Source organism: Mytilus trossulus, chromosome 10, assembly GCF_036588685.1.
Source record: "Mytilus trossulus isolate FHL-02 chromosome 10, PNRI_Mtr1.1.1.hap1, whole genome shotgun sequence".
Taxonomy (NCBI): Eukaryota; Metazoa; Mollusca; class Bivalvia; order Mytilida; family Mytilidae; genus Mytilus; species Mytilus trossulus.
Window position 1 is genome coordinate 27,682,023 of NC_086382.1, and position 144,179 is coordinate 27,826,201.

Below are 144,179 nucleotides of genomic sequence, written 5' to 3' on the forward strand. Positions count from 1 at the left end.
TTATGACAATTTGAAAAAGAGGTACGAAAGATACCAGAGGGACAGTCAAACTCATTGATTGAAAATAAACTGTCAACGTCATGGCTAAAATGTTTTTTAAAAACCGGACATATAATAGTACAGAAGACACAACATAGAAACTAAAGACTAAGCAACACGAACCCCACCAAAAACCCGGGTGATCTCATGATCTCCGGAAGGGTAAGCAGAGCCTGATCCATATGTGGCACCCGTCGTGCTGCTTATGTTATTACAAATCCGGTACATAGTCTTATTCGGTAAGTCACATTCGTGAAAAGGGAATGGCATTGTAGCTACGATATAAGGAACGTGTCCAATATAATCTGTGAAACGGTTATTTCATAACAGTCAACCAACTTTTGATGGCGTCCGAAAAAAATACGAAGGAATGATTGCAAATTCACCATTTGGAACTCTTGTTTGAAACACAAATTCATACTGGGCAACACAAATCGCTCACTTACAACTGAGAAAATCATGTGAAGAATGCAATTGCCTCGGAACGGTAAGCAAATCTTGCTCCACAGGAAAAGCTAACATACATCAACGAAGCAAATTTGTGTAAAAATTAAATCATTTAAAACAATTTTGAAAACAAAGATTCTGTTGATTCAATATTGTGAATAACATTTTAGACAGTTTAAGGTTAAAACAAGATAAATATGTTTTATCTAATAAAAAAAAGTATATTATTGTCTGTTTGATAATGTTTGGAAGAAAGGCCTTTTTTTAAAACGACCTCATTTTAATTACCCAATTTATCACAGAGGTTTTGAAACAGATTCGTCATTGTTATTCATTCTTATGCCTTTGCTACTGCATTAAAGTATTAGATTAACCCTCAAACTGTTGTTTTGGGTAAATGATGGGTAAAAATAAAATAACAAAAATTCCAAACTCCAAAGATAATTTAAACAAAAAATTCCCTATTCAAATGACAAAATAAAAAGCTATAACACATCAAACGAATTGGACGCAGTTGTCATATTCCTGGCTTGGTACGGGCATTTCCTTGTTTATAAAATGGTGGATTAAACCTAATGTTATAGCTAGCTTAGCTTCTCACTCATGACAATCGCATGAAATTCAATTATATTGACAACAATGTGTGAACAAAATAAACATACATAGTTTTTTTCTCGTTTTAATTGTTCTACATTTTGCATATCGGGAACTTTTATAGCTTACTAGACGGTATGGACTTTGCTCATTGTTGAAGTATGTGCCATGAGATATAGTTAATTTATGTGTCATTGTTTTGTCTCTTGTGAAGAGTTGTCTAATTGACATTCATACCACATCTCCTTTTTTTACAGGTACAGCAGTCAAAATTGTGTTATATTCTAATCGATTTAGAAACAAACCAATATGTCACCAAAGAAAAACAAAATGGCATATAGAAAAAAACATGTAAAAATGAAAGACAAAGCAATCAGTTACATAGGAAAAGATCTCGTAAAAACTAATAAATGTCAAAGTCTTTCTTACAACCACTGGGTCGATGCCACTGCTGGTGGATATTTATTTCCCCGATGGTAGCACCAGCCCAGTAGTGCTGACATGAATTATCATTGGTATGGTTATATATATAAATTACCTGAATTTGAAATTTTTGAAATACTAAGGCTTTTCTGCCTCAGGGATAGATTACCTTAGCTGTATTTGGCAAAACTTTTAGGAATTTCGGTCCTCAATGCTCTTCAACTTCATACTTTATTTGATCCTGGTATCTATGATGAGTTTATTTATCTACAAGTTACAGATCATTGTTGAAAACATTTGGTTTGTTGGACATAGTTTTTTCTTCAATATATACTCTGACATGTTTGTGAATTCAAATAAAACCTGTACCCATCACTTAACCAATGTGCGTGTGTTTGGTTTAAATTTTGAGAGTTATCCTGATCAAGTCGCAAACACGTGCACTTTTAAGGATAAATATATATTCTATCACTCTTATATGTTAAATAAATATATGTTGAGGCGATGAAAATCGTTCATAGTGATATTCGTCGGACAAAGTTGCATAACTCAGATCTAAAATGGTACAATCAATTTTGGTTGTGTTTAACAAATTTTACACGATAAACTGAAAATCTTTAGAAGGAGTAGACATGCTTTTTGACAGGCAGACGAATTACATTGAGATATTGAACCTTTTGGTGCAACTTCAGAGAGATCCATACACTTGCACACAAGTTATTGTCCAGAAACTAGAAAAACGCTTGTTTTAGCCCTTTGTGGCGCGTTATTCCAGAACATTTAGGGCAATACCCCCAAACTCATATTTAGTCTTCCTATTGTGATATGGACATTGTGGTACAATTGCAGAGAGATCCATACACGTACGCACAAGTTAATGTCCGGAAACTACAAAATTGCTTGTTTTACTCTTTTTGGGCCCCTAATTTCTAAACCGTTAGTTACATAACCCCTAAAATCAATCATAACCTTTCCTTCTATTGTGAACCTTAGGATAAAAATTTCGTAAAGATCAATTAACTTCAACTAAAGTTATCGTCCGGAAACCAAAGTGTTTTCGGACCGACGACGACAACGTCATATCAATACATGGCGCAAAATAAAATTTGCGGTCGTATAAAAACCTGCCTATTGTATATAATAAAAGAAAAGTTTGACATGCAAAGTTAATTTCTGAAAAGAATATATTATTTTTATTGTCAGCAGCCGCGTAATAACTATACTTTGGTATTATCTATTTGGCTTTCCTCTTTTTCTAACATTATTAATTACTTATCTAAAATCAGATAAGGCGAAACAACGAATGTCTTTTCCTCAGACATATATCAAAGAGAATCACTACTGTAGTAATTCTGAAGACTAAAGGATACAAGTTGAATTAAATAACTCTTTTTGTATCATAGTATTAATCATGATATGTCAAAGCTTCAATGAACATCTTAGACAGATGTTAACCGATAAGTCTTTGAAGAAACGAAAATCTATTCTAATGCTTCTTGAAATCCTTATTGAAACGTTAATTGTTAAAGATGACGCTATGTTATCCCCAAGCAAAATAAAAGGCAATAATAATAATATTATTACGTTTCTTATACTTTTTACCGTCATTAACGTGCCAGATTGTTACTTATATGTCGAGGGCTATAAAAAGGCTTGAGCACGTTTTTTTCCACAGTTAAGTTGCAAAACACATTAACTGACATGTTCTTATTGTGACAGATAAACAAACAGTCCCGTTTTAGGAAGCATTATTATGTAACAGAAGAAAAACCTTTAATCTATTTGGTTGAAACCGAACGACAGACTGGGATATAAAAATATTGCGAATTTTTCAAGAATTATTGTAATAACTCTTTCAGGGTCCATTAATATTGGAATGTCAATCTTTGAAACAATTATGTACTCGTATGCCAATTTTTGTTTGGATTTTTTTTCTGAGTTTTTTACTGGTTTGTTTGGGTTTTTTCGTGTATGTATCGTACTCAATTCAATAACTGGTTTTCTTGGTCAACAAAATTTATGTTGTCCTTATGAACAGTAATGAGTTTACTTGTATTCCTTGGAATGGTTGAGTGTTGGTATGCTTTCTTCTTATTCCATATAATAGAAGGGTTCCTTGAGTGAAACGTTCAAACTCTGCGCGACTACGTATGGTGACATTACATATCTAGTTCCTGAGGCTATATACAGTATTTATAATAAAATCAGGTTGTTACAATTTGAATTTGGTTCCATTTGAAAGGTATTTGGCTATGTAATCGATGGTGATGATAAGCCGACTTTCACATGATCTGCGTTTCCTGAAACCATGTTGTTTGTCACAGAGTATATTTTGTTGATCAAAATGTTTCATTATGCTACTTTGAGCCATATGTTCTAACAGTTTACAAGTGTTAGAGGTAAGGGAGACTGGACGATAATTGGCCGCTAGGTGAGTATCTCCTTTCTTGTATAGTGGCACGATGTTACTACAATCTTGAGGAACTTCTCCAGTCTCAAGTGAAAACTGAAAGATTCTTGTAAGAATTGGTGATAGTTCTGCAGCAGTTATTTGCAATATTTTGGTTGGTATTTCACCTGGTCCTGCTGCTTAAAGTCTTATTGGTGTTAAGGTTTTTCAGCAGTTCGAATACCCTTTTATCAGTTACTGTGATGTCATTCATTGTATTGATGTTACTATGACCTTTGCATATGTATTGATGTTTCTAAGACCTTTGCATATGTGATTTCTTTGTATCCGTGTATGCTTTATCTGGTACTGTCTGTACCCAAACTTGTGAGTGCTATTTTTTCTCCTTTTTCATTAGATGTCAAGTTGCTAGTTCCTAGCCAGATTTACCGTATAATGAGATGTTACAAAGAAAGTTTTCTTTTGTACTGATGTTTGACCTAATGTAGCAATATAATAAGGAAAATAATTAATACAATTTATGTATACTTTACCATCCCATGTTCCTTGCTGTCTTGCAAATTAATCTTACTGTTTGTGTCATATATGTGCGTATGTTTGTAATTAGTATCTTCCATGGATTTGATATCCAGTAGTTAAAATGATAAAATATGATTTCTTTTTATTTCCACAGCAACAAACTGTTAACTTTCTATAAAATATTAGAAACAGGGTTTGTTTATGTAATATATACGTGTTTCTCGTTTCTCGTTTTGTTTATATAGATTAGACCGTTGGTTTTCCCGTTTGAATGGTTTTACACTAGTAATTTTGGGGCCCTTTATAGCTTGTTGTTCGGTGTGAGCCAAGGCTCCGTGTTGAAGGCCGTACTTTAACCTATAATGGTTTACTTTTTAAATTGTTATTTGGATGGAGAGTTGTCTCATTGGCACTCACACCACATCTTCCTATATCTACTTGAAGATGTCACATATTTCCCCGAAAAATGGCCAGATATAAATTTCAATCCTTTTGAGAGATACCTTTTTTTAATATGTTGTCATATGTCTTTCGTCTCATTTTTTGGTAAGTTGTTTCAAAACATTTGTGTAGAAAGTGTTTGTAAACATTACATTAAAATCTGGACCTATGGCGGTTCAAGCTGTGAAAATGCACTGTCAAGCAGAAAAATGTCCCATAAAACATGTAAACATAATTTTGTTTTTCTTATAAACCAACTTAAAAGTCTAATTTCGTACTCAGCTGTCTAAAATCGCACAATAACTTTCATATTAGAAAAATCCACAGGGGCAAAAATGCGAAAAACCAGACACTAACTTCGCACTGCTACCTTAGCCATGAAATTATGTCATTTTAATTTGCCCAACTATTGCACCACAAATCAATCAGTCTTTCTATTGGGTAGGTTTATACCTGTTGTTTTTAATACAAGCCTTTGTCATGTGATAGATACCTAGTAGTGTCAACCATTGATATCAGGTTGGCTTGTTAAGGGATTTCTGTTCACAATTATTTGTGAAATGTGATGTTAATTTAACAAATTGGAATACAGGGATTGGTGATATCGAGGTTTTTTAGCACCCCTCTTGTGTATCTGATGAGACTTTGTAGATTAAAATTTGATTACTGTCTTATGCCATTTGGCACAGGCTATTTCTCATTCTAATACAACAACGTTTGTAACGTTCACTTTGATTGGATATGTCACTTTCTTACATGGCATCAATTGACAATTGATGCTATGGGACGTACGCGCCAGCGCAGATGGCATATGACAAATTTTAAATACATGTTTTAACGTTGTTTTCTGTCAGTTTCATTAGAATGGAGATAACAAAAATGTATTTTAAGCTCCGATGGCATCAATTTGGGATTTGATGGTCGCAAATACCCGTTTACTGTCTCAGCTAATGGGTCGCCAGTAAACTTAATTTGCGACCATCAAATCCCCAATTGATGACGTCGGAGCTTAAAATACAATACAGTTATCTCCTAAATATATAATGGAAAAAGTTTTGAGAAAAGGAAATGTCAATAATGTTTCAGGCCTAATTTCGCAGTATTAGGTAAAAATACAATACTAGTGTGGTAAATGATTGTTTGTTTTTGTTCTTCCTTTTTATCGAAATTGATATGATTTAAATTGATATAAAATAATGATTTTTCTCTCCTCACAGGTACCGTGAAGTTACTTCTTCTAGATCTACTTAGCACATTAGCTCTCACTCAAAAGAATGTTATTGTTACATATAGAATATAAGTTTCATACTTCCAGAAGCACAATTATATAACAATTTACAGGTGGGAATATACACAACTGATTTAAAGATAATATTAATTTAATCATTATTAAAACAACAACAATTTGCAAGATTTGGATAAAAAAAATTACAATAATTACTTTTTTTCAATTTCATCCATACAAAATATTCAGTAGATCACAACTTCTCCATGATGGAAATCAAATGTTAAGGATGTTTGCTCCTCCATTTTTTGATTTTTTTGCCCGATTTTCGTAATCCTCTGGTTTTATCCATGAATTGTCATTAAAAAAAAATTGCCCACAAACCCCTACTTTTCTTTTCATAATTTTATTCGTAAATTTTAAAAAGCCATATTTCAAAATTTTAAAAAATTCTTGTATTTTTTTTTATATTTTTTGAAAGAATAAGGTGCCAAATATTAGATATACAAAAAGTCTTGAGAGAATTATTTCCCGCCAAATTTTCAAGAGAACACGGACCCTTCATTTTTTTAAACTTTTTTAGTTACAGTATTTATATACTATCAATCTATAATAGTCTTTTAAAAAGCTTGTTATTTTTTAGCAGAGGAGCGAACATCCTTTTAAGTCAAAGTATCCAGCACATTTGTTTTGTAATGATGAAAATACATAAGTTTAAAATGAAGGTGTTTTGTACATGTGTATATCTATCCCTCAAACATGAACTAGTGGTTTTGTACTTATATAGAGTTACATGTATCATTTAGACCTAAGATACCTATATTTTAGGAATAAATTAGATTCATTGACATCATGTATATGCTAATTTTTACATGTTATTTTATAGGTTACTACATTCTTTTAATACAAATACTAATATAAAATGTGGCAAAAATGTCTAGCTGTTAGATGAATGAATTGTTTTATTTCAATATGAAATACAAATGTACCAGTTGCTGTTACTTCTATACTTGTCAATTAAAATGTATAATATATAAATCAATACATATTTGTGAATACATATATATACAATTAAAAGAAATAGCTAAAACTTTTTTTTTTTTATTTAACCAGTAACCCCAAAACAAATGCTATAGATAAAAAATATTTATTTAACCATATTTTACCCAACCAAGTCATTCATGCCTTGTGTCTAATGTTATATTCGTTTTACTCAATGAATGGTCAATTCACTCACTTCTGACAACAATATAAGTATTTAAATGTGTCAAATTTAGTAAAAATGATATGTCCATTAAGTGTCAAAAGCTATATATATGTATTAGATATAAGAAGATGTGGTATGAGTGCCAATGAGACAAATTTCCATCCAAGTCACAACTAATGAAATTAACCCATTATAGATGAAAATAGGTCTTTTATTAATATCATAAAAGTCTGTTTTACTTAAATATTATTTTTTTTTAATGTTTTACTCACTAATATTTCAGTTAAAGCAATGGTTTTGTTGTTGTTCTAATTCATTTTGAAATACAGTTGTTAATAAACAGTTTAAATGTGGAACAAAACTTACAGAATAATGAATCGTTAGTTTTTCAGTATTTTTATGAACAATGGGGTAAATACCAGAAACCGTTTTTTTTTTAAATTGAGTGTATGCATCATAACAGTTTCATATCAATTTTGTTCTACTTCATTGTCCAAGACAACGTTAGTTTTTGTATTTCCTCATTAAGAATGATATTGTTAAATCAAAAATTTAAAGCATCACATCTTTTCTAATTTTGATGTGTTACATAAAAGCAAATCACACTTAATAAAAAAAATGCATGAAACATTTTGCATGCAATAAACTAAATGGTACATAAATTGTAGAACTATTAGTTTGTCAGACAGATGATGTAAAACAGTATGGGAGACTTTACATAGTAAAAATAAACATCCCAGTAACAAGCAGTAGAGGATTTCATTATTAATCATATATAACAACTACATTATTGACTAGTATTTCACAGCATTTTACTGTCCTTCAAAATACTTGTAAATAATAGATTAAACAAAAACCTTACATTCATGCTACACAATGTGATTCATGTCATACAAATGTATTCAAATACAAATAAATCAAATGCCAAAGTTCTAAACTGAAGCACACTTGCATTGCATCATTTATTGTTTACTTTGCCCTCATTGGCCTTCTCAATTTACACCTTAAACTACATAATTCTAATTTTATAATAGTAAAATGTGATTTAAAGTCTATGCATAAGAATGTTCATGCGAAACAATGATTTTTTTCTCTTCTTTATAAACTGATTCATAATCCATAAAAACGTTGAAATTGCACTATGAAAATAGAGTAACAACACAGAAGCAATTTTTGACCTGTAAAACTTATTCTCTTAATTTTGTGGCCTGTTATCTATCTCTTGCATAAAGTCATATATAAACAAAAAGAATCTAAAATTATTTTTTTGTCAAATTTGATTTCATTCTGAAGTTACAAAATTTTGAATAATGTCTTAAATGTTGATTTCAGGACAGAACATATGATGTCATTATATTATGTGCAAAAGATTGTACCAATGGGTCACACACTTTTCTATTTAACCCAAAGAGAATATTTTTTCTAGAGAAGTAGGTTTAACAACTCATTAAAATTGGATATCGCTTGCAATCTACACTTGTTATGAAAGCTATAATTATTTCACACTAACTCATAGTCATGATAGTTGCAAATTCATGTTTCCTTCCCAGGGTCTCATGTATTTCACTATGGAACATCCCTTAGAAGAATTGGCCATTTTCATTGTATTAGATGCATGTTCATGATTTTTGAAAAGCCAGAAAAGATGTTAAAGTCTGTGAATATATTTTACAATGACCCAAAATATGTATCTCTCTGTACCACTCAAAAAGTTTTAACTATCAAAAACTTAATCCCACTGATGTTCTACTTAATCTTTAAAAGTATCACTTACACATTTATTAAAAAAAACTTCAGCAAGCAAAAACACAAATGCATAAGTTTGGTTCATGTTAAAGAGATATAAATAAATCATGATTCTCCTAAGTCTTCTAATTGTTTTTGAATATCTCTTTCTATGGCTTTGTTTCTGTCTACAAATCCTAATCTTCCCTTACCAAATGAATTTGGTCCAGCAGCTGTTGGTGTTTCTCTTGAAAACAAAACAAAACATTATAAATAAAATGAAACAAAGAAAAATGCATGATTTGTAAAATATACTACAAAATACTTAAATGAAGGTGTTTCTCAGGAAAACAAAACAAAAGATTATAAATAAAATGAAACAAAGAAAAATGCATGATTTGCATGATTTTTTCAAATGGTATAGAAAGTACCTGAATTATGATCTCCTCAAAAATCAAGTTGTTCTAAATCCATAGTGAAAATAGTAGTTGAGGCAATGGTGGAAATCTAACTTGATCTGTTTTTTATGTAAGGTAGAAATGTATGCATTTTATGGTAGAGCAATGCAAAACAAAACCATACTCTGATTCACTTGAAAAGGTTTTAGATGATTCAGGGGGATGATTATTATTATTTGATTATTTGTGTTTTCAAACCCCACTTTTAAGCACAGCTTTTTGGCTATTTCATGGCAACCAGTTTCTAATGGTGGAGGAAGCCTGAGAGCCCACAGAAAAACACTGACCTTCAATAGGAAAACTGATAATTTAAGATTGGAGTCTAGTGCACCCACACAAGGGGGTTAGAGTTCACAACCTCAGTGTTGACTGGCTAGTGATTACTGCAGTAACTACTTAGACAACCGAGGCCCCTTCGGAAGATGATACAGGATTTAATGTAAGAAGAGGCACATAACAAAGAATATGTATAAGCAGAGCAGGACAAAACTAAATTTAGTATGTAATGGAATGTTAACTTATGAGTATCTTTCCACTCTGTTAATTTTACAAAAAAGCAACAAACCTGCCAATATTTTTCATTCTCATTTTGGCTTCAAATGGCATTTCTTCTTCCTCATCACTCTACAAATAATAATTAAAGTATATCTTATGGTAAATCTACATCATCAACTCAACAATTGTAATGTCCCAATGTGGCCCTAATTATATTAACAACATTTAGCATAAGATACTTATTCAATGTGACTGGAACATCATTTTTATATTCAAACATAATAGTCTACCTCTATATATCTAAGTCAAATATTTTTAAAATGTTTTTTTTATTAATTAAATTCTTATGTTCTACCTTAATTGACAAACCACCAATATTTTTTTTAAGTTTTACTATCCATTCAAAACTTATTTCATTCATACTGTAAATATTTCCATTGCATGCTTTTATAGTATTTAAATATGTCCGTGCATAGTCTCAAACATTACATCATAACAGATCTCCTTGTTTTTTGTCACAGCTTGTTTAAGTTTGCCTTTGGCATTAATGCTTTTGTGTGAATGATGGTACAGTGTCTTTTTGTATTAAGTTTAAACATATTTATTTATAGTGGACTAGGAAATAAGTTATTACAACTTACATTAATCCTTTTCCACTATGTGTGTGTGACTGCTATCTGTAGTGGCATTAGGCAGTTTTTTTTCAAGGGTTTCCTTTATGTGCAAGAGATATTACTCTCTCTAAAGTTAAGTCTTAACAAGGGTTACCAGTCAGTCATTTATCGTCCCCTTCTGACAAACTATCATTGTTTCTTCAGACCATACTCGCAAATGGTGTCAAGGGAGAGTGGAAAACCTTTTTTTTGTATATTTTTTCTCGTCTTTTTTTTTAATGTTAACATTTCATATGTAAACAATCGTCTCTTTTGTGTTTTATTGTTATTTTGTCATTTTTCTGAAATTTATTATAATCATACCTCATCCTGATTAAAAGCTTTGGCAATAGCAGCTGTCTGTGGTTTAACTGGAATGGGCTCAGTCTTTTTCTGAAGAAAACATTGTTTTGTCCATTAAATATTATGAAAGCAGCAAAGTATCATCATAGTTAATGTGGTAAAATTTATTCATGAATAGTTAAAAAAAAAAGTATATTTTGGCAGACTTGACAGATCTGTTTAAAAGAAAAACAGTATATTTGTATGTAAACATATATATTTTTGATCAATGTCATTGTTGTTTTTATGAACTTGTTTAACATCTCACAGTGGTATACTACTGTTGCCTTTACTTATTCACCCCTTATTTCATTGATTTTGTATTTACATTGTATCATAGAGCATTCTGTATAAACCTGAAGTCATGTGCTCTTCTGATTTGAAGATAGTGTTTGTCATAAATATTTTTTGATTCCGGTAGATGGATCAAAACTAGAGTTGAAAAAAAAAAAAAAAAATCCTAAATGTACTTAAACTTTTAACTACAAGGTTGAAAAGTAATAGGGGTCAGTGATTTGAAAAACTTTTGTAAATGCGAAAAACCCTTTCGTAAATTACGAAAGTGACGAGCGCTAGCAAAATCACTGAGTGAAGGCATTAAGTGTGAATCTACAGTTTTGGAAACAAGGCCATGTGAATGCCCAAAAATGCTGCATGACCCTATGATTTTATTGTTGCAAAAGATAAGGCTAAATTTGTACTTTCCTGAATGATATATGAAATTTTCTACTTTCCAAAGGTAAATCAGGTACAGATTTAATTCAAGACATAGATTAGCATTCAAATCAATGGAAGATTTTTTACTGAATTTACCCCTATATCTATCTACTGTAAATTCAGAAATTATTGCAAGGTTTTTATTATTGGGGAAAATGCGACAGAGTTGTAAACGCAATAATTTAAACTTGCATTTTGAAATAGTTTGTATGAAATAAACAGGTCTTTTCTCAAAATCGTAATAATTAAAATTGCATAAATTTAAGTCTAAAATGACAAAATCGCAATAATAAATACACGCAATAATTTCTGAATTTACAGTATTGCATATTACATCTTTTAATTAATTAACTTCTTCACCCTACTATTTTCCTTTTTTTCTGTAAACAGAATTCAAACAGTGTTAAAGATGGTATCATTTATGTTTTTTGTGTTGCCTTGTAGCGGTCACATCAATGTTGACCCTTTTTTCTTTATACAAATATGTCAAATACCTGAGTTGAGAGTGATATTTTGACAGGTGCTGCCTTTATCAGTTGTGCTGTGTCTTTGCTGTTGGCTGACAAATCTGTCTTTTTCTTTAGGCCAAAACTCATGGTAATTTTCTTCTTTTCCACTGGTTCACCAAAACTCATGGTAATTTTCTTCTTTTCCACTGGTTCACCAAAACTCATGGTAATTTTCTTCTTTTCCACTGGCTCGCCATCACCTTTCTCTTCAAACTTCCTCTTCTCTGCACTCTGTGGAGAACTTTTGACATCGACAGCCCCTGATTAATGGTAAACTGGGAAATTTGAAACACTAGCTTTTTTTTTTAAAGATGAAGATTCTGTGAATGGGAGAAATATAAAACTATGTGAGCAGCTTATTGTTTTCAGAGGCTCTTTTAGTAGGCTTATTAAATGTACTTTTTGATGAAAAAAAAACATTTAATATTGCAACCTCATATTCTAATTTTTTCAATTTTCATCTGAATCAGATCAACACATATTACTAATAGTATTTTTTGGCATAGTTCATTATTTAATTACAATTACACTTGTTCTTGTATGTACTTGTTGTAAGTACTTATGCTGTACAGTAACAAGTACCTGCATATATATATATACCTCTGTAGAGTTTTCATATTTATAGATATTTTTTAAATCGAAACAAAGTATATGCATATTTTTCAGTCAACTTTATCTGATTTTATAGTTTCCAATACAGTCATAATATTATTCAAGTGCATGTCCCAAGTCAGGAGCCTGTAGTTCAGTGCTGGCATTTGGTTAAGGTCCGTCAGAATCCATGACAAGTCCCCCACTGGCAAGTCGCCCCACACCTAATCGCCCCACTTTTTCACCAACTCGACCCACTTTAAAAAAAAAAATCAAAGCGCTGTAAGCACTGTAGGCAGTTAACCAAAAACCAAGGCAAACATAATTATGAAAACTGTGGCAATGTTGCTTCAACTTTTTTTTTAAAGATTTAAAAGATTTAAAAGAACAAACATTAATCATTCATATATAATTGTACATTTATGTTCATTTAATGAATATATCATTAAGGCAAATAATTCATATTTTATCAAGGTTTTCAATAGCAAGGAGTCTTTCATGAGTCAGCAGTAGTACAAATTTGCAATGATTGCAGTTTTTCTAGTTGATCTTAATCTTTAGTACGAGCTTGTAAAAGTATGAATGGACTTGCTTCCCTGGATGAAAACTGAGTTTGTGTTGTACAGTACAAAAGTTATGAGACACAAATCAGACAAATGTTTACTACTACAGGGATTAATGGTGAGGTCTGACTGACCTGTCCATAGTAAATGTAAATGACTCCCACCTTCACCCCAAGTCCATGATGTCTAAGTTTAAAATAAAATGACAGGTGTTAGGGTCTAGCAAAGTGATATGCATATGTGTCGCCTATGAGATTGACCTTGTATGTCATTCAATCTTTTTTGGCATGACAAACAGGAATGAATATGGTTTAGGCGTTGGTATCTCAATCTTTTACAAGTTCTCAAAACACACACAAGAGGTGTGGGGTGATCCTAGGGACTACTCCTATTTTTCATTTGATTTTTTTATATTGTTCCATACATGAATATATATGGTTTATGGGTAGGGATCTCAACCGTTATCAAGTTTTCAAACAGGAGGGGGTGGGGGACCCCAAAACCCAGTGACTTCCTCTATATTCATTTGATTTGTTATATTGTCCAATACATGAATATATATGGTTGAGGGGTGGGGATCTCATCTGTTTCTAAGTTATCAAACAGGAGTGGGTATGATGACCCTAAGGACTCTCCCTATATTTCATTTGATTAGATCTCATACATGAATATATATGATTTAATTTAAAGGTGGGGATCTCGACTGTTTCCAATTTTCAAACAGGTGACTGCAGGGACTCCCCTTATATTTCATTTAATATAGAGTTGGGGATCCCAACTGTTTCAAAGTTCTTAAACATGAGGGGTAGGGTGATCACAGGGTCTTCCCCTATATTTCATTTGATTTGTTATATAGTCTTATACATGGTTAAGGGGTGATGATCTCGAATTTTTCCAAGTTCTCAAACAGGAGGGTGTACAGTAACCATTGAGACCCCTTATAATTCATTTGATTTGTAATATTGTCCCATACATAAATATTTATTGTTTAAGATTTTGGATCTCGACCGTTATACATTCTCAAACAGAAAGGGGTAGAGTGGCCCCACGAACTCAACCTATATTTCATATGATTTGTTATATTGTCCCATACATGAATATATATGGTTTAGGGGTGGGGATCTTGACCGTTACCAAGTTTTGGTCATTTTGGTCTCTTGTGGATAGTTGTCTCATTGGCAATCATACCACATCTTTTTTTTATATAAAAAACACTTCCAGCTATTTTAACTGACCTATCAAAATTGAGAAGAAAAAAATATCCCTTGAAATTGCAGTAATATGTTTATCTTGAAAAGCGTTTAACATGCATTACCAACATTAATCACTGATAAATAAAAATTAAAAAAAATTGTTACCAGGAATATAAATATTGTTAGATAAACTGTTCCCAGCTGTCACATTGTATTGGATTTTCACATTAAAATTGGTGTACAAAATATTTTCTGCTTTTTCTTTCTTTTACATATATCTTTTGGTTTTTAATTCTAGTGTTTATATTTATTTACCATCATGACCATGCATAGATGTATTTTGTCACCTGTAGCCAAAACCCGGGATTACCCCTTATCCGCTTCCGGAATCGGATCTGATATTGTAATCTCGCGGCAGCCATTTTATTTTCAATGTTGTTTTTGACAGATAGTGAGATACGATTTTACTCGGATTTACACATTATTTATCGGCGATTTTCAGTATAAAGCTAGCGGTTGAACAAATTGAACATCGCTGTCATGAATAGTTATGATGAAAATAAGTTTGAGATCGTTTATTAATAGGAAATTTTGGTAAAAATGTTTGCAAATTTTTTATTTTCCTTCAAGGTCCGTCGGGCGTAGCTAGTAACCAAGTAGAAAGTCCGACTGCAAAAGTGGAAGGTCGCAGACCTCGGACCACCGCTAATTTGAACTCCTGTGTCCAAATTAAAAAGATACAAAAATTTTGTCTTTTATTAAATTCAAAATTGCCGCCAACAGCGTGATCAGTTGAACTTATATTCAAACAAATGGAAGTTTTTAACTACCTTGACTGGCTATACAGCCCTTGCACGGTCGGAACTTATATTAATAGACTACTGACGTATACGTAGTTGACTACATATTGATGACAAGCAATATTCCTACGACTTTTGCAATTTGGAAAATCTACACTACTTGTCTTAAGAGATTTTCGGCGATTAAATATTTCATACATTTGTTCTTTGACATGATGGTCATCTTAGCCAAAAGCTCAGAGGATAATACACTACATAAGGATTCCTAATGTGCTCTACTTCCTATGTGCAACTTCAAAACTTTTGGGAAAATCGACGATCATTTAAGTTTTTTCTGCTCATAGTTTTTGTAATCCAGAATGAAAAGTATGAAAAAACTGTCCAATAAGTTATAAATAATATAGTAGCCAGCTAGATGATAACAATGGCACGTATTTCAGCATTTATTGGGTAGCACACAAATCTAGGGTGCTCGCATAAGGCAGCTTAACTGCCTAAACCAGATGCTCCGCAGGGCGTAGCTTTATACGACCGCAGAGGTTGAACCCTGAACGGTTGGGGCAAGTATGGACACAACATTCAAGCTGGATTCCGCTCTAAATTTGGATTGTGATTAAATAGTTGACACAGCATAAGTTTCTGACACAGAATGAATGTATTCAAATGAACTTAAAATTTTTGTTTTCTCTTAGAGCAATTCACTATGCTGTTGAATATTAATCCTCTCAAAAAAATGTTTGAAGAAATTTTCTTTTTATTTATGAAATTTCAAATGAGAAAAATTTAACCCAATTTTTTATTCACATCCCCCTTTCCCTTATTCCAAAACTAATTTCAATTAAAATATTCTAATGGAGTTTGCAACAATTACTACTCATTTAAATACATGATGTAAAAAAACTGCTTGTTATCACTGAATGGTAAAGATTATTTAAATTTATCAGTTGGTAGTAAAAAGTGAATATACATTGTATATTGTATATAACAAAGATTTAAGTTGATTCTGGACAAAGAAAGATAACTCCAATTAAAAAAAAATCTTGCAGATATTTCTTGCTTACTTTACTGGACAAAGAAAGATAACTCTTAATTAAAAAAAAAATTGCTATTTCACAATATTGTGAAATTAGATATTTCTTGCCATTGCACAATACTGTGCAATTGAAAAGACTTGCTATTGCACAATACTTAATATAATAATTTTAGATCCTGATTTGGACCAACTTGAAAACTGGGCCCATAATCAAAAATCTAAGTACATGTTTAGATTCAGCATATCAAAGAGGCCCAAGAATTTAATTTTTGTTAAAATCAAACTTAGTTTAATTTTGGACCCTTTGCACTTTAATTTAGACCAATTTTAAAACTGGACCAAAAATTAAGAATCTACATACACAGTTAGATTTGGCATATCAAAGAACCCCAATTATTCAATTTTTGATGAAATCAAACAATGTTTAATTTTGGACCCCGATTTGGGCCAACTTGAAAACTGGGCCAATAATCAAAAATCTAAGTACATTTTTAGATTCAGCATATCAAAGAACCCCAAGGTTTTAAATTTTTGTTAAAATCAAACTAAGTTTAATTTTGGACCCTTTGGACCTTAATGTAGACCAATTTGAAAACGGGACCAAAAATTAAGAATCTACATACACAGTTAGATTCGGCATATTAAAGAACCCCAATTATTCAATTTTGATGAAATCAAACAAAGTTTAATTTTGGACCCTTTGGGCCCCTTTTTCCTTAACTTAAACTTCCAAAATCAATACCAACCTTCCTTTTATAGTCATAAACCTTTTGTTTAAATTTCATAGATTTCTATTTACTTATACTAACGCTACGGTGCGAAAACCAAGAAAAATGCTTATTTGGGTCCCTTTTTGGCCCCTAATTCCTAAACTGTTGGGACCGAAACTCCCAAAATCAATACCAACCTTCCTTTTGTGGTCATAAACATTGTGTTTAAATTTCATTGATTTTTATTTACTTTAACTAAAGTTATTGTGCGAAAACCAAGAATAATGCTTATTTGGGCCCTTTTTTGGCCCCTAATTCCTAAACTGTTGAAAATAAAACTCCCAAAATCAATCCCAACCTTTATTTTGTGGTTATAAACCTTTTGTGAAAATTTCATAGATTTCTATTAACTTAAAACTAAAGTTATAGTGCGAAAACCAAGAAAATGCTTATTTGGGCCCTTTTTGGCCCCTAATTCCTAAAATGTTGGGACCAAAACTCCCAAAATCAATACCAGCCTTCCTTTTGTGGTCATAAACCTTGTGTTAAAATTTCATAGATTTCTATTTACTTTTACTAAAGTTAGAGTGCAAAAACTAAAAGTATTCGGACGACGACGACGACGACGACGACGCCAACGTGATAGCAATATACGACGAAAATTTTTTCAAAATTTGCGGTCGTATAAAAACTGGATCACCAACTCGCCCCACTTTTAAAAAAATCGCCCCACTTGTGAAATGTGTTAAATCCCGTTAATATTACTCCTGAAAACTCGCCCCACTGAATGGAAAACGATAAAATCTAGATTAACATATTATTAACCAGGATGAATTTAGTAAAGCAAACTCGCCCCACTCATGGAAAAAGATGTTATCCCGTTGTATATAACTTAAATTCCGTGAATATTACTTCTGCCAACTCGCCCCACTTATGGAAAAGGATAATATCTAGATTAATATTATTAGATTAGTAAATGCATGTCAAAGGTTACTTTGCTTTTTATCATTTTGATTCCAAGCCATAAATGTCTCATTTTTGTTCGATTTCAAACCATAGACAAAACTTACCAATCAATTTGTCAACAACAACAAAACCTATTTTGACTACTTTTACTAACAAAAACACGACACACGCTTATGGTAAATGAATGAATAGGCATTCTCTTTGATATTTACTTGAAAGAAACATTTGCCTTTCTCCGATTGCTCGTTAGTGTTGAATTATTCTTAATTCAGAGACAAAAGTAATCAACCTGGTAATTGCTATGATAACAAATTGCTGTTAATTGAAATCCGTTAATTATTATGATATATTGCATTATGATACAATTAAACAGGTTTCTTTTTAATTGTTATGCAAATAACTAATCTTTAAAATATACAGTTATTCTTCAACAATACGAAAATTATTTTTAGAATTATAATCTCAGTATATAAATAATACTAATTAAATAAATTTTCGGTTTGTTTGTATTCTGTGTAGATAAGTTTTCATTTAAGTGGGGCGAGTTTTTATTTTTAATTTTATATTAATCTAAATATTACCGTTTTCCATTAAGTGGGGCGAGTTGGCAGGAGTAATATTAAACATGATTTAACCAATTTCTCATGTTGGGCGATTTTTTAAAAAGTGGGGCGAGTTGGTGATCCAGGTTGGGTCGATTTTTTTTTAAGTGGGGCGAGCTGGTGAAAAAGTGGGCAATTAGGTGTGGGGCGACTTGCCAGTGGGGCGACTTGTCCTGCTTCTGTCCGTCATATTTGATTTTTGTCCTCTATCATGTTTATATTGTTATGAATTAATCCCTGAACTTTCTTGTTTAAAATAATTCTCAAAATATCCCTTTGTCTTCCTTTCTACATGTAGCTGTCAGACTACTCTAGACATTAAAGGTATTTTTGTGTTTGTACATGTATATCACCTTTGTTAGGCTAAATAAGATAGTATGTGTGGTTCCAGTTACATCTGAAAAAAAGTTAGGGTAGGTGGGTATGTTTTCTTTGATTTTTGATTTTTTTTTTGCATTGAGTCTGTAGAAGCAAAATTCTGACTTTAACACTGCTAAATGAAAAATGACAATAAAATCTTTAGGGTAGGCTATTTTTAAGACCAAAAAATATGGGAAGGTAGTGTTACTGGAAGCACACATATATTTTTGTTTCAGGGCCATAATAAATAATAGGTTTGTTTGCCCAAATGCTACCTACCCAGAAAAAAGCTGCCTTCTCAAATTCTTTTATTGTCCTGATTTGAAGAAGGTTTTTTTTAATCAAATAGGCATGAAGACTAAAAAACATCAGATACTTCAATTTCTTTTTTCAAAAAAAAAAAGAAAGAAAATGCCTTCCTACATGTACCTACCTACCCACTGTCTCAACCTTTGGGTAGGGTTTGGGCAAACCAAAATATTTTTAAGTGTGGCCTTCGCCTTAGTGTCCTCGTTTGAACATTTGGTTTCAAGACACTTGAAAAGCAATATATTAGTGTATGGAAATCAATGAAGTTGTATCACAAGTGAAAAGACTGTGGTGGCTTGTAATTTGTAAAATAACTTGCCTAAGGGAAGTAATTGGGGGGACCTCAATGACAAATTACAGTAAAATATCTACTTAAATGACCTGAACTGTAATATTTAGTGCATGCCAACAAATGTACACTTTCATTCATTTATGAACATAAAATAGTCAACTGATTTTGACAATCACATAAAATTCTTTAAAAAAACAGTCATTACAGTAATGATTAATTATTTGAAACCTCTGAAGAATAACAACAAGGATGATTTTGGCGTTAAGGTAGTCCAAAATAACTGTTTGGTGCCTATAGGGAAGGGTTCTGCTTCTTGTCATGCCTCGTGCTTAGCTGGGCAAACATACATTAGCTCAAAGAATAAAGGTCCTTTGTAAATATGAAATTGTCTATGCTTTTTAATAATATTTAAAATAGTAAAAAAAATCATAAGTTTATATGTGGTACGGTTCTGCAGAAAATATAACCTCATTCAATGACATGGCAAGCAAAGCTTAATTATTATTTGAACTGACGAACAGATAAAAAAAAAGTAGCATCAGTCATCATCATGATAATTTTTTTAGAAAAGTCTAGTCAGTGCAGCCAGTGTGGCTAATGAATGTTGATTCACTGTTTTCTCAAAGGGAAAATGCATAATTCAAAGTTAAATTTTAAGTCAGTTTGGAAATAAGTATGCAGTGTTTCTCATGATACACTAAATCTCCTAAATTATTTTCTACCTGACGCATTTTCGGCCATCACAAATAAAACAAGGGCGATAATCGTAAAGCTTTTGGACACATTTGCTTCAGACATTATCTGTGTCTGGTCGGAGGGGTTGCACCAAGGACCAAAATGCAGTCCTGAAAAGGCCCGAATATAACTGAAAATATAAGTCTTGATTTTTTTTAAGTGGATTTGACTAAAGTTAAAGTAAAATATCTAAGCAATTTTGCCTAAACGAAGAAATAAAAGAACATGCATGGACCTAATAATTCAAGGTCAGATTTATTCAGCTTAGATTGGCTTCATCATGTGATCTGAAGACTATACTAAGCCAGAGACATATATATATGTCTCTGACTAAGCTGAAGGACACCTCAGGGTGCAGGAATTTCTCGCTAAATTGAAGAGTTAGACTTGTTGGTGACCTTCTGCTGTTGTTTTTCTATGGTTGGGTTGTTGTCTCTTTGACACATTCCCCATTTCCATTCTCAATTTTATTGTTATGCGCAGCGTGGCCGGCTACATGACACTATGATGACTATTCACTGAGACTTATAATAGTCCGACTCAGATATTTACAAGAATACAAAAATAATTGAAAGCGAATTTGGAGTGCATAATTTTTATTTTTATTTTTATTTTAAAAATCTATGTACTAATTAATAGGCTAATGATCCCATGAATCCTGATCCTAAGGTCACTAAAATTTGGTTTGACTCAACTGGTCTCTATGTGTTTTCTTGTTTCTACTTGGTACTGTAGCTTCTCTTTGTAGTTTCACATTGTTTACTTAGGTTACATTGCTTAGGTTCAGGATCGGAATTCTTCCGGACAGTTAGTGTTTCTTGGAATTGCCCTGCATGAACTCTTTCAATATTCTCCTAAAGCCGTATATTTGCTGTTATCTGGTATATCTCTTTTTATAGTAGTGTCTGGAGATCTATTGTGATGTTATGTATCTCCAGCTGTCTTAATTTCTTCTCGTTCCTGGTGGTGTCTTGTACAGCTATATTAGCACGGCCTGGGATCCAATATAGGGTAGTTTGAGGTTGTATGCCGCCTCTCAGGAGGGTCTCAAAGCTTTTCTTGATGTCTGTGATGGTGTCATGTAGTAAGTTCACTTCTAGTTGAGAGTCAAATGCCAACAGCTGTCAGGCTGTCTGATAGTATCTTTACTTCAATGAACTGTTCTTTAAGTGTGTAAATGCAGTATTCCAAAACCATAAGGCTAGCTACTAGTTCTGCTAAAAGTATGGAGCCTATGCTAGCTACTGGTCTTTTTAGTTTGTTCCTTCGGGTGGTTCTCAGTATATATTACTGACCCTGCTCAACATGGTCCTGGGTTTCCCTGACAGGAGCAATCTATGAATGCAATGGCTGTTGAATCAAAGCTTTCTCCTATCAGTTCTTGTACAATTTCTTTGCTTTGAGCAGTTTATTCTGCGGTTCTAGATCTGTTATTTGAGCTTCCCAATCGGCTCCAGTAAATTGGTGCTCTCATTATCATAAAATCCACTCCTGCCTTGTAGGTGAACTCAGACTCTATCAGTTAAATGTCTACTTTTGTTGGGTTTTTTTTGCATTTCGATGGCTTGATTTATAGCCTAAATGGAGATTCTTGGCGTTCATATGTATCATTGTTGGTAAGATACTCCTCCATCTGTTTGTGCGGCTATGTTTCTGGATTATATTTTTGCTATTTCTCGGACGGAGATTTCTTCCATTCGGAGGTCGATTAGTTGCATATTGCCCTCTCCTTCCCGTGATAGCTTCTCTCCCTGTTGCTCCTGGTAATCCGAGACACACTGATAACCCTTGTTGCTTTGAATAGCTTTCAGGTTTTTTTCAAATTTTCCATTGATGTTATCTGCCAAACTGGGCACACATATTCAATAATGAATCTTACCATGCTGTTTCAGATTTGAAGCAATTTTGTTCTTGAGATTTTCCTTTGAGGCCCTTTATTTCTTGTACTATAGGGGTCAAACCAATACTGTTAATAAATTGCTTCGTCGATCGCAGCTGGATACGACTGTAGAGATCAACTCTGAACAGTTGAGGCGAATATGTACCGATTATCAGGTTGTCTGCATATTGATATCGTAAACTGATATCAGCTGCGAGACATAATATGAAGGTTTTTGTCGAGTGAGTGCAGCGAACGAGATCAAAAAGCCTTCATATTATGTCGAGCAACAAAATAACTTTACTAAATTCTTCCATAGATATAAAGATGGCACTGGCTACGGTTACATGGAAATGTAACAATAATAAAAATATTATTGTTACATTGGAGACTAATTGCCGGAATGCAAAGTTGGGTAAGGAACAGATTAATTACGAATGTAACAATAATTATCAGGCTACAGTTACATTGCGTTATTGTTACATGAAAAACAGCAACGTACGCTAGATTTATTAAACTTAAATCTTCTATAGTTTTGTTGCTTAATTCTTTCATATGTACTAAATAATACTTGTTATAATGATAAATAATAAATATCATTATTCAACAAATGGTGTTTAAATAGTTTTAAGCATTAATGGTTTTGATGTTCTTAAAGATATACTACTTCAGATAAGTAGTGCCAAAGGCGAAAAATATAGTTCATGATGGTTTGTTGTTGAGAACTCGGGCTGAAAAAAGTGTGCCCTTCTCAGTATTTAACTGCACAGCTACTTTTATAACTGCCATTATACTTTGAACAATAGAAGAAGAGATTCCTGTTACCAATTTTGCATAGGGTGAAAACATTAAAACTTGGGATGCGTTTGAAACGAAACCGAAACAATATCAAAACACAAACCTGCAACTTCATATATACATCAAAAGCAAAGTTTGCTAACTGTGAACTTAAATACTATGAACTTCTGTATACATGTTACGGTGATGTATCCATTTTCCTTCTCGTCCATGGAAGACGTAATTTCGTTTCAAAATCAGATGGAGTTCACCCAAACCAAAGGTATTTTCCCCTTTTTTAACCAATATACCTACATACGAATATTGCTTGGAGTTGTTTCATCAAAAATTTGTCGGACTTGAACATGCTCTAAAAACCATTTCAATGGCTGGATATGTAGAAATTGTCATTGTAAATAAAAAAAAATGCGAGTATGGTCTTGAGGAAACGATGATAGTCCGTCGGAAGGGACGATAAATGGCTGACCCGTGTTAAGAGAGAGCCATTTCTCTTGCACGTTAAAGACACCCTTGTAGATTTCGAAAAAGAGTAGGCTAATGCTGCTACAAGGCAGCACTCGCACCCGCAAAGTGGAAAGGGATTACTATCAGTTGCAAAACTTGTTTCCCAATCCACTATAAATAAATATGTTTAAACTAAACTAAATAAAAAAAATCAAGAAATTGTATGTTATTATTGTATATATTGTATATAAATTAGCAATTTTACCTGACCATATCGGTAAATAGGTATTTAGTCGGATCTTAACACGTACTTGTGATTTGGTTAAAACCGGTTTTGTAAAATATAAGAAAAAATGTCGAAATGTTCGAGGGCTGTATCCTAGGCTGTTGGGTGATACGACCTTCATTTCACTGCCTCACGGCTTTGGTCCTGATAACGCTTCCTGTCATCTTTAGAACTACGTCCGAGATCATCTACCAGTACTCAATCATCGAGGCTAGCGGGATGCCAAGCTGACCAAACTGGCCCTGAAAGCAGCCGTTGTGAAGAAGTAAAGTCCAAAATAGTCAACAAACCAAAAACAACTCACCAAAACCAAGATGGCGGCCTCCATATTGCGACCTCCACTACTTGTTCCTGACCCACGGCATCAAAATATGATAAAGCTCACCAAACGTCTTCGGGCACCGAGCCGACCGTGCGAGGGCTGAAAAGCCAGTCAAGGTCGTTAAACACTTCCATATATATCGGATTAATTAGCTTCTCTTGATGATAAATTAATTGCGACATGAACCAGCGTTATCTAAATGGTAATCACAGACAGGGACCGGCAGGCAATTTTTAATTGTAGCTGAATTGAACGTTAAAACTATTTTCCACTATAAACGAATGTTACTTTATACAAATATAAGGACTTAGTTAGCTAAATCTACAAATTTGTTTAGATATTATGATTTTTTATTGCAATAGATTAATATGGTATATAAATTGAATGTCTTTAACTTTTATTATTATTAGTACATATTTCTAGCCCCATCGTTCATTTCTGGTTTTTTTTTTCATGTAACAATTACGCCATGTAACCGTAGCCTCAATTATTATTGTTTCATTCGTAATTAATCGGTTCCTTACCCAACAATGCATTCCGACAATTAGTCTCCAATGTAACGATAATATTTTTATTATTGTTACATTTCCATGTAACCGTAGCCAGTGCCTATAAAGATTTGGTTTTATCACGGTAGAATACTTATTTCAAACGATATAGCACATCCTTATTTATAGAGATCCTGTCTCATCGATCACTTCAATAAACCTTATCTTAATGGTTACCAATTCAACACTATATAAATGGATCTTTGAATATTGTTTTAACTTTTTATTGTTATCAGAGACATATAATACAATATTGTATTATATGTCTCTGTTGTTATAAATATTGATTTTGTTATCAGTAAATCAAAAGCAAACTAAATATTATTGTTTTATACATATGCACTTTTGTAGATCTACGATCAGTCAATACCTGTCTTGGCATTGCAGTCATGTTTCTCTCCGACTGTTTATGGCATCTTTGCACTAAATCCATTGGATGTTTACTGATTGTTAATTTATTCTTAGCTGGATGATTTTTTTTTTCATTAGTTGATATTGGCTTTTAAAAGCTGTCAATGACTAGTCTCAGATCTGAACTTGAGTGTCTTTTTGTTGTTGGGATGTACAAGTACACTGTTTTTGTTATATGTAGGTAATTCAAATCTTAATTTTGTATATAAATATTGGCATACTAGTACCCTTTAAACTCAGTAATTTGGTTATCACACATATATATCTAGATTTCACACCTTTTCTCTTATCGGAAAAATTTACTGATCAGATTGAAATGTATATTTTGCATTCATATAACCAGTTATCTCTTTTTCTGATTTAAAAGATTTCCTACCATTTTTTGGAGATCCCGAGACTGGTCCTTTCAAGTTCTTTCTTATTCTTTTATTAATAAACCACTATCCTGCCATCATGTTGAATCCTGCAATATTCTGTTTGTATGTAATGTGCCTGTACCAAGTGAGGAGCCTGTAAAGCAGTGGTTGTCATTTGCTGCTGTTAGTTTTCTTGTTTTACATGTCATTTCTGGATGCTATTGACTGCTTATTGTTGAATGCTGTATGGTAACATTTGTTGCTGTGTTATGCACTTGCTTTTCATTAATTTTTTCGAACATTTGTTATAAGGCTGTTAGTTTTCTTGTTTTACATGTCAGTTCTGGACCTTGTGTAGCTGACAATGGGCTATTGACTTTGCTTATTGTTGAAGACTGTATGGTAACATAATTGTCTCTTTGGCAATGGTACCACATCTTCCTTTTATATTTTACATAAATTGACCTACACAGAGTTATTTAATTTCAACTTCTTTGTATCTAGATCAGTGCTGCTACATGATGTACAAGTCAGAGTTTTGTAGTTTGGTCAATAATATTACCATGAAAAGGAGGAGTTACTAATTACTCCTCTCACTTGACAAAAGTCAATGTCCATTGTACTTAAAATTTCTTTGTCAGTCCATTAACTTCATAACAGAAAGCAAACAACCAACTTGAAATAACATATGAACACCAGAATATAACAGTACTGAAAGATGCAACCAAAATTTCTCACAGTCAATGTGTGTATCAAATACATATACCAGGGGTGTATTGGGAACTTTATTTCAATGTACCAGTAAGTTAAACTAGTCGACATGGCCATATTAAAGTTTGTGTGAGATAATGCCCTAGGAAAGAATCAAAATTCCAACCTTTCCAAAAACATATTAACACATAAAACAAGACATCATAAAATTCTTATTTCAATTTTTATTTTTATTTTCTCATTTTTTTCGGTCCAATTGTGACAATCTAAAAACATTAACTCAAAAAAGTCTTTATACATTTCATAGTAGATTTAAACAAATATAGTGAAGAAATTTTAATATATTTGGACCATAATCTGGTGGTAATGTTTAAGAGTCTCCGTTGATGCTCTCTTTGTCATACATGTACTCCCCAAGACCACTTCCAACACGTTTGAGCTGGGTGATGTGATCTGAGATTTCCTTGATGGCAGTAACTTGTTCTTCCAAGTATTCAGACTCCAGAAAATCACACATCTGAAATAAGATTAAAATGTATTTAGTCTTCTAGCTCAAAAAGTTTGATCCTTCAACTTGTCATTAATGAATATCTTCTAAAATTTATAATGTTTGCCAACCCTTTTCAAATATCATCAATAAATAAATGTTTCTATTATTTCGATACATACAGTCAGAAGTACTACTTGTACAAGAAATCAATAATATACTTATAAATGTAAATTAGTATCTTTGGATAATCTCCCCTTAATTTTCTCAAATTTATTTGTATTAGTAATTTTTTTTTTACAATCCCACAAAAATTCTAAAACTTTTAAGATGTAAAAACATATTCATCTTATAATTCCCTAGCAAGTCTGTTACTCCACTTAATTTCATGTAGCTAAGCAACTCAGTTAATTGGAACTCCTAAAAGTTATTTTTTAGCATATATGAGGGGGGATAGGACCTTAATCGGAACTCCGGGGCCGGTTGTTTTTAAGCTCGAGATTTCGGGATCCGGGGATTCTTATTACGAATCTGGAGACCTCAGGATTTCGTGTTTTAAAGCCCGGGATTTCTGGATCAGGACCCCTCCTACCCTCCCTCATATATGTACATAAATTTTATGTTTGCTTTATGGCATGTATGGAAATATCATGAACTTGTTATGTTTGGATCATAATTATAAAAGTGCAATTCTTCACCGATGAATTTTATTCACTATTACTATTAATAAGATCCTTTAATAAATTGTTATAAGTATTTCGCACAAACATATATTATATTTGATTTTAAATTAGTTTTTAACAGAAACTCGCATGTTTAATAACTATTTCTAAAAGTGCCTATAATGTATTGATATTTAGTGTAAATCATGATAATCATACATAAATAAATGTTTACCTGAGCATCATTATGTGAATCAGCTGTTTTGTGTAGATCCAATAGAGATTGATTGACACTCTTCTCCAAGGACAAAGCAACCTGCATAGCATCAAGGGCTGTTCCCCATTCATCTCTATCAGGTTTCTGTAAAACAATATACAATTTACTTATAAAATTGAGAAAGGAAATGGGGAATGTGACAAAGCGACAACAACTCAACCATAGAGCAGACAACAGTCGAAGACCACTAATGGGTCTTCAATGTAGCCATCATTTGCATTTGTCATGTCTGTAGCAAAGGTAACACATATAAATATCACCATTTTTTTGTTGTTCAAGTGAAACATCAGGTGCTGATCTTCACTATATAAATGCTCAGTATGCTGTCATACACTGGATCTTGTATCTTGATATATGAAGATGTGGTGTGAGTGCCAATGAGACAACTCTCCATCCAAATAACAATTTAAAAATTAAACCATTATAGGTTAAAGTACGGCCTTCAACACGGAGCCTTGGCTCACACCGAACAACAAGCTATAAAGGGCCCCAAAATTACTAGTGTAAAACCATTCAAACGGGAAAACCAACGGTCTAATCTATATAAACAAAACGAGAAACGAGAAACACGTATATATTACATAAACAAACGACAACTACTGTACATCAGATTCCTGACTTAGGACAGGTGCAAACATTTGCAGCGGGATTAAACGTTTTAATGGGCTTTGTATGTATCTGTCAATCATGTTCAAAACTAACGACTCTTTTAAATAGAATAATCTTTTCAAACTACAGCAAATTTTATTAACCAAACTTTCCCTCTTGTTTCTCGTTTTAGCATAAATTCAAATGGTAGATCATGTGTTTTTTAGAAATGAGTATATAAACAGTGATATTTATAATTTTATACAACTAAATTACAGTAAAGATAGAGGGCTTATGATGCATAAAAAAAGATAAAGCTGAATTGTTCTTAAGAATGTTGCCTGTATTATATATTTATGTTGCTTTGTGAATTGGTAGAGATGTTTTAAAATATGTATATGAGATTTTTCAATGAAACCACCAGGAAAACATTTATACAAAATTTGGTCTGCCAATCTCTGGTATACATGTACATACAGTGTATGTCATTGATTACAGCTGAAGTGAAAATACCTTTGTGTCCTGGAGAACAATTCTACCACCTCTCTTGTTCTGATATTTCATGAACTTTTCTGCATGTTCACGTTCTTCATCAGAAGATTTCTTGAAAAACTTGCTGAATCCTGGCAATGCCACATCATCACGGTCAAAGTAATATGACTGAAATATATAATAATATAAAATCAGTTAGGAATATACATGTTTAAATGATGTATTATAAGATCTTCTGGGGCCCTATTAGTATTTGGATGAATACAAAAACTTTCTTTACCTCACCTGCCCCCGAATTCAATATAAATGTAAATATAAAGTAGTTAAATTTTGTACTGTAAAAGGTCTTGATATAATCCTTACTTATTAAAAAAAATTGTCTCCCCTTTTAACATTTTCTCCTGTACATGCTGAACATAGATTTCAATTATTTTTTTATTGTCACTTAATCATTGGCATTGTATGAAATTTCAAAGCTAGATGCGACTATAATTAGTGTATTAAAATTTCGCTTGCGTCAATACAGGGTTTACCCAACTGATCACTCAGAGATCACGAGTTGACAAACGTGTAGGTCAAAAAGTAGAACTTTCAATCTATTACGCAGGTAATCGATTATTGTGTAAACAAGTATTAGCGTCGCCATTCGATATGACAATGAATGTTTTATAATTACATTGATATCTTATGTGTGCACATTGTCATCATATGTGTACATGTGTTACAATTTGTAAATGACCTTTACTCACCATTGACTGATAACAGTAACTGGCATACAACTCCATGTTGATTTGGCGATTGATTCCTGCTTCGCTCTCGATGTGGAAGTTCTGTCGTGGTTGACTTTGTGCCATTTTGATGTTTCTTGATGTTTTCAAATAAAAATATTTAAATGATGGTAAAAGTATAGATTCGAGTTAGTTTGCCCGTACGTTCACTGACGCAGCAACACAAAATTTCTCGATATGCTTCTTCCGGCAGTAAGCTCGTCCCTATATACTAACTTGTGACGTAGTTTCCAACCAATGACTATTGAGATTTTCGTCTTATCATATTATCATGTGACGGCAGATTAACCAAGCTTTATACACGAAATAACTACAATCTGAAAAAGAAATTCCAAATATAAACATTTTATATAAAGTTAAACTATAGAACTATTTAAATAAATCTATAAACAAAAAAAAATCCAAAAAAAAATCTGTTGTTGCTATGCTTCTTATATCACTTTTCGCAGAGATATATATGTTAATTATGACCCACAATTTCTGCTTTTCGCCGTTTAGGCAGAATTTCTACTGTCCCTAAAATGCATATATTTCCATTAAAATTTCCATTTGCCATATATATATATAACATGACCGCCACTTGCCTTAGATGAGGACGTTTCAGTCGGTATCGATCATATCATGCAAATGTCAAACTGAGACTGAAGCTCTAAAATTGTTTTGAACCGAGGTCTTCAACCAAAATACTTTGTGGCGTATTAACTGAGTAAGTTACCCTCTAGGATCATGTCAATTTCAAATTCTACTTTTTCAGTATTTTTTTCTTCCAAAAATATATGAAATATGATGATTTCTTTTCTCAAAGTGCGATTTAACATCCTCCCGTTCATATGCAATTTGATTCGTTCCAATAAATTTATTTTAGTTTGACGATGGCCTGGGTTGTCACAAACTTGTACTTTGCATTTGCTTTTCAAGCAAGTTGTGCCAATACAGCTTTCATACCGAATACGCAAATTTTCCATTTGGTCTTTGATGGAGAATACAACACAACCTTCAATATTCTGGATTCGCATCTTACTTGTATGTTATCTTTACCGCCACATTGTCTGTAAAGCTAAGGTTTATATATTTTATTTCATGTTTTTTCCAAGCATCTGATAGTGATACCCATTCATTGTTTGTGGAAATCATAAATGACCCTGGTCGCCCATACATAACATGTTCAAATCTCTATATCTCATTACTGTGCGCCATTCGGTAGCTGCAGAATAGTAACCCTTATGGTCCTTACTGTGTTTCTGAATTTTGCTGCGACTATATGTACTACCGCCGATCATCAATAAAGGGCTGCGCTTTAACGCATGATACGCCCGTTGTTCTTTTAACTTGTCTTTTATGCTTTAAATGAATTTATATGATCAACTAGAAATAGTGTGAGCCTAGTTATTGTCCCAAAATTGGAAAATCCCCCCTTTTTTAAGCATAAAAATTCATAAAACGGAAATGTAAAATCTGAAATTTATAAAAAATTGAAAGGGAGCTTTCATCAATAGATATAAACAATTCACCAAAGTTTCATGGACATTGGTGAAAGCCTTTTTAAGTTATTGTCCGAAGTGTTAAAAATCCCCCTTTTTTATGAATAAAGCCCCATAAATCCAAAACTTAAAATCGGAAATTTATAAAATTTAAAAGGGAGCTTACATCAATATATATAAACAATTCACCAAAGTTTCATGGACATTGGTGAAAGCCTATTTGAGTTATTGTCCGAAGTGTTGAAAATCCCCCCTTTTTTATGAATAAAGCCCCATCAATCCAAAACTTAAAATCTGAAATTAAAAAAAAAACGAAAGGGAGCTTACGTCAATAGATATAAACAATTCACTGAAGTTTCATGAAAATTGGTGATAGTGTTTTTGAGTTATTGTCCGAAGTGTGGACGGACGGACGGACGGACAACGGTATACCATAATACGTCCCGTCTAAAAGACGGGCGTATAAAAACATATAATAAGTACCAAAGAACTACGGTTCCGCAGCTAGCCATAGGGCTATCCTACGCAAAGGACATTGCAAAGATACTAGTACTAGTTTATAAAAAAAATCAATCCTTCAATTGCATATGATTGCAGAAATCATTATGGCATATTTCATCTGTTGAAAAAAAGTACAAAAAAAACTCATATGAAATTTAGAATGAAAGATGTAAACATTGTACTGAAAGTGTAAAGGTCATTTTCTAGAATACCCGTTCCACCTAAACATGTGACACGGTTATATAATTCGTCCTGACGTACTAAGTCGAATTGTTACTTAATACATTTAAAATGAGAAAGCAAAATCTTTGTCGTATATATAAGTAGCTTAATTATTTTTAAACATCACTAACTCTATCACGAGACACTGTTATGTATATATATATATAGAGATACGTAAATAGATATTGTTCGATCCTATATAAGAATAAGAATAAGAATAAGAATATTTTATTTCCAATTAAAGGGCCCTATAAAGAGCTTTCATGCTTTACATACAAGCACATATGATTAGACATAAATTAGAGACATATAATATATGTGTATCACTATATGATCGTTGAATTCATATAATTATCAATCTTTAACTTTAAGATAATGTGATTCACAAATCAAATACCCACGTATACACATCTAATGACCACGTTAAAGGTCGAATACAATAAAAGGAAATGTATGCCCCCATGCAGTGGTAGATACTTTTTTTTTGTCTCGGAGCGCTTAGCAATATATTTACTGTTTCATGAGTCTCGGTCATGAGTAGATGTGGTATGGTTGCCAATAAGATTATTATCCAACACTTTCTAAATGACACGAATGGGATGTTCGCATATAGGTGAACGAATGTGGCCGTCAACAATGAGACAAATCCATACCGATAGACCGACATGACACTGTAAAACAATTCTAACGAAAAAACCGACAACCCCAGATTTATGACAAAACAATATAGTATAACAAATATAACCTAAATGCTAAATTATATGCTCCTGACTCGGGAAATTAACAAATTGAATGCGGCGGGGTTAAAAATATTTATGAGCCCTCCCCATGGCCACAACTTAAAGTAATTTTGATCGATATCAAATCGGTTGTCGTACTTTATTCAATGGAACACACGTTCTGTTGTAAATTGTTTGGTCCGTATTATTTAAAATCATCAACCGTGAATTAAGAAAGTAATTTAATAATTTATAAAATATATATATAGTATACACTATTTAAACAAACATATCCGGGTTTTTTTCTGACTAGGATGTAGAAAAGGTACACTACGTTATCCATGCATGTGACGTTATTCTTGATGTTTCGTCATTATTGGTCACACTCTCTGAGGTCACGTTCGTATGTAATCATTTCATATAAATAATTGATGTTGGTCATGGAGTCTAGCCACGTGCCAATGTGACTGTCTTGTGTCTTTAGTATAGCCATACTGTATAAGTTAAGGTTCAAGATATTGATAATGTTCAAGTATGTATTGCAACATATTGGGATTGTCTGATACTGTTCGATCCTATTTAGATAAAGGATCAACGTGCATGACAAGTAATGAAGTGTTGTGATAACAATACAATAGACATGAGAGAACGTAGGCAATTGCGAATTTTTTTTAAAGAGGGAGTTAAAAGTAAGCTTTTAGTTTTATGTAAGAGAATAACAAAAAAAAAGTATTTATAATAGCTCAACCCCTTCAGACTGAAACAAAATATCATGCCAAGAAATCCTAGCTAAAAATTCCGGTGGACCTCCTACGGCACCCATTTGTAGATACAGATTTAATTTCATTCAAGAAATTAATTTATGAACTTTATATACGTGTCGTTAAGAACACGACCATATACCAAATGGTCAATATTAATCATCCATGTAATTTGTTCTATGAGATATTTGCAGAATTTCAAAGGAGTCAATTTCTTGGCATGCCATGCAGCGATATTTTAAAAATAAAGGTTCATCAACAATAGTTTCATGGCTGAAAAAGATAAAGAAACGTCATGCTTTATCTTCTGTTGTAGAATTAGGTCTTCTGATAGTCTGTAACAAAACGAATTCACTGCTTATGCTCAGTGGACATCTTAATTGTAAGGGTAAAGTAAGAATATTAACAGTTTTGTAGATTTCAACCTTACCAAGTAGTTGTCATTGAAACGATCAGTTTTGGACCCAAGTCTGTTTTTATTTTACATTAACGACATACCAGTTGGGCTAAATTCCCCCATACGCCTTTTTGCAGATGACACCATTGCATATCTGGTAATAAAATCAAACAGTGATTGTGGAGCCATTCAAAAAGACCTCAACACACTAGGCATTTGGGAAAATACATGGAAAATGGCCTTCCATCCGTCATGTTCATCAGCCGAAATAAAAATCCGTTCGCATATAATTACACTTTACATGTCCACATTCTTGAACATGCTGATAAGGCAAAATACCTACATTTGTAGGTGTGACAATTCAATCAAACTTAAAATGGCATAGTAACATAAACAACATCTGTTATAAAGCCAACAGCACTCTAGGTTTTCTTCGAAGGAATCTTAACATCAGTTCAACCTCAGTAAAGGAACAGGCATATAAATCTTTAGTTAGACCGTCACTAGAATATGCCTGTTCAGTTTGGGACCCTTAATTTACTGAGGATATTTACAAAATAAAAAAAGTACGAAGAAGGGCTGCTAGATATGTCACTAACCGACACAGAAACACCTCAAGCGTTAGTGACATGATAGATTATTTAAAATGGAGCGACCTCGCACACAGAAAAAACAGATGCACGCCTGAAGAAGATGTGGTATGATTGCCAATGAGACAACTGTCCAAGAGAGACTAAAATGACACGGACATTCATAACTAAAGGTCATCGTACGGCCTTCAACAATGAGCAAAGCCCATACCGCATAGTTAGCTATAAAAGGCTCCGATAAGACAATGTAAAACAATTTAAACGAGAAAACAAACGGCCTTATTTATGTAAAAAAAAATGAACTAGTCTAAACAAGCCGGGAAAATGTTCAACAACACAGTAGATAACTATAGTAGATTTCGGTTTAACAAAAACAGACTTTTGTCACAGGTTGTTATTACAACATTATTTTTTATACTTAATGTTTAGATATGTTATGTTAAATAGTAATGATTTCCTGTCTATATAGATTAAGGGCATGTATTTTCGATGTATGAGTGGGATGATGCAGGTCCATTCTGACTACATACAATATATGCAATAGGAAAGAAATATCAGCATTTTAAAATAAACCCTTGATAAGAATAATACTATAATAATAATAATAAATAGAGACCTCATGCAAGAACTTCATCACTAAGAAGTTTTCGTCAAACTTTTCAAATGCTCCTATTTTTCGAGACATATTTTATTAGTTACACTATACTTTAATCAGATTTTTTCGCTAAATGTTTCAATGGAAGCAAACCGGCAGTTTCACTTTCATCCTTTCTCTTAAGATTCCCTATTCTAAAGATGAAGTGCTGCGGTGGTTTAATTTAGGACTTGTTACTGTTCTTTCTAAACAAAACAAAACTTGAGAAGGTTGTCAGATAGAAGTGAAATGTAAATTAAAAGACGGAAGTTAGAGAATGGCTTATGATAGAAAACAAGACAGAGGTAAGATGGGCTAAGGGGATCCGGAGTTCGATTATTTAGCTGACTTTTAAGTATTTTAATGATAAAATCTTGAAAATGGTTGAATCTGTAAATCATAGAAACTAGTGTCACTGAAGTTGAATTTGGATTTAAGATTAATTTAGATTAACGAATTCAGACTACAAATGTATATTGTTATGCATTAGTTTGTGTATACTTTCAATCGATTAATATGTAAAATAATTTTAATATTGTCAAATATTTGTATATAAATTAAATCAGGGCAGGTTTGTTTGTCTTATGAATTAGTTATATGGGTTGACCATGATTGTGACAAAAATTAAGCTTGATATGAGAAAGGTATTGAGAACTTTTATATTGTTTCGGTCGAATGATAGACTTAATTAAATTTTGGCATACAAACTGCTGCTTTGGCAACTTTTAGAAAAAAAAGTTGGAATTTGGATTCATTTTACACTGACCAAAGAGAAATGTTAAAAGCACAACAAGAACATGACAATGAATAGTACACGTATGCCCCATCCGCACACTCGTTTTCTTTGTTCAGTGGACCAAGAAAATGGAGTAAAATCTCTAATTTGGCATTAAAATTAGAAAGATCATATCATAGGGAACATCTGTACTAAGTTTCATGTTGATTGGACTTTAACTCTATCAAAAACTACCTAGACCAAAAACTTTAACCTGAAGCGGGACTAACGAACGAACGTACGGACGGACGCACAGACCAGACAACATAAAGTTCATAAAAGAGGGACGAAAGATTCTAAAGGGAGTCATAAATGAGCTATTAAAAACTGCTCAGCTGATAATTTTATAGCGGAGGACTGCTCTCAAAAATAGTATTATAAGGAATGTTAATAATCTTTTTTTTTTAATGCCGCATGTTTTTTTTATTGTTTAATGTCTGGTCGTTTTGTCATTAATATGCCTGGCTGGCTGTCTGTTTATTTGTTTAATTTTAGTGTTTGTATTGATTTGTTTATTTAGTAACTATATCCTTTTCTTTGGATTTTAGGCTAATAAAATTCTTATTCTTATTCTTAAAATTTTTATTCTTATTCCTAAAAGAGGGACGAAAGATACCAAAGGGACAGTCAAACTCATAAATCTAAAACAAACTGACAACGCCATTGCTTAAAATGAAAAAGACAGACAAACAATAGTACACATGACACAACATAGAAAACTTAAGAATAAACAACATGAACCCCACCAAAAACTAGGGGTGATCTCAGGTGTCTCGGAAGGGTTTACAGATCCTGCTCCACATGTTCTCAACAGTTCATAGAATAGAATAGAATAGAATATTTTTATTTCCCAAATTACAGGGCCCATAAAGGGCATAAAATCAGATACAATTGATTTACATATTAATTAGTAACAACAGCAATAATAGAGGCATATACATATATAATTGGATTATAAGCATTGGTCAGAATCAAGCTATAAAAAACCACATATATATTGTGAATAAAAGAATAATAAAATTACATTATACATGCATATGTATTTATTTTCGAATTATTTACTTGACTAAATGTCAGTGTTCATGCCTGATCTCCTTAATTCAAAACAGTCACAAATATAACAACCCAGTTTTTCCATAAGAGTAACATTTTCTTGGGTCAAGAGTCATAAAAATTTAGAAGATTTATTTAAGTTTATAAAATTATAACAATTGTTAGAAATGTCTTGAAAAAAATCGTCCCTTTGAATATCATAAAGAGGGCATTCTAATAAAAATGAAGCTCATCTTCAACTTTACCAAGTGAGCAATTAGTACAAAGACGCTCAGATCTTTCTATATGCTTTTTTAAATATCTGTCTGTCTCAATTTTTAAAGAGTGAGCACTTATTCTTAATTTACCAAACTGATTGCACAAAGATACAAATAGAGGTAGCGATGATGTGGTCAAATATATAGTAAGTCTGCACCTATACTGATAACTATTAAGATATTTTCATTGATTCGATCAGAATAAAAGCTTAAACGGTCTACTTACCGATCGACGAATTCCTGCAAGACAACGTGTATTGTTGTAACCGTGGTATTCTATTGAGTGTTTATGACGTTGCTGACACGGCGCTATTTCACCAATTTTACGTGGTCAATATGACGTTCATGACACAGCTCTGTATTGACATATTTGTTTTTAATCTCCCTTCATGCTTTTGTCTCTCTTTCAATACTTTGGTATTGATTTTACCAAATAATGACTAGATTTGGACCACAGGCTACGGTAGCGATGTCGTAATAACGACATGTTATGTCGAAATTACGACATGCTATGTCGTAATAACGACATAAAAAAAAAATTTTGAATGGCCCTTATCGGCTTCCGTATTTTTAAACATATATATAAATTTTTCTTCATCAGACAAGTTTAAAAACATATCATTATGACACAATATATCAATAAAAAGAGCATGTCTTAGATCTTCATACAAGGGACAATTTAAAAGTACATGTTTTTCATCCTCTAAAATATTGCAGTTAAAACAGACTCTTTCGTCTAGATTTTTTCTTTCATATCGACCAGTTTCAATTTTTAATGGTGCTACACCACATCTAAACTTTGAAAAAGCACTACGATGGCGCTGTGGCATTTTTTGTAGCAAATATTGCTCAGTGTTATAAGTATGTTTAAAAAGTTTATATGTTCTCAATTTACAACCGGTACTATATGAAAAAATTCTGGTACACCAGTCTTTTTTATATTTATCAAACATTTTCTCTTCTAACTGAGATATACTATAACTATCAAGAAAATTTTCATTTATTTTACAATATCTTTCAAAATCAAATGATTTCAACATCTCCATAACTTTGAGTAAGGGTGAAAACTAGTAGCTACTTAGTCGAAATATTTGTCTATTATAGGTTTGACATTGCCTGTTATTATATGAACTAGAATATTAAAAAATGTGACTCAGCAGCTTTTTCAATCTGGTTGCATACTTACATCAACTTATATATTCTATCGTTCAAACTATGCGGCATCTAATATTTGCCGCTGGACTGTGAATCAATCAATGACAAACATTGACACATTCTTATTGTATTTATTGGTTCAATTAAATGAAGATCGAATCAATTTTACTAAACAAATATTAAATAGATTTTACATGCTGTCCCGATTTTTGCCAAATTATATATTCTTTTTTGGGGTAACATTTTAAAAAAGTTGAAGAAAAGAACTACTTAACTTGACCATTTGGAGAGAGGAGAAACAGATAAAATATCAATCTAAGTCTTTTCAGACTGACAAAACATGCCTCGCGTTAAGCATCACTTAAGAAGAAGAAAAAAATCTGAACTGGTATCGTTAAAAAGAGGGACGAACGATACCAGAGGGACAGTCAAGCTCATAAATCGAAAATAAACTGACAACGCCATGGCTAAAAATGAAAAAAGACCAACAGACACACGATAGCACACATGACGCAACATAGAAAACTAAATAATAAGCAACACGTACGAATCCCACCAAAAAGTAGGGGTGATCTCATGTGCTCCGGAAGCCCGGGTAAGCAGATCCTACTCCAAGTGTGACCCCCGTCGTGTTGCTCATGTTATTAAGTACCATTCCACCTAAAATTCATGCAAAGGGTGATTCACTGATAGTTGCAAAATTAGATCTTATGGGGTTCTATTGTTTTCTTTCAGGGAATAAGTGAAAAAAATGAAAAAAATATCACTGTTTTGCTTTTTGGTTGCTATGGTAACCGTGCTGTCATAAAGTACCTAGTTATTTGGCCCTGAAAACCTGAAATTTGCCATATTTTCTTGATCTCTTTCACCCTTATTTCGAAGTAACTTGAAATATATAACAATATAATGTTGAAGTTGAAGACATGTTCTTAATATGTAAGTATATGAGGAGCGGGAAACAGTTCTTCAAATTATGTTTCCATGGCAACCAAATTACCAAATTTTGCATCCAGAAGAAAAATTGAAAATAATCAGTCGATTTTCAATATCAATTATCTCCCATGAACAGACTGATATTTAAAATCTGTTTTGAAGCAATTGTTCATTAGACCCTTGTCTATAAAACATATAAAAAATAAACATTTGTAGCCTCCTATAGATTTTTTCTTGAATTCTGTTTTAGACAGCCTTTTCCATTGTTCCTTTTACATATATTGATCTAGATTATTTTTTTAAGTATATTTAATTATAGTATGCTTGTCAAAGTGCTATATTGTTAGGTCCGATAAATAGTCTAATTTGGTAGGTCACAAAGGGAAGGGGATTGTAGTTAAATTATTATATTTTAGATCTAAACATAATTTTCCAAAGCATTTTCATTGTTAAAGAGAGACAACTACATTCTAGTTAGTCATTGTTCTAATGGCAGCATCGATTACTTCCCTTAGTTCATAAAATTCTTTTCAATGTGTTTACTCCTCCCTCGTTTCACTTTGTAATACGACATTAAAAAGAAAATAAGAAAAAGAAAGAAAGAAATAAGACAACTGATCGGTCAAAAGAAATATCAGCACACGAATTGTAATTGCTCACCGATATATCTAACATGCAATTGTTTAGGTAATCCATTTTTTGTGTTTAGATAATGGAGAATGATTCCGTTTATTGAAGGACATTGAACAAGATACGTTTTCGAAATATTTCATGGGATATATGATTTAAAATATTTGAACGGGAATTTTGTTATAACTGCATGCAGTTATATATGTGTCATTAAGTATCGCGGCAATTAAAAGTTGTAGTAGAGTTGTAGATTTTTAGCATACATGTAACTGAACATATGTAGTTTTAAGAATATAGAATAGAAAAAAAATTGTTTTTAATATTGACAATCCGAGCAAGTAAAACACGGATCTATCAGTAATTTCATACTAGCCTATGCCATATACTCCTGTCCAGAAACATAATTGCTTCGGTAAAGTTACATTTTTGTATCTGTGCTTTGCTAAAATATATAGGCCTTCCTACGCGAATTTCAAAGTTTAATACCTATGTTTAGTATATTTGTTACATTGCACATGTATGCAATAAAGACGTTACTGCTAACAAAGGAGCTTCTTTTAAATAAAAAGAATATTAGTCCTGTAAACTGCGGGAATAGTAGAAACAAATGAATGAACCAATCTTTGACTTTTCAATTCCCATATGAACTATCAACGGAAATCATTCGTCTCAACTCGGCCGATTCCGTACCCTCATCTGAGAGTAGCGGATTCTACCGAGGATTGCCGAATGCAACGGAAATATGTGTGTATTCATTTCAAATATGCATATAAAGGAAACCCGCTGTCTATCATCGAAAATTTAAAATGCACCTCTCATCGCGGACTACACTGTAGTTAATTGGCTGTTTCGCGAATTTGAAGAATATTTCGCATCTGCATGGTGCTTGAAAATTGGTACTGTTCATGTAATTAAAACAAAATCTTAAGTATGCTATTTGATTGCCAATGAGAGGTTTCTATTTCTGTCTTGATCCAGAAAATTATTAAATAAAAAACAAGCAGTGATTATATATATGAAACAAGCATAACATTATATGTATTTAAACGAAAAATGCTTTTGTGGTTCTAGAAAATACCAAACCTATAGTTTCCAGTAAATCACAAATTTAAAACCATGCGTTTTTAACATCAGATAACTATTACTTCCAAAGATTTTGATTTGTCAGGTTGATGCTCATTTATCAAAAAGAACAAAATTAGAGTATCTATAATACTAAAATTACGAAGTCCAATTTTTCAGCCGTCATCACGTATAATAAAAACGACGAATCAAAGAATTCAACTTTATATATCACTAATATAGTACAAAGGTGTAGATTGAAAATTACACCACTCCAGGCCCTTTTGTTTTCCACGTAATTAATATTGCCAATAATTAAGAAGTTCCGGGTCGAGTCCGATACCGATACCAATAGTATATTCACCTGTTACCTATTACCTAATCTGTACGTTCCGCATCTGACAGGCGCACCACCAAACGGTGTATTCAGGGTTAATATGCTATATACACGGGTCATAATCACAGGGTTGACACTACTAAATTGCCAAATAGCTACCTATTGTAGTATTTTAATCAGTAAGACTTTCTAAGATAACAAGACTAAAAATGAGGAACAGTTTTCTATTTGTTAGTGGGCATACATGACGTAAAACAGCGAATCAAAGAATTCATCTTTATTTATAACTAATATAGGACAATGTTGTTGATTAAAAAATACTCCATTCCAGGACCTTTTGTTTTCCAAATAATTAATATTACCAATAATTGATAAGTTCCAGTTCGACGGGTTCAAACAGAAAGATTTGAAAGCAGAGAAAAACTGTTTATCTTATAATCGGCATGACTTTATCAGATGACAATAGTACTAATAATAAAATAAGGCTTGCGCATAGTTATATACCTTAATTCAGTCACGGACCCGCGATATCACGGGTATATGGAACGCCATGACTGCCCTATGTTGATGATCATCATTATATGCAAGGGTCAAAGCATTAAATACATTTGTCGGAACATTATATGCAGTGGTTATATAACTTAAAACATCATATGCAGTCGTACCAACATGATATGCAGTTGTCAAAACATTTTATTATGTGGTCATAACATTATATGCAGTCGTGGTGGCATTATATGCAGTGGTCACAACATTACATACAGTGGTCACAACATTATGTATACAGTCGTGATAGCATTATATGCAGTGGTTACAACTGTTATACGTGTTTTGTTGATATAGGTAACAATCAGTGATGGTGATGATGACGATTGATGTGGTGGTTCAGATTCGGTAAATTTTGTAAATGTTTTCACGGCAATTTCCGAATCCAGTCATAATTGATAATACTCCGCATACAGAATGAAACAGTTATTGAATGCGTGTTAATTAGGCAATTCGATTGAAAACTTTATCATAAAACAATAACGCCTGCTATTTCTGCAAAATGGACAGACATTATTTAACCATTTAGGGGTAGTTTATTCGAGATAATGACGAAAGTCATCATGTGCGCTCGAATTAAAACAGTTCAATAAATACGAATATATGGAGATTTTAATGATTTTTTTTGTATTCAACAGTCTATGGAAGAAGCAAATCGATAAAAACGTTTCTTACTGGTATATGAAAAAGCGACATCGTCTAATATGAATTGTAAATATGCAGACATGCGGATAAAGTTTTTTTTTCGGCAACGAAAATTTAAGAAAATACATATGCTTAAACATATTATTCAAATACAAACAATATTTAAGTCTAAAAATAATTAAAAGGTAGCTAAAATAGTTTATGTCCGTGTAAAATTTGAAGTGCTGTGGTTTTTCTTATGTACATAAACACACAAATGCTATAAGTTATAATATGAATGCGATACTTTTAAAATATGATAGCAGTATTTTTTATATGTCATTACACGTGGTATTGTATGTTAATTAGCAGTTTTATGGGTTAGCTAAATGTAAAAAAAATATTTTGGTAGCATCTTTCCAATTTCTTTATTGGTTTTTGAAGAAATATTACATAAAAAAAAATGTCGAATCAACTCAATTGTCGAATACTGTACCATATTCAAATCAATCAAACAAAGGTTTCATAAACATAATATCTAATTAAATAGCCAAGTTTCATATGATGGAACATTAAACGAGTTATTCATTGAATTCAATGATATTCTGGTACCGTTCCTACAGGAAATATTCAATAGGATATTAGCGTCAGGACATTTACCGAAATCTTTGGCACTCGCAGTCTTAATTCCTGTTATTAAACAAGGTTACTCGTCCGATGCAGCAACTAACGTGGAATCAGTTGGTCAGTAATTTAGCCAAAGTGTTTACATCTATTATAAATTCAAAGCTTATGTAATAGTCTGAGATTAATAATATCATCACCGATGCACAAGTCAATCAGAACATGGTTCATGGATTCTAGCTCTCGATACTTTCGAATTTAAAATAGACTGAACACGGGTAAAGAACGATTACAAACGCTCACGCACGATAAATAACCCCAAAAAAATCAAATAAGTGGATTATTTTTGGTCAAAAATTTTAAATTATTACTTTTAAAATTTTGTAAAATTCTTCCCTCAAGTGCTTGTTTTGGCCAAAATTGATATTCTCAGCATGACCGTAAATTTATCATTTAAAGTTGTCAGAAACTAATTCTTGTTTGTCGATCAAGTGGACACCTATGTAGAAATATGTAGTTATCAAAAATAACCAGCTGGATAGAAATTTATTTTACTTGCCCTTTAACCCTACCCTTCAAAGGTTCGTGCTATGTTGAACATTAGTACTTTTAACCTGTACATTGTACCATACATTTCGTGTCACTGTTTGGAATGCGAGTGGTTAACTCATTGACAGATACTAATTGAATTCTTTTTACTAAATTATACTAAAGTTTTCTTTATAAAGGTGAGATTTTTAGATAAAATTCTCTTGCTTGTTTGAAATAAAATCAAAATGTAATTTAAGAATGCTATTGCATGCTAACACCCATTACAATGACGGTATGTTGGGAGCTGCATACGAAAGTGAAACAAGTGATTTGTACAACTCATCTCTAACAGCTAATATTTATATATTTTGTTGACAAATTATCTTCTGTGATCATTTTCATATACTGACAGATAATCTTGTTACAAGGATATAGATTACATACGTATCTTTTATCTATTTCGTTGTATTATTATTTTCACGGGCGTATGAAACACTTTCTTGAATAAATAAGCTTTGATCGTTGATTCGGATCACAAAATAACAAACTTAGCTCCCGTTAGTTTATTATGCATTTTGTAAGAATTTACCAAGTGTTATCTTTATAAACATCCTTGTGTAAACGAAAATAGAGAAATGCATGCATATAAAAATACTTTTATTAAAATGTTAGCACAATTATTTTTCCTTTGAATATATGTAGATTTTAAATCTAAATTTCCAATAACAACAATTACTATTTTAATCTAAAACTAGTTGAACAATAACAATCCCTTCAGTAAAAGTTTGATAATAGGACTGGCGTTGGTGCTAGAGGCGGATAAACATTCTTGTGTAAATGAATAAGAAATGCATACATTTATAAAATTGTTACATATAAAAATAACACCATCCGCCTCTTAGCACCAACTGCTATCAACGCCCTTTTTCTGCAGAGATTGCTTTTGTTTTAACTAGTTTTAGATCAAAATAGTTGTTATTGGACATTAAGAATTTCCAAAGACACAAAATTTAATTCATAAGAATTCGAAATTTGCACATATTCACAACAGTGTATATTGCAATTGTACATGTAAAGAAAACGTTTTCTTATAAATATATATATATATATAACTGCATCAGTACAAGTTTTTATTCGGGAAACAAAAAGCTGATTTTTTTAGGTTCTTCTTTTTGAAAACATCTCAAACAGCAGTCTAGAATTCATTTTACAGCAGATTTCATTGAGTGTAAAAAAAAACCACAATCGGTTTAAATCGTAATTTATTTTATTGAGGTTTCAAAATTATATTAGAAAGCTTAAATTAAGTGATAATATAAGGAAGTCGTCGTTTCATTGCAGAGAAATACACTTTCTTTTAAAGCGCTGTAAAATTTAAAAAAAAGGGGGGCTATTTCGTGAACGAAAAATATGATAATCAATATCAATTACCCGTATATTAGTTGCCTTTATAAAATGGCAACCCGAGCTATGAACTGTTTGAAATGGATTGAGAAAAAGAAACATATTTTAAGATCAGCTTTATTTTGCAAAACTGGTAGGAAAAATGAATATCAAGACAATGATATACTTTACCTATTTCTTTTGAATTAGATGTATAGGAAAAATCAAATTCAACACACATGCTTTCTTTATTGAGAATAAAGAACGAGATTTATAACAAATTTACTTAAATTATAGGTTCAGCGCTCATTACGCAAGAATCACAATTCTAGTTTTCTATATCATGTCTGTAATATTTTTCGTATTAATATGTTATTATGTACTATAATTGGCTGGTTAGGCCGTCTTTAAAATAATAAAGCGGAGAAACTAAAAAACAACAAAATTCGTGAGAACAAAAACGGTGCATTGTAAATATATAGTGGCCGTGGAAAAAAACCCGGTATGTTTAGGACTGAGAACAAACCCGGTATGTAGGGATCGTAAGAACAAAACACGAATGTATAGGACCGTAAGAACTAACCCGGTATGAAGTGGTTGTGAAAACAAACCCGGTATGAAGTGGTTGTGAAAACAAACCCGGTATGTAGGGGTTGTCAGAACAATACTGGTATGTGGGGTTTGAGAGAACAATATCATTATGTATGGGTCGTGAGAATAAAACCGGTATGTATAAGAGCATGAGAACAAATCCGATATGTAGGGGATCGTGAGAACAAAACCTGTATGTATATAGGACCGTGGGAACAAACCCGGTATGAAGTGGTTGTGAGACCAAAATCGGTATGTAGGGGTTATGAGAACAAAACCATGATATATGGATTGTGAGAACAAAATCGGTTTGTATAGGTGTTGAGAGAACAAAGCCAGTTAGAAAGGGTTGTGAGAACAAAACCGCTATATAAGGGGTTGTGAGTGAAAAGCTGGTGTTTAGAGGTTGTGAGAACAAAACCAGTGTTTAGCATTAAAGGGTTGTGAGAACAAAACTGGTGTGTAGAGGTTGTGAGAACAAAACCAGTATATAGCATTAAAGGGTTGTGAAAACAAAACTGGTGTGTAGAGGATGTGAGAACAAAACCAGTATATAGCATTAAAGGGTTGTGAGAGAAAAAAACTGTATATAGCATTAAAGGGTTTTGAGAACAAAACCTGTATATAGGGTTGGGCGCAAATACAGTATGTAGTGGTTCAGAGAACAAAACAGGTTTGGAGTGGTTCAGATAACAAAACAGGTTCGTAGTGGTTCAGAGAACAAAACAGGTTCGTAGTGGTTCAGAGAACAAACCAGGTTTGTAGTGGTTCAGAGAACAAAACCGGTTCGTAGTGGTTCAGAGAACAACACAGGTTTGTAGTGGTTCAGAGAACAAAACAGGATTGTAGTGGTTCAGAGAACAAAACAGGTTTGTAGTGGTTCAGAGAACAAAACAGGTTCGTAGTGGTTCAGAGAACAAAACAGGTTCGTAGTGGTTCAGAGAACAAACCATGTTAATTTGTAGTGGTTCAGAGAACAAAACAGGTATATGTAGGGGTTTTAATGACAAAACTGCATCTGACCAGAAACAAAATTGTGATGTTCTGGTTCTTTGACATTAACCTTATATTTTGCTTCCTCTGCATGTTTCGTATAGTGATACGCAATATTTAACGAGAAATGACATTACATTAAATAGACAGTTAATATAGATAAGCTGACATAAACAATATACTGTATGTACCTATATATGTTCGACTTGAAAGAGAACATGAGAATTGTTTGATGAAACGAGATATTACGGTCGTAGATAATTGTAATCAGATCAATTTAATACACAAAATACTCTTTTCTTCTACTGTATCAAAAAGCAGATATAAGTACCTTCTTTGATCACAGGTTCAAAGGCGCAGACAAATAAATTTAATATACAATCTGAATAAACTGTGTCAATTTCAAAGACATGGTCTTCAAAGTTAAATATTTATATACTAAGTATGTGTCTTTACTTATGTGACCGTTTGGAGAAAATGGCTATAAATTTCAACCGTCCACACTTGAGAAAGTAAATCAGTTTTCTTTATAAAGATAAATTAATTGTGATATTCAAGTGGCTGGTACATTGTGTGAAAGGAGCAGTTGAGATTTAACTAACATTTTTAAAAGGAATGTAATTTTTATTGAATAAACTAAGCTTGATGGATATGAATCTTAGCAATTCTTTCTTTATATCAAGCTTGACAAGTGTAAACAGAGGTCTTACACTACGAGTATTTGTATTGATTTGCTGTTTAAGAAGGCTTGTTGATCACCATCACACAAAACCACTCTCATTCAATCAGTAACGTTAAAGTTTACGGTGTTAAAATCATTATAGGAAACTGATTTGACGAGCAGGCTCATCTGAGGCTTCAGCTAGAACGCTCAGTCGACAATAACCTTAGTACACATTGATGGAATATTGGAGGTGACCAGATGCGAAAGGCAGAGTGTCAATTTCAGAAGAGTTGAGCCATGTAATTTTCACGTCACTGTAACATTACATTTTGGCAAATTTGACTTCCGCAGGAAGATTTAATTGAAGGCTAATCAAAGGACTTAACGATGGGTTAAGAGATCAAAAGATTTAAATATACTACATCTACTGAACATTTTTAAAATAACAATGTTGGATTTTGTTATGGTTTATCTGCTGGTATCTGCATCACATGCCGCGTATCAAGGTAAATATCTTTATTTATATATCTTTATTAAATTACGATGTATTAAATTAAGATCCAGTTGTCAGGTTTTTGTGAGGAAAAATAATAAAACTATGAAATCATACTGTGACAATCAACGTATGTTTCCTTTGGAAAACAAAGACCTGCGTACTAGTATTAAAAAGTACCAGCAGATTACTGGATTAGAACAGAGATATCCACCTACGACGGGGATGGCATTCTTTTGGGATGTGGGTTACTAGTATACGGGATAAAATGTGACGATCTGAGATATAGGGGTAAAAAATAGGATCCGGGAAAAAGAAGGAAACTAATAGAGCAGGATTAGGATCCGAGCACCTCCTTTCGAGTTTTTTAGTTGGCGCGTGAAGATGTAGAGGTGAATTATTTTCTTTAAGATTAGATACCCTGCACATTTCAGTAAAAATACAACAAGTTTTGAAATATCCTTGCTTATGAAATAAATGAAAGGAGGAAAACCACCTTACTTTACTTTACCCTACTTTGAAAATTCTTTCTCGTCTTACAAATCTTACAAAGCTTTTCTTTCGTGTACTTGTTTTATCTTTTGAAGATGGGAAGTACTTTAAGAAATATTTTATCAATAACTAAAGAAAACTTCATTTATGTTGACATTATTTTGTAATCATATTTAAATATACATTAAAAGTTTGACAGGATTCAAATCGGGTCATATTATCTTGCTCACTGACTTTTTTAAGGGCAACGCAAATCACTTTCAAGCCTCATTACGTGATTTTTATCGAAAGATTGTTTACTAAGCTAACCAATAATTTTGTTGTCACAAATGTACAATAACATGCCAAAAGGAAATTATGCATAACCTTATATTTAAAAAAAAATACCGTTATTGGAAGGCACATTTAATGATAATGTAAATATAGATTTGGGTGGTCACAATCCATTTTTGATATTACAAGTATATACTTTTGTTTACTTTATATAATGTAGACAATGGTGTGTGTTTAGCTTTACCATTTTAGTATTTAAGAGGTATTAAAGTGTTTAAATTTATTTAAATAAAAAATACAACTTATACCTGATATGTTCTAATCATGTCCGTAAATCCTATAGTATGTAAAGCATGTACAGTTATTAAAATTTCTTAAAATACTGTTACCAACTAAATTTTCGGATACTTTTTTGAGTTTTTGACCATTATCGCGACGATATTTTTTTGGACGATGTTTGTATTCCCTTTATGTATTTTACAAGGGAAGATTTGAGTTTTACATATTCTCGACGTTTATATGCTCGCATAATTTTTTCTTCTTGGAAAAGTTGAGAAAATAAATCGGTCGCGAAAATAAGTTGGTTAACAGTAATTATGTTTTACTTCCCAACGAAATCATGGTTGCGTGCATATGTAAATATGTCCACTGTTTACCAGGGAGAAAACAAAATCATCGACCTTCTTCAACTTTTAATTAAGTTGAATTATGCTTCCAAAGTCTTAGTATATGTTGCATGCTAACTGTCATCTCGTTTCAATAGAGGGTATTGATGAGAGCATGCGTCAAATTGATTCTTCATCTTGTGTCTTCCTGAAAGTGTCATCTCGTATCTTCCTAGGGTCTTAATGAGAGCATGCCTCAAATTAATTCTTCATCCTGTGTCTTCCTGTAAGTGTCATCTCGTATCTACAGAGGGTATTGATGAGAGCATGCGTAAAATTGATTCTTCATATTGTGTCTTCCTGTAAGTGTCATCTCGTTTCTAGAGGGTATTGATGATAGCATGCGTCAAATTGGTTCTTCGTCTTGTGTCTTTCTGTAAGTGTCATCTCGTATCTACAGAGGCTCTTGGTGAGAGCATGCGTCAAATTATTTTTCATCTTGTGTCTTCCTCCAAGTGGCACCTCATATCTACAGAGGGTCTTGATGAGAGCATGCTTCAAATTGATTGTCCATCTTGTGTCTTCCTGTAAGTGGCATCTCGTATCTACATAGGGTCTTGATGAGAGCATGTGTCAAATTGATTCTTCATCTTGTGTCTTCCTGTAAGTGTCATCTCGTTTCTAGAGGGTATTGATGAGAGCATGCGTCAAATTGGTTCTTCATCTTGTGTCTTTCTGTAAGTGTCATCTCGTATCTACAGAGGCTGTTGGTGAGAGCATGCGTCAAATTATTCTTCATCTTGTGTCTTCCTCCAAGTGGCATATCATATCTACAGAGGGTTTTGATGAGAGCATGCTTCAAATTGATTCTCCATCTTGTGTCTTCCTGTAAGTGTCATCTCGTATCTACAGAGGGTCTTGATGAGAGCATGCGTCAAATTGTTTTTCATCTTGTGTCTTCCTGTAAGTGTCATCCCGTATCTACAGAGGAACTTGATGAGAGCATGCGTCAAATTATTCTTCATCTTGTGTCTTCCTCCAAGTGGCATCTCATATCTACAGAGGGTATTGATGAGAACATGCGTCAAATTGATTCTCCATCTTGTGTCTTCCTGTAAGTGTCATCTCGTATCTACAGATGGTCTTGACGAGAGCATGCGTCAAATTGTTCTTCATCTTGTGTCTTCCTGTAAGTGGCATCTCGTATAAACATAGGGTCTTGATGAGAGCATGCGTCAAATTATTCTTCATCTTGTGTCTTCCTCCAAGTGGCATCTCATATCTACAGAGGGTCTTGATGAGAGCATGCTTCAAATTTATTCTCCATCTTGTGTCTTTCTGTAAGTGTCATCTCGTATCTACAGATGGTCTTGATGAGAGCATGCGTCAAATTGTTCTTCATCTTGTGTCTTCCTGTAAGTGGCATCTCGTATCTACATAGGGTCTTGATGAGAGCATGCGTCAAATTGTACTGAATATTGTGTCTTCCTGTAAGTGTCATCTCGTATCTACAGAGGGTATTGATGAGAACATGCGTCAAATTGATTCTTCATCTTGATGTCTTCCTGTAAGTGTCATCTCGTATCTACATAGGGTCTTGATGAGAGCATGCGTCAAATTGATTCTTCATCTTGTTTTCCTGTAAGTGTCATCTCGTATCTACAGAGGGTCTTGATGAGAGCATGTGTCAAATTGATTCTTCATCTTGATGTCTTCCTGTAAGTGTCATCTCGTATCTACAGAGGGTCTTGATGAGAGCATGCGTCAAATTTATTCTTCATCTTGTGTTCCTGTAAGTGTCATCTCGTATCTACATAGGGTCTTGATGAGAGCATGCGTCAAATTGATTCTCCATCTTGATGTCTTCCTGTAAGTGTCATCTCGTATCTACAGAGGGTCCTGATGAGAGCATGCGTCAAATTTATTCTTCATCTTGTTTTCCTGTAAGTGTCATCTCGTATCTACATAGGGTCTTGATGAGAGCATGCGTCAAATTGATTCTCCATCTTGATGTCTTCCTGTAAGTGTCATCTCGTATCTACAGAGGGTCCTGATGAGAGCATGCGTCAAATTTATTCTTCATCTTGTTTTCCTGTAAGTGTCATCTCGTATCTACATAGGGTCTTGATGAGAGCATGCGTCAAATTGATTCTCCATCTTGATGTCTTCCTGTAAGTGTCATCTCGTATCTACAGAGGGTCTTGATGAGAGCATGTGTCAAATTGATTCTTCAACTTGATGTCTTCCTGTAAGTGTCATCTCGTATCTACAGAGGGTCTTGATGAGAGCATGCGTCATTTATTCTTCATCTTGTTTTCCTGTAAGTGTCATCTCGTATCTACATAGGGTCTTGATGAGAGCATGCGTCAAATTGATTCTCCATCTTGTGTCTTCCTGTAAGTGGCATCTCGTATCTACAGAGGGTCATGATGAGAGCATGCGTCAAATTGATTCTTGAGTCTTCCTATTCTGAAAGAGGCAGATGAACTTCTGATGCATGTGTAGCTATTTTACTCCGATGGCTATTGTTTCTTCTTATTGGTTATATGTATGCCGATGCTGCTTCTTCTTAAAGGGTGGGACAGAACCTACTATCAAACTTTTCAAATTGAAAATATGCAAGTGGTCGATCAATGCATTAATGAGATGAGCATAACGCGGGTTTTTAAATAGTTCGTGTAATTTTGGCTTAAAATATTAAGTTAAGAATAGTTATAATGTTGAATTATTGCGTTAATTCTGGTATGGTAATAATTAAAATAAGTTCTATACCTGTCTTTTTTTGCAACTGCAATTGCAATTGCCTTACCGTGCCCTTACGTGTCTTACGTGCTGGTGATGTGCCGTTGACCGAGAATCATGGCGGGAAAAATTCAGTAATATCGTTTAGGGGATCGGGAGTGATTCCATCGAGTAATACACAATATACCTATATTAAAACATATGAATAATAGGTATTAAACATATGAATAATATATTATAGGTATTAAACATATGAATAATATATTATAGGTATTAAACATATGAATAATATATTATAGGTATTAAACATATGAATAATATATTATAGGTATTAAACATATGAATAATATATTATAGGTATTAAACATATGAATAATATATTATAGGTATTAAACATATGAATAATAGGTACATGTATAGAATTGTCTTCCCCACAACTGAGTTACAGTTGCAGTGAGTTTCATGCATATTTATCTTATGCCATTCAACATTTATAATTGTAGCCAAAACTTTTGATTTAGTAAGCCAATTGAATAGTAAGTTGTAACTAAAGATAACCTTATTTATATTAACCACCCATGTAGACATAAAACCTATACTTGTACCAAATATCCAAGTATAGTCAATATTTGTACCAAATATCCAAGTATATAAACACTCTGAGTATAAATAAACGCCATAAAAGGCTTTAATAAATACCAAAGACTTTGTAAAGTGGATAGTCGCACGACAACGCCGATGCTCTATATTTAATCAAAAATAAACATAATTCATACATATATCTTCCCACATAATATATAATTCATACATCAATATAAAACAAAAAACTCTTCAAATATACAGTTATGGGACAAAAGTGAGTTCTCACTCATAAATGTCCTATCATTTCAACCAAAATCGGTATTTTTCAAAAAAATATTACCAAGTAAATGTATGAGCGATTTTTATAAAATAGATACTAAAAGATGTAAAAATGTCTGAAGTTTTATTGTTTATTTAGTCATAATTTTTTTGAGTTTCGTTTTGATCATCTGATGAGTTAAACACAAATGCTAATTTTTGCGATTTTAATTTGGTTAGAATAATTGCAAACTTTTCAAGAAATATTTTTCTTTGTGTTCATCTCGTCAGAAAATTAAAATGAGCATGAATAATATCATAACCAAATAAACAATAAAACTTCAGATATTTCTAGATCTTTTGGTATCTATTCATAAAATCGCTCATACAGCTACTTCGTAATATTTTGTTGAAAAATATCGATTTTTGATGAAATGATAGGACTTTTTTTGACTGGGAACTCACTTTTGTCCAATGACTGTTGTGTAAAGCTGAATAAACTTTAACCAGAAATAAAATTTTCAAAGCAAATCCGACTGTTCAGATTCATTGACGGTTTCGTGCTGAATTATTACATAGGCAATAAAATCCCGCAAAAATAATTTTGAAGCGGGAAAACCTAACGCCCTTTATGCTACATATGAAGAAAACATCTAAGAGAAACGAATTGCATTTTAATGCACTGCCTGTTTATACGAATGAAATTACAATTATTATTTTTGTAACGAGATGACACTTGAAAAAACCTCTAAGAAAAACACTTTGTTCAGTTTGATTTTCTCTCTCGATTTTTTGGCTTGGATTATTTCCGGATTTCGTTTTAGGAGCATCATGTGATCACCCACGCATTGCTTACTCCGATGGTTACGCTTTGTGGTTCCCTTCAGTCTAATCGTCCGAGTTTAAATTTAGTCAAGAGTCCTGAGTCACGTGGCTGGTAACTGATAAAGCAAACCTACCATACCATACACAGCGGTTACGCTGGTGGGTTTACTAAGTAATTTACCTTATCTTGTTTACCATTGGTGCAATTTGGTTACGCTGGTTGCTTTAATTTACCTTATTTTGTTTACCATTGGTGCAATTTGGTTACGCTGGTTGCTTTAATGTACCTTATCTAGCTTGTTTATCATTGGTGCAATTTGCTTACGCTGGTTGCTTCAATTTACCTTATCTTGTTAAGCATTTGTGCAATTTGATAAAAACCTCACATCTCGATGTGGTCCCGTTTATCGAAATGTCTCATGATATTCGTAACCCCAAGAAAGTAACGCTGATTGTCAAAATAACGTGGTCCAGCATAATCAAATCAGCATATTTTTGTCAATTATATGCATAAATTCCGAAGGCAATTTCATACATACTTTAAAGATTAATTACTTTGTAAATAATATATCTTTGTTTCAATCAAGACTTTTTTTTTTTTTTATCGTAGAATCGATTGGTTAACACATTAATATGAATAACGAAAGAAGGAATTGACAAAGTGATATATTAGACAATTTTTCTCTTTGAAGGTCTCTGCAGTAACATATTTCGAATTTTTCATTGAATATATATGGTTCAAGAATGTTTTTGAGTTTGCATTGGTTCTGGAAGATTTGCCATTTCTTTTCACCATCTTAAAGCTTGTTTCATATATTTACATATGTAAAATGTATCGTTTACGAACCATAAAAGCTTGTTTCATATATTTACATATGTAAAATGTATCGTTTACGAACCATAAATTCTAAAGTACATGTAAAATTAAGCACAGCCCACCATTTCAAGTTCCAAGATGAACGTTTGTTGTTTATAATCCCCTCACAGCAAGATTATGTTGGGTTTTTTTTTTAATGAATATTACTCTTCTGAATAATATCAGTTAAGCTCAGCTGCTCAAGTACATTGTATTAGTTGAATAACAAAAGACTTTTTTTCGAAAAATTCCGCGGCTTAAATTGTTATTTGACAGTTACTCTTAATTCTAGCGAAGCTGCCATGTAAACAGTTAGAATATTACAGCCGACTGCATTGAGTTTGAAGTCAAAGGTAATACCTTTGGTTAGATCGCTTCATAGCTTAACCATGAATTCATTATTATGTTAGGCAAACTACCCTCCTTTAAGAGTAGAATAAACTGTCAGATAACAAATATATTATCTGTTTGTTGGACTAGGCTACTTCGAAAGGATGGTATTATACCTGAGCTGATAGTGATTTCATGTTTCAGCTAACAAGCAAGCTAACCAAAGATATAACCTTTGACTACACACTCAATGAAATCGGCTCTAAACGTTACACAATTTCTCATGAAGACATTATTTTCCAGAAAAAAAAATATGTTCATCAAACTTGAATACTGTAAATTCAGAAATAATTGCAAGGATTTTATTATTGCGAAACATGCGAAAGAGTTGTAAGCGCAATAATTTAAACTCGCATTTTAAAATATTTTATATTGAACAGGATTTTTCTCAAAATCGTCAAAATTATAATCGCATTTAAGTCTAAAAACGACAAAATCACAATAATAAATACACGCAATAGTTTCTGTTTGAATAAATAAATATCTCATGTGTTAATTTGTAAAGGTTTGCTCATAATTCTTCCGGCTTTCGACGAACCAAATTTATAAAGTGGTGTTTTGCGCATGAATGAATGAGTTCTTCTTTCGAATCCAAGGACAACAACTTTGTAGACAGATTTGATGAATTGTCCCCCCAAAGGATCAACTTTACTCAAGACAAATGAAATGTTAAAATCTCAAGATGTTATAAACAGTAGCACTTCAGTTATATGATTATTCAATAAGTGTCAACACATTGATTAATTCTTTTAATAAGAGCGTTCTTATTTATTAAGATAGATAAACGGGCATTTTATTTTTATTATTTTTTTTTCAACTTTACGATTTGATTAATATATAATGTGAGAAAGAGCTTTACAGCAGAATGCATCGAGTGTGTAGGTAAAGGTAGAATATTTAGTTAGCGTGCTTGTTAGCTGAACCTTTAAGTCATTACAAATGCATTAGGTCTCCTTTCGGAGTAGTCTAGTCCTACAGACAGACAGATTGGTTATCTGTCGGACTAGTCTTCTTTTTAAGGGGGAAAGTTTACCTAACCTAATAATGACTTCATTGTTTCAACCAGCAAGCAAGCCTTCAAATACAAAGGCAGTTAGATTACAAAATTGATCTTCAACAAAGACAGACACAGAAGCAAACAAAATTATAGTAATATTCAATACTACACTAATAATGCGAGGTTTTTTTTAAAGGACAAAGACACTTATATTTTGTTATTCTGTATTGGCTTTTAAGGAATTCGAAAGATTTTACACACGTGAATTTGCAAGCTTGAAGAACGACTGTATTCTTTTACATCTGTAAACATATCTCCGACATGTTGATCAGACGCATGATTAACAACATTGCATTGTTCTCTGCCGAGCCAATTAGACGACTTTTAAAATTTTCTTCTTACTATTTAAATTCATATTTCCAGTTAAAGCCACCAGAATTTACAATCAAATCAAATAAAATTGGACATTAAAACGAAAAATGAAATATTTAGATATAATCGCGAATATGGAAAATGTTTTTTGTTCCATCTGTTGATTGTTGTCTCAAAGACTAAAACTTCGTGTCAGTTTTAATCTCTCCTATATTTTTGTTAAATTAAAGTCGCATGCAAGTCTTCTTTCAGTATTTAATTATTCACAAAAAAGAAAAGATGATCATTATAAACTTGGGGGCTACTCTTGTTTTGATTGGTGAGCTCTTTTTTATAGCGGTTTTTTTTTAAAGTATTTTCTTATTTAAGGAAGATTTATAATTTTTTAGCACTTCTGAAATATCTAATTGATGAAGTTAAGTTATCTTAAACAATCTTTATGATTTAAAAAGTAAAATCACCAAAATATTGAACTGCGAGGAAAATTCAAAACAGAAAGTCTAATCAAATGGCAAAATCAAAAGCTCAAACACACCAGACGAATAGATAACAACTGTCATATTCCTGATTTGGTACAGGCATTATCTTATGTAGAAAATGGTGGATTAAACCTGGTTTTTATAGCTAGACAAACCTCCCACTTTTATGACAGTCGAATTAAATTCCAATATATTGACAACGATCTGTGAACAAAACAAACAAGCATAATAGGTAAAAATGTCAAAAATATGGGGACAACAGTCAACATTACATGTTAAAATCTTATTCACTATAAAAAAATGTAACATAGAATCACAAATAGGCATATAGACTAAGCACATTAGCAAAAACGAAAGACAATAATACAAAAAATTAAAATAGCAAAATAACATAATGACGGGATTTATAAGTACAGAGCCACGTCATATGTACCAAAGAAACACAAAAAGGCATATAGACAAAGCAGATTAGCAGACATGAAAGACATGAATTCAATGAGGGATTAATAAGTACCGAGTCACGTCAACTGTCTTTCAGTTGTTTTGTACTGTCTATGATACTTTCTGGGTTTTTTTTTGCTGCAACAAGATTATGGAATTTTTAGCCTCCGGAGATCTTATCAATTATGTATTTATCAGTATATTACTTGCCAGTGCATACAAACGTAAAATTTCCCTTTTAAATCAATAAATTTGATAAGAGGTTATAACTAAACAGTTATCCTCTGTTCATTGTATCTGTATAGTTTCATGCGACTTTTATGTTCTTAATTATCTTGTACGCACGTGTTATGTAATCTTTTAATGATGTCATGATATATCAAACATGCAATAAATAATAAGTATATAATAATAATAATAGGAGAAAAAAGTTATTTTAATTAGTACACGTGATTTAGATCTCGGCTGGTTTTCCACTTTCTAAATTATTTGCCACTCTTTATTTTTGAACGTAGTCGTTTTTTCTCTCGCCATAATTGATTCAACTTTTTATTCCGTTGCATTTTAATTGAGACAGTGCATGTCTTCAAGGTTTGTTGATTAGTTAGATCTTTCAAATATAAAACGCATTACCAAACATGCTTCCTTCGACATATGTAGTTTTTCCTCTTTATCTCGCAATTTAAAAAAATTGTATATAAAAAAATGTGAAAATAAGTAGCTTCAACATTGTAAATCGATAAATGTATGTGTGCATTGATCAATTAAATCTACTTTGATTTTGAATATCGCCTAGAGTATGCACATTAAAATGCATAAACAATATAAAGCAACATGATAGAGCAAGCTTATAAAACGTTCCAGTGAATTAAATTTCATCAACACTTTCCTATAGTACACTAGTAAAAAACTAATGATCTACAATCATTAGTTGTGCTAATATGCTGAAACACGCAATAAAATTAAAGAGTTTACACGGCCGACACTCGGCTAACCGAGAGATAGGTCGGTTAATCTATATAGAGTATGCGGCTATATCGGCAGTGGGTCTGTTAATCGGGTTGGCTAAAGTCTGTTAATCAGGTGTTATCGTGAAAATCAGTGCAAGGTCAGCATGTTTCATTGTATAACTTTTTAATTATATTTATATCATAAAAACTATTCATGTCTGACAAAATGATTTGGAGTACTGAATCCAGTGCAGTAACTATTTTTTTTCTAGCTTCAATAAACGATCTATAAAATGAAAAGGCGAGTTACTCATCAGTAAATTTATACACATTTTATACACACAAAATGTACACAAAAATGATAAGTTGGTTGAGTTTACTTGCATGCAATCTTTTGAACATCGAAAGAAGACTAGCATTATGTTTGTTTACCATATTAACATCAATATGTGAAAAATCTACACGAAAAACTGTATTTTGGTGACATTAATCAATTTTTAATAAAAATATGGTCTGTTAATGGGTCGGATGTATAAAACTCGGTCTGTTAATTGGTCTGTTAAGAGTTATGAATGGCATAACAAGACTAGTATAATTTAATTGTTATATGGAGTGTTATCTGAATAAAGAGATAGACCGCATATTAGTGGCTAGAATAAATGGAAACAACACATGAACAATGAAACATAAGTTTAGACAATGGAATCTGAAAATTGATAAAAAATATTTTAAAAAGTGTTAAATCAGAGTAATATTAATTTCATCAAAGAATGGTCGCATATATCATATGGATTCTGTTTCATTGAATGGCACCAATTTGTCATTTACATAGTTAACAAGTACATAAATCAGAGATAAACTTCGTAATGTTTTGATTTTTTTTTATCAAATGAACTGAAATATGTTTATAATGCAAACAAATATAGACAAACCTTTCAACATCAACCTTTCTCTACACCACCTTGAAGGTCACTTGATAGAAAAACAAGCACGTTTGCGGACTGCGAGTCGGCTAAATGACTTACAATATCATTGGAATACATCATTACTCGAAAAATAAAATTAATATTATGCATTTATTGTGATTTACAGGAATATAAAATTGTCTTGTTGTTACACATTAAATCAGCACCCAACACTTATATAAAAAAACTTACTAAAGTCTATTTCTTGTTTAGAAACACGGTTTAGAACTTGGAACAAACATTTCCTTAGGCGGCAGAACATGAGAATGATGACTCGGTACAAAGGAAAAAACATACCGGAAATAAACTCCTCATAGATAACAGGATTGAAATTTGATATTTGCGCCTTATATTTACGCCAGACACGCGTTTCGGCTACGAAAAACTCATCAGTGACGCTCAAAAACAATGTTTAAAAGGCCAAAAACAAAGTTGAAAAGCATTGAGGAAATACAACTAATACCAGGGTCACACATCAGCGTAAAGCTCCGGCGTGTTGAAAATCATTTACGCTGCCAATGTGCTTTAAGCGTGAATTGGGCGTACTAGAAGCGTACCTACGATTAATCGTTTATCCGGCGTTCAAGAAACGTATGTTGGCGTATGTTGTATGTTTTTTATGCTGCATAAACATTTCCTCGGGTTGTAGCGTTCATCATATTTACTTTCCTTCAGTGGCTAGAGGTATCGGGGGAGGGTTGATATCTCATAAACATGTTTATCCCCTCCGCAATTTTGCGCCTGTCCCAAGTCAGGAGCCTCTGGCCTGTGTTATATGATTTTTAATTTTAGTTTCTTGTGTATAATTCGGAGTTTATTATGACGTCCATTTTCACTGTACCAGTATGCATATTTTTAAGGGGTCAGCTGAAGGACGCCTTCGGGTGCGGGAGTTTCTCTCTACATTGAAGACCCATTTGTGGCCTTTGTCTGTTGCCTGTTCTTTGGTCGGGTTGTTGTCACTTTGACACATTCCCCATTTCCTTTCTCAATTTTACCTTTATATTTCGACGTACTTCAAACTTATGCAACGCGCTTTGAACGATTGCTAAGCGTTACTATGGCGTGCAACTAACGTATACCGACTTTGTCAGTTTTCTCTGTACGTTTGGTGCACGCTGGTCTATCCGCCAATGTGTGACGCCAAAGAAAACGCATGTAATTTAACCAGCTGAATTGCAACACATGACAGATTCATAGATGTTACAGACTTTGAACAGACAAAAAAATAAGGCTGATTGATAACTTGGCGTAAATAATTAATTCATGCAAATTCGAGCGGCCAATCAGTCCATATAACGCTAATTTGATGTGACACACCCTAAGGCCTTTTAATGAAATGCAGAGAAAAATTTTAAAAATAAAAGTGCTCTTTCTATGAGGATACTGTTGGACCGTATTGTATTTTTTTCGTCATAAGTACATCTCATTGTTTTCAATGTGAAAATATAAACTCAAGGTAGTAAGACTATTGTCGTGGCTAAATAACTCTTAACTGACACGATTTAAATTGTCCAACCCATTAACAGACTGTATTTCCCTAATATTCATTAAAATGTGGAATAACTCAACTTATATAACAATTATGAAATATTTATCAATGACAATTGATCTTTTAGAACCAAAGTACTACTTTGTGTCCTTTAAATCATATCTTAAAATGGTTTTTGGCCTTTTATCTAAAATATTGCTTTGCGTAGAAGCATACTTGCACGACGCCTTTTCGTTTTACTTAAAATTGCGCAGGCTATGCATTTTTTTTAATGGTGGAAAATGTTCTATGATATATATCATTTTGTCAGACACTTTTGTTTTTTTGATGTGATTCTCATAATGTGCCAAAAAATCTGTATATTTAACAGAGTTTAACATCAACTTGTGAGTTTTACTCTTAACAGACTTTAGCCAACCCGATTAACAGACCCACTGCCGATATAGCCGCATACTCAATATAGATTAACCGACCAATCTCTCGGTTAGCCGAGTGTCGGCCGTGGTTTAATGGTATACAGATGAATAAAATCGAATTATGCGTACACAAAATTGACTAAAGGGATGTTACTTGACACAACTACCGTTTTTTTATGAGACCCGTCTACACTGGTAAAAAGAAACAATCTTTAATTAAATTGATATTTCTTTGCTGAATAATTTGTGACGTGTGAACCAAAATGTATTTTTGACTGCATTAGAATTCCAATGATCCAACTATTTTCTCGGTGATTTTGCAGTATTTGATTGTCCGCTCGAGATGCATACGTTATGATACTTTTTATGATTAGGCAGCAACCATTTGATTCTTCTGGGGGGGGGGGGGGGTATTTTGGCGACAAGTCAAAAACAATTTTTTTCTTTAAATTTTAGCATTACATAAAGTGGCAGCAGAGGGTTAAACAAACATTTTTTTTTCTCAGGGTCAAATTATTTTTTTCTCCAAAGACTGGAAACAAACTTTTTTTTCCAAAAAATATCATAGCCAACCCCCACCCCCAGAAAATCAAATGGTTGCTGCCTTACCCATACACAGCAATATGCAATCGGAGCATGTATAACCCCTAGGTATACGACAGTCATTTTTTAAACTGAAACATATCTGTGCTGGTGAGAGAGTAACATAAACAATATCATTGAAAAAGACAATACAATATCATTCGTGTTTCCTTGAGATAATGATAGCTTTCTAATGATACCGTAGTTGTACGGATATCTAAGGCTTAAGTCTGATTGAAACTGAGAAGGTTGTGTCAAGGAAACACGTCTGTCTTTGTCTCTAAGGCTTCATTAAACAACAACATATTAATCTCAGTGGCAGACAAATTATAACGTTTGTCTGAGTAGAAATAATACTTCTTACTTAATGACAAATCTTAATATATTGTTGGCAAATGATTACAGGTCTTTTACACGGTAATGTGTCTTTAAAAGTCAATAGATTTTTTTTTTGTGCAAGACAACTTATAGAAGGTCGATTGTATTTTGTACATTCCTATATGAAGATCGTACAACCATATTGTAATTGATTAACACATCAAATAAGAATTTTAAAAAAGTGAGAAAAGTTCGACTTTTAATTTTTTGGAAGAAATTTTAATTGCACATACTTCCATGCTTCGAACAAAACGTCTTATTTGATTAAAAGACAAGAAGAAGACGAACTAACTAATTTCTGTAGCAATATGAACAATTTGAAAGAAATATATTCATATGACTAGCAGTTGATATTTTCTTAATTCAACATGGAGGGTCTGAGAGATTTAAAAGATGAAGTTTTTGATAGCTCATTAATCTTCTTTAGACAAACCTCTTATCTAATGATACACCTATGATGTTTAAACCACCAAACTAGAATCAAAAACATTATGCAACATGTGCAACACGTGCACGATAGATGAAAGGTTAACTGGATCATTACATACAAGTGTACTATTATTCCAATCTTTGGTCGTTTCTTAATGGGTAACGCATGTCATTTTTAAGATAGTTTCAGTTTGACGTGTTGATAGTTGTATATATGCATACAATATACATTGCAATCAGATATACATGCATTCAGAAATTTAATTCAATATGTCTTTTCTGTCTCCCTGATATTCCATAATTCTTGTAAAATTTCTTATCATATCGACCATACATAAGTTTACGAGGCATTAGGTACGAGATATAGAGTAAGACAAACTAAAGTATTAGTATTTTTAATTAATTATTAATGAAAGTGAAATAGTGAAATGATAATCCGTTTATTCCCAGAAATGGTTGGTACTTGTTAAAGGTGCAGAAACATTTAATACATAATTATGTTTTATAGTTAACGTCACTTTTAGCTACGAGATAAATAGTAAGTCAAACTAAAGTATTAATTTAGTATTTTTAATAAGTTATTAATGAAAGTGAAATAGTGAAATGATAATTCGTTTATTCTCAGAAATGGTTGGTACTTGTTAAAGTTGCAGAAACATTTAATACACATGTTTTTTAGTTAATGGCACTTTTTTAATATTGAAGAAAAAAATTGTGATTAGCACAAATAATAGCTCCCTGTTTGCAGTGATTGTCTAACTGTCAGTATATGAGAGAACCATGATTTCAAAATTTCTTTGGGTTTTTTTTTTTGGGGGGGGGTCGTTTAATGTGGCCTGTTGCACGTCAAATGTAAAGCCCTTTCCATTTCAAATATATCTTCTTTTGCATGAGGTATTTTCCGCTCTTCATCTAGCCGAATATGACCGCTACATTGTTGCAACAGATCACTCAGTCCTTTGCGCCAACAAAATTGCTCTGTCCTTTGCGCCAAACATCTTGCTTTGTCCTTTGCGCCAAACATCTAGTTGGAATAATCCATCTGAAAATAGACGATATTTGAAGAACGAGACAACTGCTTAGGAAACTCAAATAAATGAAAGGGTAGAACTTATTCTTTGGTTGATCTGCATAGTACGATTCAATTTTGCAACGATAGAAAGTTTAGATATTTGATTTAAAATGAACATGATGAAGCAAAGTTAATGTTTTTAACAAATGAGTAGAAACAACTTTAAAACATGCGGCATCGATTTAAACTTTCTTTAATTACTTTAAAAGTAAGTAAGACATGAAGATAATTAAATTGGTTCAAACTTTCTTGTAAAAAATCTTTTCTGTTTTTTATTACTTTGTGTTTATCTAGTAAAACATTTTAAGAAATGTTACATGAAAAAGGCAGTATTGTTACTACGTAAATTCCATGAGTCTGCAGTTCTATTTCTGTTTTCCTTCTTTTTTATCTTGTATACTACAAACTAAGTGTTGTCAAACCATACCCTGAGAGCCAGCACTTCGTCAAATGTTCAAATATTTATCTAACTCAAGGTTTTTGGTAACGGCTCATTTATCGCACTACACGTGTTACATAATTCTTCAAATATCTGTAATCATGAATGGTGGTATGAAAATAATTCATCATTTTGTATTACTTTTAAAGCAGGTTGATCCAATAAGATACAAATCAGATTTAAATAAGATAGCATTTCTAATCAATTTAAAACCTCTTTATGTCATAAAAATCTTAAATTATAGAGATTATCTTATGAATTGAATATAAAAGACTTTTTATGTGCCATGATGGTATCAACATCTTCTTTTATGCTTAATGCAATAAATATATATTTCAACTATATGAAATAAACTTACAGTGTTGATAACGAATAAATTGTTTAACACCTTGAGGTAGTGTGTGTATCTTTGAAATTACTATGCAATGTGTTTTCTGTAGATATTTATACCTTTATTGCCAAAAAAACTTGCAAAAACGATTTTCAAAAAAATCATATGCGATAAGAAAAGAAAAAATAAACAAAATGAATACAGTTTATTTACAATTAAGAAAAGGAAAACTAAGAATAAAAACGAGTTCAAAAGAAACACAGCTTTTTTTATAAAAAAAAAACTTTACCGCATCTCAAAGTAAAAACAAAAATTGAAGAAATTACAAATAGTGAAATGCTAGGATAAAAATGGAACAGAAATAAGAAAAAGAGAAAACGTTTACAGATGGAAAAGAAAATAAGGATGATACCAAATGCTCATAAAATCTTTGGATTGTCTTCTTTGTATTCGTTGCCATATGTTAAAAGATCTTAATGTCCTTAATGTGTCCAATTTAATAAAATATCTTAATTTGACGCGTCTTGTGATATCTAAACGAATTTAATGTTAACACCATACAAAGGCAATTAATCTATTTTACCATAAAAATATGGAAGCATTTTAATTCTCTACCAGGTAATTGACTCGCACCAGTATGCGGAGCTATCTGTTTCGTACAGTATGCACGAAATCTTAAAATCTTTACGCAACACAAGTTTAGATTGGTGATCTGATGATATTACTTATATGTATTGTATATAGATCATTGGTGAATTTACTTTTTCTTTTCTTTTACAGTCTATTAAAATGTATCACCGTTTAAACTGAAGACGCCAATTTTTGCTCAAAGAGTGTTCCATGTCAGATATCCTTGCGTACTATTAACTAATAAAAATATTACTGAAACTCAAATAATTGTATATAAAAATGAAAATGTTAAGAGCAAATGAACACGTATTCAATAGACAAATTAAAACTCCCTCTTCGAAAAACTTATATTACACAAATCAAAATAGAATATGACATAATTTATCATACTGCGAAGCTAATCCGAACCTTTTTAGAAAGGTTTAACTTTCTGTAATTTTGTACCTGCTGAAGGGTAATGGAAGAAAATTAAAGTTTTATCAATTAATTAATTTTTACTTTTTTCTTGCGTATACTTAATATATGTTTTTGATAAATAATGTTAGTTTTGTTCTGTGTTTGTTTAAATAACTTAACCATGAGAGTTGTATCATTGGCAATCATACCACATCTTCTTATTTTTATATCAACTAAAAACTTTGTCTTTTGCCATAAAGCGCGAGCTTTGGCTAGCCACAAATTCCGGTTTAACCCGCCATTTTTTCTTAAAATGTCATATACCATGTCAGGAATAAGACAGTTCTTATCTGAAGGTTCGCTTCTATGTATGTTGTATTGCCGTTTGTTTTTTGTTGCAGTGTTTCTGTTATTTCTTTGTTTTCCTCTTATAGTTGATGTGTCCATTTTATCCTGTCCTGTTTCCTTTATTAAGTACGACAAAACCTTATGAATCTGTGACATGACCTATTTACTGTTTCTTGAGCTATATGATTCAAGTAGCCTTATAACTAGATTCACGTCTATTTTTTCTATATTTCAGCCATTTGTACTTCTGTTATCATTTCCAACTTGTTCTCACTTTTGCTGTCATTGTTGGATTTTCTTCGGAAATAAAGTATCACTGTTACTGATTGATGTGTCCCAGTTTAATACATACTCGGTGAAAAAACGTTAGTCGGAGTGTGCTAACAATGTCAGAATGTATTTTTTTTTTATCCCTAAGACAAATAGAGTTCCGACCAGTATAGCTCTCAAACAACATTTTATTATCATTTGTATTTTATTCTCCCTTTTTTTTGTTTCTTTTTGTTAAAACAATTAGAAACAGTAATAGTGCAAGACATCTATTGAAAATGAACTCAACAAATAAAACCGTGTAATGTCAAATTGTAGAATAATATAAAAATATACTGTTCATGTCCTATCTGTGGAATTTAAAGATTTGAATTGTGACTTATATAATTATTTGAAGCTACAGATTGCTATCGAAGTATTTTATTCAGGCTTTTTTTTTTTTTTTTTTTTTATATATATAGCTATCTGACAATTAAGCGCAATTATTCTATTAGTTAATAAGACAAATATAAAACTGATTTGTGAAAATAATAAAATTTCATCTATGAAATGATGAAAGTAAAAAAATCAAAGTTTATTTTTAAAACAAATACGTTAAGTTTACAAAGCGTGTAGGTTAAAACTGCATATATAGTACTTCAAAATGTATAGCTGAATAACATTACTAGTTAATTTATGCAAAAGCAAAATTACACGTGTTAAATAAGATTACTAACATCAGCGATCATGTTTCTGATTTTTTTTTAATTTTTATTTTTAAATAAGGGAATAATAATATTCTTCTTTTATTTCTAGGCTTACCAAACACTTCAATTGTTAATGATGAAGAACGCCTTATTAAAACCTTGATGAAGGGGTACGATCCTAGAATTAGACCTGTGAACGCATCAAAGAGTCCAACAATAGTCGCTTTGGGGTTATCCATTACAGAGATAGTAGAACTAGTAAGTCGTAATAGGTTTCATTTGCTCTCTACGGTTATCTATTACAGAGATAGTAGAACTAGTAAGTCGTAATATGTTTCGTATGCTCTCTGCGGTTATCCATTACAGAGATATTATAACTGGTAAGTAATTATAGGTTTCGTGTGTTTTTATAATTATGTTTTCCTAAATCCGAGAGGATTCATTGTAGCAAGGTTACTCTATCCATGGCCTGACATTATTCTTGTTTTCCTACGATTTACTGTGAAATATGAAAGATTAGGAATTTTGACTAAAATCATTTTAAAACAAGACTAGAATGATAAATGTACATAAAAAAGCTAGCATTGACGAAACTATAATCAGCTGAAAAGACTGCCAAGATATATCAGCACTAAAACATCATAACAGGAGAAGAATTGAAAAGATAATTCTGTACTTTCCTGTGCAACATGTTGATGTGTATAGACAATACCGTTCAACTATAACAAGGGAATTATAAAATAAGATAAAATAAGTCGAAACACAAAATGCACACAAGTGACATCTAACAATAATATAATAAACATTACAAAAGCTAATATTGAATAACATAAAATATCGGGATTCAGTCTGGAGCTTAGGATTGGAAAGCAGACATCCATCACACCCATGATAGTTTGAAATTCGGTGTTGAACCATATTGATGATTATACGACTGATGAATTATCATGCAAATACCATCTACCAAAAAAATCTTTGTTCAGATGGATTTTGTCAGAATTCAACTTTTTTTCAAAACATATTATCCAAGAACACGTTGATTTTATTTTTTTTGAAGAGACAGGAGTCGTTTTATACACATACAACTTTAAGTGAAATATTTCTAAATTTCGTAATGTTTTCAGCAAAACACATTATTAGAGACATTTTAGAAATTGGGTTTGAGAAAATCAATACGTTTGAATTAGAAGGAGAATAATGGTAGCAATGTTTCAATTATCTATAATGAAATTACTCTAAATTATTACCACAGTATCAGGTTGAGAGACGGAACAAGTAAATTGAATTCCCACCATTGCTCTATGTATCGTCCTTTATCCTGTTTCTTCCTAATTGAATATTTTCTAAATGAAAGGAAACGGTAACAAAGAATCTAAAGTTTTAAACATAATTTAAAAGCAAAACAGATAAACATAAGTGAAGATAACACATTTACAACTGACTATATATAGATACCACTAAAATTGTAGAAAATAGTAATTGTATTAATATTAAAACAATGTATATTAAAAGGTTGATTGTAGTTTACGGATGTTTGCAAATCGTTAATTCGATTAGAACACACAAGTAAAAAAAAGCAAGAGCATACGGAATTCCATGATCGAGCTCTAAACAATAGGAGGCTAGAAGCGTTAACAGGATAAAAATCTCCTAGTACTGATGCTTTAACCGCGAAACTCAGTAAAAAATATCGGGACTGCAATAGACACAATGGTTAAAATAACACATAAGACAATAGGACAATGAGGTTGGTTTATAAAATCCTATGGGATAATGGTTAATCCCATAGGATTTTTTTCGCTCTCCCATGGAATATTGACAATCCCAGGTTTTTTTCTAAATCAAATTGAAAAATATATTTAGTACTAACAGCAGAAAAGCAATGAATTTATTGCATCCCATGTTATTTTGCACATTTTAGTTTTATATACATGACACTGTTGTCTTAAGGAGAGGCAGCGGCGGATTAGCAAATGAGTGTTTTGCAAATTAAAGTGTCCAGTGTTTAAAGATTAAATTTAAGGGCAACAGTTTTTATCGATGTTCAAATCTTTCAGACGTTCTGCCTCAGAACCTTACTGACGGCGTTTTTGCACACAAGAAACACATTCTTGATTTTGATTCCGTACAATAAAAACATGTGTTTGCGCACTGTATCATTTGGAAAATTATAAAGCATCGTAACCATGAACATTGTTTACAAGATATTAAGCAGTCTCCTCCGTCATTCAACTTAGCACATATTTGCAGATAGTGTATTAAAGAATCATTATATTTAATACTTCTGCATATACTATCAAACGAGTTTTATTTATTTAATGTTTTGACTGTCCCTCTGGTATTTTTCGTCCCTCTTTTACTATAAACCGTATCAGCTTCATCTCAAAACAGCTGACCAAATTTTACCGATGATCCATCAGAGTACTAAATGATAATCTTTATCTGTGTTAATGAAGAAAGTTTCATCCATTTTTATAGTATCCAGTATTCTTGTTTTGGTAGCATGAAAAAGGTGAAATACTCGAGACTACTGCCTATGTTCGTCAAATGTGGGAAGATTCACGCTTGAAATGGGATCCAAATCAATACTCAGGGACTATGGCTGTCCACTTACCAGCGTCATCAGTATGGAAACCAGATGTTGTCCTACTAAATAAGTAAGATTGTAGTTAAGTCACCTGAATAGTCTTAGTTTATCATTTTATTTCCCAATGGTCTTAGAACAAACATCAATAAACCAATCAATCATTCATCCATTTTATTTTGTATACGATTTTACAACACCATGTTGTTTTGCATCGCAGTGCCTGCATGACAAATTTATAGTTATTTTTATATACATGACAGTACAACGTTTCGGATCATTTGCATCGCAGCCATTTAGTCAAGGTGTGCTTGTCACGTGGGGAAAATGTAACTACGTAATGAAAGTTTGTTGACTTTATTGCTTGATGTTGTATCAAAGATGAAGCTTTGTTAACTTAAAGAAACAGAGTTGAAATGTCATGTGCATGGCTAGATATAATTTATATATTAAAAGAGAAAAACTTTAAAGCGTTTGATAACCGCATTTCGTACGAGTTTATTGCCGTTTGAACGCCTATGTCGATAATTTTTCATTATTTGTCAGATTTACGTAAGTTCAATCATCAATCTGGAAAGATAATAAACTTTTTAATGATGATCTGTGGAATTGTTATACAGATCTCTCAGCTTACTTCTGAAACTTATAGATTAAATCTTTGAATCCTTTTACCATGATATGATAAACGTTACTCAGGAGAAATTGTTTAAAGAAAATCTGATAAATGGATTTATGCTTAACCGAATCACTTAAAGGCATCATCAAAATATTTTTACAGAAAAAAGAATTATAAAGATTTTTTTTTAAAAAGAACGAAAAGAGTATATGTGTTAGGGTACAACGGTTTGTTTTGGTAACAGTTTGAAACGTGTAGAGTTTGAAGTATCTGAGTTCTATGCCCCTTCAATTAAATTTCTTAAATTTTATGCTTATGATTATTCTTGTATTTCCGATTTTATATGCTTTCTATACAAAAGAGTCAAAGCACAAAGATACTGAACTTCGAGGAAAATTTAAAACAGCATTTCCCTAATCAAAAGGCAAAATCATAAGCTCAAACACATCGAACGAATGGATAACAACTGTCATATTCCTGACTTGGTACAGGCAATTTATTTTTTTACTGATGCTTACTTTTTTTCAAAGTTTTTGTAAACAGAAGTTTGAATTCTGATGGTAAGTGCTACTCAACAAGTAGTATTTAAGGATGTATTCTTCTGACTTTTCAGTCTCGTTCAGTCTTGTTGAAATCTCGCTCTTGAATTATTTCCAAAACATGTGATACAAGTAAAAAAATGAGTATTTACAATGAATGGTTTTTGAGTAATCCAGTTTTTAAATTTTATGACCAATCAAGTCAGTATTTTTAGCCAAAATTTTGAGAAAATGGGTTAGGGATATCATTTTGGTCTTTGCAAATTTCTTAGATATGTATTTTTTCATTCATTTACAACAAAGCTGTTGAATTGATATGCATTTTGTTCTTTAAATTGAGAAAAAACCCCAAAAATACAAAATTGACATCATGGTAAATTTTACACAAAAAATCGTCAAAATATGATAAAACTTTCTCATATTAACACCTACCTATAGTTTTTTTTAAGTAAAATTTATTCAGATTGGTCCATTTCATCTTTATAGAAAGTATGAAAAAAGGTTTAATTGTGAAATATCGATGAAAAATGTGAAAATCATCAAAATTGGGCATTTTCAAAGGGCTGAAGCAAAAAAAGAAGTGCACCACCATATGATTTTTTCTTCACCAATTATTTTGTAAAAGTCTCATAACCCCCAAAATCAGGCTAAGAAAAAAAGTTTAATTCTAGAAATTTTTGGCTTCTCAGAGGTGTTCATCCTTAACTTGTTTATCTAAATTTTGTTCGATAATGTTTGATCTGTCCTTCTCCTTCTGTTACATCTGATTTTATATTTGTCGAAATAGAGCATGTTTTAAATAAAAAGAGTGATTATTTCAATATGCATTTTTTTCAAAATTCAATTTAAAACAGTTTACATTTACACTTTTTTTTCTTTTTCCTTCGACTACTGTTTCACATGCCGTTACTAAGAGCTTCGAATGAGATGCAATTTTAAAATTCTAACACTTATTTCAAAATTCTAACACTCATTTCAAAATCAAACATAATAAATCCAGATGTACCTAGGTTGTTCTATGTGATCGTATTTATTCTGTGTTGATATGTATATCAATTTTATATAATTTATAAATTTACTGTTTGCAAAAGTATGAAATATTCTAAATACTAAGGATTTCTTATTCCAGGCAGACAACCTTATCCTTATTTGCCACAACCTTTTGTTGAATTATGGGTCATCAATGCTCTTCATCTTCGTTTGGCTTTCTTTACCATTTTAACATGAGTGCACTGATTAGTCTTATGTAGACGAGAGATGCGTCTGGCGTATTAAATTATAAGCCTGGTGCCTGCCTTTAATAACTATTAGCATGTCGTATTGTTCTATTGTATTGTTAAATTGTGTATTTCTCTATCCTGAATGTTTATTTTATTCAGTTGTATTGTATTCTATTCTTGTGAATTGTTGTCATTTTAGTGTAATATTTAACATTGTCATGAAAGCGGAAGGTTTGGCTAGCCAAAAAACAAGGTTCAACCCACCATTTTTTTCTTACAATGTTCTGTACCAAGTTAGGAAAATGGCAGTTGTTATCTTATAGTTCGTTTCTGTGTGTGTTGTATTGACGTTTGTTTTTTTGTTACATTTTCTTTTTGCTGTTGTTTCGTTGTTTTCCATTTATATTTTATGTGTTTCCCTCAATTTTGAAGTTTGTAAACCGGATTTGTTTTCTCTCAATCGATTTAAGACTTAGAGCAGCAATATGCTACTCTTGCCTTTATTTACTTAACAATAAAGTCTACATGGCAGAATACGTTTAGCCTGTGGACGCACCGAGTCTTGCTACTTTTGGAGCTTTTTCAATTCATTCAGTGTTTGTTTGTTACACTACATTGATTCTTCTTAATCGATTAACTATATTTGAACATTGGTAAGCAATTGTAGTCTTAATATGATACGATAGAATTCAAATTTGAATAAGACAAGCAGTGATAAAATATTCAATCTGATATTTTTAATTCATATCGCAGCATGATTAGCATGGCGTTAAACGGTTTAACTTTAATTACAATATTTCGTCTCCGAGGGTATTAACAGCCTAGTAGTCAGCACTTCGGTGTTGACATGAATATCAATTATGTGGTCATTTTTATAAATTTCCTGATACAAAACTTTGATTATTTCGAAAAGCTAAGGATTTTTTTTGTCCCAGGAATAGATTACCTTAGCCGTATTTGGCACAACTTTTTGGAATTTTGGATCCTCAATGCTCTTCAACTTTGTACTTGTTTGGCTTTATAAATATTTTGATATGAGCGTCACTGACGAGTCTTATGTAGACGAAACGCGCGTCTGGCGTACTAAATTATAATCCTGGTACTTTTGATAACTATTTCGCCGTCATTTATTTTAGTTGTCTTTATTTGTTTCAAGTCGAAGTATTTATTTAAAGAAATATCTGTCTTTTTAAAGTTGAATAAATGTTGAAGACCACCCGACACATTAAAGTTTGCTATCCCAAAGATAAATTGCTTTTAAGTAATATTTGGTCCTTCTTAGTAGGGTTATTTTTGAATTTAATGCATTTAAACTTCCGAATAGAAATGACCTCCTAAATGTATTGTTTTGAGTGGCATTGAAGATGAAACTTGCGTCTGGCATTCTTATTAATAAGCCATGAATAATTGTTCTTATTGTAAGGCTTTGTTAAATGGTAAACAAGACTGACTGGAATAACACCTTACTAGCTTAAACATCATTTTCTAGACGGGAAGTAAGACTGCAATAAGTTAATTTAAAATTGAAAACGGTTGTTATACTTTGCTGAGATCCTCTTGTGTGAAAGAGGTTTAGAAGATAGAACCTAATTTATCTTAAAATCAATATACTCAGCAAAAACATTGATTGAAGTTACAGTAAAAAGCACTTTGTTTTCATCAGTGTCGTCCTTGTTATTTCAGAACGATCGTTTGAAAACAGGAATGCGGAAAAGTTGTCACAGCTTATTGATTGGAGGAAATGAAATGATCACATGTAAATTATTTTGTCTGACCGAAATTCTTATCATAATAAGTGTTTAAATAATCATAGTTAGGCAGAAAATGCGTATTAAAAGCCTATAGTAAATATTTGACTGAAAAGTAAACTTGGTTCCACTTTCAAAACATTGAAAACAGAGTGATAGATTCGAAATATAAGTTAAAGATCATCGTAATCATAAAAAAAATACAACTGCAATATTCCTTACATGGTACATGCATTTGTCATTACTATGCCAGTTGTATTAAATTCCATTGTTTCGACAATAATGTGTGAGTTAAACAATAATAGCCATCATAGGTAAAAATCTCAAAACTTCGGGTACAGGAAAAACAATGAGGACTTTGTATATTCCGATGAAGTGTTTTAGAAAAGGACGGTACCTTCCTTCGCATAACCATGGTTTGTCAACAATCTGCATTGACATTGGTAACGTTTTAAAAAGTCTGAATAACATCTGAAAGCTCTTGAATTCAATCACACTTTATTATGTTCAATCAGAAAATGGTAGATTATAATGTTTTCTTTTTCAGCGTTGATACAGAGATATCTATGAAGGAACCATTAATCATATTGCTTGCTCATGGGGCGGTATTTTACAGTCCTCAACATCGACTTCGAAGTCGGTGCGAATTAGATTTGGCTCGTTTCCCGTTTGATTCACAAACTTGTTTGATCCGATTCGGATCATGGACTTACGATACAACTCGTGTGAATTTTACTCATCTAGGATCTAAAGACAATAACATTGAGTATAGAGATTTTCGAGTAAACAAAGAATGGTCTATTCTAGAATCTTATGTCACAAAACTTGAAAAACAATACGATGGAGGAGGAGAGGATAAATACTCAATAATGGAATATAAATTTCATTTACAACGAAATCCTGTGTATTATACACATATGTTTATAATGCCTGCGGTATTGGTAGCAGCATTAGTTCCGTTTCAGTTTATGCTTCCGCCAGAGTCAAAAGACAGAATAACGCTAGGTAAATATATAATCATAACTCATGCTTTATGTCTTAAAAAGGAACAGATATTCTGAACATATTTGTCGAAAAGGAGACATTTTGAGTGGCATTCAAAAGACAGAAACTCAAATTCAAAAACCTTAAAAATTACTTATAGCTCACAGTGTTGAAAAGGTAACATTTGAGACTAAGTTTATATAGAGCATAGATATGTTTGTCAGGTCGTATCTAAATTTCCGGGCTCAGTTTACGACAACATTGTTAAGTTTAGCGGACACTTCAGGAGTTCAGGTGTTTGGATTAGTGACACTTAGGAGAAGGCTTGTAAATATAACATACCAAACAACATGAATTGAAGAGTACAAAATATGTGAAATATCTCTAACGTAGTATTAATAAAATATATCTGTTAAGTACTGTTTCGTAAGGTTGGTATCAGGTAAATTCATTTCTATTTGAATTATAGCAGTTTAGAAACAAATCAAACGATATAAGTGTTGCGATGCATTTCCCTCAACATCATATAAATATGATACTAAATGTTCTAGCTCAGAATAATAACACATTTCTTCCTTTTTTCATTGTAGGTTCTATTTTAATGTTAGGTCTGTTATTGTTGTTGACGATGCTACAAGACATGCTCCCAGAAACACATTCTACTGTGCCAACACTAGGTAAACAAATACATCTATGCAATTGCTTACCTATTCTATATTGTTATAATATCTATCCTGGTATTCAAAGTAAATGATAATTATGCATAAAACGTGCATAGAATATCTAACTGTTTATGTCATTTTTAAAAGTAAAATAACAAAATTACCGAACACATCAAACAAATGAATTACAACTGTCATATTCCTAACTCGGAATTGGAATTTCCTTCTGTAGAAAATGGTGCATTGAACCTGGTTTTCTAGCTTAATAAACCTCTCACTAGTATGAACTTTATATAAATATGAATATATATAGGCGACAGTATTTATCCGATGCTCAAATCTCGTTAATCGATTAAGAAGAGACAAATGAATAACAGAGCGAATATATAAAAAGATATATCTTAAGAAACTTTTGTATAGTAATATCAAAAGTTATTTAGAGCCAACGAGAACTGCAAAGGTAAATCATAGGAACCATTTTAAATGTACTGTAATCTGAGTTGTCATGCATCCTAATAGATAACTTCTAGTGACTACAAACAGTGATATTTTGTCCATTAATTTTGATTAATTTAAATATATTTTGAAATTTGGTTTTATAGATATAGGAAGATGTGGTATGAGTGCCAATGAGACAACTCTCCATCCAAATAACAATTTATAAAAGTAAACCATTATAGGTCAAGGTATGGTCTTCAAACCGGGGTCTTGGATCACACCGAACAACAATCTGTAAAGGACCCCAAAATTACAAGTGTAAAACCATTCAAACGGGAAAAGCAACGGTCTAATCCTGTTTTTTAAACGAGACACGAGAAACAAGTATGAATTACATAAACAAACAACAACTACTGTACATCAGATTCCTGACTTAGGACAGGTGTAAACATTTGCAGCGGGATTTAAGGGATTAAACGTTTTAATGTTACCAAACCTCCTCCCGATTTCTGAGACAATTGTATAATATCACGATAAATATCAATTGGAATACATTTTTACATACAAACTTTATATTTCTTGTAAATTCGCCGATATAAGGATTTCACAGTAAATTTTTGCGGGTTGTATTTTGGAGATTCAAACCAGATATGTTGACCACTTATGAAAAAGAAGTAATTGTTCCGTAATACTATCAACATTTTCTTAGTAGAGAACACGATCATGTGGTAAAAAATATAAACTCTTCTTCATTTTTTAGCAAGTTATTATACCATAACGGCGGTCTGGATTGCATTGTCAATTCTAACGTCTATTTGGACCATTAATATCCAGTCTCGAGGACCACGACGACAAAAGGTTCCAGTATTCATACGACATGTAAGTATGCTATATATACTGTGTGTAAGAAATTAGCGGTAAAATCAAAATTATAAACGGACAACGCCATGGCTAAAACAAAAAAGAAAGAAAAAACAGACACATGGTTTACTTTATTTTATAAATTGTGACGTGGATGGAGAGAAGTCTTATTGGCACTCATACCATATCTTCCTATATATATAATCAATATTACACTTAACAGAACATAGAAAACTAAAGACTTAGCAACGCGAACCCCAGCGACATCTGGGGGTGATCTCAGGTGCTCCAAAAGGGTAAGCAGACTCTGCTCCACATTTTGCACCCGTCGTGTTGCTCATGTTATTGCAAACCCGGTAACAAGTCTTATTCGGTGGGTCACATTTATGAAAAGGAGACCGGATTGCATTTAATAGATATGGAATATATCCGCGGACATCTTTGAAACAGATATTCAATGGCGGTTAACTTGGTGGTGTCCATAAATTTTACGAAGGGATTATTTCAAATTCACCATTTAGAAAATCTTGGTTTAATAGCTTCCTTGTGAGCAGCAACCCTCTATCAAGGAAATCATGATAGGAAATACAAGCACGTGAATATCATATCAATTGGGGAAACATATACTCCATTTGCAGGCACCGATGGAATGTTGCTACATAGAAATAGAAAGTTCACAATTTGAAATTGTATGACATTGGCATAAAATTCCATTATAATGATAACGATGTGTAAAACAAAAACCAGACGTAAAAGGTAAAAATCTCAAAATAAGGGTACAGCTGTCACATGATGATATGTTTCACGGAGAACAAAATACAAAGAAACAAGAACTATAACTCTACTATTGACGGGGTTATCTGCGGAAAGGTGACCATTTCATGCCCTAATAGCAACATCTGTACTGTTCATTAAAAACAAAAATATCTGGTTGTTTTGAAGTCACATAAAATGATAGCAAAAACGAGGAAAATTTATCATGATCGTGGCAGTGGTCATCTTTGACACAGATTTATTTAGTTACTGTTACATAAATCACTATTGCGCAGTAAATCTATCGAACTGCGGAAGATTTCATTTCAACTTAACATTACGAACTTTTCGTTTATCGGCTTCCTTGTTATCAGCAACTCTATATAAATTTTTAATACGACAGAAAATGGTATTCTAGTTATGCATATTAAGAGAGAGGAACATACTCCTTATACAAGTATTGCTTCGGTGTTTCTACGATCAATTACAATTTCACAGAGAGAAATTTAAATCATTGATTTGCCGTAAATTGTAGCTGTCTGCGAAACTTCACTATCAAGTGATATATGCATGCTTATTAGATATCATGTATCCGTTATATCAAATGCAATAAGATAGATGGTACTTCAATAGTAACCAAATTTAAATTTTCTGATAGACGAACATCATTTATATCGCAGAAGGGTCAATTAATATAAATGACAGCATATAAATTTGCTGCAGGCGATAATGAAAAATAAGGTCTTTTCGTTCTTCTCATAAAGACCTTGCTTAAAGTTTATCCCATATGAATAAAGAAAACAATTGGTTTTATTGGTTATTAACCATTCAGGGCAGAACCTTAATGCCATTGTTGTAACATTAAGGAGATTTGTTAACAACTATTATAGTAAAATAAAGTATCTGAAGTTGTAAAAAAAAAAAAAAAAAAAAAAAAAACAATTGCCGAGAGAGGAACAAAGTTTGTGCCAATATGAATGTTGTGGATGTATTGGGTTATTCATTTTACACTTATCTGAACTTTCGTATTTATTTATATGTTTTGTTTTTACAAATTTTCTGAATTATGTTATCTAAAGTATTCAAAATCAAATAAATAAAGGCAACAGTAGTATACCGCTGTTCAAAACTCATAAATCCATGGACAAAAACAAAATCGGGGTAACAAACTAAAACCGAGGGAAACGCATTAAATATAAGAGGAGAACAACGACATAACACTAAAATGTAACACACATAGACAAAATCCCACGAGAATAACAAATATATCATATATAAAACATCAAAACCAAATACATGAATTTCGGATAGACAAGTACCGTGACACGTCTTATCGCAATGTGACTTAACTAGGCTTTATTAAAAAGTCCCCTTTTTTTTTGGGCTTTTACCTTCAAATTAACCATGAAAATCGAATAATGATTCCCACGTCAGTAATTGGATCTCTATTATTATATTTACAAATGAGAATGATTTCAGTTTCGATTTCATTTTTAATAAAAAAAAAGAAAAATTAAAGAAAAAAACAACGCACCAATATAATCCAAGTGATGATCGTTCTATATACCTTAAATTTACATTAATTACAGGTATTTCAGGAATAATATTATAGTAACATTCAAAAGTATTATTTTGCAAATAATATTTAGTACATATGAATCAAAACAAATCTTTTATAATTAAAATTAATGTTAGAATTACGACAGAAAAGAAAACATGTTTTTCATCATTTGCAGATTATCACACTGGCATTCGGCTGTTTTTGATATATTGACTATTTTTTGATATTGTTGATATTAACATGTAAATAAAAAAATGTTGGCACTCTTGTAATTTACACAGTTACGTAAATATAATTAGTTGCAGTATTGCAGTTATAAATATTGATTTAGAGATTGTGCTTATTATTGAAATGGCAGACAAATTAAAGTTGTAAACTCCTCTGTTCGCAGAAGAAGCCTCGGATGTAACGTTTGCTGAAAGAAAGAAAAAAGCCAAAGTTATAATACATAAGTTATTCAGAGCGAAAGTAGTTAAATCTTATGTATATATTTCTAATCCCGGCGAGGGAAGAACCAAAAATTTGCGAAAGCAAATTTACAGATCTAACATTGTTGGGTTGATGTTTAGACGAGTTGTATATATATATAGATATATAGATAGATGGTTTGTAATTCCTTGTTTCATAAGTAATACGACTATGGGTATGTTTTTTTTGTTCGTATCCAAAATGAAAATTAAGTGACGTCATTTGTTTAAATCTCATTGTTTAACACGCTGTTAGCCAATCACAATATAACTCTTTTAATAAAAAAATTGGTGTAAGTTATATACAATAACATCAAATTCTACACGGCGAATTAGAATCAAGCTTTTTTTTTTATATATAAAACTTTTCTCTACTGAACATTTGAACTGGTTAAATTTAAAAGTAATTTTCAGTAAATTTTGTAGTAGAAAAATGTTACTTAGCTCTATGCACTGATTTTGAAGACAATTCTAGACAAGTTTGACCGTGTTCTATTTGTTTTAAAATGTTCAGTGGTTGTAATCCATCAGTTAAATGAATTATTTTGTATCTTTGAAATAACCGAGCAACCTCTTACACCAGATATAAATGTTGTCTTATATTGATAACGTGTACATCTTCTAGAAGTTTTGATGAGTACTGATTTTTTTTTTTTTTTGTATTACAAAATTCGACATCTTTTAAAACACTAAAACTTGGTGGGTTAAATGTTCCGGAAAATAAAATAAAGGAAGTTGTGCATGACTGGAGATCACCGCCAGTTTTTGTTGGGGTACTTGTTGCTCAGTATTAAGTTTTCTATATTGTGTTATGTACGTCTGTTGTTTGTGTGTTGGTCTTTTTCTCTTTAGACGTTGTCAGATTATTTTTGACCAATGAATTTGAATGTCTGTTTAGTATCTTTAGCCTTTATTAACAGATAAATATTGTATATTTCAGCAGAGATCAACATTAATTAAATGTAAAACAAATGTATAATACGATAAATATGGTGGGTTTTTTTTCAGAATGAAATGTTTAAATTTAACTGTATACTTTAAATGTTCTTAGAATCAATAGTTATGTTACATACCAATACGAATTGTATAAGTTGTCAAATTTGTATTTACTAGTATGCATCCCGTGTTTTTGTTCACTTTACATACGAAATGTACGCCATCTTCCGTAACTGTATAGTGTAGGGTTGACTTTCGAGAATATGTACAATTTGGTAACAAAGTTGTTTCTCCCTGACTAAGATCTTGAACTCTAGGATAATCAAGGAAGGAGTTATCTTCTCGTTTCTTAAAACACCATTGAAGATCATTTGGATGGTAACCGACATTACCTTGACATATCAGTTTTAACATGGTTCCATTTTTAAATCCATCCGGATATGGTTGTTTCGAACTTGTTATCGGGAAATAAGCTGCCTTTTTGTCTGTAATATACTATCGGTTTAATTGATTTATATTTACAAATGATTTTTTAACGATATTCTATCTTTTACACCGATTTACACGGATGTTCACGATACGCGTTCCTGGAATAATTTCAATCAAGTCAATATAGCCTCATTTACTTAAGGAATGACTGTAATATTTTTTTCTGTCTATGAAGAAATAACATAAAACATTTGGTGCACACTGAATAACGCGCGTAGCGGGTTATTTAACAGTATGCACCACATTTTTTATGTTATTTCGAATAGACAGCAATTTTATTACAGTCATTTCTTATAATTTAATTCTAAATTCCTTTAAAACAGTAGAAAACCATGAAAAAACGTTGATGACGTCACGGTTACATGACTAAATTATGTTTATGGGTTCATAACAAAATAATGTCAGCCAATCAGAAGACCCGTTACATCCAAAATTAAATTATTAGTATATATAAATCAAATTCGTCGAACGAAAGTGCACCTTTAGTTTTAGTACAATGACTTAAATATTGAACTTTGCTCGAGGGAGTTACCATCTTTGTTTTAACATACTTCACGAGCATGCAAAATTGTATCGTTCATATCATGCAAATAATGTTGACTGACTGTAAACTGTTGTGATTTTCAGTTTTAAAAAAAACGCGCGTTTTATCTACAAATATAAAAAAAAACATATTTGACGCTCGAAAAAAAAGGTTAAAGAGCATTGAGATTCCCAAATTCTTACAGATTTTGCGATAATAAGATAATCTCTTCCTTGGGTAAAAACCCTTAGTTATTCAGAAAATTCAAAGTTTTGCAGACATTTAATAATCAATTGGCGGTCAAAGAAATAGTGTGATACTGATTTTCGTCGGATACGAGTTTATGGAATTATCTTCATCAGGTAGAGAACACTCAAGTCTAAAATAATGATTTTATATACCTCCGATGAATATTTAAAACGGAACGTTCCTTATAATATGGCAAACCAAACGCTCAAACACGTCAAATAAGTAATAACTGTTATATTCCTGTCTTGTAACAAGCATTTTCAATAACAATTGTATTTCATATCAGAAATTGAAACCAAAGTTGAAGAACATAACAACAAAATATAAAACCACTCAATCATAAACTCTAGTAACTTAATAGATTTTTTCATACAAAAAGTTCCCAATCAATACTGGTAGTCTTAACCTTGGTCAACGAAATGAAAAAAACTGCATAATCTAAATTTGAAAAAAAAAATACTTGAAAATTTAAACGATATTTATACAAGTAAGTAAATTTACCTTTTATTTCATTTTCTATTTTACCTTTAAAATTTAAACATTGAAATAAAATGATTAGTATGTTTTGCTCAGTTCATTTTTTTACGACATACACACAAGGAAATTGGTTATTTACAATGTACATCTTCCTCATAGTCACTTTCCTGTTGTAATAAAACATATATTGTGTTAAATGTTATCTACAATTTTAATTAAAAACACTAAATTTAACTTGAAAACTCGTGTGATTATTTTTTTAAGATTTTCCTCATATTGTTTCGTGTGGATCATTTTATTTCATTGATTTGTTTAAATTTTTATCATATTATTTTTAGTGATCGTGTGTTGTAAGTGGTACATTTGGCTGATATTCGTCTACATACTTTGTTCTTTTTTTAAAGACTTATACTGAATGACAGAAGTATTCAATTGGTCTGTACAATGCGTTTTATGTTTTTTTAAATGATTTTTTATTGCAATTCTACAGCTTTTAACAGAACATTTTACCTGTCTTGGTTATATTTTGACAATCTTCTGCGTGTACTGAAATAAAAGGAATAAATCAGAATGCATTTTACATTTGAAAAGTAGTCTAATATTAAATTCAAAATATTATCAATCATTTTTTATCATTGTCAATGAAATAAAGAAAGGGAGAGAGATAGATTCATAACTAGGTTACTGTGAAAGTTTGAAAAATTTAAAATACTTTTGGCATGCCATAATGATGGTTTTCACTAAAATAAATGACTACATGCAAAAAAATATGATATTCGTCACCGTTTGAATTTAAAATGCTGAGGTGGAAAATGCAATATTTTTAAACCAATGATATTCGTGTCAATTCGGAATTGCTGACAATAGCCAAGTTATAAATTACTGATAAAAACAATAACGGATAATTTGCCAGAACGGTATGCACCAACATTGACCAAAAACACAGCACTATAGTTTTTATCCTGATCATTAGTAAAAACATTTCATTCTCCACATAAATCATATCATTTGATGTTGTTGAATCAACTCTGTAATATGCCTTGCGATAGGCCAGCAGTTTTTGTTTTAAAATAATCACTTTATGAGTGCACTTGAGGAACATTTCAGAACAAATAAGCACACAAGCTAAATGAGTTTGTTTGAATGAAATGCATTATATAAAGAAACTGGTTCTATTGACACATAGGCTTACGTCTGTTCACAAGTGTATGTCAGTAACATGTACTAACTAATAATTAACATTCATATAATTACATATGCTTACAAACGCGCTAAAAATGTATAGGAAGAACATCCCTAACTAATAGTTAACACACAAGCTTTATTAGTTTGGTTAACACTGTTAACTACCTTACCTTTTTGTAGAAACACTACTGTAAATAATTTTAAAAGTAGCATAACTTCTTCCTCAGTCGTAAATATTCATATTAATGTACGGATGTGAATTTAAAATAATGTTTCGTTTAAATAGGAAATGACAATTGTTTTAATTTTTTCTCTTCCCTATGTTCACGGGTTTATCTTTATATTCTATTTCCTCGAATGCTGACATTTTATTTTTTTTACTTTTAAACACTATCTAAAACTTTGATAATTTGATAACATAGTTAAAATCCAAAATTTTAATTATCAATGAAAAGAATGATAAAGACAATTATTTGTATGCCCCATTTATTGGCATTATGTTTTCTGGTCGGTTCGTCCGTTCTTTCGTCCGTTCGTTCGTCCGTTCGTGTGTTCGTCTGTTCGTCCGTTTGTCCCACTTCAGTTGTAAGTTTTTGGTCGAGGTAGTTTTTGATGAAGTTGAAGTCCAATCAACTTAAAACTTAGTATACATGTTATGTGATCTTTCTATTTCCAATGCCAAATTAGAGATTTTTCTCCATTTTCACGGTCCACTGAACATTGAAAACGAAAGTGTAGATGGGACATCCGTGTACAGGGGACACATTCTTGTTTCTTTCAAAGTGAATCGTGGTAAACGTTTATTATCATAATCGAAATGAAATTAGGAAGTTTAAGTGTAAATAGATCTAAACGACTGCAAATTGTCAGTCGTCACACATTCGTTTAAATTCCGATCTATTTGTAACGATTTTATTTTCTTTCAACTGTCAAATTATTTCCACCTCATTTGTAATAATTATTTATATACCTGTCATAATTTCCAACCTTGTTATAGGAGGTTGTCTCAGTTGAAACTTAATGTGTTACTCTCCTTTCGTTAGAAAAAAACAAATGTCACTGAAGATCATATTAATATACTATGATAATCTATTCACAACTTGTATAGATACTTCTTCATATGATATATTACTGTACTACGCATTCTGATCTAAAGTTATATTTTTTATTTTTTTATTTTATATAACTTTAAGCGATTCTGGCAAAAAAATGTTTCAATATTCTCGATGTAAAAAAAGCAGATTTTCGATTGATATCATAGCAAGTTGAGCTCATTTGGTTTTTAAGGGTCGAGAAATATAATTGTTTTTCGTGTTATTGAATTAAGAGATAACTGTATTGTATTTGAAGCTTTGAGGACATCCATCGGTAGTTTTACTGTCGCAAATTTAGTTTACCTGGCGACGCGTAACGGAGACAGGTAAACGGGTATTTGCGACAGTAAAACTTCCGATGGACGTCCGCATAGCTTCAAAAACAATACAGTTATCTCTATTCTAATGCAAAACAAGTTCATAATAAAATTTCAATCATATTTTCAGTGTTAAATCTTCATTAAAGAAAATTCTGCGAAAAGATGTTTTCTTCTTTGGTCCATACACTAGGTGCCGTCATAGGTATGCTTCCGGCGTCAAATATAAACACCGGGCGTTTTCTGGCTTCTGTGCCGCTTCAAAATGTAATAAAATTTGATAAAAGTAGATTTTTAGGTGCAACATTATTTATTGTAGACATTACATGTCAATACATTCAGCAATTCAAAATGTCGGCTTCCTTAGTTACAGACAAGGAGATAGAGAATTTTACGCTAACTGTCATCCAATCAGAACCATTAATACATAATCATTGCATTAGAATATCATCTATATGATCTGATTTTTTTTTTATTGCAGTTCTTCTTACGAGGCTTGAAAAGACTTGTTTGTCTTGGCGATGACACCTATTATCCTTTGGATGAATCTGAGACGGTTTCCATGCGAGGACTCGACCGACCTCTTGACAGCATGACAAAACCTGATACCACGACTACACAATCAAAGATGGAAAAAGACATCGAAGAAATTTTACGACACGTTCATACAATGGCTTTCAGGGCTACTGTTCTGGAAGCAAGACAGGATGTGAGAAATGAATGGCACCAGGTGGCGTTAGTCATCGATCGTCTGTTGTGTTTTCTTTTCTTTATAACATTCCTTTTGTATACATTTGTTCTTTTAGGGTAAACGGGCATATGTTGTTATGTGATGTCTCAGACTTGGTCAGGATAATCAATGTATGGTTAATTAATGAGCGAAGAATTATTTTCGATGGATCAAAGTAAGGATACCAGATTTGTTGTTTTTAAATGTATTTTTTTCACTCTTCGTAAAAAATAAATGTATTTATAGGAAAAATTGTGACAGTTTTTTGGTTTATAATAAGCTGCATTTTAAATCCTAATGAGGATTTAAGGAACTTTATTGTATCAATTAACTGATTCAGACCTACCATTGACATTTTATATGAATATGAGTAATGCAATAGTAGTATACACCTTTCCTAGCTTTATGCATGATAAGATGTTACACATGAATTTGACCTGAAGGTTTGTGTAAAAGAATCTGATTGAAAGTCAGAGCCCTGTGTACTACATTAGCTTGAGCATAGATGGTTTGAGGAATAGCATTATCAGTTTAATACGCCCGAGACAGAACGTGTAAAAGTCAAAACCATATTTCTTCTTGGAAACAGGTAAACAATCGCAACTGAATCGAATAGTCAGTGTCCTTTTAGACTGTCACAATCTATATTTTTGAATCCACACTCATTTCAATAGCTTTTAATTTATATCTATTTTTACAATATGCCAGTACCAGAAATATATCCACTTTTAAGACTCTTTTCGTTATGAACACAAAATGTATGGTATGTATTTGGTTTCTTCTTTTATCTTTAGTTTTCCTCAAAAATACTTTACATATACCATGCATATTTTATACGCCAGCCTCTGCACTCATAAGTAAAGCTCAAATCCAAACAATTGAAATTTATTTACCCATTTGCTGCTGATCCCTCCTTTACTCGTCATTTTAAAATCCGTTCATTTCATGCCATATAACTCTCTATGCACTTTTTTTTTATCTGTTTAAGCTGCATTTGGTTGATAGTTTGAACATTAATTTTACAACTCATGATCCATGTATTATTTCTAGAAGAGAAGCGAAAAACACAAAAAGGACATTCAATTTTTTTTAAAAGTAAAAAATAAACGACCATTGCATAATCCGTCGTGCTGCTCATGCTAGTAAAAACCCGGAGAATAGTCTAATTTGGTAGTTTGTTCACATGCTAGTTGTACTATAACGAAAGTATAGCGTTTTTCGAACAAATCAATACCACCAAATGATGAGGACACAAACCAAAAGGAAATAAATTGAAACAAAATTTAAGATTGAGCAATTTAAGAGGGGAAGTCCAAAAAATTGACAAAATTCAAAGTTATCAATCAATGGAACAGGTGAATAAAAGCTTTCAAATTGCTTATTTGATACAGGCATTTCCCGGCGAAAAAAAATTATGATTTTATTGCTAGCTTAACCTTCCGCTTAAATGACAGTTTCGTTAGTTCCGGTATGTTGATAGAATTGGTTGATCAACCATAACAGAAATGTAAGTGTCAGACAAGAAACAGGTTTACGGGAAACAAACAATAAGAATGTCGACAGTTACAAATACAATATAAAAGTTTTAAGAGGGCAAATACGAACATGCATTTACATTGAAACAAGTAAAATCGTAAAGTGCTGAACTCAGAGGAAAATTCGAAACGGAAAGCCTGTAATCAAATGGCAAAATCAAAAGCTCAAACACATCAAACGAATGGATAACAACTGTAATATTCCTGAGTAGTTACAGGTATTTGCTTATGTAGAAAACGGTGGATTAAACCGGGTTTTATAGCTAACTAAACCTCTCACTTAAATCGAAATTTTGTTACAGCACAAAGACGGTAATCATTAGAATAGCAGACAAATATTGTGGAACAATACCGTTTACAAGAGAGTAGCACAACCATAACAAGTTTTAGTCCGATGAAGATCATCTCAATTTAAATACTTCTTACAATAGCTATCAGGGTACCAGACTTATATTTGAGAAGGAAGATGCGCGTTTCGGGTTCATAAGACAAAACATATACCAAATGCAAAGAAAATATCATTACGGAATTTGTAAGAAGGACGAACATTAATAGTGTACATGTATAAACAGATAAGTGAATATAATGTTAGTTTTGTCCCATTCTTGCTGACAACGTCTTAAATACTGCAAATTCTTCTTTGATTTCCTTTAACAGATCTTTGTCTTGAAACAATTCCAAACAAGTTAACGCCATTGCCTTTCCTTGTGTAAGAGTTGGTAGTTGGGCTTTTGGATCACCTTTAATTAAAGTATAACAGTTTCATTGTACAAACAAGACTTAAAGGGTAACTGGCTGTCAAAATCATGCTCATATTTGATTTGTAACATGATAAAACACCTATCCAATATTACAATAATTCTGAAAAAAAAAAAAAATGCAATGCATAACTAGATAATATATCTTAATTATGTCCGTATTTTAGTCTCGTCGCCATCTTATTAACTATCGAGATGACCTCCAGAAACTGCCAAATATACATAAAAATATAGCGATTTCGTGCAATTGGATTTTTTCATTTCATGTTATAGGTTAAAAAATTAACTATCGTTTTTTGTGAATCGAATCAGTCTATCAAATGATTTACCTTTGAATCACTTTTAATGTTTAGATTCTTTTCCTTTTAATAAAATGGTATTGATGTAAAAAGGTAATTATTTTAGGAAGTCGTAAGAACACTTATTTAATTCCTGACATTTGTGACAATCATGATGAGAAATAAGATGACCGAAAAAGTACCACTGTGAATTTTCCGGAATAAGTTACAATAATAATAAAATGATAATTCGCATTTCACTATAAATAAAATTGAGAATGGAAATAGGGAATATGTCAAAGCGACAACAACCCAACCAATAAAAGACGAAGGTCACCAACGGGTCTGCAACGCAGCGAGAAAATCAAAAGCTTGATCATAAATAAGATACAGATAAACAGCTTTCGACGAGTGTACCTAATGGAGAAAGTGTCCAAGGTTCAATTTGCTGTCTGAAGGTGTTTTTTTGACATGTCAAACTAGCAGTTCATCAACAAATTGAATCATACACTGATAAAACATGATCTCGATTACATGACTGAATAATGATATAGTTGATTAAGCCCGTAAGACTTTTAGAATATACAACTTGTCTATTACAGAGTCAACTTCTCACGGTTATATAATGACTAAGTTTAAAGGTAATAAGTAGGGATGTCAACGGGTACTCGAATACTCGAGTATCGCTCGGTAGGACCGAGTATCGATTACCAAAATGATACTCGACTAATCGGTCTCCTGTTAGAAAGTTGTTGCTTACTTAAATTTAAACAAAAAATATTTTCATAGAGAACACCTCCCGGGACATTATATATTATTCATTGTTCAAATTTGTTAAAAAATTTGAATACGATTCGAATGTTTATGTTTAACTGTCATGTAGAATTCATCAAAACAAAACTAAGGTATACGTCGGATATATATGAACAAGAGCATTTTCCAAGGCTGACACTTTTAGCTAATCTTAGTCTCCACCTCTCTCAGACCATATATTTTCATCAGAAGAACCGTTAGTTACCTAAAAAACGTCTCAGAAAATATTGACAAGATACTTCTTGTAAATAAGAAGAAATTCGTTACACCCTGTATCGACCCTCATGAAATAATTAACGCGATAAGTAAGTTATAATTATCACCCCTTTTATTCTCATTGAATTTGTTTGATTTTTTTTACTATTTTCTGTTATTTGAGTAATATGTTTTCTATATCTATAACTAATTAAATACTTGATTAGATTACTACCAGTTTAAATAATTTGTACATGTAGTAAATGAGCTAAGTATTATAGTATAGAATTCCTTGGACTATAATCTAGTTCTATCCTGACCTAGGTAATAATCTTGAGGGTTTTTACGATCATAAGACAACGACTTACAATACATAAAATGGTATAATTTTGTGTTTTTATTTTGTGAATGTTTTACGGAGCGAGTACCCGAGTATCGCTCAGTTAATTCAACGAGTAGTCGATTAGTAAATTTTCACCGAGTTGACATCCCTAGTAATAAGACGAAACAGTGTATTCATTTAAACAGCTGTGAATGAAAAATGTATAGAAAAAAAAACTTTTTTAGAATCCAAATTGTTACAGTACTGGGATATTATCCTTGTACAAATTTCCCTCTTCTTACAGTATGAAATAATTCCTTTCGTCAAAATGATATTGAATGAATTACTTTGTCGGACTCCCTCATATTGGGAATAATCTTAAGTAGGAGATTTTTTCTGATTTGCAATAAAGCAACTCTCCATCGTAGACTTGAGGACGAGAATTTAAACCATGATAAGGAATGGAGAATAAGAATAAGAATTTTTTGTATGAAAATTTCTACAAGATTTCTTACTCCCATGTTTGATTTTACTTTATATTAAATGTACCTGATGCTAAAACAAATTCTTTTGAATGATTAACTGAAGATGTTCCAATTGCATAAAACGGGTGGATGCTTGGCACAATTTGGGATACGTTGCCCATATCAGTAGATCCTCCAATTTGACCTTCTGCTGAATCAAACTTTACCCCTAAAGACTCGGCATTTTTCCTAAAAGCGGCTTCTAATCGTTTGTTGGTTACAACATTCAGACAAGGTCTTCCTGTAAACTCATACTCAACCTGAAATTTGTTTTACAATGTGATAACATTACTAATTCTAACATTATTCTACAATGACACAAATTAAGTGTGTAGTAGTAATAATTAGCGTTCCTGAATCTATTTTATGAACCGCTTGGTTTTTATTGAAGTGTCGTATGTACTATTTTGTTTGTCTTTGTCTATTTTTGGCCATGGCGTTGTTGGTTTATGTTCGATTTATGAGTTTGAATGTCCCTCTAGTATATTTCGTCCTAGTTGGGTTTTTTTTACCTACCTGATCACTTTTTTGTTTGTTTAACGGGTGCAATTGGTAGGTCAATACCACCCATCTATGTTAGGAAAATTGTCAGAGATATTTTGATATCTTACTCTGGCTAATCGTTAGTTTCTTCGACTCCAAATTCAGATATTTATATTGTTTCTGAATTCTAATAACAATTTAAATCAAATATATGTTGATGGCAATTTATTTGCTTCACGTGAACCTAGCAATATACTAATTTATACTAGTTGTGTTTATTTCCTAAATATAGTAAGATAGCTATATTTTGTATAATGTCAATTTCATCATGGAACACTTTCTCCACAAAATTGGTTCATTAAGAGATGGAAATAAGTCTGACATTTGTGTTACTTTTTAAAAAGCTATCAATGTGTTTGTTTAAGTTGCAGTATAAAAACAATATATAAGGTCAATGTCATAAAAATATAAACTTTTTTGTACTCGGCGCAAAACTGTGAAAGGGCTCGATAGAACCTCGTCCTTCCCCAGTTTCTCAGCCTCATACAAAAAAGTTTGTAATTTTCTTTCATTGACCTAATATTGTATATGTATTTTACTTCCTACATGTATCCTACTGGAAATGGGAAGCAACAATATGCTTTTGTAGCTTTTTTTTAGCGAAAAGCTTTCAAATACAAATATAAAGCTATGTTGGTTTAGAATTAACGTGGTAAGTGTATGACTTTTTATTCAGGTAATAAAATGAAACATTCAATTCTTATAACAAAACTAAAATAAATATTCAGAACAACGATAATTTAAAATGAAATGTATCTACATGGTCATAATTTTGACAAAATTCACCAGAACTTTCTATTGCACAAATCTTATTGTTGTCTTGGAGACACGCGGTTATGAACATCAATGATGTTATTCTGGCTGATAAAAACCACTAGCAAACGTTGTATACAGATGTCGATTTCTTGGTTTATTATAATAAAAAAAATGGTTACTTCCTATACTATACAATACTTAAATTCGAATGCCTTCTATAAAATAAATCTGGTTATAAATGATACTATCCTGGTTTCGAATAATTTCTCCCAATTTGATCGGCTGATATTGTCCTAATAAATTTCAGTACATTTTTTTATTACGTCAATTGGAATTATATCCCGTATTTATTACGTCAATTGGAATTATCTCCCTTATTTCACAGATTTAGATTAAATATCTATAATATTTTGGTTAATATTGTTCTCGTATTGAATTTGAATATAATAATATGCAATATAACTAAATCAGGATAAATTCGTTACATAGCGTTCAATTGTCCTAATACGGAATTTATCGGATCAATAAAATTCTCGTATTAGGACAATTGCACACTGTATAACTAATACCATCAAAATAACAATTATTTAAATTAATGTGACGAAAAAATACATTAGTTTAGAACCACTTTTGATATTAAAATGTTGGCCTATTTAATCATATGTGTAAATGAATTTAGCCGAACCTGACAACATGTTGCCACAGCAGCTGCCTCAAAACATGCTTTCATTTTGTCCCTTAGTTCATCCAATTCCTTTCTGCTTGGTGTTCGGAAGTAGAACTCTAGCTCTGATAACTCTGGTATGATGTTTGGCTTGACTCCTCCATTCTTTATTACCCCTTATAATCAAAAGAAAAGGTATATACATTTGTGTACGGTTTTTGTTATCATAACATTGTATGTGATTCATAAATTGGTCGATGTTATACATTATAGAAAACGTAATCCTTTTATCTTTGAAAATTTACAATATTTCATTACACTTTCAAAAAACTTTAAATTGAGAATGGAAATGGGGAATGTGTCAAAGAGACAACAACCCGACTATAATAAAACAACAGCAAAAGGTCACCAACAGGTCTTCAATGTATTCATTTATTATATGATACAAGTATATAAATTTTTCAAAACAATTTCTTCTTTAAAGTTACAAATCAGGAATAAACAATGTCATTTAAAAAGTAATTGCGAGTACTCTCAAATCCTACTATCGTGTTAATTTGACCTGCTGATGCAATTTGTAATGCCTTATGTTTTTTACTGTTTACTAGTTTTCTGTTATATCTCGTCTCAATATTTTTACAACAAAATCGTTTTTATCCACATTTTTACGGGGTTTTTTTTGTGTGGCATTTTACCCAAGGTTGGGATTGTCTTTCTGTTTTACAGCTTAACCCCTTGTTATATTAATTTTGTATTTTAATTGAATCACAAAATCAAATGTTCTCGTTTAGTGTGTGTCACAAATTTTTTTCTATATTTAAGCCATTTTAATTGATATGTTATAGTATGTCATTCTTTGTTGTTATGCTACACTACTGTTTCAGGTTAAGGTAGAAGTTGATGCCTATTAAAACATTTACATCCTCTGCATTTGTTTACACCTGTCCCAAGTCAGGAACCTGATGTTCAGTGGTTGTTGTTTGTTTGTTGTGGTTCATTAGTGTATCTTGTTTCTCGTTTTTTATATAGATTATACCATTGTTTCCTCTGTATTTTAGGATTTTCAATAGTGATTATGGAGCCCTTTAAAGCTTTCTCAGTTTCTGTTCGGTGTGAGCCAATCTCCGTGTTAAAGACAGTATTTGACCTAAAATGATTAAGTTTTGAAAATTGTGGTTTGGGTGTTGATTTGTTTCATTGGCACTCATACCAGATCTTCTAAAATTAATATCCCTTGACTAAAAAAAAAAAATTCCTAAATTTAATTATTATTTACCGTGCACTCTCCATGTTGGTTTCAACTGTTGTCTCAAGCAGGAAACATTTTGGTAGCATAATACAGCAGCATCAAGTGCATTTACTCCTTCCCAGGGATAAGCCGCCGCGTGAGCTGCTTTTCCTATATATTTGATTGTGACTCTAAAGTAAACATGGCTTAATCATATGAATTTTCTACTCATAATTCAAACTATTCTAGGTATCATTTTGCAGTTGGTAATGGCTCCATGCGTCTAAAGTCACAATAGGTTGACTTCTGTTTTAAACAATGGACACTGTATGTGTATTTCATGATACTTTGCTAACTTTTGTATTGTACCAGTGTTTTCAGTTTTTATTAACAAAAGTTTGGTTTGCAGTATTGTTTTGGTTGCTTGTCAATATTTCTTATTCTGGTATTGAACAGCTATTTATGGCTATTTTTATCACTTCGATGTTTTTTTGGGTTTTTTTTTAACTATTAAGCTGAAACTTATATGAGATACTAGTAGAAATACATCCAATGTAGCATACGACTTACCCATCTACAGCCAGCATTTCAACATTTGAAATTGTCTTCGGGAACGGATGTACCATCATGGCTACATCTATCTCATTGAATGCACCAGCTTCAATCAAATCTATCTTACCACCATATCCTTCTTCATCTGGAGTTCCCAAGATAGTTATCTAAAATGCAAGGTTTTTTGGTGAGATGTCTGCTCATCCAGGTTCAACCCCCTCCCCCTCCCAATTTTTGTCTTTCCAGCTTTTCTGTATCAAGTCAGGAAAATGGCAGGTATTATCTTATAGTACGTTTCTGTATGTGTGTTGCATTTGTCGTGGTTTTTTGTTGTTGCAGTGTACCTGTTGTTTGGTTGTTTTCTTCTTATAGTTGATGTGTTTCCTCGATTTTAGTAACCCGGATTGTTTTTTTACTCAATCGATGTATTTATGACTTTTAAACAGTGGTATACTACTGTTGCCGTTTTTATGACCATGCACTTCGTTCAAACATTTACTTAAATGATTAAAAACAGACGACTGGGAGAAGATGATCATTTTAAACATACCAAAATGCATTTAAATAATACATACACCACTGACTGCCCGAATCGGAAACAAGTAATGTCTCGACACCATTACCGTCGACAAAAACGATGATCTTGGTATTTCTTGTGTTTATAAGCACACTAAATAATTCCTGCAGGCATGTGTCAGAATAAGATAAATGTGCTTATATTTATACATATATTATATAAATAACGTCAAAAGCTGTTATTTTTGTATTGTATAATAAACATACATACTTTTCCTATTGGAGTCCCGGAACGTGTGAATGCTGCTTGCACACCAATGGCTGCAGAAATTCCAGATTCTGCAATCAAATTATGACCACAAGCGTGACCAATCTCCGGAAGAGCATCGTATTCACAAATAACTGCAATGTTCGGTCCGTTATCTGTTGATCCTAGTTCAGCTTTGAAAGCCGTGTCTAGTATAAAGTTTCTGTGTACTGTAAATCCTTTCTGTTCTAGAAAATCCGTAAGGACAGTATGAGCATGAATTTCATTCAATCCTAGTTCTGGCCTTTTCCACAATGTTTGGCTAATGCTGTTCAGTTCTTCTGATGCATTATCAATAGCCAAACAAGCACCTTGTCTCAGGTTTTCCATTGTTTAAATATCGAGTAGTATACATATAATACAGTTGTAAAGATAAGTTTATTAACTGTACACTTTAATCTTTCAAAGAAGGTGAAAATATGGAACATCATGTTGTAATGATAAAGTTCTCAACGTTATTACAATACATTGTGAAAAGGTTGGAAGACTATTACACTATAAGGTCCCATTTCCTCACTCCTCAATTGACCTAAGATGATTTTACTATTTCTTTTAGTCCCGTTTTAGTCTTATCGAGCCTAAAGAGTCTACATATTTTTGATCGATGTGGATTTTAAATGTTTACGACTGAGCGTTCCTGATGAAGGTATATATAATTACAGAATTGAAACTATTTTCGTTCGTTAATGAAGGTGTGTGGGGTTTTTTAATCTCCAGATCAAACTATTTTGGCTCTCAATAATGACGACTTCAGTATGTATATTAATGAAATTTATCCTGGTGAACTTACTTTAAATAAAGCTAATACTAACAATGACCACTGCCCTTTCCTCGATCTTGATATCTATATCACTAACGGAAAGCTGAATACTAAAACTTATGATAAAAGGGATGATTTTTCATTTCCTATCGTTAATTATCCGTTTTTGGATGGTGACGTTCCCTTGTCACCATCTTACGGTGTTTATATATCTCAACTTGTACGATTCGCTCACGTATGTAATAAAATTGAGAAAGGAAATGGTGAATATGTCAAAGCGACAACCACCCGACCATAGAGCAAACAACAGCCGAAGGCAACCAATGGGTCTTCAATGTAGCGAGAATTCCCGCACCCGTAGGTGTCCTTCAGCTGGCCCCTAAAATATGCATAATAGTACAGTGATAATGGACGTCATACTAAACTCCGAATTATACACAAGAAACTAAAATTTAAAATCATACAAGACTAACAAAGGCCAGAGGCTCCTGACTTGGGACAGGCGCAAAATTGCGGCGTGGTTAACAATGTTTTAGATTTTAACGAGAGAAATTTATGTATTACTGAAAAATTATTACACCAGGGTTTTGCATATCACAAACTAGTCAAAACATTTACTAAATTTTATCATCGGTATAAAGACATCATTCGTAAATATAGCTCAACATGCAGACTTCTTATACGTTCAGGTATTTCACATCCAATTTTTTATGGAAATATTCTTTATAAAGCACAAAGGTGTCAGTATTCACCTCAGAAACTTACAAAACCTTTGAATAGACTTATTTAGAAGGGGGATATAATTACGATACTGTTGTCAAGTCATTAAAGATTGCATATGTTGGCGTTAATATTGAGTCACTGATAAGGTCTTTGCGTCGGAACTAAACACATTTATTCTAAAAACAGTTGTTGGCATGTCACGGGTTATGTTCTTATCATATATGTTATGATGGTATGATACAAAACCCCTAACGGGAAGGATTGTGCCTGATGTTCATATGATAAAATCATAATCCTTCAGTCAGTTTAATTGAAGTCTGGAGCTGGCATGTCAGTTAACTGCTAGTAGTCTGTTGTTATTTATGTATTATTGTCATTTTGTTTATTTTCTTTGGTTACATCTTCTGACATCAGACTCGGACTTTTCTTGAACTGAATTTTAATGTGCGTATTGTTATGCGTTTACTTTTCTACATTGGTTAGAGGTAAAGGGGGAGGGTTGAGATCTCACAAACATGTTTAACTCAGTAAAGACCCATCATTGTTACATTTGGTTGATACATTCAAAAATACCTACCGTTATCTGGATGATATTTTTTCGTTGAATAATCCAGAGTTCTCTTAATATACTTCAGAAATTTACCCAAACGAACTTACTTTAACTAAATCTAACATAAACAGCAGCAGTTGTCCTTTTCTAGATTTAGACATTTCAATTTCAAACGGGAAACTTCACACTAAAATTTACGACAAAAGAGACGATTTTTCATTTCCTATTGTTAATTTTCCTTTTTTAGACGGCGATGTGCCTTTGGCTCCATCATACGGTGTTTATATATCGCAACTCGTTCGGTTTGCCCGTGTGTTTTCTGATGTCATAGATTTTAACGAACGTAATCAATGCATCACTGGTAAATTGTTGTGTCAGGGATTTCGATACCATAAATTACTTAAAACTTTTACTAAATTCTTTCATAGATACAAAGATTTAATTAGTAAATTTGGCTATACCTGTAGAAAGCTTATTAAAAATGGTATTTCTCATCCTAAATTTTATGGTAATATTGTACTTAAAGCGAGGAAATCACTATGTGATCCTTGTAAACTCATCGAACCTTTAAACAAACTTATAAGTAAGGGTTATCGTACCAATATTGTAATTAGATCTCTGAATATAGTTCACATTGGCACTAATATTGATTTTGTCATTAGCAAATTAAAACATAACTAAATTTCATTATCTTTTGAGGCGAGATGTATAGGGGACACAGCCACGTTTACTTTTATTTCTATGGAAGTCGCTCTTCACTATACTACTACCTGTCGATACATTTATTTTTGGCATTGCACAAGTCATGTCTTCTTTGACTATTAATGACGTTAAAATACTAAATCCCTGTGATGTGTTTTAGTCGATTTTAGTCTCTGATGCATGATTTTTTACTATTAATTGGTTTTGGCTTTTAACGAGCTGTCAGTAACTGCTAGTACTCTCAAATCGTATTTTCTTGTTAATTCGACCTGTTGATACTGTTTATAATGCTTTTTTGTCATTTTTTATTTATATGGATCTTTGCTGTATACCAGCTTTGATTATTTGTAATATCTTCAATTTTTCACTTATTCTTACAACATTTGTATAAACTTCAAGATTATAAAAAAACGGTTTTTTTCTAAAGTGAGCATTGATTGGTTAAATATTTCTCAGTGTGTTTGAATTTGTTTGTTAGCCTTTTGGTCATGAATGTTTGTCTCTAATATTGAATTAACTGTGCATTTGTATTCAGATATCGCAGATCAAATGTATTCGTTCATTGTGTAATCATACGTTTTTTGATTGAGTTAAGTCTGCCAATTGATATTTTATCGTATGTTTTTATATGTTGTGATGTTATGCTATTGTTTCAGAAAAAGGGAGAAGGTTTGGGCCCATTAAAACGTTTAATCCCGCTGCAAATGTTTGCACCTGTCCTAAGTCAGGAATCTGATGTACAGTAGTTGTCGTTTGTTTATGTAATATATACGTGTTTCTCGTTTCTCGTTTTGTTTATATAGATTAGACCGTTGGTTTTCCCGTTTGAATGGTTTTACACTAGTTATTTTGGGGCCCTTTATAGCTTGTTATTCGGTGTGAGCCAAGGCTCCGTGTTGAAGGCGTACTTTAACCTATAATGGTTTAATTTTTGAATTGTTGTTTGGATGGAGAGTTGTCTCATTGGCACTCACACCACATCTTCCTATATCTATTAACCCCGCCGTATGTTTGCGCCTGTCCCAAGTCAGGAGCCTCTGGCCTTTGTTAGTCTTGTATTATTTTAATTTTAGTTTCTTGTGTACAATTTGGAAATTAGTATGTCGTTTATTATCACTTAACTAGTATATATTTGTTTAGGGTCCAGCTGAAGAACGCCTCCGGGTGCGGGAATTTCTCGCTACATTGAAGACCTGTTGGTGACCTTCTGCTGTTGTTTTTTTATTTGGTCGGGTTGTTGTCTCTTTGACACATTCCCGATTTCTATTCTCAATTTTAACTATTACTTTTTAGGGTAAGCAAGAATTATTACGCGCATTTTTTTTTCTTTACATCTTGGTTTAAAACGCAAAAAAAACATTTCTTTGTTATGCATTATCGTGTGCTCAAAAAGTTAGGTGTGGTAAAAAAAAACAATATGTCCCATTGCATATTTAAACATAAAAGAGAAAATATTTCCCAAAATCTCTAATTTTCTTTAAAATACAGAGGACTTCTGTAGCCGATTGGTCTTATAGATCTAACTACTGTATCACTAGCCTGTCAACACTGAGGTTAACAGCTAGAATCTCGATGGTTCACTACAGGCAATCCTCAACTAATAAAAAAACTTACCGCCATGAACTATGACAGTACTGGTGAGAACGGCGTTTAACACCAATCAATCATCGAGTGAATCAACATCTTTTAGTTTTTGATAAGCAATATTCTCTTAAATGTAAGTTTTTTAGCTTAGAAATATTTTCTGTCCACTGATTCGCCAAATTACATATATAGTCAAACACAATGTTTTTCTTTTTAAAATTCGTTACAAAAACTTTTTGTAAGTTAAAGTCATAACAAAAAGTAAAGTCACAAAAAAAATCAAAACGGAAAGTCCTAGTCATATGATAAAATCAAATGATACAAACACATCAAACGAATGGACAACAACTGTCATATTCCTGATTTGGTACCGGCATTTTCTAATGTAGAAAATGTGGATTAAACCTGGTTTTATAGCGCTAAACCTCTCACTTGTATGACAGTCGCATCAAATTTCAGTATACGGACATGCAAAAGATTTAATCAAATAATAATTGTGTATTGATAATACTAATGTAGGTACAAATACAAATACACCTTAAGGTGCCATATGTGAAACAGGATCTACTTCCGGAGCACCTGAGATCCCCCCTAGTGTTTGGTGGGGTTCGTGTTGCTAATTCTGTAGTTTTCTATGTTGTGTCATGTGTACTATTGTTTTTCTGTCTTTTTCATTTTTAGCCATGGCGTTGTCAGTTTATTTTCGATTTATGAGTTTGACTGTCCCTCTGGTATCTGTTGTCCATCTTTTGTATGCTGATCATAATTCCATCGAAGATTAACGTTACCCACAAGCAACTTATTAAATATATATTCCTGTTTCTCATTTACCTTAATTTTCTTGTAAATATCGTTTCTGTGCTATTTTTTCTATTAGTGCGATTTGTAGCTTAAAATTTAGAAAACAATTGTCAAATGCTGCATACTTCATTTTTATCTAAATCTAACTGTATTTTGAATATTCATATTTGGTTGCTATTATATTGACGTTTACCCTATATCCTAATTTAATCTATACTATGTAACATTAGTTTATTTATTGTGGCCAACAGCATATTTGTTGAGTTTGATGGATTGATATTCCAATAGACAATCGGCAATGCAACGGGTATTGATACGGCGTCATAACTGGTCGACTTTTTAGCAGAATGCATTTAAAACATTCTCGAGGACAATATTTTAAACTCCTATAATTTAACTTTCAGGTTTATAATTGTGATTATCCATTTTTCAAAACGTGTTAGCATCGCATGTATCCTAGTAAACCATTGGTTTTTGATTACCACAGAAACTAGAAAATCTGCTCATGGGTTAATCTTTTCCTCGAATTTGACACAGATGGGCGACTCCAAACAACAATTTATATCAAAGGTGATTTTTTAAACTTTCCAATTTGTCGTATTTCAGCTTTGCAGAATTTGTATGCCCACTTATAAATCAATGGCCATTGACATATCTAAATAAATACGCTTTTATATTTTCACGTTATAGACTCCATTACAACGGATGTACCCCCTAAATAAACAATGACCAAACAGTGATACGAGGAAAATCGGTTGTTAAAATCTACCCTCGGTAAGTTTCACCGATAGCATCATGCAAGTGGTTGGATTGTACAATATTTCTGTGTTTCAAACCACTATCGGTATGTTTCGCAGCCTTGAATATTTAGACAACACAAAAGTCAACTAATCATCTGTAATATGTTTTTGACTTTTGACCGAGTGTGGATCGGAAAGCATAGGAGAAGACGCTCATCCTGACATCTGGTATTGCTCCTTTTGCTATTCCCATAACTTTTGTTTGTAATCTTCACATGTCTTTTCACTCGATTAACGAGTTTTGAACATCAGTTAATAAACTTCATCTTCAAAAGACTCAGCAGTGACGCTCGAATCCAAAAAAATGTTTAAAAGGCCAAATAAAGTACGAAGTTGAAGACCAATGAGGACCAAAATTCCTAAAAGTTTTGCCAACTCAAGCTAAGGTAATCTATAACTGAGGTAGAAAAGTATTTCAAAAATTCTAAATTTTGTGAACAGTTAATTCATAAATATAACCATATGATAATTCATGTCAACACAAAAAAAGTGCTGACAACTGGGCTGGTGATACCCTCGGGAAAATAAATCAACAGCAGTGGCATCGACCCAGTGGTTGTACATAAACTCATCATAGATACCCAGGACTAAATTTTGTATATATATATTTTAGAGGCTTGGCCACTTTTCTGAGACAAAATTATTACTGTAAGTACAACCAATAAGTCTTTTTAACTCATTACATGAAAGCAAATTTTAACATTTGACTTAAAAAGTTATCAAAATCAAGCAAATGCATCTGTGTACATAAATCTGTAAGGTTTTGAGATTTTATTTTGTAACCACTGATTCATTGTGAATTTTGTTTGAATACTGCAAATTCATCCCTTATTTCTTTTAATAAGTTTTCATCTGTTAGAATATCAAGACAGGTTAGTGCCATAGCTTTAGCTTGATTCAGAGTATGCAACTGAGCTTTTGGATCACCTGGAAATAATAAAACATTTAAGGATTAGAAAAGCATCAAGGTTACATAATATTGTACAATCGTACAAGTTTCATTAAAACATGGCGTTTGATTAACTTCCCTTTAAAAAATAGAAAAACATTGATGAAACTATTTGATAATTGAAATATTTCAGAAACTGAAACTACAATTTTCCAGGAACATTATTTGAAGATAATTACATGACCATTGAGAGGACATCCAGTAATATTTTTTGGTTAATGAAATTAGATATATATTGGATGTTTAAAAACTTTATGCATTTCAAAGCTTTACTCAAGAACTTTTCATAACATTAATGTCCTTATCGGGTTGTATGATTTTGTATGATGATAAGGATATGTAAATTTGTGACGATTTCATTTCTTTATTTTAGAAACAAATTAACATACCTGAAGCAGTGGTAAAATCTTTGGTATGATTTCCATGAATCGTATCAATGTTATAAAGTGGATGAATACTTGGAACAATTTGTGAAACATTCCCCATATCCGATGAACCTCCTATTTCGTCTTCTTTTGCGTCAAATGTTACACCAAGAGATTCTGCATTACTCCTAAAGGCGTCTGCCATTCGATAATTACTGACCAAATTCAAATAAGGCTTGCTTGAAAAATCATATGACACCTGTAACCAAATAATAAAAAACTATTGTGTTTGAAGTAAAACCGTGTTTTCTTTACGTTAAGAGCAAAACTGATATTGTTTATCAAGTAATAAAAGTCCCTGGGACAACAAAATGTGTAACAATTCAAAGGACAAAAACGGAAGACCTGATTTATGTTATCAACAGAAAAAAATATAGAAATCATTATTTTTGCAGAAAAATCAATTTAATGAATAATATTGCTTTATTACGAAATTTAAATTCGTATAAGAAAAATGGATCAGCTTTTTAGATTCTTTTTCCGGGGAAATTTAAATTTAAAATTTTCTGCTCGTTTATTTCTGTTTCCGTTTGGTTCCATAGTCTGCAAATTTCTCTCCTATAAAAAGCAACGACGTGACAAAATGCATTCAAACAATTCAAACGAGAAATATTTTTTTTTTTAATAAAATCAGGGAATAGAAGATTTTGTAAGAACATTTTTACTCGATGTTTTAAACAGTTATGTACATGAAACTGTCGGATAAGTTTGCATTTTTATAAGGATACCTAAGTATTTAAACGTGTAGATCTTGCTGCTTTTTATTATTACACACAAAAACAATACATGTACATAGCTAAATTACTAGAAATGTTCAAAAGACAAAAAATGAATTTCAATATAGTTTTTATTCTTTCGAAAATCAGCTGAGTTCTTTACATTCATTAAACAGGGAGCATGCTATAAAATGACATTGAAAAGCTACATAAATATAACCAAAAAAAAAAAAAAAAAATTTTGGCTTTAATGCCCTTAGAAAAACAAAACAAAAAATTACATGGTCCTAAAAATTCTCGCACAAATTGAACCAATGTTATTGCATATGACTATCTTATATATTATATTTCAAATGCAGATCTAAATGCATTAAAATGTAATCAACTTTCAAGAAAAGTGAATATATTCGCTATATAAAACTTTAAATGCGTGTATATACGTGTCTTGCTATACCTGACATCCAGTGCCTGTGGCTGCTGAGTCAAAACAGGATCTCATTTTGACTTTTAGTTGGTCTAGTTCTTGTTTGTTTGGTGCTCTGTACGAGTATTCAAGTTCAGACAAATCTGGTATAATATTTGACTTGATTCCACCATTTTTTATTATTCCTAAAATAAAAATATTCTGTTTGACAAGTCCATAGATTAAAATGATAAGAAGAAAATAAACACGTCTAGAAACACCCGACAAGACCCTGTTGTAGTCCTTGGTGTTTACGAACTAACAGCTTTAGAAATTAATGAAACATTCTTCATATACGATTTTTTTTAAATCGTCAAATTAACATTAAATTTTACAGGTAAGACGATGATAACCGCTGTAAAAATTAAATTGTTCAACAGTCTTGGTTATCTGGTTATCTCTATTTCTTCTCTTTTATTGTGAAATTTATAATTGTGTAATGCAAGGTAACGCCCATTCAGCTGTATTGAAAAAATCATTCTGGTAAACTCTGCCAGATGTAAAATAGGTATGTCATTGAATACCACATGATGCATATCGCCCTTCAAAAAAAGCAAAAATCTATTAGCCGAATAGTTTTTTTTTACCAAAATGTGTACTGGTTCAGTGAAAATGGACGGCATACGTTACTTCGAAACATACAAATGAATTAAAGAATTACATGAATAACAAAGTCTAGATGCTCCTATGACTAACAATCTAAAATAACATCTATTACAATTCTAATTGTTTTCATACCATGGACTCTCCATGTAGGCTTCATCTGTTGCCTTAGACAGGACACCGTCTGGTAGCACAATACCGCCGCATCAAGGGCGTTAACTCCATTCCATGGATAGACTGCAGCATGTGCTGCTTTCCCAATGTACTTAACTGTTACCCTGCACAAGGATAATCTTGCTCAGAAAAATGGTCAAAGCATTTTTGAAAAGCCGTTTTGAAATATCATTGCACTTATAAATAACCAGTTTTAGTATGGGAATGCTTTTATATTGCAAAATTCGTTAACATTTTAACAGAAATTCATTAAAGATAACGTGATATAGTATTTCCTTAAATTGTCAAATAGATCAACATGTATACCAATATGATTCGCACCTGTCAATCGCTGTCAGGGAAACATGAGAGCTAGTTTTTGGAGAAGGGTGAACCATCATTGCTACATCAATATCATCAAAGACACCAGCTTTGATCATGTCAATTTTCCCTCCCCCTCCTTCCTCTGCAGGGGTACCCAAAACAGTTATCTGAAAATTCAAGTAAAAATAATATATCGTACACATTTTATTAGTATTTATTTATTCATAGTAAAATGACGACTACAATATGTCAATGTCTTTCTTGATTTTTTTGTTATTGACAAGTGTCTAAAGGCACTCCGACTCGTATGCAAAATCAGAAGACATCGGCAAAGCAAGGCAAGTATGTCGACTGAAACTAATAGCTCCGCACCGTGATGCGAATCAATAACCAACACAGCCCTTTCCTGTATCTTGGCATCTATATAATTAACGAGAAGCGTTATACCAAAGTTTATGATAAAAGGGATTTTGTCATTTCCAATTGTTAATTATCCATTTTAAGATGTTGCCTTCTCACCATCTAAATTGCTAAATTATCATTGTCATTTAGCTTAATTTCTGATATTGAACTCGGATTTTTTACTTTATTTATTGCTATGAAGATAAAGGAAGATGTGCTAAGAGTACCAATGAGACAGCTCTTTATCAAAGTCACAATTGATAAAAAAAAAATCATCAAAGGTCAAAGTACGGTCTTCAACACGGAGCCTTGAATCACCCCAAATCGTGAGCTATAAAGGGCCCCAAAAAAACTAATATAAAAACATTCAAACGAAAAAAACAAAGGTCTAACCTATATAAAAAAAAAACAAGAAACGAGAAACACTTATTAACAAACGACAACTACTGAACATTTATGACTTTATATGACACATGCAAACAAATACATCGGGTTTAAACGTTTTAAAGGTACCGACCTTCACTTTATCTGAACAATAATGTAACATCACAACATAGACACATTATGAAATATCAATTGAAATGGTCTTACTCAATTAAAAGACATATTAACACATGTGAACATACACTCAACGAATAAATGTGATGTATGATACAATGTAAGTACAAAGTCAATAAAAAAGAGTGAATAAAAAAGGCAACAGTAGTTACCACTGTGAGATGTTAAACAATTAAAAAAAAAATTGAACAAAAAGCCACCATATACAATAATATACACAGGCAGGCCTGGGGTAATGGTAATTTGTAATTGTAATGCATTGTAATATTACTTTTTTTGGATGTAATGCAAAGTAATTTGTAATGCACATTTTCTGCATTACAATTACATGTAATGTAATGATTACTTTAGTTGAAAATTGATGTAATGCCTCCATTACAGTACATTACTTTTTATTACAAATTGGTAAAATAGATAAAATTGAAGAATATTGTATAATAAAAAAAATATATTAACAAAAACAAAAGAAAGTATGGAATAAATTTTTTGTCACAGTTAATTACTGTTTTAAATAAATTACACCAATCTTTAAAACACACATTAAGGTAAGAAATATAAAATGGTAAAAAATATCAAGTCTTTGATCTTGGTTTCTGATATTTGTTTAATATATGGGAATATTTTGGTGTTTGGTGGTCTTTGAAAAATCTTATATAAAAAATTATCAAACAAAACTATATAGATCAATGAAAAAAATATGAAGATGAAAATTTCATAATTCTATACACACCTTACATGTATTTCAATGAAATATTGAATATATCAAACAACATTTTTAAACCAAACTGTGGTTTGGGTCCTGTCTGTGTTGTTATTTCACCTAATTAATATCACAATGTTTTTATTGCAATTAAATCTTCTCAACTTATGTTTGTCCTCACAGAACCCTTAGGCATTTCACAAAATAATCCTTTAATGACACTTTTATTACATCCCTTTGAAATCCTTAACGATGTCTTAATGATTAGGTGATCAATGTTAGAAACAAAATTATATGATAATTTATTTATTTTTCACAACCACCTAAGAAACTTAAAAGTGTCTTTTTCAGCTTCATGCCTGCTACTACTCAATCAAAGAATATATACACAGGTAAGGTGCAGTACATGATGTTGACATTTACTTGTCTGAGCCATGTGAATCAATCAATGCACTGGAATAATGGAAGTCGAATTCAGAGTGCCTTTCTTCTTTGGTTAATACAGCTATCAAGCTTTAAGCCATTTCCCACGCATAAGCTCCTGTAGGAAGGCTTTTAAGTATTGCCAGAAAGGTGTACAGAACTGATCGCTGTTCCCTTAATGGCATCAAATTTAAACCACTTATGATGATAAAGTGCAATGGACATATTAATTAACCAGTATTTGAAGTCTATGTCCCTAACACTGTATACATATGTCCATATACCTCTGTTTTTGAAATGCTTTTTGTTTTTATATTGAAAAAGTAATGTGTAATGTAATGCATTACACAGGCAAAGTAATTGTAATATAATGCATTACATGTGAGAAAAAATGTAATTGTAATTGTAATTGTAATGGAAGAATCACAAAGTAATTGTAATGTAATGCATTACATTGCAATGTAATGGCCCCAGGCCTGTACACAGGTAAAGGAAAATAATGTTTGTTGTAGGGTATGCAGATAGTACGGAGAAGGAAATTTTAAAGTAATACCAAACACTTTATCTGGTATATAGACGAGATATTAACTTTTAACAAGCTGTCAGTAACTGCGAGTACTCGCAGTTACTGACAGCTTGTTTTAAGTTAATAATAATAAAAGATGCATTAGAAAAATTAGAAAAATAAATCCACTAAAAGACATTTTAGGGATTTAGTATTTCAAAGTTATTGACATTCAAAGAAGATGAATGTATCGAAAGGCAGTAGGATAGTTCGACGTAAACTTCTTTGTAGAAAAAAAATGAACTAAGATGTGTCTCTTTACACGAGTATTTTCTTTTTTTTTCCCTGCTTTCTGTTATTCTACAAATTACGGTATTGCCTACCCTGCCACATGGTTTTTCCATTTTCTCCATTGCTGCTTTTATTCCAAGACCAGCAGCAACACCAGCTTCAGCAATCAAGTTATGTCCACATGCATGTCCGATCTCCGGTAACGCATCATACTCACAAATTATAGCAATATTTGGTTGATTTTTGCCGGTGCCTACCTCAGCTTTAAATCCAGTCTCTAAAACAAATTTCTGTGTAACGTTGAAACCTTTACTTTCAAGGAAATTGGTAAGTTTTTCGTGTGCATAATGTTCCTCAAAGTTAAGTTCCGGTTTTTGCCATATCTCTTTGCTCAGTTCTTCAAGTTCTTCAGATTCCTCGTCAATTGCTTGAAATATCGACTGTTTTAATAATTCCATTTATTTGAGAGTAACTTGCTTATACAAAGTGTATATTCATAGACTTTTGATTACTTGTACTATATGGAAGCGCAGGTCCGAATATTGAATATTTGACTTATTTAAAATAATTTATTCAACAGTAGTTATATAATGCGTAGGATGTATTCAATGAACATAACAATGCTATACAAATTGTATTTAAATATAGTTCATAAATGCAAATTCCTGATCATTGTAAATATAAGAATCCAAAGGAATATGTTAAAGGTAACGTAGAAAAAAGACAAAGAGTACACATTAACTGTAAATTATATAATAAGGCATATGTTATACAAGTTATGAACAGATATGAAATCAGTGACCCAAAAAATATTTTAGTAAATGCTTGATTCAATAGATTTAATTCACGCCAAATATACATTTACGGCATATAAAATCAAATTGTTCAAGTATGAAATTATTACATTACTTGTACAAATACGACAAAAACAAGTAAGTGTGCATTGTACACGAATGCCCCACTCGCACTTTCATTTTCTATGTTCAGTGGACCGTGAAACCGGGGTCAAAATTAGAGATTAGAAATATCATAACATAGGGAACATGTGTACTAAGTTTCAAGTTGATTGGACTTCAACTTCATTAAAAAACTACCTTGACCAAAATATTTAACCTAGTGCGGTACATACGGACGGACAAACGGACGAACAAACGAACGGAAGGACAAATGAAGTCAATTATTATACATCATGTTTTCAAATGTTTTGGAAACGTTCAAAATATGCTTTAGTTTAAGGTTGTCGGCAATAGATTTTTGAAATATTAAAACGCATCTCTCTTATCCCTGTAATGCACCAGATGCTGAAATACATTTGGTGTTTGACATTTTCTAAGGTTTCAACACTATAAACATTCATTTTGAGTGCAATAACTTATATGTATCTATAATATGAGTTAATATGAGGAAGGCGCTACCTTAATTGTCAGCTTTATAACAAGACTATTTAAAGTTGTAGCTGGTTTTTTTTTTATTTGTATTGCAAGCAACGCTTTCCTCTTACTTTCCAAATTAACTGTATGTAAAAAAAAATTGTTCATATTTTATTCCCAGTTTCCAACATCTCATATATATTTAATCAGCAAGGGGATCATTCTGATAGTTAAAAGAAGAGTTTGAATTTACAGTGAGCCTGTTTAGATTATTGTATTGATCATGTATTTTATTTTCATTTAAGTCTAAGGAACCCTTAACAGGATCGTTTAGTTGATAATCTAAAGATTTTGCTATTTTGTAGGAAAAAATAATTCTTTTGTTTTCCTTCCGAAAATCGTGATAAATTATCTGCAGAATTATTCAAAGCTTTCCTCGCTATTCAAAATAACATATAACTAACATATCGTCCATGCTATTTTGTTGTTTCTTGTGTACTATTATTTGTCTGTTTGTCTTTTTCATTTTTAGCCATGGCGTTGTCAGTTTATTTTTGATTTATGAGTTTGACTGTTCCTCTGGTATCTTTCGTCCTCTTCTATTCCGACCTGAGTTTTTATTCTTATATATAGTCCGGCATGGCTGGTGCTGTTTCAAGTTCTTTTCGTTTCTGTTTCTTGAAAAGTATATGTTTGACCTGTTCAGTCACTATAAAGTGCTACTATTCATATTTAGGCGCAAAACATAAATAGTGACCAAGAAGTTCAAATGAGAGAAGCCAGAGAAAAAAAAATGTACATATTTTCAACATTTCTGAAGGACTGTCATATAAACTTAAAGAGACTGCTGCTTGATAGAAATATTTGGGTTCAGCTAATACCGGTTTTCGAATTAGTTCATATTGAAGTTTGAAAGATCCAAAATTAAAATGTTTCATTTCAACTGACATAAAAAAAAAATTGGATGTTCTTTATTAGCTTAATATACATCTGCGGTCGTATCAGGCTGTCACTGGCGAACCATTTTATTGCCTTTTTGGTTTGTACCTTTTTTTTCTATTTTGGTCATGAAAATCAATTTGTAGGTGTGAAGTTGCTAACGTGAGGGTACCCAAATTGCACCTATTTTGACTGGGTTCTTTTCCCCAAAAGTTGTTTTATGAACCAGACAATAGTTTCCATTCTGTGCTTATTTTGTAGACGTATCTTTGTTTACTTACTATAAAGTTACACCAATTTAGTTTTGATTCCATGTAGAGTCATAGAAAAATAGCTTTGATTTGACCTCCAAACAATCCATGAAGGCATGATTCTGTAATGAGGTTAGTACCCAAACTCTTTACATCATTACATATTTAATCTCACATCCTTTAAAATGGAATATAAACAGATGTTTTGTTTTATTTCTTCAAATATTTCAAATATGATCCCATGCTATATTAAACTATATTTTTTTAAGAAATGAATGCTGGTAACCGTCAAATTTAATTTTCTAATTTTTAAAAATGTAATTATCGAGAAAAAAAATTGGACCATTTTGGGACTAAAATAACATAAAATAGGTGTTAAATGTGCTGATTTAACGGTTTTTGATGCGGCGCATATATATCTTACTGTAATGTGTAAGTATAATTGGACATTTTTGATGACGTATTCTCCCCATTAGTTGTCTATTATAAAATTATTAGAAGGATCCAAAGATATGTACCAATATATTTGATGTGGGATTTGTCAGTAGAAAATGGACATGAAACAATTCTCACTACCTAGGCCAGTCACTGAAATAGAGGTCACAACTTGCATCTGAAGAATGCATTGCGAATTTGTGATTTGCATCCTAAATCTATCTGATAATACATACTAATATAATTGATGTTTTACTTTATTCACTTATCAATAAAAAATTAATCCACAAAAATATGTATTGGGAGTTTTCTAGTGGTGACTTCTGTGCAAACATGTCGTCTAAGCCATAGGGTTCACAATTGGTATCCTTCTCTGATTTCGTCGAGAAAAATCGTCAATTATTTTGTCATAGTCAAGTTCAATGTTTTATGAACGTACAAAAATAATAGCATGTTAGCGTTAAAAAAAATACGCCCGTTTTTTATAAATCTAATGCTTACCAATTTTGTTGGATTTTTTTTTGTAATAGTAACAAGTGTGGACACAGATGAGTGTGGATAGTGTGTTTGGATGTTTGACAGTGTCTTATGACAATAAAGTTCTATGTTTTTCCTATATGGTGTTAATAACTGTGTTGCACGGTGACAACCGATCTGAGCATTGGGAGTGTTATTTATTTGATATTTTTTTATGTTCAATACAGACATGGGGAGACAGTAATTACATTAGTTACCAAATGATTATGATAGAACATGTTCTACATCTTTGGTTTTAGATACATTTTGTAGCTGGGAATTGTTAATTTCTGTGTCGATTTGGTCTCTTGTGGAGAATTGTCTCATTGGCAATCATACCTCATCTTTTTTTATATGTATTTGCTTACTATTGGTATGGTTCTATTTACATTACTTTGTGGTGGATCGTCAGTATCATTTGTAAAAAAAAAAATTAAAATGTCGAATTTCTTCCTCAGATTAGAATACATTTATTGGTTTTAAGTAATGACAATGGCTTAAGTCTGACATGATTATTGGGGCTAAATAAGATCGGAAGTAAACCTCTGTGCTGATTTATATCAATTCTTTATATCTCCTCCAAAGCTGGTCGAAGCAAAGACAAATTTTGACCAAAATAAAAATGATTTCACCAAAAGAACCTTTGTGAGCATGCTTCAGACTCATAACTGCTCCAAAAGTAATCTGATCGTATTTGAAGCATGTCAAGCAGATATCATCAACATCTACTTTATAAGTCTTAAAATATGTCTAAATACCTAAAAAGCTATTTAGTACTCAGAAGGTATTGCAAAATTATTCCTTTTCATTTTTTGTTTTGTTATATGGATACAAATATAAGTGATACATGAACCAATACAGTATTTGTTGTGGTATGCAAGTGTAGTAATTAGCATTTACTGTAACAATGTTAATTCACACAAATTAAGAAAAAACAAATGAATCGAACAGATACTCCGCAGGGTGCTGCCTTATACGACTGCAGAGGTGGAAACCTGAACGGTTGGGGCTAGTATGGACACAACATTCAAGCTAGATACAGCTCTGAATTTGGATTGTGGTTAAATAGTTGACACAACATAGGTTTCTGACACAGATTGAATGTGGTCTATAAAGAACTTCAACTTAAAAATTTTAAATTGGACATTTACCTATTTTGGTCCAATATCCAAAATCTAAATACATGGTTAAATTCAGAATATCATAGAACCCGAAGAATTCAATTTTTGATCGGACCAACTTGAAAACTGGGCCCATAATCAAAAATCTAAGTACATGTTAAGACTCACCATATCAAAGAACCCCAATAATTCAATTTTTGTTAAAATCAAGCTGATTTTAAATTTGGACCCTTTGGACCTTAATGTAGATCAATTTAAAAACAGGACCAAAAATTAAGAATCTTAACACGGTTAGATTTGGCATATCAAAGAAGCACAATAATTCATTTTTTTTATGAAAGCAAACAAAGTTTAATTTTGGCCCCTTATTCCTTGGGACCAAAACTCCCAAAAATAATCCAAACCTTCCTTTTGTGGTCATAAACCTTTATAGATTTCTATTAACTTATGCTAAAGGTATTGTTAAAAAAACCAAGAAAAATGCTTATTTGGGACCTGTTTTTGGTTCCTAAATCCTACCCTGTTGGGACTAAAACTACCAAAATCTATTCCAACCCTCCTTGTGTGGCCATAGACCTTATGTTAAAATATCATAGATTTCTGTTTACTAATACTTGAGTTATAGAGCAAAAACCAAGAACAATGCTAAATTTGGGCCCTTTTTCCTTAACTGTTGAGACCAAAATACCCAAAATCAATCCCAGCCTTCCTTTCATGGTCATAAACCTTGTGTCTAAATTTCATATATTTCTATTGACTTTTACTTAAGTTAGAGTGCTAAAACCAAATGTCTTTGGATGAAGACGATGACGCCAACATGATACAAATGTACACCCAAAAAGTTTTCAATTTTTGTGGTGGTATAAAAATGATCTCAAATCAAATTTCTAATGGAGTTTGCAACAATAATTATTCAACTACTCATTTTAATAAAACATTAAGTATTAAAATAAAAATGTCATACAGTCATGGTGATGATGCCCCCGCTAGCATATAACGTTAAAAAGGTACATAAAGTGAAGCTGCCAAAAATTGAACTTAAACTGAGTTTAGAGGTAATAAGCATTATATACACATTTCACTAAATTTAGTTGAGACAAACTTGAGAAATTTTTCCATTTGTGAAAGGGCATAACCCTAGAATGATAATCAAAGTGCTTGTAATCACTGAATGGCTATTAAAGACTGCTTAAATTTATCAGTTGGTAGTAAAGTGAATTTTGCATTGTATAGTGTATATACATGTATAGCACTATTTTAAGTTGATTCAACTACTATTATGGACAGAGAAATCTAAACTCCAACTTTTAAAGAAGATTTCATAAAGCATTGGTTTTAGGTAATTCAACAACCATTCTGGACAAAGAAATAACTCAAATTTATTGTCTGGAATCTACAAAAATGTTTGTTTTTGGCCCTTAATTCCTAGACTGTTTGACCCATAACCCACAAAATAGACCTCAACCTTCTACTTATGGTATTCAATATTATGGTACAATTTCAGATCAATTGAAATACTTAAACACAACTTTTTGTACGGACACTAGATTCATGCTTGTTTTGGTCACCTTTGGAACCCTTATTCCTAAACCTTAGGGACTATATATATAACCCCCCAAAACAATCCCAGGCTTCCTTTTATGATTATAAATATTACTGTGGATGCATTATTATTCTTTGGATACCAATTTTCGTGGCTTGAGTCTTACCAGGAAATTAAATGTTCAACGATTAACAAATTTTCTATAGGCTTGTATGCAGACTTCGGCAAAACCACGAAATTAAATATCCACGAAAATGCAAACTTTCTTTAATCCACGAAAATTGGTACCCACGAAAATAAATGAATCCACAGTATGTTATAATTTTAAGGCTTCCTTTTTACTTATACTGAAGTTATTATCTGGAAACCATCCGTCTTGGGAAGACGACGACAGGATACATACATGTATTTCAACTGCAAAAATTTCTGTGGTTGTTTAAAAATTTCAAACATGAAATATTGTTTTAGAAATTGATAAGCCTAAATATGCCTTATAATTTTTCCCTGCATAGTTGAAGGACCATTTACACTCAGAACCAAGTCATCAGTAGGCAGCTAGTACAGATGTATTAAAACAACCTAGCATCATATTGCTAGTAGTGGTAGTAGCATTCTCGGGTAAATTTGTTCTTTTTTTTTATAATATATTTGGTTCAAATCAATATAGAATGCTTTTATCTCCCTAATACTTACATTGTAAATAGAGGTGATACTACTTTGACAAATCCTTGTACATGAGAGTTTTCTGTCAAATCTTTATTTCACAAAGAATGATTTGCATAACAATGAACTGAGCTCAAAGCAAAGTATTCAATAATACACTTAGACAAAGAGCTAAATTCAGTGATATACTTTGTACTACAGGTCCTTCATTAACATCCATCGACCAAAACCACATCTCAAAAACATTCCATACTACATGGTTGGATTCAGAAGTCCTGAAAAAGACATGATTTTTTTTATCATATTTTAAGTATATACACACAGGTTTAAACTTTCTTGTGGTACAATCATTCCGTATCTAGCAACTATCAATTTGCTTCATGCACATATTGATATGTGTTGAGTTTTACCTCTGTTGGAAATAAGAACACACAAACCTCCACCTAATTTTAGTCAACGGACAAAACATTCAAAACTATAAAATATTATCTAAGACTTGTCAGTGTCTATTTACCATTGCCACTGAATCAGTGATATATGTACACATAATTATGTACATGCAAGACTAAAATTATAAAGTACACTAGAACAGACACGTGGTATCGCAGGTCCATGACTGAGTTAACGTATATAACTATGTGCAAGCCTTATTTCAGTATTAGTATTTTTATCTGATAAAGTTATGCCGATTAAACGATACACAGTTTTCTCTGCTTTCATATCTTTCTGATTGAAACCGTCGAACTGAAACTTATCAATTATTGGTAATATTAATTATTTGAAAAACAAAAGTTCCTGGAATGGAGTATTTTTTGAATCAACAGCATTGTCATATACATACATGTATTAGTTGTAAATAAAATTGAATTCTTTGATTCGCTATTTTACGTCATGCCGGCTAACAAATTGAAAACTGTACCTATACGCCTTATTTTTAGTCCAGATTTTAGTATTTGTATTGTTACAATGTATCTTAGAAAGCCTAAACTGATTAAAATTTGACAATTTAGTAGTTTCAACCCTGTGGATATGACCCGTGTATATAGCATATTAATCCTGAATACACCGTTTGGTGGTGCACCTGTCAGACGCGGAACGTACAAATAAGGTAATCGGTAACAGGTGAATATACTATTAATTTTTAGTATCGGTATCGGACTCGATCCAGACCTTCTTAATTATTGGCAATATTAATAACGTGGAAAACAAAAGGGCCTGGAGTGGTGTAATTTTTAATCTACACCTTTGTACTATATAAGTTATATAAAAAGTCGAATTCTTTGATTCGTCGTTTTTAGGCGATGACGGCTGACAAATTGGACCTCGTAATTTTAGTATTATAGATATATAAGACTAAAACTGACATTCAGTCTTTACAACATCTTCATTCCAAAAGTCATTTTCAAATCTGACTTCATGGTAAAATAAGATTCCATATCTACAACCAATGAAAAGGAAATATCCCTCTAATAGACTAGCATTTAAATCACAGTTTTCGAAAATGGAAGCTAGGTCACCGTGGAACCTAGAACAAAATCAAAGCGCGAAAGCGCTGTAAAGGCAGTAAATTACAGGTTGTGTGTATTTCTAGTCCAGTTATATCATTATCTTCCATAGAACAGAGGTGGTTTGTAGAATTTAAGATTTAGAGTTCTTTTGTACCTTAGTTCACCTATACATGTATCTATAGTCTACTGTTTACAGTATATTTTCTGTGCCTCGCCATGAAATGCATTTTTAGCCATGGCCTTGTCAGTTTGCTTTAAATTTATGAGTTTGACTGTCCCTTTAGTGTCTTTCGTCCCTCTTCTTTAGACATATAAGAACTTTTCCTTTTCAATATAAATAGACTATTTTTAATTATTGATTGTATACGCATATTCTATGACTCCCATAAAAAAATAGTTCACAAAGATTGACTAGTCTCTGTACTGTGTGTATAGCAAGAACATCAAGTAACATAATGGTAAATTTACATAGTAACATGTCAACTTTTTTGATGACCATACCTGCCAACTGTCAGTATTTGCAGAGTATTTCCCCCATCGAGCTCGAGGCTCCCAAATGGAAATTTTGTAAGAGCAATTTTGTCGACTATTTAAAGAAAACAATTAATTCAACAATGGCTATAAGCTTGTTAATGCAAGAAGAAGCCAAAAACCACATTAGAATATATTTGAAGGGAATCCATGACAATCGCCCCATTAGCAAATAGCCCCACTTTTTCACTAACTCGCCCCACTTTAAAAAAAAACCTGCCCCAACCTGGATTACCAAATCGCCACACTTGTGAACTGTGTTAAATCCCGTTAATATTACTCCTGCCAACTCGCCCCACCTAATAGAAAACGATAATATCTAGATAAATATATTATTAACCAGGAAGAATTTAGTAATGCCAACTCGCCCCACTTATGTAAAAAGATGTTATCCCATTGTATATAAGTTAAATTCTGTTAATATAACTCTTGCCAACTGGTCCCACCTAATGGAAATCGGTGAAATCTAGATAAATATATTATTAACCAGGATGAATTTAGTAATGCCAACTCGCCCCACGTATGGAAAAAGATGTTATCCCATTGAATATAAGTTCAATTCCTTATATTGCATTATGATACAATTAACAGGTTTCTTTTCAATTGTTATGCAAATAACTAAGCTTCAAAACTTACATTTATTCTTCAGTATATATCAATAATAGTAATTAAATTAATTTTCGGTTTGTTTGTATTCTGTGTAGATTAGTTTTCATTAAAGTGGTGCGAGTTTTTATTTTTAATTATATATATATATATATTAATCTAAAAATTACCGTTTTTTTATAAGTAGGGCGAGTTGGCAGGAGTAATATTAAACAGGGTTCTCGCTAAGGCGAGTCCATGAGTCCTGGACTCAACAAAATCTGTCTGGACTCACCATTTTCAAAACTGGTGAGTCCACAAATACATCAATATTGAAATATTTTGTATAAACTGAACACAGTTACCATGACTCACCGTGGCCAAAAATGACGAGTCCCTGGACTCGCCTTCAAAAATCCTTAGTGAGAACCCTGATTTAAAATGGTTTAACCAATTTCACATGTGGGGCGAGTTGGCAGGAGTAATATTAAACATGATTTAACCAATTTCACATGTGGGGTGATTTGATAAATCAGTTTGTGGTGTTTTTTTAAAAAGTGGGCCAATTAGCCAGTGGGGCGACTTGTCCTGCTTTCATTTGAAGGCCCCCTTGAAGGTTTTGTATGACTATATGAACCATCTTTCACGTAAAACCCCCATGTGCATTTTGAAAAGTTGGCAGATATGTTTCTTACTCCAGGCAAAATCTACCGATATGAATGAAAAAGAAGTTTTCAATTAAGGCTCTGTGGCCATAACAGCTGTCTCATTAGCATTTTAACCACTTCCCATATTTGCAATTAAAACAATAGAAGAAAATTATTCAACGCAAAAACAAAACTTACTTGTAAATATGAAATTCTCTTTACGGTATGAGTTTTTCTCCTTGTTTGAGATTGTACAAGAGTACCTGTAACTGCTTATACCTATTTCTTATTCACTTTTGCTTGATAAACTCACTAAATATCATATACATTGTACCACATCTCCTTATTTTTATATGCATTCCAATAACATGAACAATTGTAATTCAATTCTATATACCAAAGCAAAATGAACTGCACCACTTTCATTCACTAGTATGCATCTTTTGGCAAAATACAAGACTTTGTTCTTAGATGACACAATTAATATAATATATATTTATTGATAAAAAAATAAAATTTGGTATCCAACTCTTTAACGGTATAAAAAAAGCACAGCTGTGTCACAAATTGTGAAATTTGTGCTGAAAACATAGACATTGATGGTATTTGAGTAATTCCATATGTGAAGCTCAACATTAGCTCGTCAGTTGGTGGTGGACAGTTATAGTTCCTTTCTGCAGGCTTGGATGAATGACTTTTCAGGAAAACCAATTTCACAAATCAAAACTTTCCTCTAGCATGTCTAGATTTCTCCTACAATATTCATCCAGTTTAGTTCTTTTGTTTTAATTGGACACCGTCCTGATTTTTAATTTTGCAAACCATTCAGTCTCTTGCTTGCAAATGGTGCATGAAAATAGGATGGGTATGGCAGTAGACAAGTCTCTTTAAAGTGGGTTTGTGCCCTGAAAAAAAGTTTTATAACTTAAGTTTAATTGAAACTTGTGCAACACATATACCTAAATAACTATATAACATAGAAGAGAGCATCATTCGTGTCAATGTTTTGTTCCTGTTTACATTGTCATTGATATTTTTTCAGAAAGCCTGAGGCATAGCTCATGAATTCCTGTCATTAGACATTACATCCTAAATTAACATAATTACTGCTAGAATGATTATCAGTAAGAATAAGAATAAGAATAAGAATTTTATTAGTTTGAAATCCAAACAATAGGATTGTTACTAAAATACACAACAAAAAAACAAACAAACAGGCATATTAAAATTACAAAACGATAGTCAATAAACAGTTACACTACAAACATGTAGCATTGAAAGAAAAACAAAAACATAGATCAATAGTATTAATTATAATACTATTTTTGACAGCATGCCTCCTCTTTAAAGTTATGTATTAAAATATTATGCTTATGTATCAAAAAATATGTTATAATATACATTACACAGTTCATATATTGACATTATAATTGTTTCTCTCATTATACATTTCACTTATGTAGTTAACAATGATAAGTAAAACATCACATTCTTCGCAGGAAAATATAAAATCAAATTTATTTTCTTCACTCATGGAATTAAAACAGGGGACAATATTAGAAATTTCATTAAACATTTTGATCCTAGTTTTATTAATTTCTGAACATGTAATGATGAAATGAAATTCATCTTCCAACTCTTTATGGCATAAAGGACATATTCTATTTTCTAGAGCTGTTTTGTTGTATCTTCCACGTTCAACAGCCAACATACTATTACTTATTCTTATTTTAGCATAATTTTTTGTAACATTTTTATCTAAATTCAATAAAAGGTACTTTTCTAGTTCATACTTAACTTTAAATTTTCTGTAGGTTCTTAGTTTATTTCCATTTATTGAATTTTCATCATTAAAGAGACAATTTTTCCAAAATATAATGTAATTTTCATTGAGCTTCTTCACGACGGCTAATAGTAATCGTTTTTTAGAGAAGGTACATTGATTTTCCCAAACATGAGTGAAATTTAATTTTGAAAGTAGCATTTTAACTTTTGAAGCAAATCCATCATTTAACTGCTTGTTAGCTTTATAAACATTATATAATAAAGACTCATTTTCATTTGACTTTAAAATATGTAACCAAAATCCTATAGAAGACTTAAGGGCCTGTATACCAATAGGGTACATTCCCAATTCAGCTAATACAGCTGTATTTACTGCCTTTGAATTAACATTTAGAAGACCTTTCGCAAATTTGATTTGGAGTTTTACTGATTGATATACAATATGATATACGTACACTATCATTGTACAGCCCAAGTCTTCAGTATATATAATTGTTGCATTCATTCACTCCTGTGTTCAGTCGTTCAAAAATTTCTAAACATCAACAAATGAACTTTAATAACAACAAGAAAACACTAGAAAAGATACGTACATACAACCCGTGTTTAAGTGTATTTGAAAGAGAAATAAATCTGGTTAAACGATGTAAAAAGGAGAAATATATCTGGTTAAACGATGTATAAAGGAGGAAAAATGTAGATATTGCATTACGATGCGTTCTACCTAATAGCACGTGGATATGTGTTTACGTATTTAGACTTCGACTTGACCCAGTATGACCCGTACCTTGTAGGTCACCGCCGTCGTTTAAACACTTGACTACAGTCGTGTATAAGCTAGACAATAAAAAGCTTAAGCCTGTACTATTTGTGTGAAGTTAATGTGTTTGTTCTGTACATTTAAATTGTTTTACCTGATAGCAAGAACGTATATATCTATCCGTTTCCTTCTCAATTCACTTTGTCAAATTCTTCGAGCTTCTTCAAAACATACGTATTACTGCGCCGGAAGTGAAAAAAATATGAGAAATCCTCGTAAAATAATGCTATTTTCAATTTTGTGGAATCCATTTTGTTATATTACTTATACAAAGATAAAAAAAGTTACGATTAATTATGAATTTGCATATCATTATACGGAACGTTTATGGACTATTTTTTTAAGTCGGTCATTTTGGCGGTAAATCATGTACACATACACACGTAGATTGGCTGGTACCCGATTGTAATGTTACACATCAAATATATCAAATAGCTAATACCCGGAACGTAGTACCGGGAACCAGGATAATACGTAGATAACATACATAACTAATACCGAAATTGAAAACGCTTTACGGTTTCTCGTTCATAAACCGAATTCCGCTTTGAATTATAGAAGATGCAATATTAATCATGTTCAGTCGACTTTTCATTGTTATATCAACGTCTGAACTAATTAAAGAATCTTTAGATGTCAGATAACACTTGAAATTGACCCGACCTCTTTCCACACGGAATATACAACTATTGATAGTTTGTAGTCAGGTTGACTGCTTATAATGCAAAATACACACTTGTAACAAGTTCTATAAAACGAACAATACACACTGATCGTTTCTTTAGTCCCCAATGTAAATGAAAGAAACAAAAACCATATCATACCATACAAAGAAGAGGAGAAATTCGAACATTTCCGGATCTATTTCTGGCCAAAAGACCCCAGCATGGATTGCGTATGAAAAGATGAACCTCATGACTTAAAAGTCAGGCCTTAAAGCACTGCCTTTAAAAAAGGGAAACAATATATCTTAAATATTTTTAATGCATGTACATGAAATAATATTAATCTGTAAAATTCACCATATTGTTCCCTTTTTTATCTTCTGTTCGATACTGTATATCCAGTGGCGAATCCAGAAATTTTCTAAAGTGGGAGCCCACTGACTGACCTAAGAGGGGGCTCGCTCCAGTCACGATTCAGTGATTCCCTATATAAGCAACCAAATTTTTTCTCAAAAAGCAGGGGCCCACACCCCCCCCCTAAATCTACCTCTGATATCAACCTCTAGATGTCTTTCAATTACATTCAGTTTAGTGTGGGTTGATGTTTGATTGTTGTACATGTTACAATGAGCAAAGCCCATACCGCAGTCAGCTATAAACAGATAAAAGGCCTAGTCCAAATAATTATGACGTCGGGCAAGGCTATTTTAATTTTTTTCTGGGACGCCTAAGCGTCCCAGAAAAATAATAAAATAGCCGTCCCAGACGTCATAATTATTTGGACTAATAAAAGGCCCTGATAAGACAATGTAAAACAATTCAAACGAGAAAACTAACATGTCTGTTTAAGGTTACATCATCAAAATATGTAGGGTAGGTAGGTCGGTATTTTCTTTTTATTATTTTGTGCCATGATTTTGAATTGTGTGGTCCGAGTTGTCCATGGGGCGAGAGTTCCCCTATATATAATGATTGGATTATTTCTTACGACGGCAATAAAATGGCTTAGGGTGGGTGCTCAAAATAGGATCGGTCAGGTACCCATAATCAAACATATATTTTTTGTCCTTACCGAGAGCACCATTGAAATATATACAAATCACGGATACGCATCAACTATGCAAGACCTAATTTCAACACCCCTAAACAGTGAATATTTTTATCGCAAACAGTAGAATTTTATTACATAATGTGAAATGTGTGGGATTGTGCAGCACGTGTCATCATGACATGTGTCCCTTCGCGGCCTTCAGTTTTGATTATAGACTAGAGAAGAGACTAAATGCGTACAAACCTGATGTCAAATGAAGATATACGGAATTTAAATAACGTTGATCCTTTAAATGTATGAAAAACAAAAAAATATGACAATTGTTCACATAAAATAGATAGTAAAATTTTCCAAATGAACGTCCATTAAAATTATTAAAGTCTCTGATGAATATTTCCCGCGCAAATGTCATGGAATAGACCAAAACGAATTTTAGGTGTGTGTTGTCATTAAAAAATTCGGGTCAATGAACACAGTTAGATTAAATATATAAATATGTTAACTATATTTATATTGGTTTTTCAGAAAAGTGACTTTACCAGATTTTTTTGGTGGCAAACAACGGTAAATAGCCTATATCATCTTGACATGACATATGAAAACCCCTTAAGCATAATGGTGTGTGTATGGAATAGTCCAACCCGATACAGGTGAAATACGTAGAATAATATTGCTGTGTCTATTGTGGACACAGCAATAAAATCAGATTTAAGATCCTTATGAGCCCGTAGTAAAGTAAAAAAAACTGTAAAAAGCCTTATTAAATAAAATTTGCTCGATTAACCTTGAAGTGAAGACTAATAAAAATTTGCGTGTATAGTGAACCCCCTAAATCAAATAATACTGTGTTCTAGACCACTTCCCCTTTCGGTGATCTACAGAAATGATTTTTTACTATATAGTATGTTAAAAAACGGCGGCATAATTATTGTGTTCAACCCAGGTGCGGCCATAATGTTTTTAAATCAAAATGCAGGGCCAGATTTTTTCTCTCTCGAAACTATCGAATCTAAACTATAGAATCTTAGCCTTAGCAATGTGTACATAAAAATTTGAATTTCAAAATGACTGAGTAACGCTTTTTCGACGTACTGGTCAACTCAACTGTATCGAATCATGTCGATTTTGACATAATCAATAATATATAACACGTAAATATGAGCAAAAAATATCTTTATTAGTAACTTGTTGTCGCATAAAATATACCGGAAATGACAAAGTCCACGAAATCTAGTCGGATTAATCATTGGATCTGCCACTGTATGTTTTCATTACTGTATACACGAACACATTCGTGGTAGTTCATGTGGCATATTTGCTGTAGCTTTTTTAAAACTAATAATTAGTCCAAGACAAACTGAGCACGCTGTGGCGTAAAATGACCAACAAATAAAAGAACGGTCAGCAAACACAAAACGACTGAGCAAATGATTCTAATAGATTATAGTTAACTATTTACATTCCCTTTGGCGGATATTTTCTCATAGGCAATCAAACCACGCCTTCTTATTTTCATATACAGAGGTAAAAGTGAATAAAGTTTATGGGTTTTTTTGTGTTAATATTTCAAGTACTTCACGTTCATTTAGTTAATAGATTGGAAAACACGTGTTATGTTTCATTTGCTGTACATATATAAGTATTTGACTAAAGTTACCGCCCATTAATATGTTCATTGGATTATTTTTGAAATAGTCGAAAAATTTAACATTTTTACTCTATCAAACGTAAAAAATCAATAGAGTAATAAAATATGTACATATAAATGAAATTAACCTATCAACGAGTACCTGGCCAAAAGTTAAATTGCAAGAATCAGAAATAAAAAATACCGCGACTTGCATTATTTTTATTTAGATAAAAAGATTCATTTCAAATAATTGGGTGCGCTCTTACCTAATGAAGGAAACTGAAGGTAAGTGCGCCAGCCATTCCAAAATCCTTGTAGGCAGTAATGTTCTCGCCAATGGACTGTCAAAACGTACAGCGCCGATGGAGAACCTTTACAGCTATAACCGTGCACCTCTACAAGGTGTATTTTCTTGTGGGATACAAATATCCCTAAAGAATTTATTTTGGAATGAATTTTCACTTATCTCTCTTCCTTTTCCGGCTTTTTCTTCTTAATTCTGCAAATCTTCCTTTCAAACTCCATCATTTTCACTGTCTACAGTAAACACTTTTCCATCTTTTTTCATCTGTCTATTTCTTATTTATCTCTATCACCCACTGTCTTTTTCTCTTTTTTTTCTTCATTCTCTTGAGAGAGTGCGAGTGAGAACGAGAGTGAGAGATAGTGAGTGAGTGAGTGAGTGAGCGATAGAGAGAGAGTGAGAAATTGCGAGCGGGAGTGTAAGAGAGTGCGAGCGAGATAGTGAGTGAGTGAGTTCGAGGGAGAGATTGTGAGTGATTGAGTGAGTGTGTTGGAGAGATTTCGAGCGAGTGAGAGAGGGAGATAGTGCGAGCGAGACAGTGAGTGAGTGAGTGGGAGGGAGAGATTAAGAAAGGGAGAGGGTGAGAGAGAAAGAAAGGGAGAGAGTGAGAGAGATATTGCGAGTAAGATATTGCGGGGGAGAGATTGCTAGGTAGAGTGCAAGTGCGAGTGAGCGAGTGAGAGCGTGAGAGCGAGTGAGAGCGAGTGAGAGCGAGTGAGCGAGAGAGAGCGAGTGAGAGCGAGTGAGCGAGAGAGAGCGAGTGAGAGCGAGTGAGCGAGAGAGAGCGAGTGAGCGAGAGAGAGCGAGTGAGCGAGAGAGAGCGAGTGAGCGAGAGAGAGCGAGCGAGCAAGAGAGAGCGAGCGAGTGAGAGCGAGTGAGCGAGAGAGAGCGAGTGAGCGAGAGAGAGCGAGTGAGCGAGAGAGAGCGAGTGAGCGAGAGAGAGCGAGTGAGCGCGAGTAAGCGATATAGCGCGAGTGAGAGAGCAAGTGAGTGAGAGAGAACAAGAGAGTAGAGAGCGAGTGAGCGAGAGAGAGCGAGTGAGCGATAGAGCGCGAGTGAGCGATAGAGTGCGAGTGAGCTATAGAGCACGAGTGAGCGCGAGTGAGCGATAGAGAGCGAGTGAGCGATAGAGCGAGAGTGAGCGCGAGTGAGCGATAGAGCGCGAGTGAGCGATAGAGCGCGAGTGAGCGCGAGTGAGCGATAGAGCAAGAGAGTAGATAGCGAGTGAGAAAGCGAGAGAGAACAAGAGAGTAGAGAGCGAGTGAGAGACCGTGAGCGAGCGAGTGAGCGTGTTTGAAAGAGCGAGTGAAAGACTGCAAGAGTAAGGATGAGTGTAACAGTGAATGTGAGAGTATGAGTATAAGAGTTGAATGAGAGTAGAAGATGAAAGGTAAAAGAGTGAGTGCAAGAGATGGAACGAGTATTAGAGAGTGAGAGACCGTGAGCGAGCGAGTGAGCGTGTTTGAAAGAGCGAGTGAAAGACTGCAAGAGTAAGGATGAGTGTAACAGTGAATGTGAGAGTATGAGTATAAGAGTTGAATGAGAGTAGAAGATGAAAGGTAAAAGAGTGAGTGCAAGAGATGGAACGAGTATTAGAGAGTGAGAGCCAAAAAAGAGCCGAAAGAAAGATAGTACGATAGAGTAAGTATGTAGGGAAGTAATAGGTGAATGAAATAGATGGCGTGAGTGGTGATTTTTTTTTATTACTTTTATTGTTAATTGGAATTATTTTTGGAATCTTATAAAGAGACAAAATACAGAAAACAAATCAGAAGTGTGTTAGTTCAACAACGATCAGTCATTCGAATATAACGTTCTTAGAATTTGTATTTACTTTTTAAGCTTTTTAAGCTTCATCAAACAAATATTCACAAATGTCATATTAATGAAATGATCGTAATAGACACTATCTTACGACATCGATATTGAATCACAATATTTCAATGATTTCCAGAGACAAACACAGTGCAACTTTGAATTGGGCGAAAGGCACTCATTTTGTAATCAATTTAAAAAGATAAAAAAAAAAAGACAACCAAATTTTGCAATTTTTCTTTAAATTTCTTTCGAAAACAATTAAATTCAAAAACGAAACTTATCTCAGTTTATGTGTATAATTATATCTTTTTTTTTCTGTGGCGTAAATCACTACATATAAAATTACAAACATACAACTATTGGACATGCAAAAAAGATATTTAAGACGAAAGTTTTCGATAATATTAATGTGTGTTTTGGAGATTAAATTATATCGTGTATTTGTTGGTATCATGATAGACATTAACTGCCTCATCTTGTAGAATAAACACCTGATAGTAATTTTATACAACTCATAATCAGTAAATTGGTTCAATATATAGTGCGAAGTTGAAATAGCATTCAGGACTAAACATTCCTAAAGGTCTTGCCAATTACAGCTAAGGTGATCGAAATGTATCAACCTTAAATGAATAATGCCTAAATTGATTCACAAGACGATAAAAACTCTTTTATAATAGTTATTTAAAAACTCTGCCATATGTTCATAACATGAACCTGTCGAAAGTCAGTGGTTTTCTGATGTCTTAGCTAAAAGACTTTCTTTTCTTTACTTCTTGTAGAGACTTAACCTTTGTGTAGACACTTTTCTTTTGAAGAATAGTAAATGATTGAAAAAGTTAAGCGTTTCTGAAAGTTGAATATTCATAAAAGGATCACTGGACACGCAAAAGCTTCAAAGATATAATGTTAATTTTCAATATCATTTTATGTTCGGCAAATTTTAATAAAAACGCGCAAGTAAGTGATAAATATACTTTATTTAATACGGTTACAATTTTAGCAAATCTTAAACTGCATAATATATCCGCGAGTTTCCAATGCGTTTTCTTCGTCGTTAGTCTCATTGTGAATTTCTGCTAAATATTGCAAACTCCTCTTTAATATCTTTCAATAAATGTGTATCTGTAAAGATATCAAGGCAAGTCATTGCCATAGCTTTAGCTTGATTCAGAGTGTGCAGTTGAGCCTTTGGATCACCTGAAACAAATGAAGCATGTAATGATTTAATAACTTTAATATATTTCAATAAATGTGTATCTGTAAAGATATCAAGGCAAGTCATTTTAATTACGTTGTGTTGTAAAAGGAATATTAAGCTTCTCAATGATCAAAATTGATGTTTGTCAAACTGTTACATAACCAGTGTAGTTTTTCTGACAAAACGGTTGGTTCAAAATGATTAAAAAATTTATATTTTTGTTAAAGGGTCACAAATTGATCTGCGATATATTATCAAAATATGCTGTTATGTTAAGGCTACGGGGCGCCGAATGTGACTCTTGTGGTTTTGTACTCAAAATTCAATTTTGTACGGACAAAACTGACTTTTGTACGGACAAAACTGACTTTTGTTCAACAAAAATGAGTTCAGTTTAACAAAATTTGTATCATACTACAAATTTAAAATTTTGTCATACAAAATTATCTATCAGCGGACAAAAGTCACTTTTGTCATGACAAAATTCATTTTTGTTACACAGACTTGACTTTTGTAACCTAATTTGAAAATTGAGCGACAAAAGTCAATTTTGTATTCAAATTAATTTAGTTTGGTTTCTGTGAACTAATTTGCATACAAAATCGACTTTTGTTACACAAAATTGACTTTTGTGAGACAAAATTGACAAATTTGACTTTTGTCTCAACAAAATTGACAAAATTGACTTTTGTGAGACAAATTTGACCAATGTGATCAACAAAATTGACAAAATTGACTTTTGTGAGACAAAAATGACTTTTGTCTCAACAAAATTGACAAAATTGAATTTTGTCACAACAAAATTGATAAAATTGAATTTTGTCTCAACAAAATTGACAAAATTGAATGATTGCTCTACAAAATTGATTTTTGTCTCACGAAAGTCAATTTTGTCTCACGAAAGTCAATTTTGTCTCATAAAAGTCAATTTTGTCTAATAAAAGTCAATTTTGTTGTTACAAAATTGAATTTTGTTGTCACAAAAATGAATTTTGTCGTCACAAAATTGACTTTAGTCTCAACAAAATTGACAAAATTGACTTTTGTCTCAACAAAATTGACAAAATTGACTTTTGTCTCAACAAAATTAACAAAATTGACTTTTGTCTCAACAAAATTGATTTTTGTCTCAAAAAAATTGACAAAATTGACTTTTGTCTCAACAAAATTAACAAAATTGACTTTTGTCTCAACAAAATTGAATTTTGTCTCACAAAATTGAATTTTGTCTCACAAAAGTCAATTTTGTCTCACAAAAGTCAATTTTGTCTCACAAAATTGAATCTTACCTCATACTATTGACCTTTGTGATTTAATTTCCAAATCAGGTAACAAAAGTCAATTTTGTATGCAAATATGTTTTTATTTGCATATCTTTTAGACAAAATTGACTTTTGTCATGACAAATATGAATGTTGTCTACAAAAAGGAATTTTGTCTACACAAATGAATTTTGTCATCACAAAATTGAAGTTCTCACAAAACAAGTCTGTAGCACATAGTTTTGTAGTACAAAAATGATTTTGTTATAACAGAATTGAATTTTGTACAAAACCACAAGAGTCCCATTCGGCGCCCCGTAAAGGCTCGGTATGGTCAAAATAGGAGCAAAGTTTGTATTTATTTCGTTTTCGTTCTTATATAATTTAGCTATCGGATAACGTGACAATATAAATTGACAATGTTTATAAGGTTCGAAACAACATCTTATCAACTATTATAAAAACTATAAATATATGGTGTTCCATAATATAGTATGCCAAAGATGGAAACATTGAAGAACATTTAAACTTTTTTTTAATCAAAACTTAGCTTTTGTACAAAGCGACATAACCCAATAATTGCATTCAGAAATATCACTTATGGTGCTGACAAAAATTGTTGCAAGACACAAAAGTGATGAATGTTGTTTCTGGTATATAGTAATTATCTCCAACAACCAATATTTCATTACTATTAAAGTATATAAGATAATGCATCGCCAACACGAAGAAAGCTTTTACGAATTATCTCGCATATAACATTAAAATTAAAAAAGTAAAGTTTCATAAATGGAAATCTTTTGATACTTGCATTTACTTTTAATCATATCTAAACAAATTTAATAATCCTAGCGCAGCAGTCCTTTTTTTAATATAACAGTTGATGCTATTATTATTTATGGAACTTGGTGTAATAATTATTGTACTCCTTGTAAAAAAATAAAAGCAACACGTTTAATAATTTCTTGCGTCCGAAGGGCTTTTCTGGATCTATCATCGTCAGGAACGTTGAAAGCCAAACATTTAAAATCCGAAGATGTATAGTTTTTACTGATTTACAAACATAATACCATACCTGCCGCAGTGGCAAAATCTTTTGTATGATTTCCATGTGTCGTTTCAATGCCATATATTGGGTGAATGCTAGGAACAATTTGTGAAACATTCCCCATATCCGTAGAACCTGCTATAATATCCTCTTTAGCATCAAATTGTACACCAATAGATTTTGCATTATTCCAAAAGACGTCTGCCATTCGGTTGTTTGTTACCAGATTCAAATAAGGCTTGCTGGAAAATGTGTAAGACACCTGTAATCAAAAACTCTTGACTTCAACAAGAAATTAAAATACTAGCATGATAGTGTATATACTTTAGGTCAGGGTACAGTGAATGGGCTATGTCATAGATTTTGTTAAATTTTGGATGCAACAAATATGTCTAATTATCACCAAATCTCTTATGACTCTCTTATCAATACATTATATTTTAAAAACTATATGTTGTTGATACAAAAATTTCTCATTTCATGATATAAAATAAAAAATAGGGTATGAAACTGACTTCGTTTTTACGGCAGACATCATTCAAAGTTGTGGTCTACGTGAAAAAATGCTACACAATGTCGCAATAATAGTAAAACAAATCCCTGTAGAATGACAAATATCAGCTGTGATTATGACCAATGTATAAAGCAAATCCAGAATACACCGTTTAGAAAAAGTAAAAATCACAAAAATACTGAACTTAGAGGAAAATCAATTCGGAAAGTCCATAATCACCTAGCAAAATCAAATAACAATACGCATCAAAAATGAACGGACAAGAACTGTCATATTCCTGACTTGGTACAGGCATTTTCAAATGTAGAAAATGTGCATGACAGAGGCATATTATATAACAGGTAACGGGGACTTTTGGTATCGGTATTGAATTCAGTAATTCTTACAGCGGTACTGTAATATCCTTTTCATTTGTATGTAGTGTCCGTGGTTAAAAAACTTTATTTTGTAAACAAATCTTGTTCTCAGCTTTTCGTGCAGTCAAAATCGCTGTAAATGGATTTTCATATTTTCATTTACAAAGTGGTCCGATTTGACAACGTTGATAGACTGATCATAACAAATAATGTCAATGTAATGTGCGGCTTAATATAATGGCCTGAAGTCTGAGATATATAAAAATTACATCAGAGGGACGAAAGATACCAAAGGGACAGTCAAACTCGTAAATCTAAAACAAACTGACAACGCCATGGCTAAAAATGAAAAAGACTGATTATCAATTTCAGTTGTAATAACCCTTTTTAATTTTCGACCTAATTTTCACATGTTAAATCGGGTTATTCAACTATGCCATGTATGTGGACAGTTGTCTAATTGGCAATCATACCACATCTTCTTTTTTATATGTCAGCATTCAGATTGCTTTGTATACTACACCTGACATCCAGTGGCTGTGGCTGCCGAATCAAAACAGGATTTCATTTTGTTTCTCAGTTCATCGAGTTCTTTTTTGTTTGGCGCTCTGAAGTAGTACTCTAGTTCAGTAAATTCTGGTATGATATTTGGCTTGATACCCCCTTTGTTTATTATTCCTAAAATATTATATAACAATTTTTCTAATCAGATGACACCATGTATATCATTTTTTTTTTATCTCAAATATTCAAAATCAAAACAAAATTAATAAAATATACACGTTTGTTGAAAAATCACCCTATCAAGCTAATATTTCCTTCATTTGAATGAAACTCACAGAATTAATTCAAACAAACACATATCTCAAGTTAATTCCGATCACACAGTTGTTCGTGTTTTGTAATGTATATTTATGTAGAAATAAAATACATAATAATGTTAATGTATAATGTTTGATATCCTGCATAGCAGTTGCAAATTTGTCATTAACATTACTATGGTTGTCCTTTATACATCTATTAGACATTTACAGAAAGTCTCGGTACCTATTGTTGACACCGACTCTAACAGTTAAAATGAAGGGGGTCGTCTCAAAATAATACAAGGTACTAAAATCAGCTTTTCGAGGTAAAATTTGCAAATAACAGATACATGAGATTTTACACAATGATTTATTTTGTCTTCTGTTTACAGATCCTGGAACAAGACTCCACAATTTGTCTGAGTTTTTATCTTGGGTGCCTCCACAAAGTATCCATCATTTAAGTCACCCATGGTATGTTTGACAAGAATTTTATATTCTGCAATGTTTATTTAAATTTTACCCTTACGTTTCTGTTGATCAGGTTTTCCGTTGATTTACTGTTGCGTAAATGGCGTTATTACAAGATGCCGATTATGATAAAAGTTTTTCATTAAAGAATGACATGAATCAATTGATGCAGAAACTTCGATGAAATAGGAGGGTGAAGATGTAAAACAAGAAAAATCTCAAGAATTTTTTTTTCTAACAGGATCCATTGTTATCTAAAACAGTATTATACTGAGAAATCAACTTTCGAATAGATGACCATATACATGTACTGGTTTATCTATAATGGTTTACCTATAATGGTTTACTTTTAAATTGTTACTTGGATGGAGAGTTGTCTCATTGGCACTCACACCACATCTTCCTATATCTACTTGTGGTTTAAAACAAAATTCTGGAAACCTGAACCCTTTTTATAGATCGGGAATGACAATTGAGCGCACCCTTTTCCATTCAACAGAAAGTTACTATAGTTCTTCATGCTATCGGCATAAATTGTAAAAAGGATGTTTTAGCATCTTAGACAAAGGAAACATCAAACATTGAATATCTATTCCATAATTATTTTATCTAAGCATTGTTAAAAAATATTGATATTTTTAATGTGCAAAGCTTTTTAATTAAAAGATTGAGATGGCAGGATTTTGTTTATACCAAAGATAAGTTCATATATACACATGGAAAAAAGTATTACAACACCTTGATTTTTCACAACTTGAAAAATCAGCCTCTTTTTTTAGATGATATATAATAAGATATTTGTATAATATTATTGAAACAGAGGTTATGATAACATTGGCATTGAAACGAACAAAAAATGTTTAAAAAAAATGATTGATATAACCACAATTTTAATAACAAAATGAAGTGGTTTTTGTACAAAAAAATACATTTTACAACTTTGACTGTAGTCGAACTTTACAATGTCAGGCATTTCAAAATTAATCTTCAGATGACTGTTCACATCATGGTTGATCGTTATACGCCAAAGAATTAGTACGTTGTGCGCAGCCTCCATTTAAACGGATAACCGCATCTTAACGTCTTCTGATTCATGCAAAAAATCGACTAATTTGTTGCTAAGGTAGCAGCAACCATTTCTGATGAAAGGCATTGTTTATTGCATGGTGTGTTTGAACTGGGGTGTCCTTTCGCGCACTTCCCGGCCAATAGTGTCCTATATATGCTCGAGATTGTTCAAATCTGGGCTACGATCCGTCCAAGGAAGATGACCCGAATTCCATTGGAACAATGAATCTTCCTCCACGATGTTAATTTTCAACTTTAGCGAGCTCTGCACTACATTGGATACGGAAAACTGTGTGTCTGTTCGTAACCAAAGGTCTCCGAAATGGTCTTATCGCACGATAACCAGTAGCGATGAGTCGATCTCGAACAGTTCTTGTTAAAGGCTCCTGTATGCCTACCACTCTCTTTTTGGGATTGTATTGTATGCAATGGGTTTCCTTCTGACCAACCTTTATTATGCTTGATTTTCCCTAGCAAATGATATAGGGGGTCTTCTTTATCTCGGAAGGTCTTTAACATCGTTTAGTGACATTTTTATTCTCAAAACGACTTATATTGGAATTGTGATGATCAACAATACGTGCAGTTGTTACAGCGACATCCCTGCTTCTCTCATTCTGATAATCTGTCATCTTGCTGAAGTTTAGAGTTGTCGAGGACCCATTACAAGGTGTCAATCACATAACTTTAAAAATTTGGTTATTTAAAGTGTTGAAAACAATGAGGATGAAAACATCTGTTTTGCTGTTTACAGGTACAGTAGCTGCATGTGCAGATAAAAACTTACCGAGTATATATTTATTGATTAAACTCAGGTGATACTTCAATAATGAATAAGTAGTTCTATTTTACCAAATTATATCACAAAAAAATAAAAAGTGTTTTTTTAATTTCAATTTCAATTTGGTGTTGCAATACTTTTTTCCATGTGTATATATACATTTTTATAAACTATGGCATAAATGAGGGGGAACAAATCAATCAAAACAACAAATCAGGCTTCATTTATATGTGCATGAGCATGCAGACATATCCGATTGAAATGTGCTGTTACAAAACTCTTGATTAAAATTTTGATTCTTATTGTCGGTGGAGAACCTTTTGATCCGTTTATGGACTAATAGTGAATCTAGTGTGCCTTCTAAATTATATTTGAGACGAAACCTGTATTTTTTGCTGTCAAAGTCGGAGTCAACAGTCGGAACTTTCGGACTTTCTGTAAATGTCTAATAACAAGAAGCTTTCTTCTTACGTTTTCCATAAATACAAAATATCCACATATATATATATATATATTAATGTCGCTGTTATTGAAAGTCAAAGCTAGTGAGGAGAATGTGTCTTCAATCACTGGTAAACTGATCACTTATGGTCATTCTGATCTGAACATCTCGTTTGATAAATTTTCAGACTGATCCACTGCGGTAAATTTAGATCTGTGTTATACATTATTCGCTTGCAGTCGTTCAAGATTTGTTTAGTCTAATAAAATTGAGAATGGAAATGGGGAATATTTCAAAGAGACAACAACCCGACCAGAGAGTAGACAATAGCCGATGACCACTAATGGTCCGCAGCGAGAAAATCCTGCACCGGGAGGTGGTCCTCAGCTAGACCATTTATAAAACTGTGAACTAGTTCAGTGTAAATGTAAGTCTCACTAAACTCAAAAACATATAAATGAATTCTAAATTTTAAAAAAAACATACACGACTAACAAAGGTCAGAGGCTTCTGACCTAGGACAGGCGCAAAAATGCGGCAAGGTTAAACATGTTTTGTGAGATCTCGACCTCACCCCTATACATCTAGCCAATGCTGAATAAAGAAACACATTGCAATACGCACAGTAAAATTCGGTTTAAAAAAACCCGAGTCCACTGTCAGAATATGTAACAAAAGAAACTAAGCAAAATGACAATGATACATAAATTAACAAAAGATTACTAGCAGTTACTGAAATGCCACCTCCATATCTCAATTTAACTGATTGAAAGATTAAGATTTCGGCATATGAAAATCAAGTACAATCCCTCCCGTTATTGGTTAAGTATCATACCATCATAAACCATATAAGAAGAACATAGTTGTTCACTTGAACATCATACTTAATAATAGTGTTTAAAAGATACGGAACAGTATCGAATTGACTGCAAGTGAAATATCTGATCAGCATTGAATTGACTGTAAATGAAATATCTGATGAGTACTGAATTGACTGTAAGTGAAATATCTGATGAGTACTGAAATGACTGTAAGTGAAATATCTGATGAGTACTGAATTGACTGTAAGTGAAATATCTGATGAGTACTGAATTGACTGTAAGTGAAATATCTGATGAGTACCGAATTGACTGTAAGTGAAATATCTGATCAGCATTGAATTGACTGCAAGTGAATTATATGAACAGTTTAGAATTTACTGCAATGGATAAGTCTGAAAATTGACCGGAAGATTAAACATGACGTAATAACTAATTGTTCAGACTTACCAGATAAGGTTCAGATCAAAATGACAAGTTAAGAAAAAGTGTATTTATTATTGAATGTTGTCTCATTGAAGGATGATCTTGACTATGATGAAGACCTGGAGTTCCTTAAAAACTAAAATCACATTAAAGTTAAATTTGAAAAACTTTCAACGATATTATCCAATGTATGATAGTTTTCATTTCAATGGTATGCTTATTTCATAATCTTTGTGTGAAAAAAAATGTTTGGTTTGTATACTGTAATTTACCATTTACAAACGCATTTTTTTCTTTATCCAAATATTGTTTTGAATATATTCCCGTATTTATAAATAAACATTCATGTTTAATTAAATATACCATGAGCTCTCCATGTAGGTTTCATCTGTTGCCTCAAGCAAGACACGTTCTGGTAACATAGTACCGCCGCATCAAGGGCGTTAACTCCTTCCCATGGATAGGCTGCAGCGTGTGCTGCTTTTCCGGTGTATTTGACAGTAACCCTGCAATAAAAAACACAATGCTTAGGAGACAAATTTCAAAATGGAATCAGAACATTAGGAAAAAACAATTAAAAAAGATGGCTTACGTCAACTGGTTGTTTTTATTGCCAACAATGAAATTGTGGGTTTTAGAAGACAGGCAATGACATATTTGTAACTGTCTTATTTTTCTAACAACTCTTGTTTTCAGATTGAATTTTTTAAGATAAAAAAAGATTTTCCGCGGTATTTATGTGTTTTCCTTGGGTTTACATTGATTAATTTATAAATATTTTTCCAAAAAAAAATACATTATTAATATGAATGCTGATATAAATAAAACACTTACATATCAACAGCTGCAAGTGAAACATGGGATACAGTTTTGGGACATGGATGAACCATCATGGCGACATCAATATCATCAAAGACACCAGCTTTGATCATGTCAATTTTACCTCCCCCTCCCTCCTCAGCAGGCGTTCCTAAAACGGTTATCTGAAAAAGAGTATGATTGGTTAGAAACCTATCATATTACGTCATTGTATCACTGTGTTGCCCAGTGGTATACTGGAAACCGTGCTCCACTCAGATATTTTTACAATTCAATTGTTCTGTCTTGTACCTACATTTTGAATGCACCTGTCCTACATCCATGACAAATATGTGGTTGTCCTCACATCAACAAACTCACACACAACATTAATTTTGTGTGAATTACATAACAAGAATGGCTTGATATAAGAATTCGGTTTTACCATTCACTTGAAACTCAGCTGTTCCCCTGACGACACTTACCAAGGAAGAAATCATGGAAAATCATATGCTTGATGTATGTTCTTATGGAATAGCAATCAAAGAAGAAAATGACTATTTTGAATGCATATATCATCTAACTTGAAAAAAAATAAGGAGGGTCGTTTGAGAATAAACCTTGATGACAAAGATAAGTTCAGCTTTCAACTTGTAAACTTTCAATTTCTGTGTTGCAAAATTCTAGCAGCACATTGATATGGAGTATACATCTTCCAGTTGATGCGGTATCCAAGGGGTGCTTGAAGTAATAAACAGCTGCGCCATGAGCGCATGATACGCCCGACGTCTTGTGTGGAAGTTTTATGCAATAATCATAAATAGTTTCTGAGAAAGGTTTAAGCAATAACCATATATTGTTTTTGAGACACGGCGGGACATGTGAAACCCTCAACCCTGGTTTTTTTTTACAAAAAACTAATTATCACCAAAATAAAATTTGAATCAAAACCAAAAAGTGTACAGATCTTTAGATTAATATAACAAAGAAGTGTGTAAAGTTTTAAGCAATAATCATAAATTATTTTTGAGATACGGCGTGACATGTAAAAAAAATCTCCCCTTTTTTACAAAATACTCAATAACTCAAAAATGAAATTTTGAATCATCACCAAAAAGTATACAGATCTTGAGATTAATATAACAAAGACATGTGTAAAGTTTTAAGCAATAATCATAAATCGTTTTTGAGATATGGTGCGACATGTAAAAAAAAACCTCCCCCTTTTTTACAAAATACTCTATAACTCAAAAATAAAATTTTTAATCATCACCAATAAGTTTTAAGCCATAATCAAGAATCGTTTTTGAGATACGGTGCGACATGTGAAAAAAAAAACCACACCCCTGTTTTAGTTACAAATTGTCGTAACTCAAAAAGTTTTAATCTTATTTTCACCAAAAAGTATACAGATCATTTGACCATCCTAAGAAACAACTATATTAAGTTTCATGAAATTTGGATAAGTCTCAAGTTACGGGGCTACATGTTTACGCCGGACAGACGGACGGACAGACGGACGGACACTGGACATTTGTATACCATAATACGTTCCGTCAAAATTTTGACGGGCGTATAAAAATCATTCCTTCGAAAATATCACTGACTTCATCATGACTTTGTCGACTGTTATGTATGTCTGATCCAAGTATTACGACTGCTATGTTCCAATCAAGGTATTCACAATCTCCGAATTTGGAGTACAGAATTAGAACTTATCACCGGGTTTGTATTTACATGAGCATTACGACGGGTGCAACATGTGGATTAAGATCTGTTTATCCTCCAGTGGCACCTGACATCACCCCCGGGTTTTTTGTGGAATTAGTGTGCTCAGTCTCTGGTTTTCTATGTTGTGTTTTGTATACTGTTGCTTTGAGTTTGAATGACCCCTTGGTATCTTCTGCCTAGCTCTCCTTTCATGCATCTGAAAGCTTTGTTTATCTTAATGGCATGACGTTACCAGTAAATATTCTCAGCTTTGAGTTTGAACGACCTTTTGGTATCTTCCGCCTAGCTCTCCTTGCAGGCATCTGAAAGCTCAATTGCTGAAAGGTTTGTTATTGATTGAATGATAATAAGAAACAATAAATTAAGATGCCAAGGATACCGTCTAATAATAATTCAAATGTTTTTAAAACATGCTTATGGAGATTCTAATTATTTCAAACGTAATTTCGAAGTCTAACCAGTGGGTTGATGTCGTTGCTGGTGAAATGCATCTCTCCAAAAGATGTTTAAGCCAACCTAAGTTTTGTTTAACAGTCTCCTTATTTCTTTGTTACTCCTTTATATTAGTTAATTAAAAGACAAAATGTTTACCTACCTTGCCAAATGGTTTTTCTGCTTTCCTTAATGCTGCTTTTATTCCAAGACCAGCGGCAACACCAGCTTCAGCAATCAAATTATGCCCACAGGCATGTCCGATCTCCGGTAACGCATCATATTCACAAATCACGGCAATGTTAGGTCCATTTTCTGTGGAACCTAGCTCAGCTTTAAATCCAGTATCCATCGAAAACTTCTTTTTGACATTAAAACCCTTACATTCAAGAAAATTGGTTAGTATTTCGTGCGCATGATGTTCCTCAAAGTTCAGTTCTGGATTTCGCCATATATCCGTGCTCAGTTTTTCCAATTCTTCTGCCGCTTCATCAATTGCTTGAAATATCGACTGTTTTAACAAATCCATTATATCAATACCAGCGAGAGAACACAAATACAAATGATGAGTATCATATATATTTTACCTTTGGTGGAATTGAAGTTGAAAAATATTTTATGACCCACTTATATTTTAGTACATGTATAAATTTATCTGAAGTCAATGATATAACACGTACGATTTATGATAAAGCCTTGTCATTTACCTCACCACGACATTTCACTGTAGTGAGAACATGATTTCGACTGCAATTTTGTCCGACTAGAGCCTCCCAAAGAAATTGTAACATTGATCATCTTAATTTTATTGATAAAAAAGACCTTTAAAATAAATCCATCTATCATAATTTGAAAATACCCTCTTGGAATCAAGAAAAACCTCATCAAATATAGGAGTGAGATTGGACTGTGTGACTAGGTAGACTTCAGTTGAAATTTTATTACAACCCAAACTACTCTATACCTTGCTAGACTAAATATGATAATTGAAACCGATTTGTATAGTAAAACCTAACTATACAAATCCTTGTTTAAACCCATAATTGAAAATGGCATTTGAACTTTTAAAATCCCTTGATTTACAAGCTTATATTCTTGATATACATATGCTAAAAATGCTTTAGCAGACAATAGCATCCAAGACAACGCGGCCAAGTGTAAGAATATTACAGATGTTAGCCATTTAAAATTTAAAAAAAAATAAAAATTAAAAATAAAATGAATGACTATTATAAAGATTCTTTGTCTAATATGTTCTCCTATTTATTTGTATTGTAGTCCTGTAATATTATGTTGTCATTTCAATGTTATATTTAACATTGCCATTAAATTGCGAGGTATGGCATACCACAAACCAGGTTCAACCCACCATTTTTTTCCTTTTAAAAATGTCCTGTACCAAGTCAGGAAGATGGCCATTGTTATATTATTGTTCGTTTCTGTGTGTGTTACATTTTGACGTTGCGTCGTTTGTTTTCTCTTATTTTTTAGTGTAAATTCACATTGCGATAAGACGTGTCACGGTACTTGTCTATCCCAAAATCATGTATTTGGTTTTGATGTTATATTTGTTATTCTCGTGGGATTTTGTCTGATGCTTGGTCCGTTTCTGTGTGTGTTACATTTCAGTGTTGTGTCTTTGTTCTCCTCTTATATTTAATGCGTTTCCCTCGGTTTTAGTTTGTTACCCCGATTTTGTTTTTTGTCCATGGATTTATGAGTTTTGAACAGCGGTATACTACGGTTGCCTTTATTTATACAAAAGTAAAACAGAAAAAGTTGACGAACGTAGCAAATTTTTTTTTGTAAAAACTTAAAACCTTCACTTGAAGCAAATTTTTACTTATTGTTTAATGATTTTTCTATCTGGAATGTTTTCCTATACTTCGTATAAGTGGTCTTGAAATAGCAAATGGTCGTTACATTAAAATTCCTCGAGGAAAAAGACTGTGTAAAATCTGCAAAGTCATCGAAGATGAATTTCATTTTATTCTCAATTGCAAGGTAAACGAAAATATCAGACAAAAATTATATAATTATATACAATTAGATGATGAATATTTTATTTATTTCCCTGATGATCAAAAATTATTTTGAATGTTAAACCCCACTTCCTTTAGACATGTTAGAATTATTGGCTTCTTTATGAAAAGATCATTAGAACTTAGGACAGAGGTCTTATTGTATCATGGATATTCACGAAAATTGTAGTATTATAAATGTATCACTTATGTTTTTGTGTCTTTTAACCATCGTATATTATTTTGTTTTTATTTTGTTATTTATTGTTAGGTTAAAGAAGTATTCCCACAAACATTGTAAATGTTTAATGGCAATTGATAAAATGATTATAATTAATGCTGTCCTTAACTTTTTTAATGTCATTATAACGGGAGTGATTTATTTTGATAAAATATAAATTTTCAGTATTTTCTTTTTACAACAATAATGTTCTAACATTAAAAGAAATATACCTGGAATAGTGATGTTAAAAAGAATGGTGAAGACAGTATTCTAACCATGACTATCGAACATCAAAGAAGATGACAAACTTCAAAAGGTGAATAACATTTTACACAAAAGCAGCAGAAACATATTTTTGGTTCGTTGATATTATTCAAAAGATTGTTAACTTTTTTCATTCAAATGCAAGGTTATGGTGTACTGTCAATATGGCTTAAGATAAGGTCGTCTTCGGAAAACTTATGTGTAATGTATTCGTTGTCCTTTTCGCTTTTTATAACCCCTTCTTCAATTATGAGAAATATATTCTACTTGATATTGGCGACAACCGGCAATTTGTGTAATAGAAAAAGCAAAATGACCCATACTTTCATATTTTTCAAATGTTGGAAAGAATCCGTAAAGCCGTTAAATAAAAATGATCTCATCAAAATTCACATTTAAATTTGACGATACTGTATAGCCAATCCCTCTTAAGGTGGTATGGGAGTCTAAAATAAAAATGATAGAATTTGTTCATACTTTGCCAAAATGTAGTAACTATTGATACAAGTTAAAAAATATTATAAAAATGATAGGTCACCGTGCATTTTTTCAAGCTACGGGGCGTGACAAAATGACACATTTTGTATGGATTATACAGGAAAAAACACCATTTTGTGAATAGAAACCAAACGAAATGATAGAATTGAAAAATAAATTAGGAAAATATAGCTTTCAAACAATGCTTTGATAATATCAAAAGAAAAGATAGGGTCACCGTACATTTTTTCCGGCTAAAATACAAAGTAGGAAAATTCCATGAACAATCCAACAGAAAATGCACTGTTTTAGAGTTACCTCCCCTTAAAATGACAATTTCAAAATATTTAAAAACAACAAAAAATAATCTACACTTGTACATATATTCATATTTATAAGTTATATTCTTATAAATTGGATCTTTTAAATGGAAAAACACATGAAATATCTGCATTCTTGCATCAAATTTTGCTAATTTGATAGAAAATATGGACCTTAGATTCTCTGTTTTTTACAATCCAAGATGGCGAAAGACACCCATACCACCTTAATTCTTAATAAGAAAAATCGTTGTACTTCTGGCCCTCTTTGAATTAAATGATTTTGAGATTTGAACACAACATTATGTGTCACGCTCCTTTAACGTTCACACTTAAAACAATAGTACTCGTAGTGCTTTGATTCTAAGGGGTTTGGTAAAATTTAACACGGATTCAAATCGGATTGATGAAAGGTCAAGGTTAATTTAATCAAACGGAAGTTATTGACATTCTGATTTAAATGGGCATGTGTTATAAGATTTGAACCGCTCACCTGCATTATAATTAAGTGAAAATGATATAGTTTTAATTGCAGGTAAGCTCCCATTAACATATTTTAAAAATAGAGATACGTCACAATGTGTGACAAGCCAGGGAATCTTAAAAATGAAGTCTGCCAACAGCTGATCATGACAGTGCCAGTGGTTTTGTTAAGCAGCACTTTTATTTCTATAGTCCGTATGAAATATAGCATTTGTTTGTCAGTAGTTGAATGAAGAATCTGTGAGTAGTAGAAATATTCAGCTTGGCAACTGCTTCCATTTTTTGTATAGTCATTTTAGAACCAGGAAAGGTGAGGGTATGGCCTAGGAAGCTATGTCATGCTATATATATATGTGTTGTAGACCTAGAGATTTAAAGTGAGTCTAACAAGTTGAGGGAAGATCTCCTTTGACTCAATTAGTTAGAGTGCTGCCTTTAGATCCCAAGATTGAGGATTTGAATCCCGCTGGTACCATCCGTGGATTTTTCACGGCAATGGCGCTGTGAGCATCTGCTAATGATACAAACAGTGTATATAGTTTATTTCCTGGCAGATCAATGTTAGATATGGGAATGAGCTTCGACCAGGTCATAGATTGACAGTTACAGGTGTAGGGTCACATGCAGGAAACTGGCACAAGGGTTTACAGGGTCGTAGCTGCCGTTAGGCACTATAGGCACGTGCCTACACATAATTTTTGCACAAATAATTTTTTTATTATAAACATCGTACGTTATCTGTAGATGAAAGCCAGTGAAGTTGTCAATACTCTTTCATCGAATGTCATTTGTACACTAGTCTCTCGTCCTTAGTGAATGGAATATTGGATAGAATTTAATGTTTTATATGATTTTACGTACTTCTATAGAAACTAAACAAGAACTTTGGTTCAGATAGTTTCACTTCTGTCAATAAAAACTTGAATGAAGCTCAATTTAGACACATGATTTTTTTAATTAGTTGTTGTTAATTTTCAACTAGCTTTCCACTTTGTCTTCACCCGACCTACAATAAAAACCCTTGCCAATGTTGTTCGTCTGTTTGGCTGTGCAGGATGTATAAATACACAGTCACGTCTGGTTAGAATGGGGACATTAAATCCGACGCCTAGCTGTAGAGAGAATGCTACTCTTTGATGAGTTCGTAGTTGGTCTGCCGAAAGGCAAAATTTCTGCTCCTATCCAATATAAATCCATCATTTTTCAATTGCAATGCATGGCATCTTAAAATTTCTAGACCTTCGTCCCGTACGACACTTATAACAGGACCTAGATCCCTGTTGTATTTATTGCTAAAAACAAATTATGCTTAACTTGCATAAATATTTATTAAAATCCTGAACTCGCATAAATATTTATGAAAATCAATCAATCAACTAGTTTCCAGTAATTTTGGGAACTCCCTTATCTGTGTTGATGACCACAATTTTCAAACTCCTAAGCAGGTAGGGATTTTAAAGTAGAGGATATAAAGACATATCAATTTCTTGAATTGTGTTATGATAGTATGAACAGAACAGAACTTTTGCATAAGGCATCGACTATTGTGTGTATATGTTTGTGTGACTTCGTTGAAGGTTTAAGAATCAAAAGATTGATGGTTGATGTCTAGCCAAAAGGATAGTTTTATTATAAAGTAATATCATTGTTTACGTGCCTTTTTTTTAAGGAATGATCACCAATATGTACTGTTAATTAAATTAAAATCAGAGATATGAAAATACCAAACAGGTTGTACTGCTTAATTAGAGGAATACGCTGATCTACGCTGGGCAATGCATATTGTATTTTTTTTTTTTTTTTTAATATCATTTCCGATTGTACTGCGTTTATATTTTTAATTCACCAGTCAGATGTTATGGTAAATTAAAATCATAATTCTTCGAACTTTTCATCATGTACATTATAATTTTCTTGATTAAACAACCAGTAAATTTAACATTTTGTACATAAAATTTTGCAGCTAAAACGCTGAAAACCGTTTTCCGTCGGGGGGCTTCGCCCCCCTGAACCCCCTACCAGGGCTATGCCCTGGACCCTACTGGGGCCCTTAAGCGGCCCCCGGACTCCCTGCCGATTGGTGCCTACAGTTGACGGAGTACCTAGCTACGCCCCTGGTTTACAAACAGAACTTTGTCAGAAGTCTCAGGGTTGTACAGTAGTGGACCAGTGAGTTGCTCAGATGGATGGTACACAGCTTGAAAAGAGAAAATGGGGAAGAGTGTTGTAGACCTGAGAATATAAATAACTATTTGAGTTGGGGAAGATTTTTGATTGGTTAGAGCTCTGCCTTTAAAATGCTTTAGATCCAGAGATTGATGGTTTGGATCCCGCTATTATCATCCTTTGATTTTCACAACATATTATGCACAGGCATTTGTTTTCTATCCATGGCAAGATCTTCTAAATCTATAAGGGTGTCTTTAAGGTGGTATAAGAGTCTAAATTAAAAATGATAGAATTTTTTTCATACACTGCTGAAATCATGAAAATGTAGTATCTACAATGTATGGGTACATGTATGTATGTTAAAAAATATAATAAAAATGATAGGTCGCCACGCATTTTCTCAAGCTACAGGTTGTGACAAAATGGCAAATTTTGTATGGATTCTATAATACGGGGGAAAACACCATTTTGTGATTAGAAACTAAACAAAATGATAGAATTGTAAAATGAATTAGGAAAAGATAGCCTTCAGACAATGCATTGAGAATATCAAAAGAAAAGATGGGGTCACTGTACGTTTTTTCTGGCTAAAATATAAAATAGAAATATTCCATGACAGTGTAGATTCCTTCAGAAAATGCACTGTTTTAGAGTCACCTCCCCTTAAATGCAAAATTAAAAACATTTAAAAACAACCCAAAATAATCTACACTTGTAAAAATATTAATATTTATAAGTTATATTTTTATAAATTGGTTATTTTAAATGAAAATTCACATTAAATATCTGCATTCCGGTATTACATTTTGCTAACTTCATAGAAAATCTGGACCTTAGGTTTTCTGTTTTTCCTATCCAAGATGGCGGAAGACACTCATACCACCTTAACGTGCAAGAGATATGGGTTTCTCTTAACAGAGAGACAGATTATCATCGTTTCCTTGAGACCATACTCGCTAATGGTGTCAAGGGAGGCTGAAATTGTGTGGTTAATCTGCAGTCGAAATTTCCATAATTCTTTTGGAGGCTAACTGCACAAATTCCTGAACACATCATTTAAATTTAACTTGTTATACTGACTGGTAGACTTAACTTTTAAAAAAATATTTTCTGAACAATTTTCATTTGTTTTACTTAACCCTTGAACATTGTTGAACACTTTATTGCTATACATTTTGTACATGCATATGTATCCTATATATATCAGTGGAGAGTCCAGAAGTTTTCATAAGGGGGGGGGGCCTGCTGACTGACCTAAGGGGGGGGGGGTCGCTGACTAACTTAAAGGGGGGATCTAGTCATGCTTCAGCGATTCCCTAAATTATCAACCAAATTCCCCCACCCCCTACTGATCTGCTTATGTACATGTATATGGTCTAGTGACATGAGTAAGAATCATTTGTCAATGTGCTGAATAGGGGCGTATGACATTTGCGCCGATTTTGAAAATTTTCATTCTTTCATTTGCGCCGATTTAATATTTACTCCTAATTAGATTTACAGGTAAGTTAAAACTTGTACATGTACTGTGCTATACCATTGGTAAAATTTGGTTATAATTGTTTTTCATCCATGTTTAAGTTAAGTTTGATTCATATTGTAACTTGGTGGAATTATTGCACACTGAAACGGACCGAGGAGTCAATTCTTTAATCATCGAGGGCCATACATATCGTAAGGTCAGTGTTTTGAAACTTACATTGTAACTACATATCTTACTAATGTACCATGAAATCGTGTAAAGCCAGAGTTACCACGGATTCTATTGTCAAAACATAGCTCGAGCATAACCATGTGGCAGATGTCCGAAAGACAGATTCTAAAGAACTACAGATACGGTCAACAAGGAAAAAAGTATGGAGATGTATCGTGTAGGCCTTCTTCCACCTTCCAGTGGTGAGAAGGGGACAACAGTTATATACATGTTGTGATTGACAATTCATTACATTTGTACAAGTAGCAAATGGAAGAGGT

General features: G+C 32.4%; 7 protein-coding genes across 9 annotated transcripts in view; 2 read left to right on the top strand and 5 right to left on the bottom strand.

Moving 5' to 3' along the window:
- Nucleotides 1-6,234: 6,234 nt before the first annotated feature.
- LOC134687137 (PEST proteolytic signal-containing nuclear protein-like) lies at nucleotides 6,235-20,437 on the bottom strand. 3 transcript variants are annotated; one of them, XM_063547156.1, is made up of 6 exons: nucleotides 20,346-20,437; nucleotides 12,320-12,464; nucleotides 12,190-12,280; nucleotides 10,961-11,029; nucleotides 10,054-10,112; nucleotides 6,235-9,277 (listed from the first exon to the last, which is right to left on the bottom strand). In XM_063547156.1, the coding sequence occupies exons 1-6, from the start codon at nucleotides 20,419-20,421 to the stop codon at nucleotides 9,157-9,159; spliced, it is 561 nt and encodes a 186-aa protein (XP_063403226.1). In that variant the 5' UTR covers nucleotides 20,422-20,437; the 3' UTR covers nucleotides 6,235-9,156. The 3 variants fall into 3 exon arrangements, with proteins under 3 accessions (XP_063403226.1, XP_063403225.1, XP_063403228.1); XM_063547155.1 differs by having other exon boundaries at nucleotides 12,190-12,464; XM_063547158.1 differs by having other exon boundaries at nucleotides 12,190-12,524; nucleotides 20,346-20,402.
- A 5,880-nt stretch (nucleotides 20,438-26,317) lies between these two features.
- On the bottom strand, nucleotides 26,318-29,649 carry LOC134687143 (soma ferritin-like). Its single transcript, XM_063547165.1, has 4 exons — nucleotides 29,369-29,649; nucleotides 28,641-28,787; nucleotides 27,498-27,623; nucleotides 26,318-26,630 (listed from the first exon to the last, which is right to left on the bottom strand). Exons 1-4 carry the CDS (start codon nucleotides 29,471-29,473, stop codon nucleotides 26,484-26,486), a joined length of 525 nt encoding a protein of 174 aa, XP_063403235.1. The 5' UTR covers nucleotides 29,474-29,649; the 3' UTR covers nucleotides 26,318-26,483.
- Nucleotides 29,650-46,571: 16,922 nt separating this feature from the next.
- Nucleotides 46,572-84,747, top strand: LOC134687138 (neuronal acetylcholine receptor subunit beta-3-like). Its single transcript, XM_063547159.1, has 7 exons — nucleotides 46,572-47,376; nucleotides 66,169-66,317; nucleotides 68,562-68,716; nucleotides 73,314-73,771; nucleotides 74,341-74,427; nucleotides 75,611-75,729; nucleotides 84,244-84,747. The coding sequence occupies exons 1-7, from the start codon at nucleotides 47,319-47,321 to the stop codon at nucleotides 84,571-84,573; spliced, it is 1,356 nt and encodes a 451-aa protein (XP_063403229.1). The 5' UTR covers nucleotides 46,572-47,318; the 3' UTR covers nucleotides 84,574-84,747.
- Nucleotides 84,748-86,392: 1,645 nt separating this feature from the next.
- Nucleotides 86,393-93,833, bottom strand: LOC134686136 (peptidase M20 domain-containing protein 2-like). The gene is made up of 6 exons (XM_063545809.1): nucleotides 93,448-93,833; nucleotides 92,679-92,827; nucleotides 92,157-92,299; nucleotides 90,902-91,056; nucleotides 88,943-89,177; nucleotides 86,393-86,767 (listed from the first exon to the last, which is right to left on the bottom strand). Exons 1-6 carry the CDS (start codon nucleotides 93,811-93,813, stop codon nucleotides 86,616-86,618), a joined length of 1,200 nt encoding a protein of 399 aa, XP_063401879.1. The 5' UTR covers nucleotides 93,814-93,833; the 3' UTR covers nucleotides 86,393-86,615.
- Nucleotides 93,834-100,028: 6,195 nt separating this feature from the next.
- On the bottom strand, nucleotides 100,029-106,488 carry LOC134687139 (xaa-Arg dipeptidase-like). The gene is made up of 6 exons (XM_063547160.1): nucleotides 106,008-106,488; nucleotides 103,055-103,203; nucleotides 102,695-102,837; nucleotides 101,948-102,102; nucleotides 100,742-100,976; nucleotides 100,029-100,330 (listed from the first exon to the last, which is right to left on the bottom strand). Exons 1-6 carry the CDS (start codon nucleotides 106,371-106,373, stop codon nucleotides 100,194-100,196), a joined length of 1,185 nt encoding a protein of 394 aa, XP_063403230.1. The 5' UTR covers nucleotides 106,374-106,488; the 3' UTR covers nucleotides 100,029-100,193.
- Nucleotides 106,489-125,058: 18,570 nt separating this feature from the next.
- On the bottom strand, nucleotides 125,059-136,835 carry LOC134686137 (xaa-Arg dipeptidase-like). Its single transcript, XM_063545810.1, has 6 exons — nucleotides 136,412-136,835; nucleotides 134,122-134,270; nucleotides 133,651-133,793; nucleotides 129,002-129,156; nucleotides 127,636-127,870; nucleotides 125,059-125,297 (listed from the first exon to the last, which is right to left on the bottom strand). The coding sequence occupies exons 1-6, from the start codon at nucleotides 136,775-136,777 to the stop codon at nucleotides 125,161-125,163; spliced, it is 1,185 nt and encodes a 394-aa protein (XP_063401880.1). The 5' UTR covers nucleotides 136,778-136,835; the 3' UTR covers nucleotides 125,059-125,160.
- A 3,123-nt stretch (nucleotides 136,836-139,958) lies between these two features.
- Nucleotides 139,959-144,179, top strand: part of LOC134687140 (fibroblast growth factor receptor substrate 2-like) — a 14,418-nt gene continuing 10,197 nt past the window's right edge. The window contains exon 1 of the mRNA XM_063547161.1: nucleotides 139,959-140,088. The gene's annotated coding sequence lies outside the window, so the exon portion shown is untranslated. The remainder of the gene's footprint in view (nucleotides 140,089-144,179) is intronic.

Excerpts from the sequence above, each read along its gene's own strand:
- LOC134687137 (XM_063547155.1), bottom strand. The coding sequence starts at position 20,421 with ATGTCTGAAGCAAATGTGTCCAAAAGCTTTACGATTATCGCCCTTGTT. Across the intron at positions 12,465-20,345 it reads GATGGCCGAAAATGCGTCAG|GGGCTGTCGATGTCAAAAGT; the intron begins GTAGAAAATAAT and ends ACCATTAATCAG. Across the intron at positions 10,113-10,960 it reads AAGCTTTTAATCAGGATGAG|AGTGATGAGGAAGAAGAAAT; the intron begins GTATGATTATAA and ends TATTATTTGTAG.
- LOC134687143 (XM_063547165.1), bottom strand. The coding sequence starts at position 29,473 with ATGGCACAAAGTCAACCACGACAGAACTTCCACATCGAGAGCGAAGCA. Across the intron at positions 28,788-29,368 it reads GTTACTGTTATCAGTCAATG|TCATATTACTTTGACCGTGA; the intron begins GTGAGTAAAGGT and ends TATATATTTCAG. Across the intron at positions 27,624-28,640 it reads TTGTTCTCCAGGACACAAAG|AAACCTGATAGAGATGAATG; the intron begins GTATTTTCACTT and ends ATTGTTTTACAG.
- LOC134687138 (XM_063547159.1), top strand. The coding sequence starts at position 47,319 with ATGTTGGATTTTGTTATGGTTTATCTGCTGGTATCTGCATCACATGCC. Across the intron at positions 47,377-66,168 it reads ATCACATGCCGCGTATCAAG|GCTTACCAAACACTTCAATT; the intron begins GTAAATATCTTT and ends TTTTATTTCTAG. Across the intron at positions 73,772-74,340 it reads AAAAGACAGAATAACGCTAG|GTTCTATTTTAATGTTAGGT; the intron begins GTAAATATATAA and ends TTTTCATTGTAG.
- LOC134686136 (XM_063545809.1), bottom strand. The coding sequence starts at position 93,813 with ATGGAAAACCTGAGACAAGGTGCTTGTTTGGCTATTGATAATGCATCA. Across the intron at positions 92,300-92,678 it reads GAAATGCTGGCTGTAGATGG|AGTCACAATCAAATATATAG; the intron begins GTAAGTCGTATG and ends TGTTTACTTTAG. Across the intron at positions 89,178-90,901 it reads CTGTGGCAACATGTTGTCAG|GTTGAGTATGAGTTTACAGG; the intron begins GTTCGGCTAAAT and ends AACAAATTTCAG.
- LOC134687139 (XM_063547160.1), bottom strand. The coding sequence starts at position 106,373 with ATGGAATTATTAAAACAGTCGATATTTCAAGCAATTGACGAGGAATCT. Across the intron at positions 102,838-103,054 it reads TCCCTGACAGCGATTGACAG|GGTAACAGTTAAGTACATTG; the intron begins GTGCGAATCATA and ends ATCCTTGTGCAG. Across the intron at positions 100,977-101,947 it reads CCACAGGCACTGGATGTCAG|GTGTCATATGATTTTTCAAG; the intron begins GTATAGCAAGAC and ends ATTTGGTTACAG.
- LOC134686137 (XM_063545810.1), bottom strand. The coding sequence starts at position 136,777 with ATGGATTTGTTAAAACAGTCGATATTTCAAGCAATTGATGAAGCGGCA. Across the intron at positions 133,794-134,121 it reads TCACTTGCAGCTGTTGATAT|GGTTACTGTCAAATACACCG; the intron begins GTAAGTGTTTTA and ends TTTTTATTGCAG. Across the intron at positions 127,871-129,001 it reads CCACAGCCACTGGATGTCAG|GTGTCTTACACATTTTCCAG; the intron begins GTGTAGTATACA and ends TTTTGATTACAG.